The 143,392-nt window shown below is 52.2% G+C and overlaps 1 protein-coding gene and 1 long non-coding RNA gene across 2 annotated transcripts; one reads left to right on the top strand and one right to left on the bottom strand.

Moving 5' to 3' along the window:
- Positions 1-66,047: 66,047 nt before the first annotated feature.
- On the bottom strand, positions 66,048-76,287 carry LOC139242212 (histone H2B 1/2-like). Its single transcript, XM_070870272.1, has 2 exons — positions 76,220-76,287; positions 66,048-66,417 (listed from the first exon to the last, which is right to left on the bottom strand). Exons 1-2 carry the CDS (start codon positions 76,285-76,287, stop codon positions 66,048-66,050), a joined length of 438 nt encoding a protein of 145 aa, XP_070726373.1.
- Positions 76,288-81,795: 5,508 nt separating this feature from the next.
- Positions 81,796-97,291, top strand: LOC139242215 (uncharacterized). The gene is made up of 3 exons (XR_011589142.1): positions 81,796-82,189; positions 84,991-85,079; positions 96,682-97,291. It is a non-coding gene; the product is annotated as an uncharacterized lncRNA (long non-coding RNA).
- Positions 97,292-143,392: the final 46,101 nt, after the last annotated feature.

The raw sequence follows: 143,392 nt of genomic DNA, 5'->3' as shown, positions 1-143,392 counted from the left end.
CTCTGGAAACAGCCGCTCCTCTCTGCTCCCACTCTGGAGCAAGCCTCTCCTCTCTGCTGCAACTCTTTTACCAGCCGCTCCTCATTTTCTGCCTCAGTAACCAGCCGCTCCTCTCTGCTCCCGCTCTGTAAACAGCCGCTTCTCTCTACTCCCACTCTGGAACCAGCCACTCCTCTCTGCTCCCACTCTGGAACCAGCCGCTCCTCTCTGCTCCCACTCTGGAACTTGCCGCTCATATCTGCTCCCACTCTGTAAACAGCGGCTCCTCTCTGCTCCCACTCCGTCAACAGCCCCTCCGCTCTGCTCCAACTCTGTAAACAGCCGTTCCTCTCTGCTCCCACTCCGTAGCAAGCCGCTCCTCTCTGCTCCCACTCTGTAAACAGCCGTTCCTCTCTGCTCCCACTCTGTAAATAGCCGCTCCTCTCTGCTCCCACTCTGGAACCAACCGCTTCTCTCTGCTCCCACTCTGGAACCAGCCACTCCTCTCTGCTCCCACTCCGTCAACAGCCCCTCCTCTCTGCTCCCACTCTGTAACCAGACGCTCCTCTCTGCTCCCACTCTGTAACCAGCAGCTCATCTCTGCTGCAACTCTGTAACCAGCCGCTCATCATTCTGAGCTTCTGTAACCAGCCAATCCTCTCTGCTCCCACTCCGTAACCAGTCGCTCCTCTCTGCTCCCACTCTGTAAACAGCCGTTCCTCTCTGCTCCCACTCTGTAAATCGCCGCACCTCTCGGCTCCCGCTCTGGAATCAGCCGCTCCTCTCTGCTCCCATTCAGGAACCAGCCGCGCCACTCTGCTCCCACTCTGTAACCAGCCGCTCCTGTCTGCACCCAATCTGGAAGCAGCCGCTCCTCTCTGCTCCCAATCTGGAACTAGCCGCTCCTATCTGCTCCCACTCTGTAACCAGCGGCTCCTCTCTGCTCCCACTCCGTCAACAGCCCCTCCGCTCTGCTCCCACTCTGTAAACAGCCGTTCCTCTCTGCTCCCACTCTGTAAATAGCCGCTCCTCTCTGCTCCCACTCTGGAACCAGCCGCTTCTCTCTGCTCCCCCTCTGGAAACAGCCGCTCCTCTCTGTTCCCACTCTGCAACCAGCCGCTCCTCTCTGCTCCCACTCTGGAACGAGCCGCTCCTCTCGGCTCCCACTCTGTAACCAGCCGCTCCTCTCTGCTCCCACTCTGTAAACAGCGGCTCCTCTCTGCTCCCACTCCGTCAACAGCCCCTCCTCTCTGCTCCCACTCTGTAACCTGCCGTTCCTCTCTGCTCCCACCCTGTAACCAGCAGCTCATCTCTGCTGCAACTCTGTAACCAGCCGCTCCTCATTCTGAGCTTCTGTAACCAGCCGCTCCTCTCTGCTCCCACTCCGTAACCAGCCGCTCCTCTCTGCTCCCACTCTGTAAACAGCCGTTCCTCTCTGCTCCCACTCTGTAAATCGCCGCACCTCTCGGCTCCCGCTCTGGAACCAGCCGCTCCTCTCTGCACCCACTCTGGAACCAGCCGCTCCTCTCTGCTCCCAGTCTGTAACCAGCCGCTCCACTCTGCTCCCACTCTGTAACCAGCCGCTCCTCTCTGCTCCCAATCTGGAAGCAGCCGCTCCTCTCTGCTCCCACTCTGTAACAAGCCTCTCCTCTCTGCTGCAACTCTATAATCAGCCGCTCCTCATTCTCTGCCTCAGTAACCAGCCGCTACTCTCTGCTCCCGCTCTGTAAACAGCCGCTTCTCTCTGCTCCCACTCTGTAAACAGCGGCTCCTCTCTGCTCCCACTCCGTCAACAGCCCCTCCTCTCTGCTCCCACTCTGTAACCAGCCGCTCCTCTCTGCTCCCACTATGTAACCAGCCGCTCCTCTCTGCTCCCACTCTGTAAACAGCCGCTCCTCTCTGCTCCCACTCGGTAACCAGCCGCTACTCTCTGCACCCACTCTGTAAACAGCCGCTCCTCTCTGCTCCCACTCTGTAACCAGCCGCTACTCTCTGCTCCCACTCTGGAACCAGCCGCTCCTCTCTGCTCCCACTCTGGAACCAGCCGCTCCTCTCTGCTCCCACTCTGGAACCAACCGCTCCTCTCTGCTCCCACTCTGGAACCAGCCGCTCCACTTTGCTCCCACTCTGTAACCAGCCGCTCTTCTCTGCTCCCAATCTGGAAGCAGCCGCTCCTCTCTGCTCCCACTCTGTAACAAGCCTCTCCTCTCTGCTGCAACTCTATAACCAGCCGCTCCTCAATCTCTGCCTCAGTAATCAGCCGTTCCTCTCTGCTCCCGCTCTGTAAACTGCCGCTTCTCTCTGCTCCCACTCTGGATCCAGCCGCTCCTCTCTGCTCCCACTCTGGAACCAGCCGCTCCTCTCTGCTCCCACTCTGGAACCAGCCGCTCCTCTCTGCTCCCACTCTGGAACCAGCCGCTCCACTCTGCTCCCACTCTGTAACCAGCCGCTCCTCTCTGCTCCCAATCTGTAACCAGCCGCTCCTCTCTGCTCCCACTCTGTAACAAGCCTCTCCTGTCTGCTGCAACTCTATAACCAGCCGCTCCTCATTCTCTGCCTCAGTAACCAGCCGCTCCTCTCTGCTCCCGCTCTGTAAACAGCAGCTTCTCTCTGTTCCCACTCTGGAACCAGCCGCTCCTCTCTGCTCCCACTCTGGAACCAGCCGCTCCTCTCTGCTCCCACTCTGTAAACAGCCGTTCCTCTCTGCTCCCACTCTGTAAATAGACGCTCCTCTCTGCTCCCACTCTGGAACCAGCCGCTTCTCTCTGCTCCCACTCTGGAACCAGCCACTCCTCTCTGCTCCCACTCTGGAAACAGCCTCTCCTCTCTGCTCCCACTCTGCAACCAGCCGCTCCTCTCTGCTCCCACTCTGGAACGAGCCGCTCCTCTCTGCTCCCACTCTGTAACCAGCCGCTCCTCTCTGCTCCCACTCCGTCAACAGCCCCTCCTCTCTGCTCCCACTCTGTAACCAGACGCTCCTCTCTGCTCCAACTCTGTAACCAGCAGCTCATCTCTGCTGCAACTCTGTAACCAGCCGCTCATCATTCTGAGCTTCTGTAACCAGCCAATCCTCTCTGCTCCCACTCCGTAACCAGCCGCTCCTCTCTGCTCCCACTCTGTAAACAGCCGTTCCTCTCTGCTCCCACTCTGTAAATCGCCGCACCTCTCGGCTCCCGCTCTGGAATCAGCCGCTCCTCTCTGCTCCCACTCTGGAACCAGCCGCTTCTCTCTGCTCCCACTCTGGAACCAGCCGCTCCTCTCTGCTCCCACTCTGTAAAGAGCCGCTCCTCTCTGCTCCCACTCTGGAACCAGCCGCTTCTCTCTGCTCCCACTCTGGAACCAGCCGCTCCTCTCTGCTGCAACTCTGTAACCAGCCGCTCATCATTCTGAGCTTCTGTAACCAGCCAATCCTCTCTGCTCCCACTCCGTAACAAGCCGCTCCTCTCTGCTCCCACTCTGTAAACAGCCGTTCCTCTCTGCTCCCACTCTGTAAATCGCCGCACCTCTCGGCTCCCGCTCTGGAATCAGCCGCTCCTCTCTGCTCCCATTCTGGAACCAGCCGCTCCACTCTGCTCCCACTCTGTAACCAGCCGCTCCTTTCTGCACCCAATCTGGAAGCAGCCGCTCCTCTCTGCTCCCACTCTGTAACACGCCTCTCCTCTCTGCTGCAACTCTATAACCAGCCGCTTCTCATTCTCTGCCTCAGTAACCAGCCGCTCCTCTCTGCTCCCGCTCTGTAAACAGCCGCTTCTCTCTGCTCCCACTGTGGAACCAGCCGCTCCTCTCAGCTCCCACTCTGGAACCAGCCGCTTCTCTCTACTCCCAATCTGGAACTAGCCGCTCCTATCTGCTCCCACTCTCTAAACAGCGGCTCCTCTCTGCTCCCACTCCTTAGCCAGCCGCTCCTCTCTGCTCCCAATCTGTAAACAGCCGTTCCTCTCTGCTCCCACTCTGTAAATAGCCGCTCCTCTCTGCTCCAACTCTGGAACCAGCCGCTTCTCTCTGCTCCCACTGTGGAACCAGCCGCTCCTCTCTGCTCCCACTCTGGAAACAGCCGCTCCTGTCTGCTCCCACTCTGCAACCAGCCGCTCCTCTCTGCTCCCACTCTGTAAACAGCAGCTCCTCTCTGCTCCCACTCCGTCAACAGCCCCTCCTCTCTGCTGCAACTCTATAACCAGCCGCTCCTCATTCTCTGCCTCAGTAACCAGCAGCTCCTCTCTGCTCCCGCTCTGTAAACAGCCGCTTCTCTCTGCTCCCACTCTCGAACCAGCTGCTCCTCTCTGCTCCCACTCTGGAACCAGCCACTCCTCTCTGCTCCCAATCTGGAACCAGCCGCTCCTCTCTGCTCCCAATCTGGAACTAGCCGCTCCTATCTGCTCCCACTCTGTAACCAGCGGCTCCTCTCTGCTCCCACTCCGTCAACAGCCCCTCCGCTCTGCTCCAACTCTGTAAACAGCCGTTCCTCTCTGCTCCCACTCCGTAGCCATCCGCTCCTCTTTGCTCCCACTCTGTAAACAGCCGTTCCTCTCTGCTCCCACTCTGTAAATAGCCGCTCCTCTCTGCTCCCACTCTGGAACCAGCCGCTTCTCTCTGCTCCCACTCTGGAACCAGCCACTCCTCTCTGCTCCCACTCTGGAAACAGCCGCTCCTCTCTGCTCCCACTCTGCAACCAGCCGCTCCTCTCTGCTCCCACTCTGATACGAGCCGCTCCTCTCGGCTCCCACTCTGTAACCAGCCGCTCCTCTCTGCTCCCACTCTGTAACCAGCGGCTCCTCTCTGCTCCCGCTCCGTCAACAGCCCCTCCTCTCTGCTCCCACTCTGTAACCAGCAGCTCATCTCTGCTGCAACTCTGTAACCAGCCGCTCCTCATTCTGAGCTTCTGTAACCAGCCGCTCCTCTCTGCTCCCACTCCGTAACCAGCCGCTCCTCTCTGCTCCCACTCTGTAAACAGCCGTTCCTCTCTGCTCCCACTCTGTAAATCGCCGCACCTCTCGGCTCCCGCTCTGGAACCAGCCGCTCCTCTCTGCTCCCACTCTGGAACCAGCCGCTCCACTCTGCTCCCAATCTGTAACCAGCCGCTCCTCTCTGCTCCCAATCTGGAAGTAGCCGCTCCTCTCTGCTCCCACTCTGTAACAAGCCTCTCCTCTCTGCTGCAACTCTATAACCAGCCGCTCCTCATTCTCTGCCTCAGTAACCAGCCGCTCCTCTCTGCTCCCGCTCTGTAAACAGCCGCTTCTCTCTGCTCCCACTCTGTAAACAGCGGCTCCTCTCTGCTCCCACTCCGTCAACAGCCCCTCCTCTCTGCTCCCACTCTGTAACCAGCCGCTCCTCTCTGCTCCCACTATGTAACCAGCCGCTCCTCTCTGCTCCCACTCTGTAAACAGCCGCTCCTCTCTGCTCCCACTCTGTAACCAGCCGCTACTCTCTGCTCCCACTCTGTAAACAGCCGCTCCACTCTGCTCCCACTCTGTCACCAGCCGCTCCTGTCTGCACCCAATCTGGAAGCAGCCGCTCCTCTCTGCTCCCACTCTGTAACAAGCCTCTCCTCTCTGCTGCAACTCTATAACCAGCCGCTCCTCATTCTCTGCCTCAGTAACCAGCCGCTCCTCTCTGCTCCCGCTCTGTAAACAGCGGCTCCTCTCTGCTCCCACTGTGGAACCAGCCGCTCCTCTCTGCTCCCACTCTGGAACCAGCCGCTTCTCTCTACTCCCAATCTGGAACCAGCCGCTCCTCTCTGCTCCCACTCTGGAACCAGCCGCTCCTATCTGCTCCCACTCTGTAAACAGCGGCTCCTCTCTGCTCCCACTCCTTAGCCAGCCGCTCCTCTCTGCTCCCAATCTGTAAACAGCCGTTCCTCTCTGCTCCCACTCTGTAAATAGCCGCTCCTCTCTGCTCCAACTCTGGAACCAGCCGCTTCTCTCTACTCCCACTGTGGAACCAGCCGCTCCTCTCTGCTCCCACTCTGGAAACAGCCGCTCCTGTCTGCTCCCACTCTGCAACCAGCCGCTCCTCTCTGCTCCCACTCTGGAACGAGCCGCTCCTCCCTGCTCCCACTCTGTAAACAGCAGCTCCTCTCTGCTCCCACTCCGTCAACAGCCCCTCCTCTCTGCTGCAACTCTATAACCAGCCGCTCCTCATTCTCTGCCTCAGTAACCAGCAGCTCCTCTCTGCTCCCGCTCTGTAAACAGCCGCTTCTCTCTGCTTCCAATCTGGAACCAGCCGCTCCTCTCTGCTCCCAATCTGGAACTAGCCGCTCCTCTCTGCTTCCAATCTGGAACCAGCCGCTCCTCTCTGCTCCCAATCTGGAACTAGCCGCTCCTATCTGCTCCCACTCTGTAACCAGCGGCTCCTCTCTGCTCCCACTCCGTCAACAGCCCCTCCGCTCTGCTCCAACTCTGTTAACAGCCGTTCCTCTCTGCTCCCACTCCGTAGCCAGCCGCTCCTCTTTGCTCCCACTCTGTAAACAGCCGTTCCTCTCTGCTCCCACTTTGCAAATAGCCGCTCCTCTCTGCTCCCACTCTGGAACCAGCCGCTTCTCTCTGCTCCCACTCTGGAACCAGCCACTCCTCTCTGCTCCCACTCTGGAAACAGCCGCTCCTCTCTGCTCCCACTCTGCAACCAGCCGCTCCTCTCTGCTCCCACTCTGGAACGAGCCGCTCCTCTCGGCTCCCACTCTGTAACCAGCCGCTCCTCTCTGCTCCCACTCTGTAAACAGCGGCTCCTCTCTGCTCCCACTCCGTCAACAGCCCCTCCTCTCTGCTCCCACTCTGTAACCTGCCGTTCCTCTCTGCTCCCACTCTGTAGCCAGCAGCTCATCTCTGCTGCAACTCTGTAACCAGCCGCTCCTCATTCTGAGCTTCTGTAACCAGCCGATCATCTATGCTCCCACTCCGTAACCAGCCGCTCCTCTCTGCTCCCACTCTGTAAACAGCCGTTCCTCTCTGCTCCCACTCTGTAAATCGCCGCACCTCTCGGCTCCCGCTCTGGAACCAGCCGCTCCTCTCTGCTCCCACTCTGGAACCAGCCGCTCCACTCTGCTCCCACTCTGTAACCAGCCGCTCCTCATTCTCTGACTCAGTAACCAGCCGCTACTCTCTGCTCCCGCTCTGTAAACAGCCGCTTCTCTCTGCTCCCACTCTGTAAACAGCGGCTCCTCTCTGCTCCCACTCCGTCAACAGCCCCTCCTCTCTGCTCCCACTCTGTAACCAGCCGCTCCTCTCTGCTCCCACTATGTAACCAGCCGCTCCTCTCTGCTCCCACTCTGTAAACAGCAGCTCCTCTCTGCTCCCACTCTGTAACCGGCCGCTACTCTCTGCTCCCACTCTGTAAACAGCCGCTCCTCTCTGCTACCACTCTGTAACCACCCGCTACTCTCTGCTCCCACTCTGGAACCAGCCGCTCCTCTCTGCTCCCACTCTGGAACCAGCCGCTCCTCTCTGCTCCCACTCTGGAACCAGCCGCTCCTCTCTGCTCCCACTCTGGAACCAGCCGCTCCACTTTGCTCCCACTCTGTAACCAGCCGCTCTTCTCTGCTCCCAATCTGGAAGCAGCCGCTCCTCTCTGCTCTGACTCTGTAACAAGCCTCTCCTCTCTGCTGCAACTCTATAACCAGCCGCTCCTCATTCTCTGCCTCAGTAATCAGCCGTTCCTCTCTGCCCCCACTCTGTAAACAGCCGCTCCTCTCTGCTCCCACTCTGTAACAAGCCTCTCCTCTCTGCTGCAACTCTATAACCAGCCGCTCCTCATTCTCTGCCTCAGTAACCAGCCGCTCCTCTCTGCTCCCGCTCTGTAAACAGCCGCTCCTCTCTGCTCCCACTCTGGAACCAGCCGCTCCTCTCTGCTCCCACTCTGTAAACAGCCGTTCCTCTCTGCTCCCACTCTGTAAAGAGCCGCTCCTCTCTGCTCCCACTCTGGAACCAGCCGCTTCTCTCTGCTCCCACTCTGGAACCAGCCGCTCCTCTCTGCTCCCACTCTGGAAACAGCCGCTCCTCTCTGCTCCCACTCTGCCACCAGCCGCTCCTCTCTGCTCCCACTCTGGAACGAGCCGCTCCTCTCTGCTACCACTCTGAAACTCGCCGCTCCTATCTGCTCCCACTCTGAAAACAGCGGCTCCTCTCTGCTCCCACTCCGTCAACAGACCCTCCTCTCTGCTCCAACTTGTAAACAGCCGTTCCTCTCTGCTCCCACTCTGTAAATAGCCGCTCCTCTCTGCTCCCACTCTGGAACCAGCCGCTCCTCTCTGCTCCCACTCTGGAAACAGCCGCTCCTCTCTGCTCCCACTCTGGAGCAAGCCTCTCCTCTCTGCTGCAACTCTATAACCAGCCGCTCCTCATTCTCTGCCTCAGTAATCAGCCGTTCCTCTCTGCTCCCGCTCTGTAAACAGCCGCTTCTCTCTGCTCCCACTCTGGAACCAGCCGCTCCTCTCTGCTCCCACTCTGGAACCAGCCGCTCCTCTCTGCTCCAACTCTGGAACCAGCCGCTCCTCTCTGCTCCCACTCTGGAACCAGCCGCTTCTCTCTGCTCCCACTCTAACCAGCCGCTCCTCTCTGCTCCCAATCTGTAACCAGCCGCTCCTCTCTGCTCCCACTCTGTAACAAGCCTCTCCTCTCTGCTGCAACTCTATAACCAGCCGCTCCTCATTTTCTGCCTCAGTAACCAGCCGCTCCTCTTTGCTCCCGCTCTGTAAACAGCCGCTTCTCTCTGCTCCCACTCTGGAACCAGCCGCTCCTCTCTGCTCCCACTCTGGGACCAGCCGCTCCTCTCTGCTCCCACTCTGTAAACAGCCGTTCCTCTCTGCTCCCACTCTGTAAAGAGCCGCTCCTCTCTGCTCCCACTCTGGAACCATCCGCTCCTCTCTGCTCCCACTCTGGAACCAGCCGCTCCTCTCTGCTCCCACTCTGGAAACAGCCGCTCCTCTCTGCTCCCACTCTGACACCAGCCGCTCCTCTCTGCTCCCACTCTGGAACGAGCCGCTCCTCTCTGCTACCAATCTGAAACTCGCCGCTCCTATCTGCTCCCACTCTGAAAACAGCGGCTCCTCTCTGCTCCCACTCCGTCAACAGACCCTCCTCTCTGCTCCAACTCTGTAAACAGCCGTTCCTCTCTGCTCCCACTCTGTAAATAGCCGCTCCTCTCTGCTCCCACTCTGGAACCAGCCGCTCCTCTCTGCTCCCACTCTGGAAACAGCCGCTCCTCTCTGCTCCCACTCTGGAGCAAGCCGCTCCTCTCTGCTGCAACTCTTTTACCAGCCGCTCCTCATTTTCTGCCTCAGTAACCAGCCGCTCCTCTCTGCTCCCGCTCTGTAAACAGCCGCTTCTCTCTACTCCCACTCTGGAACCAGCCGCTCCTCTCTGCTCCCACTCTGGAACCAGCCGCTCCTCTCTGCTCCCACTCTGGAACTTGCCGCTCATATCTGCTCCCACTCTGTAAACAGCGGCTCCTCTCTGCTCCCTCTCCGTCAACAGCCCCTCCTCTCTGCTCGAACTCTGTAAACAGCCGTTCCTCTCTGCTCCCACTCCGTAGCCAGCCGCTCCTCTCTGCTCCCACTCTGTAAACAGCCGTTCCTCTCTGCTCCCACTCTGGAACTAGCCGCTCCTCTCTGCTCCCACTCTGCAACCAGCCGCTCCTCTCTGCTCCCACTCTGGATCGAGCCGCTCCTCTCTGCTCCCACTCTGTAACCAGCCGCTCCTCCCTGCTCTCACTCTGTAAACAGCGGCTCCTCTCTGCTCCCACTCCGTCAACAGCCCCTCCTCTCTGCTCCCACTCTGTAACCAGCCGCTCCTCTCTGTTCCCACGCTGTAAGCAGCCGCTCCTCTCTGCTCCCACTCTGTAAACAGCCGCTCCTCTCTGCTCCCACTCTGTAACCAGCCGCTCCTCTCTGCTCCCACTCTGGAACCAGCCGCTCCTCTCTGCTCCCACTCTGGAACCAGCCGCTCCTCTCTGCTCACACTCTGGAACCCGCCGCTCCTCTCTGCTCCCACTCTGGAACCAGCCGCTCCACTCTGCTCCCACTCTGTAACCAGCCGCTCCTCTCTGCTCCCAATCTGGAAGCAGCCGCTCCTCTCTGCTCCCACTCTGTAACAAGCCTCTACTCTCTGCTGCTACTCTATAACCAGCCGCTCCTCATTCTCTGCCTCAGTAACCAGCCGCACCTCTCTGCTCCCGCTCTGCAAACAGCCGCTTCTCTCTGCTCCCACTCTCGAACCAGCCGCTCCTCTCTGCTCCCACACTGGAAACAGCCGTTCCTCTCTGCTCCCACTCTGTAAATAGCCGCTCCTCTCTGCTCCCACACTGGAACCAGCCGCTTCTCTCTGCTCCCACTCTGTAACCAGCCGCTCCTATCTGCTCCCACGCTGTAACCAGCCGCTCCTCTCTTCTCATACTCTGTAAACAGCCGCTCCTCTCTGCTCCCACTCTGTAACCAGCCTCTCCTCTCTGCTCCCACTCTGGAACCAGCCGCTCCTCTCTGCTCCCACTCTGGAACCAGCCGCTCCTCTCTGCTCCCACTCTGTAACCAGCCGCTCCTCTCTGCTCCCAATCTGGAAGCAGCCGCTCCTCTCTGCTCCCACTCTGTAACAAGCCTCTCCTCTCTGCTGCAAATCTATAACCAGCCGCTCCTCATTCTCTGCCTCAGTAACCAACCGCTCCTCTCTGCTCCCGCTCTGTAAACAGCCGCGTCTCTCTGCTCCCACTCTCGAACCAGCCGCTCCTCTCTGCTCCCACTCTCGAACCAGCCGCTCCTCTCTGCTCCCAATCTGGAACCAGCCGCTCCTCTCTGCTCCCAATCTGGAACTAGCCGCTCCTATCAACTCCCACTCTGTAAACAGCGGCTCCTCTCTGCTCCCACTCCGTCAACAGCCCCTCCGCTCTGCTCCAACTCTGTAAACAGCCGTTCCTCTCTGCTCCCACTCCGTAGCAAGCCGCTCCTCTCTGCTCCCACTCTGTAAACAGCCGTTCCTCTCTGCTCCCACTCTGTAAATAGCCGCTCCTCTCTGCTCCCACTCTGGAACCAACCGCTTCTCTCTGCTCCCACTCTGGAACCAGCCACTCCTCTCTGGAAACAGCCTCTCCTCTCTGCTCCCACTCTGCAACCAGCCGCTCCTCTCTGCTCCCACACTGGAACTAGCCGCTCCTCTCTGCTCCCACTCTGTAACCAGCCGCTCCTCTCTGCTCCCACTCCGTCAACAGCCCCTCCTCTCTGCTCCCACTCTGTAACCAGACGCTCCTCTCTGCTCCCACTCTGTAACCAGCAGCTCATCTCTGCTGCAACTCTGTAACCAGCCGCTCATCATTCTGAGCTTCTGTAACCAGCCAATCCTCTCTGCTCCCACTCCGTAACCAGTCGCTCCTCTCTGCTCCCACTCTGTAAACAGCCGTTCCTCTCTGCTCCCACTCTGTAAATCGCCGCACCTCTCGGCTCCCGCTCTGGAATCAGCCGCTCCTCTCTGCTCCCATTCAGGAACCAGCCGCTCCACTCTGCTCCCACTCTGTAACCAGCCGCTCCTGTCTGCACCCAATCTGGAAGCAGCCGCTCCTCTCTGCTCCCACTCTGTAACAAGCCTCTCCTCTCTGCTGCAACTCTATAACCAGCCGCTCCTCATTCTCTGCCTCAGTATACAGCCGCTCCTCTCTGCTCCCGCTCTGTAAACAGCCGCTCCTCTCTGCTCCCACTGTGGAACCAGCCGCTCCTCTCTGCTGCCACTCTGGAACCAGCCGCTTCTCTCTACTCCCAATCTGGAACCAGCCGCTCCTCTCTGCTCCCACTCTGGAACTAGCCGCTCCTATCTGCTCCCACTCTGTAAACAGCGGCTCCTCTCTGCTCCCACTCCTTAGCCAGCCGCTCCTCTCTGCTCCCAATCTGTAAACAGCCGTTCCTCTCTGCTCCCACTCTGTAAATAGCCGCTCCTCTCTGCTCCAACTCTGGAACCAGCCGCTTCTCTCTGATCCCACTGTGGAACCAGCCGCTCCACTCTGCTCCCACACTGGAAACAGCCGCTCCTGTCTGCTCCCACTCTGCAACCAGCCGCTCCTCTCTGCTCCCACTCTGGAACCAGCCGCTCCTCTCTGCTCCCAATCTGGAACCAGCCGCTCCTCTCTGCTCCCAATCTGGAACTAGCCGCTCCTATCTGCTCCCACTCTGTAACCAGCCGCTCCTCTCTGCTCCCACTCTGTAAACAGCAGCTCCTCTCTGCTCCCACTCCGTCAACAGCCCCTCCTCTCTGCTGCAACTCTATAACCAGCCGCTCCTCATTCTCTGCCTCAGTAACCAGCAGCTCCTCTCTGCTCCCGCTCTGTAAACAGCCGCTTCTCTCTGCTCCCACTCTCGAACCAGCCGCTCCTCCCTGCTCCCACTCTGGAACCAGCCGCTCCTCTCTGCTCCCAATCTGGAACCAGCCGCTCCTCTCTGCTCCCAATCTGGAACTAGCCGCTCCTATCTGCTCCCACTCTGTAACCAGCGGCTCCTCTCTGCTCCCACTCCGTCAACAGCCCCTCCGCTCTGCTCCAACTCTGTAAACAGCCGTTCCTCTCTGCTCCCACTCCGTAGCCAGCCGCTCCTCTTTGCTCCCACTCTGTAAACAGCCGTTCCTCTCTGCTCCCACTCTGTAAATAGCCGCTCCTCTCTGCTCCCACTCTGGAACCAGCCGCTTCTCTCTGCTCCCCCTCTGGAACCAGCCGCTCCTCTCTGCTCCCACTCTGCAACCAGCCGCTCCTCTCTGCTCCCACTCTGGAACGAGCCGCTCCTCTCGGCTCCCACTCTGTAACCAGCCGCTCCTCTCTGCTCCCACTCTGTAAACAGCGGCTCCTCTCTGCTCCCACTCCGTCAACAGCCCATCCACTCTGCTCCCACTCTGTAACCTGCCGTTCCTCTCTGCTCCCACCCTGTAACCAGCAGCTCATCTCTGCTGCAACTCTGTAACCAGCCGCTCCTCATTCTGATCTTCTGTAACCAGCCGCTCCTCTCTGCTCCCACTCCGTAACCAGCCGCTCCTCTCTGCTCCCACTCTGTAAACAGCCGTTCCTCTCTGCTCCCACTCTGTAAATCGCCGCACCTCTCGGCTCCCGCTCTGGAACCAGCCGCTCCTCTCTGCTCCCACTCTGGAACCAGCCGCTCCTCTCTGCTCCCAATCTGGAAGCAGCCGCTCCTCTCTGCTCCCACTCTGGAACTAGCCGCTCCTATCTGCTCCCACTCTGTAAACAGCGGCTCCTCTCTGCTCCCACTCCTTAGCCAGCCGCTCCTCTCTGCTCCCAATCTGTAAACAGCCGTTCCTCTCTGCTCCCACGCTGTAAATAGCCGCTCCTCTCTGCTCCAACTCTGGAACCAGCCGCTTCTCTCTGATCCCACTGTGGAACCAGCCGCTCCACTCTGCTCCCACTCTGGAAACAGCCGCTCCTGTCTGCTCCCACTCTGCAACCAGCCGCTCCTCTCTGCTCCCAATCTGGAACCAGCCGCTCCTCTCTGCTCCCAATCTGGAACTAGCCGCTCCTATCTGCTCCCACTCTGTAACCAGCGGCTTCTCTCTGCTCCCACTCCGTCAACAGCCCCTCCGCTCTGCTCCAACTCTGTAAACAGCCGTTCCTCTCTGCTCCCACTCCGTAGCCAGCCGCTCCTCTTTGCTCCCACTCTGTAACCAGCCGCTCCTCTCTGCTCCCACTCTGTAAACAGCGGCTCCTCTCTGCTCCCACTCCGTCAACAGCCCATCCACTCTGCTCCCACTCTGTAACCTGCCGTTCCTCTCTGCTCCCACCCTGTAACCAGCAGCTAATCTCTGCTGCAACTCTGTAACCAGCCGCTCCTCATTCTGAGCTTCTGTAACCAGCCGCTCCTCTCTGCTCCCACTCCGTAACCAGCCGCTCCTCTCTGCTCCCACTCTGTAAACAGCCGTTCCTCTCTGCTCCCACTCTGTAAATCGCCGCACCTCTCGGCTCCCGCTCTGGAACCAGCCGCTCCTCTCTGCTCCCACTCTGGAACCAGCCGCTCCACTCTGCTCCCACTCTGTAACCAGCCGCTCCTCTCTGCTCCCAATCTGGAAGCAGCCGCTCCTCTCTGCTCCCACTCTGGAACTAGCCGCTCCTATCTGCTCCCACTCTGTAAACAGCGGCTCCTCTCTGCTCCCACTCCTTAGCCAGCCGCTCCTCTCTGCTCCCAATCTGTAAACAGCCGTTCCTCTCTGCTCCCACTCTGTAAATAGCCGCTCCTCTCTGCTCCAACTCTGGAACCAGCCGCTTCTCTCTGATCCCACTGTGGAACCAGCCGCTCCACCCTGCTCCCACTCTGGAAACAGCCGCTCCTGTCTGCTCCCACTCTGCAACCAGCCGCTCCTCTCTGCTCCCACTCTGGAACCAGCCGCTCCTCTCTGCTCCCAATCTGGAACCAGCCGCTCCTCTCTGCTCCCAATCTGGAACTAGCCGCTCCTATCTGCTCCCACTCTGTAACCAGCCGCTCCTCTCTGCTCCCACTCTGTAAACAGCAGCTCCTCTCTGCTCCCACTCCGTCAACAGCCCCTCCTCTCTGCTGCAACTCTATAACCAGCCGCTCCTCATTCTCTGCCTCAGTAACCAGCAGCTCCTCTCTGCTCCCGCTCTGTAAACAGCCGCTTCTCTCTGCTCCCACTCTCGAACCAGCCGTTCCTCCCTGCTCCCACTCTGGAACCAGCCGCTCCTCTCTGCTCCCAATCTGGAACCAGCCGCTCCTCTCTGCTCCCAATCTGGAACTAGCCGCTCCTATCTGCTCCCACTCTGTAACCAGCGGCTCCTCTCTGCTCCCACTCCGTCAACAGCCCCTCCGCTCTGCTCCAACTCTGTAAACAGCCGTTCCTCTCTGCTCCCACTCCGTAGCCAGCCGCTCCTCTTTGCTCCCACTCTGTAAACAGCCGTTTCTCTCTGCTCCCACTCTGTAAATAGCCGCTCCTCTCTGCTCCCACTCTGGAACCAGCCGCTTCTCTCTGCTCCCCCTCTGGAAACAGCCGCTCCTCTCTGCTCCCACTCTGCAACCAGCCGCTCCTCTCTGCTCCCACTCTGGAACGAGCCGCTCCTCTCGGCTCCCACTCTGTAACCAGCCGCTCCTCTCTGCTCCCACTCTGTAAACAGCGGCTCCTCTCTGCTCCCACTCCGTCAACAGCCCATCCTCTCTGCTCCCACTCTGTAACCTGCCGTTCCTCTCTGCTCCCACCCTGTAACCAGCAGCTCATCTCTGCTGCAACTCTGTAACAAGCCGCTCCTCATTCTGTGCTTCTGTAACCAGCCGCTCCTCTCTGCTCCCACTCCGTAACCAGCCGCTCCTCTCTGCTCCCACTCTGTAAACAGCCGTTCCTCTCTGCTCCCACTCTGTAAATCGCCGCACCTCTCGGCTCCCGCTCTGGAACCAGCCGCTCCTCTCTGCTCCCACTCTGGAACCAGCCGCTCCACTCTGCTCCCACTCTGTAACCAGCCGCTCCTCTCTGCTCCCAATCTGGAAGCAGCCGCTCCTCTCTGCTCCCACTCTGTAACAAGCCTCTCCTCTCTGCTGCAACTCTATAATCAGCCGCTCCTCATTCTCTGCCTCAGTAACCAGCCGCTACTCTCTGCTCCCGCTCTGTAAACAGCCGCTTCTCTCTGCTCCCACTCTGTAAACAGCGGCTCCTCTCTGCTCCCACTCCGTCAACAGCCCCTCCTCTCTGCTCCCACTCTGTAACCAGCCGCTCCTCTCTGCTCCCACTATGTAACCAGCCGCTCCTCTCTGCTCCCACTCTGTAAACAGCCGCTCCTCTCTGCTCCCACTCGGTAACCAGCCGCTACTCTCTGCACCCACTCTGTAAACAGCCGCTCCTCTCTGCTCCCACTCTGTAACCAGCCGCTACTCTCTGCTCCCACTCTGGAACTAGCCGCTCCTCTCTGCTCCCACTCTGGAACCAGCCGCTCCTCTCTGCTCCCACTCTGGAACCAACCGCTCCTCTCTGCTCCCACTCTGGAACCAGCCGCTCCACTTTGCTCCCACTCTGTAACCAGCCGCTCTTCTCTGCTCCCAATTTGGAAGCAGCCGCTCCTCTCTGCTCCCACTCTGTAACAAGCCTCTCCTCTCTGCTGCAACTCTATAACCAGCCGCTCCTCATTCTCTGCCTCAGTTATCAGCCGTTCCTCTCTGCTCCCGCTCTGTAAACTGCCGCTTCTCTCTGCTCCCACTCTGGATCCAGCCGCTCCTCTCTGCTCCCACTCTGGAACCAGCCGCTCCTCTCTGCTCCCACTCTGGAACCAGCCGCTCCTCTCTGCTCCCACTCTGGAACCAGCCGCTCCACTCTGCTTCCACTCTGTAACCAGCCGCTCCTCTCTGCTCCCAATCTGTAACCAGCCTCTCCTCTCTGCTCCCACTCTGTAACAAGCCTCTCCTGTCTGCTGCAACTCTATAACCAGCCGCTCCTCATTCTCTGCCTCAGTAACCAGCCGCTCCTCTCTGCTCCCGCTCTGTAAACAGCAGCTTCTCTCTGTTCCCACTCTGGAACCAGCCGCTCCTCTCTGCTCCCACTCTGGAACCAGCCGCTCCTCTCTGCTCCCACTCTGTAAACAGCCGTTCCTCTCTGCTCCCACTCTGTAAATAGACGCTCCTCTCTGCTCCCACTCTGGAACCAGCCGCTTCTCTCTGCTCCCACTCTGGAACCAGCCACTCCTCTCTGCTCCCACTCTGGAAACAGCCTCTCCTCTCTGCTCCCACTCTGCAACCAGCCGCTCCTCTCTGCTCCCACTCTGGAACGAACAGCTCCTCTCTGCTCCCACTCTGTAACCAGCCGCTCCTCTCTGCTCCCACTCCGTCAACAGCCCCTCCTCTCTGCTCCCACTCTGTAACCAGACGCTCCTCTCTGCTCCCACTCTGTAACCAGCAGCTCATCTCTGCTGCAACTCTGTAACCAGCCGCTCATCATTCTGAGCTTCTGTAACCAGCCAATCCTCTCTGCTCCCACTCCGTAACCAGCCGCTCCTCTCTGCTCCCACTCTGTAAACAGCCGTTCCTCTCTGCTCCCACTCTGTAAATCGCCGCACCTCTCGGCTCCCGCTCTGGAATCAGCCGCTTCTCTCTGCTCCCATTCTGGAACCAGCCGCTCCACTCTGCTCCCACTCTGTAAACAGCCGTTCCTCTCTGCTCCCACTCTGGAAACAGCCTCTCCTCTCTGCTCCCACTCTGTAACCAGCCGCTTCTCTCTGCTCCCACTCTGTAACCAGCCGCTCCTCTCTGCTCCCACTCTGTAACCAGCCGCTCCTCTCTGCTCCCACTCTGGAAACAGCCTCTCCTCTCTGCTCCCACTCTGTAAACAGCCGCTCCTCTCTGCTCCCACTCTGGAAACAGCCTCTCCTCTCTGCTCCCACTCTGTAACCAGCCGCTTCTCTCTGCTCCCACTCTGTAACCAGCCGCTCCTCTCTGCTCCCACTCTGGAAACAGCCTCTCCTCTCTGCTCCCACTCTGTAAACAGCCGCTCCTCTCTGCTCCCACTCTGGAAACAGCCTCTCCTCTCTGCTCCCACTCTGTAAACAGCCGCTCCTCTCTGCTCCCACTCTGTAACCAGCCGCTCCTCTCTGCTCCCACTCTGGAACGAACAGCTCCTCTCTGCTCCCACTCTGTAACCAGCCGCTCCTCTCTGCTCCCACTCCGTCAACAGCCCCTCCTCTCTGCTCCCACTCTGTAACCAGACGCTCCTCTCTGCTCCCACTCTGTAACCAGCAGCTCATCTCTGCTGCAACTCTGTAACCAGCCGCTCATCATTCTGAGCTTCTGTAACCAGCCAATCCTCTCTGCTCCCACTCCGTAACCAGCCGCTCCTCTCTGCTCCCACTCTGTAAACAGCCGTTCCTCTCTGCTCCCACTCTGTAAATCGCCGCACCTCTCGGCTCCCGCTCTGGAATCAGCCGCTTCTCTCTGCTCCCATTCTGGAACCAGCCGCTCCACTCTGCTCCCACTCTGTAAACAGCCGTTCCTCTCTGCTCCCACTCTGGAAACAGCCTCTCCTCTCTGCTCCCACTCTGTAACCAGCCGCTTCTCTCTGCTCCCACTCTGTAACCAGCCGCTCCTCTCTGCTCCCACTCTGTAACCAGCCGCTCCTCTCTGCTCCCACTCTGGAAACAGCCTCTCCTCTCTGCTCCCACTCTGTAAACAGCCGCTCCTCTCTGCTCCCACTCTGGAAACAGCCTCTCCTCTCTGCTCCCACTCTGTAACCAGCCGCTTCTCTCTGCTCCCACTCTGTAACCAGCCGCTCCTATCTGCTCCCACTCTGTAACCAGCGGCTCCTCTCTGCTCCCACTCCGTCAACAGCCCCTCCGCTCTGCTCCAACTCTGTAAACAGCCGTTCCTCTCTGCTCCCACTCCGTAGCCAGCCGCTCCTCTTTGCTCCCACTCTGTAAACAGCCGTTCCTCTCTGCTCCCACTCTGTAAATAGCCGCTCCTCTCTGCTCCCACTCTGGAACCAGCCGCTTCTCTCTGCTCCCCCTCTGGAAACAGCCGCTCCTCTCTGCTCCCACTCTGCAACCAGCCGCTCCTCTCTGCTCCCACTCTGGAACGAGCCGCTCCTCTCGGCTCCCACTCTGTAACCAGCCGCTCCTCTCTGCTCCCACTCTGTAAACAGCGGCTCCTCTCTGCTCCCACTCCGTCAACAGCCCATCCACTCTGCTCCCACTCTGTAACCTGCCGTTCCTCTCTGCTCCCACCCTGTAACCAGCAGCTCATCTCTGCTGCAACTCTGTAACCAGCCGCTCCTCATTCTGATCTTCTGTAACCAGCCGCTCCTCTCTGCTCCCACTCCGTAACCAGCCGCTCCTCTCTGCTCCCACTCTGTAAACAGCCGTTCCTCTCTGCTCCCACTCTGTAAATCGCCGCACCTCTCGGCTCCCGCTCTGGAACCAGCCGCTCCTCTCTGCTCCCACTCTGGAACCAGCCGCTCCTCTCTGCTCCCAATCTGGAAGCAGCCGCTCCTCTCTGCTCCCACTCTGGAACTAGCCGCTCCAATCTGCTCCCACTCTGTAAACAGCGGCTCCTCTCTGCTCCCACTCCTTAGCCAGCCGCTCCTCTCTGCTCCCAATCTGTAAACAGCCGTTCCTCTCTGCTCCCACGCTGTAAATAGCCGCTCCTCTCTGCTCCAACTCTGGAACCAGCCGCTTCTCTCTGATCCCACTGTGGAACCAGCCGCTCCACTCTGCTCCCACTCTGGAAACAGCCGCTCCTGTCTGCTCCCACTCTGCAACCAGCCGCTCCTCTCTGCTCCCAATCTGGAACCAGCCGCTCCTCTCTGCTCCCAATCTGGAACTAGCCGCTCCTATCTGCTCCCACTCTGTAACCAGCGGCTTCTCTCTGCTCCCACTCCGTCAACAGCCCCTCCGCTCTGCTCCAACTCTGTAAACAGCCGTTCCTCTCTGCTCCCACTCCGTAGCCAGCCGCTCCTCTTTGCTCCCACTCTGTAACCAGCCGCTCCTCTCTGCTCCCACTCTGTAAACAGCGGCTCCTCTCTGCTCCCACTCCGTCAACAGCCCATCCACTCTGCTCCCACTCTGTAACCTGCCGTTCCTCTCTGCTCCCACCCTGTAACCAGCAGCTAATCTCTGCTGCAACTCTGTAACCAGCCGCTCCTCATTCTGAGCTTCTGTAACCAGCCGCTCCTCTCTGCTCCCACTCCGTAACCAGCCGCTCCTCTCTGCTCCCACTCTGTAAACAGCCGTTCCACTCTGCTCCCACTCTGTAAATCGCCGCACCTCTCGGCTCCCGCTCTGGAACCAGCCGCTCCTCTCTGCTCCCACTCTGGAACCAGCCGCTCCACTCTGCTCCCACTCTGTAACCAGCCGCTCCTCTCTGCTCCCAATCTGGAAGCAGCCGCTCCTCTCTGCTCCCACTCTGGAACTAGCCGCTCCTATCTGCTCCCACTCTGTAAACAGCGGCTCCTCTCTGCTCCCACTCCTTAGCCAGCCGCTCCTCTCTGCTCCCAATCTGTAAACAGCCGTTCCTCTCTGCTCCCACTCTGTAAATAGCCGCTCCTCTCTGCTCCAACTCTGGAACCAGCCGCTTCTCTCTGATCCCACTGTGGAACCAGCCGCTCCACCCTGCTCCCACTCTGGAAACAGCCGCTCCTGTCTGCTCCCACTCTGCAACCAGCCGCTCCTCTCTGCTCCCACTCTGGAACCAGCCGCTCCTCTCTGCTCCCAATCTGGAACCAGCCGCTCCTCTCTGCTCCCAATCTGGAACTAGCCGCTCCTATCTGCTCCCACTCTGTAACCAGCCGCTCCTCTCTGCTCCCACTCTGTAAACAGCAGCTCCTCTCTGCTCCCACTCCGTCAACAGCCCCTCCTCTCTGCTGCAACTCTATAACCAGCCGCTCCTCATTCTCTGCCTCAGTAACCAGCAGCTCCTCTCTGCTCCCGCTCTGTAAACAGCCGCTTCTCTCTGCTCCCACTCTCGAACCAGCCGTTCCTCCCTGCTCCCACTCTGGAACCAGCCGCTCCTCTCTGCTCCCAATCTGGAACCAGCCGCTCCTCTCTGCTCCCAATCTGGAACTAGCCGCTCCTATCTGCTCCCACTCTGTAACCAGCGGCTCCTCTCTGCTCCCACTCCGTCAACAGCCCCTCCGCTCTGCTCCAACTCTGTAAACAGCCGTTCCTCTCTGCTCCCACTCCGTAGCCAGCCGCTCCTCTTTGCTCCCACTCTGTAAACAGCCGTTTCTCTCTGCTCCCACTCTGTAAATAGCCGCTCCTCACTGCTCCCACTCTGGAACCAGCCGCTTCTCTCTGCTCCCCCTCTGGAAACAGCCGCTCCTCTCTGCTCCCACTCTGCAACCAGCCGCTCCTCTCTGCTCCCACTCTGGAACGAGCCGCTCCTCTCGGCTCCCACTCTGTAACCAGCCGCTCCTCTCTGCTCCCACTCTGTAAACAGCGGCTCCTCTCTGCTCCCACTCCGTCAACAGCCCATCCTCTCTGCTCCCACTCTGTAACCTGCCGTTCCTCTCTGCTCCCACCCTGTAACCAGCAGCTCATCTCTGCTGCAACTCTGTAACAAGCCGCTCCTCATTCTGTGCTTCTGTAACCAGCCGCTCCTCTCTGCTCCCACTCCGTAACCAGCCGCTCCTCTCTGCTCCCACTCTGTAAACAGCCGTTCCTCTCTGCTCCCACTCTGTAAATCGCCGCACCTCTCGGCTCCCGCTCTGGAACCAGCCGCTCCTCTCTGCTCCCACTCTGGAACCAGCCGCTCCACTCTGCTCCCACTCTGTAACCAGCCGCTCCTCTCTGCTCCCAATCTGGAAGCAGCCGCTCCTCTCTGCTCCCACTCTGTAACAAGCCTCTCCTCTCTGCTGCAACTCTATAATCAGCCGCTCCTCATTCTCTGCCTCAGTAACCAGCCGCTACTCTCTGCTCCCGCTCTGTAAACAGCCGCTTCTCTCTGCTCCCACTCTGTAAACAGCGGCTCCTCTCTGCTCCCACTCCGTCAACAGCCCCTCCTCTCTGCTCCCACTCTGTAACCAGCCGCTCCTCTCTGCTCCCACTATGTAACCAGCCGCTCCTCTCTGCTCCCACTCTGTAAACAGCCGCTCCTCTCTGCTCCCACTCGGTAACCAGCCGCTACTCTCTGCACCCACTCTGTAAACAGCCGCTCCTCTCTGCTCCCACTCTGTAACCAGCCGCTACTCTCTGCTCCCACTCTGGAACTAGCCGCTCCTCTCTGCTCCCACTCTGGAACCAGCCGCTCCTCTCTGCTCCCACTCTGGAACCAACCGCTCCTCTCTGCTCCCACTCTGGAACCAGCCGCTCCACTTTGCTCCCACTCTGTAACCAGCCGCTCTTCTCTGCTCCCAATTTGGAAGCAGCCGCTCCTCTCTGCTCCCACTCTGTAACAAGCCTCTCCTCTCTGCTGCAACTCTATAACCAGCCGCTCCTCATTCTCTGCCTCAGTTATCAGCCGTTCCTCTCTGCTCCCGCTCTGTAAACTGCCGCTTCTCTCTGCTCCCACTCTGGATCCAGCCGCTCCTCTCTGCTCCCACTCTGGAACCAGCCGCTCCTCTCTGCTCCCACTCTGGAACCAGCCGCTCCTCTCTGCTCCCACTCTGGAACCAGCCGCTCCACTCTGCTTCCACTCTGTAACCAGCCGCTCCTCTCTGCTCCCAATCTGTAACCAGCCTCTCCTCTCTGCTCCCACTCTGTAACAAGCCTCTCCTGTCTGCTGCAACTCTATAACCAGCCGCTCCTCATTCTCTGCCTCAGTAACCAGCCGCTCCTCTCTGCTCCCGCTCTGTAAACAGCAGCTTCTCTCTGTTCCCACTCTGGAACCAGCCGCTCCTCTCTGCTCCCACTCTGGAACCAGCCGCTCCTCTCTGCTCCCACTCTGTAAACAGCCGTTCCTCTCTGCTCCCACTCTGTAAATAGACGCTCCTCTCTGCTCCCACTCTGGAACCAGCCGCTTCTCTCTGCTCCCACTCTGGAACCAGCCACTCCTCTCTGCTCCCACTCTGGAAACAGCCTCTCCTCTCTGCTCCCACTCTGCAACCAGCCGCTCCTCTCTGCTCCCACTCTGGAACGAACAGCTCCTCTCTGCTCCCACTCTGTAACCAGCCGCTCCTCTCTGCTCCCACTCCGTCAACAGCCCCTCCTCTCTGCTCCCACTCTGTAACCAGACGCTCCTCTCTGCTCCCACTCTGTAACCAGCAGCTCATCTCTGCTGCAACTCTGTAACCAGCCGCTCATCATTCTGAGCTTCTGTAACCAGCCAATCCTCTCTGCTCCCACTCCGTAACCAGCCGCTCCTCTCTGCTCCCACTCTGTAAACAGCCGTTCCTCTCTGCTCCCACTCTGTAAATCGCCGCACCTCTCGGCTCCCGCTCTGGAATCAGCCGCTTCTCTCTGCTCCCATTCTGGAACCAGCCGCTCCACTCTGCTCCCACTCTGTAAACAGCCGTTCCTCTCTGCTCCCACTCTGGAAACAGCCTCTCCTCTCTGCTCCCACTCTGTAACCAGCCGCTTCTCTCTGCTCCCACTCTGTAACCAGCCGCTCCTCTCTGCTCCCACTCTGTAACCAGCCGCTCCTCTCTGCTCCCACTCTGGAAACAGCCTCTCCTCTCTGCTCCCACTCTGTAAACAGCCGCTCCTCTCTGCTCCCACTCTGGAAACAGCCTCTCCTCTCTGCTCCCACTCTGTAACCAGCCGCTTCTCTCTGCTCCCACTCTGTAACCAGCCGCTCCTCTCTGCTCCCACTCTGGAAACAGCCTCTCCTCTCTGCTCCCACTCTGTAAACAGCCGCTCCTCTCTGCTCCCACTCTGGAAACAGCCTCTCCTCTCTGCTCCCACTCTGTAAACAGCCGCTCCTCTCTGCTCCCACTCTGTAACCAGCCGCTCCTCTCTGCTCCCACTCTGGAACGAACAGCTCCTCTCTGCTCCCACTCTGTAACCAGCCGCTCCTCTCTGCTCCCACTCCGTCAACAGCCCCTCCTCTCTGCTCCCACTCTGTAACCAGACGCTCCTCTCTGCTCCCACTCTGTAACCAGCAGCTCATCTCTGCTGCAACTCTGTAACCAGCCGCTCATCATTCTGAGCTTCTGTAACCAGCCAATCCTCTCTGCTCCCACTCTCCGTAACCAGCCGCTCCTCTCTGCTCCCACTCTGTAAACAGCCGTTCCTCTCTGCTCCCACTCTGTAAATCGCCGCACCTCTCGGCTCCCGCTCTGGAATCAGCCGCTTCTCTCTGCTCCCATTCTGGAACCAGCCGCTCCACTCTGCTCCCACTCTGTAAACAGCCGTTCCTCTCTGCTCCCACTCTGGAAACAGCCTCTCCTCTCTGCTCCCACTCTGTAACCAGCCGCTTCTCTCTGCTCCCACTCTGTAACCAGCCGCTCCTCTCTGCTCCCACTCTGTAACCAGCCGCTCCTCTCTGCTCCCACTCTGGAAACAGCCTCTCCTCTCTGCTCCCACTCTGTAAACAGCCGCTCCTCTCTGCTCCCACTCTGGAAACAGCCTCTCCTCTCTGCTCCCACTCTGTAACCAGCCGCTTCTCTCTGCTCCCACTCTGTAACCAGCCGCTCCTCTCTGCTCCCACTCTGGAAAAAGCCTCTCCTCTCTGCTCCCACTCTGTAAACAGCCGCTCCTCTCTGCTCCCACTCTGGAAACAGCCTCTCCTCTCTGCTCCCACTCTGTAAACAGCCGCTCCTCTCTGCTCCCACTCTGTAACCAGCCGCTCCTCTCTGCTCCCACTCTGGAAACAGCCTCTCCTCTCTGCTCCCACTCTGTAAACAGCCGCTCCTCTCTGCTCCCACTCTGGAAACAGCCTCTCCTCTCTGCTCCCACTCTGTAAACAGCCTCTCCTCTCTGCTCCCACTCTGGAACCAGCCGCTCCTCTCTGCACCCACTCTGGAACCAGCCGCTCCTCTCTTCTCCCACTCTGGAACCAGCCGCTCCTCGCTGCTCCCAATCTGGAACTAGCCGCTCCTCTCTGCTCCCACTCTGCAACCAGCCGCTCCTCTCTGCTCCCACTCTGTAACCAGCCGCTCCTCTCTGCTCCCACTCTGGAACCAGCCGCACCTCTCTGCTCCCACTCTTGAACCAGCCGCTCCTCTCTGCTCCCAGTCTGGAACCAGCCGCTCCTCTCTGCTCCCACTCTGGAACCAGCAGTTCCTCTCTGCTCTCACTCTGTAACCAGCCGCTCCTCTCTGCTGCAACTCTATAACCAGCCGCTCCTCATTCTCTGCCTCTGTAACCAGCCGCTCCTCTCTGCTCCCACTCTGTAACCTGCCGCTCCTCTCTGCTCCCATTCTATAAACAGCCGCTCCTCTCTGCTCCAACTCCGTAAACAGCCGCTCCTCTCAGCTCCCACTCTGTAAACAGCCGCTCCTCTCTGCTCCGGCTCCGTCAACAGCCCCTCCTCTCTGCTGCCACTCTATAAACAGCCGCTCCTCTCTGCTCCAACTCTGTAACCAGCAGCCCATCTCTGCTGCAACTCTAACCAGCCGCTCCTCATTTGAGCTTCTGTAACCAGCTGTTCCTCTCTGCTCCCACTCATTAACCAGCCGCTCCTCTCTGCACCCACTCTAGAACCAGCCGCTCCTCTCTGCTCCCACTCTGGAACCAGCCGCTCCTCTCTGCACCCACTCTGGAACCAGCCGCTCCTCTCTGCTCCCACTCTGGAACCAGCCGCTCCTCTCTGCTCCCACTCTGCAACCAGCCGCTCCTCTCTGCTCCCAATCCGTCAACAGCCCCTCCTCTCTGCTCCCACTCTGTAACCAGCCGCTCCTCATTCCCTGCCTCTGTAACCATCCGCTCATCTCTGATCCCACTCTGCAACCTGCCGCTCCTCTCTGCTCCCACTCAATAAACAGCTGCTCCTCTCTGCTCCAACTCCGTAAACAGCCGCTCCTCTCAGCTCCCACTCTGCAAACAGCCGCTCCTCTCTGCACCCGCTCCGTCAACAGCCCCTCCTCTCTGCTCCCACTCTGTAAATAGCCGCTCCTCTCTGCTCCCACTCTGGAACCAGCCGCTCCTCTCTGCTCCCACTCTGCAACCAGCCGCTCCTCTCTGCTCCCAATCCGTCAACAGCCCCTCCTCTCTGCTCCCACTCTGTAACCAGCCGCTCCTCTCTGCTCCCACTCGGTAACCAGCCGCTACTCTCTGCTCCCAGTCTGGAAACAGCCGCTCCTCTCTGCTCCCACTCTGGAACCAGCCGCTCCTCTCTGCTCCCACTCTGGAACCAGCCGCTCCTCTCTGCTCCCACTCTGGAACCAGCCGCTCCACTCTGCTCCCACTCTGTAACCAGCCGCTCCTCTCTGCTCCCAATCTGGAAGCAGCCGCTCCTCTCTGCTCCCACTCTGTAACAAGCCTCTCCTCTCAGCTGCAACTCTATAACCAGCCGCTCCTCATTCTCTGCCTCAGTAACCAGCCGCTCCTCTCTGCTCCCGCTCTGTAAACAGCCGCTTCTCTCTGCTCCCACTCTGGAACCAGCCGCTCCTCTCTGCTCCCACTCTGGAACCAGCCGCTCCTCTCTGCTCCCACTCTGGAACCAGGCGCTCCTCTCTGCTCCCACTCTGAAATGATCCGCTCCTATCTGCTCCCACTCTGTAAACAGCGGCTCCTCTCTGCTCCCACTCCGTCAACAGCCCCTCCTCTCTGCTCGAACTCTGTAAACAGCCGTTCCTCTCTGCTCCCACTCCGTAGCCAGCCGCTCCTCTCTGCTCCCACTCTGTAAACAGCCGTTCCTCTCTGCTCCCACTCTGTAAATAGCCGCTCCTCTCTGCTCCCACTCTGGAACCAGCCGCTTCTCTCTGCTCCCACTCTGGAACCAGCCGCTCCTCTCTGCTCCCACTCTGGAAACAGCCGCTCCTCTCTGCTCCCACTCTGCAACCAGCCGCTACTCTCTGCTCCCACTCTGGAACTAGCCGCTCCTATCTGCTCCCACGCTGTAAACAGCGGCTCCTCTCTGCTCCCACTCCGTCATCAGCCCCTCCTCTCTGCTCCAACTCTGTAAACAGCCGTTCCTCTCTGCTCCCAGTCCTTAGCCAGCTGCTCCTCTCTGCTCCCACTCTGTAAACAGCCGTTCCTCTCTGCTCCCACTCTGTAAATAGCCTCTCCTCTCTGCTCCCACTCAGGAACCAGCCGCTTCTCTCTGCTCCCACTCTGGAACTAGCCGCTCCTCTCTGCTCCCACTCTGGAAACAGCCGCTCCTCTCTGCTCCCACTCTGCAACCACCGCTCGTCTCTGCTCCCACTCTGGATCAAGCCGCTCCTCTCTGCTCCCACTCTGTAACCAGCCGCTCCTCTCTGCTCCCACTCTGTAAACAGCGGCTCCTCTTTGCTCCCACTCCGTCAACAGCCCCTCCTCTCTGCTCCCACTCTGTAACCAGCCGCTCCTCTCTGCTCCCACGCTGTAACCAGCCGCTCCTCTCTGCTCCCACTCTGTAAACAGCCGCTCCTCTCTGCTCCCACTCTGTAACCAGCCGCTCCTCTCTGCTCCAACTCTGCAACCAGCCGCTCCTCTCTGCTCCCACTCTGGAACGAGCCGCTCCTCTCTGCTCCCACTCTGTAACCAGCCGCTCCTCTCTGCTCCCACTCTGTAAACAGCGGCTCCTCTCTGCTCCAACTCCGTCAACAGCCCCTCCTCTCTGCTCCCACTCTGTAACCAGCCGCTCCTCTCTGCTCCCACTCTGTAACCAGCCGCACCACTCTGCTCCCACTCTGTAACCAGCCGCTCATCTCTGCTCCCAATCTGGAAGCAGCCGCTCCTCTCTGCTCCCAACCTGTAACAAGCCTCTCCTCTCTGCTGCAACTCTATAACCAGCCGCTCCTCATTCTCTGCCTCAGTAACCAGCCACTCCTCTCTGCTCCCGCTCTGTAAACAGCCGCTTCTCTCTGCTCCCACTCTCGAACCAGCCGCTCCTCTCTGCTCCCACTCTGGAACCAGCCGCTCCTCTATGCTCCCACTCTGGAACCAGCCGCTCCTCTCTGCTCCCAATCTGGAACTAGCCGCTCCTCTCTGCTCCCACTCTGCAACCAGCCGCTCCTCTCTGCTCCCACTCTGTAACCAGCCGCTCCTCTCTGCTCCCACTCTGGAACCAGCCGCACCTCTCTGCTCCCACTCTTGAACCAGCCGCTCCTCTCTGCTCCCAGTCTGGAACCAGCCGCTCCTCTCTGCTCCCACTCTGGAACCAGCAGTTCCTCTCTGCTCCCACTCTGTAACCAGCCGCTCCTCTCTGCTGCAACTCTATAACCAGCCGCTCCTCATTCTCTGCCTCTGTAACCAGCCGCTCCTCTCTGCTCCCACTCTGTAACCTGCCGCTCCTCTCTGCTCCCATTCTGTAACCAGCCGCTCCTCTCTGCTCCCAATCTGGAAGCAGCCGCTCCTCTCTGCTCCCAATCTGTAACAAGCCTCTCCTCTCTGCTGCAACTCTATAACCAGCCGCTCCTCATTCTCTGCCTCAGTAACCAGCCACTCCTCTCTGCTCCCGCTCTGTAAACAGCCGCTTCTCTCTGCTCCCACTCTCGAACCAGCCGCTCCTCTCTGCTCCCACTCTGGAACCAGCCGCTCCTCTCTGCTCCCACTCTGGAACCAGCCGCTCCTCTCTGCTCCCAATCTGGAATTGGCCGCTCCTCTCTCCTCCCACTCTGCAACCAGCCGCTCCTCTCTGCTCCCACTCTGTAACCAGCCGCTCCTCTCTGCTCCCACTCTGGAACCAGCCGCACCTCTCTGCTCCCACTCTTGAACCAGCCGCTCCTCTCTGCTCCCAGTCTGGAACCAGCCGCTCCTCTCTGCTCCCACTCTGGAACCAGAAGTTCCTCTCTGCTCCCACTCTGTAACCAGCCGCTCCTCTCTGCTGCAACTCTATAACCAGCCGCTCCTCATTCTCTGCCTCTGTAACCAGCCGATCCTCTCTGCTCCCACTCTGTAACCTGCCGCTCCTCTCTGCTCCCATTCTATAAACAGCCGCTCCTCTCTGCTCCAACTCCGTAAACAGCCGCTCCTCACAGCTCCCACTCTGTAAACAGCCGCTCCTCTCTGCTCCCGCTCCGTCAACAGCCCCTCCTCTCTGCTCCCATTCTATAAACAGCCGCTCCTCTCTGCTCCAACTCCGTAAACAGCCGCTCCTCACAGCTCCCACTCTATAAAGAGCCGCTCCTCTCTGCTCCAACTCTGTAACCAGCAGCCCATCTCTGCTGCAACTCTGTAACCAGCCGCTCCTCATTCTGAGCTTCTGTAACCAGCTGTTCCTCTCTGCTCCCACTCATTAACCAGCCGCTCCTCTCTGCACCCACTCTAGAACCAGCCGCTCCACTCTGCTCCCACTCTGGAACCAGCCGCTCCTCTCTGCACCCACTCTGGAACCAGCCGCTCCTCTCTGCTCCCACTCTGGAACCAGCCGCTCCTCTCTGCTCCCACTCTGCAACCAGCCGCTCCTCTCTGCTCCCAATCCGTCAACAGCCCCTCCTCTCTGCTCCCACTCTGTAACCAGCCGCTCCTCATTCCCTGCCTCTGTAACCATCCGCTCATCTCTGATCCCACTCTGCAACCTGCCGCTCCTCTCTGCTCCCACTCAATAAACAGCTGCTCCTCTCTGCTCCAACTCCGTAAACAGCCGCTCCTCTCAGCTCCCACTCTGCAAACAGCCGCTCCTCTCTGCACCCGCTCCGTCAACAGCCCCTCCTCTCTGCTCCCACTCTGTAAATAGCCGCTCCTCTCTGCTCCCACTCTGGAACCAGCCGCTCCTCTCTGCTCCCACTCTGCAACCAGCCGCTCCTCTCTGCTCCCAATCCGTCAACAGCCCCTCCTCTCTGCTCCCACTCTGTAACCAGCCGCTCCTCTCTGCTCCCACTCGGTAACCAGCCGCTACTCTCTGCTCCCAGTCTGGAAACAGCCGCTCCTCTCTGCTCCCACTCTGGAACCAGCCGCTCCTCTCTGCTCCCACTCTGGAACCAGCCGCTCCTCTCTGCTCCCACTCTGGAACCAGCCGCTCCACTCTGCTCCCACTCTGTAACCAGCCGCTCCTCTCTGCTCCCAATCTGGAAGCAGCCGCTCCTCTCTGCTCCCACTCTGTAACAAGCCTCTCCTCTCAGCTGCAACTCTATAACCAGCCGCTCCTCATTCTCTGCCTCAGTAACCAGCCGCTCCTCTCTGCTCCCGCTCTGTAAACAGCCGCTTCTCTCTGCTCCCACTCTGGAACCAGCCGCTCCTCTCTGCTCCCACTCTGGAACCAGCCGCTCCTCTCTGCTCCCACTCTGGAACCAGGCGCTCCTCTCTGCTCCCACTCTGAAATGATCCGCTCCTATCTGCTCCCACTCTGTAAACAGCGGCTCCTCTCTGCTCCCACTCCGTCAACAGCCCCTCCTCTCTGCTCGAACTCTGTAAACAGCCGTTCCTCTCTGCTCCCACTCCGTAGCCAGCCGCTCCTCTCTGCTCCCACTCTGTAAACAGCCGTTCCTCTCTGCTCCCACTCTGTAAATAGCCGCTCCTCTCTGCTCCCACTCTGGAACCAGCCGCTTCTCTCTGCTCCCACTCTGGAACCAGCCGCTCCTCTCTGCTCCCACTCTGGAAACAGCCGCTCCTCTCTGCTCCCACTCTGCAACCAGCCGCTACTCTCTGCTCCCACTCTGGAACTAGCCGCTCCTATCTGCTCCCACGCTGTAAACAGCGGCTCCTCTCTGCTCCCACTCCGTCATCAGCCCCTCCTCTCTGCTCCAACTCTGTAAACAGCCGTTCCTCTCTGCTCCCAGTCCTTAGCCAGCTGCTCCTCTCTGCTCCCACTCTGTAAACAGCCGTTCCTCTCTGCTCCCACTCTGTAAATAGCCTCTCCTCTCTGCTCCCACTCAGGAACCAGCCGCTTCTCTCTGCTCCCACTCTGGAACTAGCCGCTCCTCTCTGCTCCCACTCTGGAAACAGCCACTCCTCTCTGCTCCCACTCTGCAACCACCGCTCGTCTCTGCTCCCACTCTGGATCAAGCCGCTCCTCTCTGCTCCCACTCTGTAACCAGCCGCTCCTCTCTGCTCCCACTCTGTAAACAGCGGCTCCTCTTTGCTCCCACTCCGTCAACAGCCCCTCCTCTCTGCTCCCACTCTGTAACCAGCCGCTCCTCTCTGCTCCCACGCTGTAACCAGCCGCTCCTCTCTGCTCCCACTCTGTAAACAGCCGCTCCTCTCTGCTCCCACTCTGTAACCAGCCGCTCCTCTCTGCTCCAACTCTGCAACCAGCCGCTCCTCTCTGCTCCCACTCTGGAACGAGCCGCTCCTCTCTGCTCCCACTCTGTAACCAGCCGCTCCTCTCTGCTCCCACTCTGTAAACAGCGGCTCCTCTCTGCTCCAACTCCGTCAACAGCCCCTCCTCTCTGCTCCCACTCTGTAACCAGCCGCTCCTCTCTGCTCCCACTCTGTAACCAGCCGCACCACTCTGCTCCCACTCTGTAACCAGCCGCTCATCTCTGCTCCCAATCTGGAAGCAGCCGCTCCTCTCTGCTCCCAACCTGTAACAAGCCTCTCCTCTCTGCTGCAACTCTATAACCAGCCGCTCCTCATTCTCTGCCTCAGTAACCAGCCACTCCTCTCTGCTCCCGCTCTGTAAACAGCCGCTTCTCTCTGCTCCCACTCTCGAACCAGCCGCTCCTCTCTGCTCCCACTCTGGAACCAGCCGCTCCTCTATGCTCCCACTCTGGAACCAGCCGCTCCTCTCTGCTCCCAATCTGGAACTAGCCGCTCCTCTCTGCTCCCACTCTGCAACCAGCCGCTCCTCTCTGCTCCCACTCTGTAACCAGCCGCTCCTCTCTGCTCCCACTCTGGAACCAGCCGCACCTCTCTGCTCCCACTCTTGAACCAGCCGCTCCTCTCTGCTCCCAGTCTGGAACCAGCCGCTCCTCTCTGCTCCCACTCTGGAACCAGCAGTTCCTCTCTGCTCCCACTCTGTAACCAGCCGCTCCTCTCTGCTGCAACTCTATAACCAGCCGCTCCTCATTCTCTGCCTCTGTAACCAGCCGCTCCTCTCTGCTCCCACTCTGTAACCTGCCGCTCCTCTCTGCTCCCATTCTGTAACCAGCCGCTCCTCTCTGCTCCCAATCTGGAAGCAGCCGCTCCTCTCTGCTCCCAATCTGTAACAAGCCTCTCCTCTCTGCTGCAACTCTATAACCAGCCGCTCCTCATTCTCTGCCTCAGTAACCAGCCACTCCTCTCTGCTCCCGCTCTGTAAACAGCCGCTTCTCTCTGCTCCCACTCTCGAACCAGCCGCTCCTCTCTGCTCCCACTCTGGAACCAGCCGCTCCTCTCTGCTCCCACTCTGGAACCAGCCGCTCCTCTCTGCTCCCAATCTGGAATTGGCCGCTCCTCTCTGCTCCCACTCTGCAACCAGCCGCTCCTCTCTGCTCCCACTCTGTAACCAGCCGCTCCTCTCTGCTCCCACTCTGGAACCAGCCGCACCTCTCTGCTCCCACTCTTGAACCAGCCGCTCCTCTCTGCTCCCAGTCTGGAACCAGCCGCTCCTCTCTGCTCCCACTCTGGAACCAGAAGTTCCTCTCTGCTCCCACTCTGTAACCAGCCGCTCCTCTCTGCTGCAACTCTATAACCAGCCGCTCCTCATTCTCTGCCTCTGTAACCAGCCGATCCTCTCTGCTCCCACTCTGTAACCTGCCGCTCCTCTCTGCTCCCATTCTATAAACAGCCGCTCCTCTCTGCTCCAACTCCGTAAACAGCCGCTCCTCACAGCTCCCACTCTGTAAACAGCCGCTCCTCTCTGCTCCCGCTCCGTCAACAGCCCCTCCTCTCTGCTCCCATTCTATAAACAGCCGCTCCTCTCTGCTCCAACTCCGTAAACAGCCGCTCCTCACAGCTCCCACTCTATAAAGAGCCGCTCCTCTCTGCTCCAACTCTGTAACCAGCAGCCCATCTCTGCTGCAACTCTGTAACCAGCCGCTCCTCATTCTGAGCTTCTGTAACCAGCTGTTCCTCTCTGCTCCCACTCATTAACCAGCCGCTCCTCTCTGCACCCACTCTAGAACCAGCCGCTCCACTCTGCTCCCACTCTGGAACCAGCCGCTCCTCTCTGCACCCACTCTGGACCAGCCGCTCCTCTCTGCTCCCACTCTGGAACCAGCCGCTCCTCTCTGCTCCCACTCTGCAACCAGCCGCTCCTCTCTGCTCCCAATCCGTCAACAGCCCCTCCTCTCTGCTCCCACTCTGTAACCAGCCGCTCCTCATTCCCTGCCTCTGTAACCATCCGCTCATCTCTGATCCCACTCTGCAACCTGCCGCTCCTCTCTGCTCCCACTCAATAAACAGCTGCTCCTCTCTGCTCCAACTCCGTAAACAGCCGCTCCTCTCAGCTCCCACTCTGCAAACAGCCGCTCCTCACTGCACCCGCTCCGTCAACAGCCCCTCCTCTCTGCTCCCACTCTGTAAATAGCCGCTCCTCTCTGCTCCCACTCTGGAACCAGCCGCTCCTCTCTGCTCCCACTCTGCAACCAGCCGCTCCTCTCTGCTCCCAATCCGTCAACAGCCCCTCCTCTCTGCTCCCACTCTGTAACCAGCCGCTCCTCTCTGCTCCCACTCTGTAACCAGCCGCTACTCTCTGCTCCCAGTCTGGAAACAGCCGCTCCTCTCTGCTCCCACTCTGGAACCAGCCGCTCCTCTCTGCTCCCACTCTGGAACCAGCCGCTCCTCTCTGCTCCCACTCTGGAACCAGCCGCTCCACTCTGCTCCCACTCTGTAACCAGCCGCTCCTCTCTGCTCCCAATCTGGAAGCAGCCGCTCCTCTCTGCTCCCACTCTGTAACAAGCCTCTCCTCTCAGCTGCAACTCTATAACCAGCCGCTCCTCATTCTCTGCCTCAGTAACCAGCCGCTCCTCTCTGCTCCCGCTCTGTAAACAGCCGCTTCTCTCTGCTCCCACTCTGGAACCAGCCGCTCCTCTCTGCTCCCACTCTGGAACCAGCCGCTCCTCTCTGCTCCCACTCTGGAACCAGGCGCTCCTCTCTGCTCCCACTCTGAAATTATCCGCTCCTATCTGCTCCCACTCTGTAAACAGCGGCTCCTCTCTGCTCCCACTCCGTCAACAGCCCCTCCTCTCTGCTCGAACTCTGTAAACAGCCGTTCCTCTCTGCTCCCACTCCGTAGCCAGCCGCTCCTCTCTGCTCCCACTCTGTAAACAGCCGTTCCTCTCTGCTCCCACTCTGTAAATAGCCGCTCCTCTCTGCTCCCACTCTGGAACCAGCCGCTTCTCTCTGCTCCCACTCTGGAACCAGCCGCTCCTCTCTGCTCCCACTCTGGAAACAGCCGCTCCTCTCTGCTCCCACTCTGCAACCAGCCGCTACTCTCTGCTCCCACTCTGGAACTAGCCGCTCCTATCTGCTCCCACGCTGTAAACAGCGGCTCCTCTCTGCTCCCACTCCGTCATCAGCCCCTCCTCTCTGCTCCAACTCTGTAAACAGCCGTTCCTCTCTGCTCCCAGACCTTAGCCAGCTGCTCCTCTCTGCTCCCACTCTGTAAACAGCCGTTCCTCTCTGCTCCCACTCTGTAAATAGCCTCTCCTCTCTGCTCCCACTCAGGAACCAGCCGCTTCTCTCTGCTCCCACTCTGGAACTAGCCGCTCCTCTCTGCTCCCACTCTGGAAACAGCCGCTCCTCTCTGCTCCCACTCTGCAACCACCGCTCGTCTCTGCTCCCACTCTGGATCAAGCCGCTCCTCTCTGCTCCCACTCTGTAACCAGCCGCTCCTCTCTGCTCCCACTCTGTAAACAGCGGCTCCTCTTTGCTCCCACTCCGTCAACAGCCCCTCCTCTCTGCTCCCACTCTGTAACCAGCCGCTCCTCTCTGCTCCCACGCTGTAACCAGCCGCTCCTCTCTGCTCCCACTCTGTAAACAGCCGCTCCTCTCTGCTCCCACTCTGTAACCAGCCGCTCCTCTCTGCTCCAACTCTGCAACCAGCCGCTCCTCTCTGCTCCCACTCTGCAACCAGCCGCTCCTCTCTGCTCCCACTCTGTAACCAGCCGCTCCTCTCTGCTCCCAACCTATAACAAGCCTCTCCTCTCTGCTGCAACTCTATAACCAGCCGCTCCTCATTCTCTGCCTCAGTAACCAGCCACTCCTCTCTGCTCCCACTCTGTAACCAGCCGCTCCTCTCTGCTCCCACTCTGTAACCAGCCGCTCCTGTCTGCTCCCACTCTGTAAACAGCGGCTCCTCTCTGCTCCCACTCCGTCAACAGCCCCTCCTCTCTGCTCCCACTCTGTAACCAGCCGCTCCTCTCTGCTCCCACTCTGTAACCAGCCGCTCCTCTCTGCTCCCACTCTGGAACCAGCCGCACCTCTCTGCTCCCACTCTTGAACCAGCCGCTCCTATCTGCTCCCAGTCTGGAACCAGCCGCTCCTCTCTGCTCCCACTCTGGAACCAGCAGTTCCTCTCTGCTCCCACTCTGTAACCAGCCGCTCCTCTCTGCTGCAACTCTATAACCAGCCGCTCCTCATTCTCTGCCTCTGTAACCAGCCGCTCCTCTCTGCTCCCACTCTGTAACCTGCCGCTCCTCTCTGCTCCCATTCTGTAACCAGCCGCTCCTCTCTGCTCCCAATCTGGAAGCAGCCGCTCCTCTCTGCTCCCAATCTGTAACAAGCCTCTCCTCTCTGCTGCAACTCTATAACCAGCCGCTCCTCATTCTCTGCCTCAGTAACCAGCCACTCCTCTCTGCTCCCGCTCTGTAAACAGCCGCTTCTCTCTGCTCCCACTCTCGAACCAGCCGCTCCTCTCTGCTCCCACTCTGGAACCAGCCGCTCCTCTCTGCTCCCACTCTGGAACCAGCCGCTCCTCTCTGCTCCCAATCTGGAATTGGCCGCTCCTCTCTGCTCCCACTCTGCAACCAGCCGCTCCTCTCTGCTCCCACTCTCTAACCAGCCGCTCCTCTCTGCTCCTACTCTGGAACCAGCCGCACCTCTCTGCTCCCACTCTTGAACCAGCCGCTCCTCTCTGCTCCCAGTCTGGAACCAGCCGCTCCTCTCTGCTCCCACTCTGGAACCAGAAGTTCCTCTCTGCTCCCACTCTGTAACCAGCCGCTCCTCTCTGCTGCAACTCTATAACCAGCCGCTCCTCATTCTCTGCCTCTGTAACCAGCCGCTCCTCTCTGCTCCCACTCTGTAACCTGCCGCTCCTCTCTGCTCCCATTCTATAAACAGCCGCTCCTCTCTGCTCCAACTCCGTAAACAGCCGCTCCTCACAGCTCCCACTCTGTAAACAGCCGCTCCTCTCTGCTCCCGCTCCGTCAACAGCCCCTCCTCTCTGCTCCCATTCTATAAACAGCCGCTCCTCTCTGCTCCAACTCCGTAAACAGCGGCTCCTCACAGCTCCCACTCTATAAAGAGCCGCTCCTCTCTGCTCCAACTCTGTAACCAGCAGCCCATCTCTGCTGCAACTCTGTAACCAGCCGCTCCTCATTCTGAGCTTCTGTAACCAGCTGTTCCTCTCTGCTCCCACTCATTAACCATCCGCTCCTCTCTGCTCCCACTCTGTAAACAGCCGTTCCTCTCTGCTCCCACTCTGTAAATAGCCGCTCCTCTCTGCTCCCACTCTGGAACCAGCTGCTCCTCTCTGCACCCACTTTGGAACCAGCCGCTCCTCTCTGCTCCCACTCTGGAACCAGCCGCTCCTCTCTGCTCCCACTCTGGAACCAGCCGCTGCTCTCTGCTCCCACTCTGGAACCAGCCGCTCCTCTCTGCTCCAACTCTGTAACCAGCCGCTCCTCATTCCCTGCCTCTGTAACCATCCGCTCATCTCTGATCCCACTCTGCAACCTGCCGCTCCTCTCTGCTCCCACTCAATAAACAGCTGCTCCTCTCTGCTCCAACTCCGTAAACAGCCGCTCCTCTCAGCTCCCACTCTGTAAACAGCCGCTCCTCTCTGCTCCCGCTCCGTCAACAGCCCCTCCTCTCTGCTCCCACTCTGTAAATAGCCGCTCCTCTCTGCTCCCACTCTGGAACCAGCCGCTTCTCTCTGCACCCACTCTGGAACCAGCCGCTCCTCTCTGCTCCCACTCTGGAAACAGCCGCTCCTCTCTGCTCCCACTCTGCAACCAGCCGCTCCTCTCTGCTCCCACTCTGGAACGAGCCGCTCCTCTCTGCTCCCACTCTGTAACCAGCCGCTCCTCTCTGCTCCCACTCTGTAATCAGCGGCTCCTCTCTGCTCCCACTCCGTCAACAGCCCCTCCTCTCTGCTCCCACTCTGTAACCAGCCGTTCCTCTCTGCTCCCACTCTGTAAACAGCCGCTCCTCTCTGCTCCCACTCTGGAACCAGCCGCTCCTCTCTGCTCCCACTCTGGAACCAGCCGCTCCACTCTGCTCCCACTCTGGAACCAGCCGCTCCTCTCTGCTCCCAATCTGGAAGCAGCCGCTCCTCTCTGCTCCCACTCTGTAACAAGCCTCTCCTCTCTGCTGCAACTCTATAACCAGCCGCTCCTTATTCTCTGCCTCAGTAACCAGCCGCTCCTCTCTGCTCCCGCTCTGTAAACAGCCGCTTCTCTCTGCTCCCACTCTGGAACCAGCCGCTCCTCTCTGCTCCCACTCTGGAAACAGCCGCTCCTCTCTGCTCCCACTCTGGAACCAGGCGCTCCTCTCTGCTCCCATTCTGAAATTATCCGCTCCTATCTGCTCCCACTCTGTAAACAGCGGCTCCTCTCTGCTCCCACTCCGTCAACAGCCCCTCCTCTCTGCTCGAACTCTGTAAACAGCCGTTCCTCTCTGCTCCCACTCCGTAGCCAGCCGCTCCTCTCTGCTCCCACTCTGTAAACAGCCGTTCCTCTCTGCTCCCACTCTGTAAATAGCCGCTCCTCTCTGCTCCCACTCTGGAACCAGCCGCTTCTCTCTGCTCCCACTCTGGAACCAGCCGCTCCTCTCTGCTCCCACTCTGGAAACAGCCGCTCCGCTCTGCTCCCACTCTGCAACCAGCCGCTCCTCTCTGCTCCCACTCTGGAACGAGCCGCACCTCTCTGCTCCCACTCTGGAACTAGCCGCTCCTCTCTGCTCCCACTCTGTCAACAGCCCCTCCTCTCTGCTCCCACTCTGTAACCAGCAGCCCATCTCTGCTGCAACTCTGTAACCAGCCGCTCCTCATTCTGAGCTCCTGTATCCAGCTCTTCCTCTCTGCTCCCACTCATTAACCAGCCGCTCCTCTCTGCTCCCACTCTGTAAACAGCCGTTCCTCTCTGCTCCCACTCTGTAAATAGCCGCTCCTCTCTGCTCCCACTCTGGAACCAGCCGCTCCTCTCTGCACCCAATCTGGAACCAGCCGCTCCACTCTGCTCCCACTCTGGAACCAGCCGCTCCTCTCTGCTCCCACTCTGGAACCAGCCGCTACTCTCTGCTCCCACTCTGGAACCAGCTGCTCCTCTCTGCTCCCACTCTGTAACCAGCCGCTCCTCATTCCCTGCCTCTGTAACCATCCGCTCATCTCTGATCCCACTCTGCAACCTGCCGCTCCTTTCTGCTCCCACTCAATAAACAGCTGCTCCTCTCTGCTCCAACTCCGTAAACAGCCGCTCCTCTCAGCTCCCACTCTGTAAACAGTCGCTCCTCTCTGCTCCCGCTCCATCAACAGCCCCTCCTCTCTGCTCCCACTCTGTAAATAGCCGCTCCTCTCTGCTCCCACTCTGGAACCAGCCGCTTCTCTCTGCTCCCACTCTGGAACCAGCCGCTCCTCTCTGCTCCCACTCTGGAAACAGCCGCTCCTCTCTGCTCCCACTCTGCAGCCAGCCGCTCCTCTCTGCTCCCACTCTGGAACGAGCCGCTCCTCTCTGCTCCCACTCTGTAACCAGCCGCTCCTCTCTGCTCCCACTCTGTAAACAGCGGCTCCTCTCTGCTCCCACTCCGTCAACTGCCCCTCCTCTCTGCTCCCACTCTGTAACCAGCCGCTCCTCTCTGCTCCCACTCTGTAACCAGTCGCTCCTCTCTGCTCCCACTCTGTAAACAGCCTCTCCTCTCTGCACCCACTCTGTAACCAGCCGCTACTCTCTGCTCCCACTCTGGAACCAGCCGCTCCTCTCTGCTCCCACTCTGTAACCAGCCGCTCCTCTCTGCTCCCAATCTGGAAGCAGCCGCTCCTCTCTGCTCCCACTCTGCAACCAGCCGCTCCTCTCTGCTCCCACTCTGGAACGAGCCGCTCCTCTCTGCTCCCACTCTGTAAACAGCGGCTCCTCTCTGCTCCCACTCCGTCAACAGCCCCTCCTCTCTGCTCCCACTCTGGAACCAGCCGCTCCTCTCTGCTCCCACTCTGGAACCAGCCGCTCCACTCTGCTCCCACTCTGGAACCAGCCGCTCCTCTCTGCTCCCAATCTGGAAGCAGCCGCTCCTCTCTGCTCCCACTCTGTAACAAGCCTCTCCTCTCTGCTGCAACTCTATAACCAGCCGCTCCTCATTCTCTGCCTCAGTAACCAGCCGCTCCTCTCTGCTCCCGCTCTGTAAACAGCCGCTTCTCTCTGCTCCCACTGGAACCAGCCGCTCCACTCTGCTCCCACTCTGGAACCAGCCGCTCCTCTCTGCTCCCACTCTGGAACCAGGCGCTCCTCTCTGCTCCAGTTCTGAAATTATCCGCTCCTATCTGCTCCCACTCTGTAAACAGCGGCTCCTCTCTGCTCCCACTCCGTCAACAGCCCCTCCTCTCTGCTCGAACTCTGTAAACAGCCGTTCCTCTCTGCTCCCACTCCGTAGCCAGCCGCTCCTCTCTGTTCCCACTCTGTAAACAGCCGTTCCTCTCTGCTCCCACTCTGTAAATAGCCGCTCCTCTCTGCTCCCACTCTGGAACCAGCCGCTTCTCTCTGCTCCCACTCTGGAACCAGCCGCTCCTCTCTGCTCCCACTCTGGAAACAGCCGCTCCTCTCTGCTCCCACTCTGCAACCAGCCGCTCCTCTCTGCTCCCACTCTGTCAACAGCCCCTCCTCTCTGCTCCCACTCTGTCAACAGCCCCTCCTCTCTGCTCCCACTCTGTAACCAGCAGCCAATCTCTGCTGCAACTCTGGAACTAGCCGCTCCTCTCTGCTCCCACTCTGGAACCAGCCGCTCCTCTCTGCTCCCACTCTGGAACGAGCCGCACCTCTCTGCTCCCACTCTGGAACTAGCCGCTCCTCTCTGCTCCCACTCTGTCAACAGCCCCTCCTCTCTGCTCCCACTCTGTCAACAGCCCCTCCTCTCTGCTCCCACTCTGTAACCAGCCGCTCCTCTCTGCTCCCACTCTGGAAACAGCCGCTCCTCTCTGCTCCCACTCTGCAGCCAGCCGCTCCTCTCTGCTCCCACTCTGGAACGAGCCGCTCCTCTCTGCTCCCACTCTGTAACCAGCCGCTCCTCTCTGCTCCCACTCTGTAAACAGCGGCTCCTCTCTGCTCCCACTCCGTCAACTGCCCCTCCTCTCTGCTCCCACTCTGTAACCAGCCGCTCCTCTCTGCTCCCACTCTGTAACCAGTCGCTCCTCTCTGCTCCCACTCTGTAACCAGCCGCTCCTCTCTGCTCCCACTCTGTAACCAGCCGCTCCTCTCTGCTCCCACTCTGGAACCAGCCGCACCACTCTGCTCCCACTCTGTAACCAGCCGCTCCTCTCTGCTCCCAATCTGGAAGCAGCCGCTCCTCTCTGCTCCCAATCTTTAACAAGCCTCTCCTCTCTGCTGCAACTCTATAACCAGCCGCTCCTCATTCTCTGCCTCAGTAACCAGCCACTCCTCTCTGCTCCCGCTCTGTAAACAGCCGCTTCTCTCTGCTCCCACTCTCGAACCAGCCGCTCCTCTCTGCTCCCACTCTGGAACCAGCCGCTCCTCTCTGCTCCCATTCTGGAACCAGCCGCTCCTCTCTGCTCCCAATCTGGAACTAGCCGCTCCTCTCTGCTCCCACTCTGCAACCAGCCGCTCCTCTCTGCTCCCACTCTGTAACCAGCCGCTCCTCTCTGCTCCCACTCTGGAACCAGCCGCACCTCTCTGCTCCCACTCTTGAATCAGCCGCTCCTCTCTGCTCCCAGTCTGGAACCAGCCTCTCCTCTCTGCTCCCACTCTGGAACCAGCAGTTCCTCTCTGCTCCCACTCTGTAACCAGCCGCTCCTCTCTGCTGCAACTCTATAACCAGCCGCTCCTCATTCTCTGCCTCTGTAACCAGCCGCTCCTCTCTGCTCCCACTCTGTAACCTGCCGCTCCTCTCTGCTCCCATTCTATAAACAGCCGCTCCTCTCTGCTCCAACTCCGTTAACAGCCGCTCCTCTCAGCTCCCACTCTGTAAACAGCCGCTCCTCTCTGCTCCCGCTCCGTCAACAGCCCCTCCTCTCTGCTGCCACTCTATAAACAGCCGCTCCTCTCTGCTCCAACTCTGTAACCAGCAGCCCATCTCTGCTGCAACTCTGTAACCAGCCGCTCCTCATTTGAGCTTCTGTAACCAGCTGTTCCTCTCTGCTCCCACTCATTAACCAGCCGCTCCTCTCTGCTCCCACTCTGTAAACAGCCGTTCCTCTCTGCACCCACTCTGTAAATAGCCGCTCCTCTCTGCTCCCACTCTGGAACCAGCCGCTCCTCTCTGCACCCACTCTGGAACCAGCCGCTTCTCTCTGCTCCCACTCTGGAACCAGCCGCTCCTCTCTGCTCCCACTCTGTAACCAGCAGCTCCTCATTCCCTGCCTCTGTAACCATCCGCTCATCTCTGATCCCACTCTGCAACCTGCCGCTCCTCTCTGCTCCCACTCAATAAACAGCTGCTCCTCTCTGTTCCAACTCCGTAAACAGCCGCTCCTCTCAGCTCCCACTCTGTAAACAGCCGCTCCTCTCTGCTCCCGCTCCGTCAACAGCCCCTCCTCTCTGCTCCCACTCTGTAAATAGCCGCTCCTCTCTGCTCCCACTCTGGAACCAGCCGCTTCTCTCTTGACCCACTCTGGAACCAGCCGCTCCTCTCTGCTCCCACTCTGGAAACAGCCGCTCCTCTCTGCTCCCACTCTGCAACCAGCCGCTCCTCTCTGCTCCCACTCTGGAACGAGCCGCTCCTCTCTGCTCCCACTCTGTAACCAGCCGCTCCTCTCTGCTCCCACTCTGTAAACAGCGGCTCCTCTCTGCTCCCACTCCGTCAACTGCCCCTCCTCTCTGCTCCCACTCTGTAACCAGCCGCTCCTCTCTGCTCCCACTCTGTAACCAGTCGCTCCTCTCTGCACCCACTCTGTAAACAGCCTCTCCTCTCTGCACCCACTCTGTAACCAGCCGCTACTCTCTGCTCCCACTCTGGAACCAGCCGCTCCTCTCTTCTCCCACTCTGGAACCAGCCGCTCCTCTCTGCTCCCACTCTGTAAACAGCGGCTCCTCTCTGCTCCCACTCCGTCAACTGCCCCTCCTCTCTGCTTCCACTCTGTAACGAGCCGCTCCTCTCTGCTCCCACTCTGTAACCAGTCGCTCCTCTCTGCTCCCACTCTGTAAACAGCCTCTCCTCTCTTCTCCCACTCTGGAACCAGCCGCACCACTCTGCTCCCAATCTGGAAGCAGCCGCTCCTCTCTGCTCCCAATCTGTAACAAGCCTCTCCTCTCTGCTGCAACTCTATAACCAGCCGCTCCTCATTCTCTGCCTCTGTAACCAGCCACTCCTCTCTGCTCCCGCTCTGTAAACAGCCGCTTATCTCTGCTCCCACTCTCGAACCAGCCGCTCCTCTCTGCTCCCACTCTGGAACCTGCCGCTCCTCTCTTCTCCCACTCTGGAACCAGCCGCTCCTCGCTGCTCCCAATCTGGAACTAGCCGCTCCTCTCTGCTCCCACTCTGCAACCAGCCGCTCCTCTCTGCTCCCACTCTGTAACCAGCCGCTCCTCTCTGCTCCCACTCTGGAACCAGCCGCACCTCTCTGCTCCCACTCTTGAACCAGCCGCTCCTCTCTGCTCCCAGTCTGGAACCAGCCGCTCCTCTCTGCTCCCACTCTGGAACCAGCAGTTCCTCTCTGCTCTCACTCTGTAACCAGCCGCTCCTCTCTGCTGCAACTCTATAACCAGCCGCTCCTCATTCTCTGCCTCTGTAACCAGCCGCTCCTCTCTGCTCCCACTCTGTAACCTGCCGCTCCTCTCTGCTCCCATTCTATAAACAGCCGCTCCTCTCTGCTCCAACTCCGTAAACAGCCGCTCCTCTCAGCTCCCACTCTGTAAACAGCCATCCTCTCTGCTCCCGCTCCGTCAACAGCCCCTCCTCTCTGCTGCCACTCTATAAACAGCCGCTCCTCTCTGCTCCAACTCTGTAACCAGCAGCCCATCTCTGCTGCAACTCTAACCAGCCGCTCCTCATTTGAGCTTCTGTAACCAGCTGTTCCTCTCTGCTCCCACTCATTAACCAGCCGCTCCTCTCTGCACCCACTCTGGAACCAGCCGCTCCTCTCTGCACCCACTCTGGAACCAGCCGCTCCTCTCTGCACCCACTCTGGAACCAGCCGCTCCTCTCTGCTCCCACTCTGGAACCAGCCGCTCCTCTCTGCTCCCACTCTGCAACCAGCCGCTCCTCTCTGCTCCCAATCCGTCAACAGCCCCTCCTCTCTGCTCCCACTCTGTAACCAGCCGCTCCTCATTCCCTGCCTCTGTAACCATCCGCTCATCTCTGATCCCACTCTGCAACCTGCCGCTCCTCTCTGCTCCCACTCAATAAACAGCTGCTCCTCTCTGCTCCAACTCCGTAAACAGCCGCTCCTCTCAGCTCCCACTCTGCAAACAGCCGCTGCTCCCTGCTCCCGCTCCGTCAACAGCCCCTCCTCTCTGCTCCCACTCTGTAAATAGCCGCTCCTCTCTGCTCCCACTCTGGAACCAGCCGCTCCTCTCTGCTCCCACTCTGCAACCAGCCGCTCCTCTCTGCTCCCAATCCGTCAACAGCCCCTCCTCTCTGCTCCCACTCTGTAACCAGCCGCTCCTCTCTGCTCCCACTCTGTAACCAGCCGCTACTCTCTGCTACCACTCTGGAACCAGCCGCTCCTCTCTGCTCCCACTCTGGAACCAGCCGCTCCTCTCTGCTCCCACTCTGGAACCAGCCGCTCCACTCTGCTCCCACTCTGTAACCAGCCGCTCCTCTCTGCTCCCAATCTGGAAGCAGCCGCTCCTCTCTGCTCCCACTCTGTAACAAGCCTCTCCTCTCTGCTGCAACTCTATAACCAGCCGCTCCTCATTCTCTACCTCAGTAACCAGCCGCTCCTCTCTGCTCCCGCTCTGTAAACAGCCGCTTCTCTCTGCTCCCACTCTGGAACCAGCCGCTCCTCTCTGCTCCCACTCTGGAACCAGCCGCTCCTCTCTGCTCCCACTCTGGAACCAGGCGCTCCTCTCTGCTCCCACTCTGAAATGATCCGCTCCTATCTGCTCCCACTCTGTAAACAGCGGCTCCTCTCTGCTCCCACTCCGTCAACAGCCCCTCCTCTCTGCTCGAACTCTGTAAACAGCCGTTCCTCTCTGCTCCCACTCCGTAGCCAGCCGCTCCTCTCTGCTCCCACTCTGTAAACAGCCGTTCCTCTCTGCTCCCACTCTGTAAATAGCCGCTCCTCTCTGCTCCCACTCTGGAACCAGCCGCTTCTCTCTGCTCCCACTCTGGAACCAGCCGCTCCTCTCTGCTCCCACTCTGGAACGAGCCGCACCTCTCTGCTCCAACTCTGGAACTAGCCGCTCCTCTCTGCTCCCACTCTGTCAACAGCCCCTCCTCTCTGCTCCCACTCTGTAACCAGCAGCCCATCTCTGCTGCAACTCTGTAACCAGCCGCTCCTCATTCTGAGCTTCTGTATCCAGCTCTTCCTCTCTGCTCCCACTCATTAACCAGCCGCTCCTCTCTGCTCCCACTCTGTAAACAGCCGCTCCTCTCTGCTCCCACTCTGTAAACAGCCGTTCCTCTCTGCTCCCACTCTGTAAATAGCCGCTCCTCTCTGCAACCACTCTGGAACCAGCCGCTCCTCTCTTCTCCCACTCTGGAACCAGCCACTCCTCGCTGCTCCCAATCTGGAACTAGCCGCTCCTCTCTGCTCCCACTCTGCAACCAGCCGCTCCTCTCTGCTCCCACTCTGTAACCAGCCGCTCCTCTCTGCTCCCACTCTGGAACCAGCCGCACCTCTCTGCTCCCACTCTTGAACCAGCCGCTCCTCTCTGCTCCCAGTCTGGAACCAGCCGCTCCTCTCTGCTCCCACTCTGGAACCAGCAGTTCCTCTCTGCTCTCACTCTGTAACCAGCCGCTCCTCTCTGCTGCAACTCTATAACCAGCCGCTCCTCATTCTCTGCCTCTGCAACCAGCCGCTCCTCTCTGCTCCCACTCTGTAACCTGCCGCTCCTCTCTGCTCCCATTCTATAAACAGCCGCTCCTCTCTGCTCCAACTCCGTAAACAGCCGCTCCTCTCAGCTCCCACTCTGTAAACAGCCGCTCCTCTCTGCTCCCGCTCCGTCAACAGCCCCTCCTCTCTGCTGCCACTCTATAAACAGCCGCTCCTCTCTGCTCCAACTCTGTAACCAGCAGCCCATCTCTGCTGCAACTCTAACCAGCCGCTCCTCATTTGAGCTTCTGTAACCAGCTGTTCCTCTCTGCTCCCACTCATTAACCAGCCGCTCCTCTCAGCTCCCACTCTGGAACCAGCCGCTCCTCTCTGCTCCCACTCTGGAACCAGCCGCTCCTCTCTGCACCCACTCTGGAACCAGCCGCTCCTCTCTGCTCCCACTCTGGAACCAGCCGCTCCTCTCTGCTCCCACTCTGCAACCAGCCGCTCCTCTCTGCTCCCAATCCGTCAACAACCCCTCCTCTCTGCTCCCACTCTGTAACCAGCCGCTCCTCATTCCCTGCCTCTGTAACCATCCGCTCATCTCTGATCCCACTCTGCAACCTGCCGCTCCTCTCTGCTCCCACTCAATAAACAGCTGCTCCCCTCTGCTCCAACTCCGTATACAGCCGCTCCTCTCAGCTCCCACTCTGCAAACAGCCGCTCCTCTCTGCTCCCGCTCCGTCAACAGCCCCTCCTCTCTGCTCCCACTCTGTAAATAGCCGCTCCTCTCTGCTCCCACTCTGGAACCAGCCGCTCCTCTCTGCTCCCACTCTGCAACCAGCCGCTCGTCTCTGCTCCCAATCCGTCAACAGCCCCTCCTCTCTGCTCCCACTCTGTAACCAGCCGCTCCTCTCTGCTCCCACTCTGTAACCAGCCGCTACTCTCTGCTCCCACTCTGGAACCAGCCGCTCCTCTCTGCTCCCACTCTGGAACCAGCCGCTCCTCTCTGCTCCCACTCTGGAACCAGCCGCTCCTCTCTGCTCCCACTCTGGAACCAGCCGCTCCACTCTGCTCCCACTCTGTAACCAGCCGCTCCTCTCTGCTCCCAATCTGGAAGCAGCCGCTCCTCTCTGCTCCCACTCTGGAACCAGCCGCTCCTCTCTGCTCCCACTCTGGAACCAGCCGCTCCTCTCTGCTCCCACTCTGGAACCAGCCGCTCCTCTCTGCTCCCAATCTGGAAGCAGCCGCTCCTCTCTGCTCCCACTCTGTAACCAGCCGCTCCTCTCTGCTCCCACTCTGGAACCAGGCGCTCCTCTCTGCTCCCACTCTGAAATTATCCGCTCCTATCTGCTCCCACTCTGTAAACAGCGGCTCCTCTCTGCTCCCACTCCGTCAACAGCCCCTCCTCTCTGCTCGAACTCTGTAAACAGCCGTTCCTCTCTGCAACCACTCCGTAGCCAGCCGCTCCTCTCTGCTCCCACTCTGTAAACAGCCGTTCCTCTCTGCTCCCACTCTGTAAATAGCCGCTCCTCTCTGCTCCCACTCTGGAACCAGCCGCTTCTCTCTGCTCCCACTCTGGAACCAGCCGCTCCTCTCTGCTCCCACTCTGGAAACAGCCGCTCCTCTCTGCTCCCACTCTGCAACCAGCCGCTCCTCTCTGCTCCCACTCTGGAACGAGCCGCACCTCTCTGCTCCAACTCTGGAACTAGCCGCTCCTGTCTGCTCCCACTCTGTCAACAGCCCCTCCTCTCTGCACCCACTCTGGAACCAGCCGCTCCTCTCTGCTCCCACTCTGGAACCAGCCGCTCCTCTCTGCTCCCACTCTGGAACCAGGCGCTACTCTCTGCTCCCACTCTGGAACCAGCCGCTCCTCTCTGCTCCCACTCTGTAACCAGCCGCTCCTCATTCCCTGCCTCTGTAACCATCCGCTCATCTCTGATCCCACTCTGCAACCTGCCGCTCCTCTCTGCTCCCACTCAATAAACAGCTGCTCCTCTCTGCTCCAACTCCGTAAACAGCCGCTCCTCTCAGCTCCCACTCTGTAAACAGCCGCTCCTCTCTGCTCCCGCTCCGTCAACAGCCCCTCCTCTCTGCTCCCACTCTGTAAATAGCCGCTCCTCTCTGCTCCCACTCTGGAACCAGCCGCTTCTCTCTGCTCCCACTCTGGAACCAGCCGCTCCTCTCTGCTCCCACTCTGGAAACAGCCGCTCCTCTCTGCTCCCACTCTGTAACCAGCCGCTCCTCTCTGCTCCCACTCTGGAACGAGCCGCTCCTCTCTGCTCCCACTCTGTAACCAGCCGCTCCTCTCTGCTCCCACTCTGTAAACAGCGGCTCCTCTCTGCTCCCACTCCGTCAACTGCCCCTCCTCTCTGCTCCCACTCTGTAACCAGCCGCTCCTCTCTGCTCCCACTCTGTAACCAGCCGCTCCTCTCTGCTCCCACTCTGTAACCAGTCGCTCCTCTCTGCTCTCACTCTGTAAACTGCCTCTCCTCTCTGCACCCACTCTGTAACCAGCCGCTACTCTCTGCTCCCACTCTGGAACCAGCCGCTCCTCTCTGCTCCCACTCTGGAACCAGCCGCACCTCTCTGCTCCCACTCTTGAACCAGCCGCTCCTCTCTGCTCCCAGTCTGGAACCAGCCGCTCCTCTCTGCTCCCACTCTGGAACCAGCAGTTCCTCTCTGCTCTCACTCTGTAACCAGCCGCTCCTCTCTGCTGCAACTCTATAAACAGCCGCTCCTCATTCTCTGCCTCTGCAACCAGCCGCTCCTCTCTGCTCCCACTCTGTAACCTGCCGCTCCTCTCTGCTCCCATTCTATAAACAGCCGCTCCTCTCTGCTCCAACTCCGTAAACAGCCGCTCCTCTCAGCTCCCACTCTGTAAACAGCCGCTCCTCTCTGCTCCCGCTCCGTCAACAGCCCCTCCTCTCTGCTGCCACTCTATAAACAGCCGCTCCTCTCTGCTCCAACTCTGTAACCAGCAGCCCATCTCTGCTGCAACTCTAACCAGCCGCTCCTCATTTGAGCTTCTGTAACCAGCTGTTCCTCTCTGCTCCCACTCATTAACCAGCCGCTCCTCTCTGCACCCACTCTGGAAACAGCCGCTCCTCTCTGCTCCCACTCTGGAACCAGCCGCTCCTCTCTGCACCCACTCTGGAACCAGCCGCTCCTCTCTGCTCCCACTCTGGAACCAGCCGCTCCTCTCTGCTCCCACTCTGCAACCAGCCGCTCCTCTCTGCTCCCAATCCGTCAACAACCCCTCCTCTCTGCTCCCACTCTGTAACCAGCCGCTCCTCATTCCCTGCCTCTGTAACCATCCGCTCATCTCTGATCCCACTCTGCAACCTGCCGCTCCTCTCTGCTCCCACTCAATAAACAGCTGCTCCCCTCTGCTCCAACTCCGTATACAGCCGCTCCTCTCAGCTCCCACTCTGCAAACAGCCGCTCCTCTCTGCTCCCGCTCCGTCAACAGCCCCTCCTCTCTGCTCCCACTCTGTAAATAGCCGCTCCTCTCTGCTCCCACTCTGGAACCAGCCGCTCCTCTCTGCTCCCACTCTGCAACCAGCCGCTCCTCTCTGCTCCCAATCCGTCAACAGCCCCTCCTCTCTGCTCCCACTCTGTAACCAGCCGCTCCTCTCTGCTCCCACTCTGTAACCAGCCGCTACACTCTGCTCCCACTCTGGAACCAGCCGCTCCTCTCTGCTCCCACTCTGGAACCAGCCGGTCGACATGTGAGAAAACAGACATATTTCCCTTTGAGACGTGTGATTTTGCGCCGACGTTCCCACAGCATCCACACCCCAGAGCAAAGATTCAATCCCCTTCCCACTGAATACTGCGGTGACACATGGTCACCTTGGTAACGGAATGGTCATTCTGACATCACTTTCGAAACAATAGCACACAAGACAATGGGTCATCAATAAATGGTAAATGAATTAAACACTCCGCAATTACATTGTAAATAATAGGAAATAAATGCTGGATAATAACTGGTGCAGATAATAGCTTATCTCTAGCAAAGATTAAGAATCATGTGTTTTGTTTACACACACACGCACATAGCAAGGACTCTGTGTGCATTATTTTCAGTTGTTCTACTTAAGCTGATGCAATTTTATTTCTTCGGACTTCAGGAACCTGCAGGAAAACATTCAAGTTATAGTTGCAACTCGCAGTGCCCGGGCGAATGGGGCAGCTAATTAAAGGGACAGGGTCTCTTTTCTCGCTGCCTGTTTATATTTAAATGTACAGTCCAGTTTATCTCAGAGTGTCGCGTCTTCACGAACCGAGCTGCCATTAAAATGCGCTCCCTTCTGTATTGTGCTGTGATTGTAAAGCTGTCTATTCGAGTGACTTGAGCCTTTCTAAAATGGCACATTGTTTTTATAATCCATTTGACTTGCTTGTTTAATTTGGAAAAATTTCAGAATTGTGCAGTGTGACGAAGGTTTTGTTTAAAGGTGGAGTAAAATGTGTTTCAAAATATTCTTTCCAACCCTCCCTCAACACACCAAATTTTAGAACACTCTGCAATACAGACTGCGATATTCCAAGTTCGATCCTTGATCTGGGCTGTTATTTCTTCTCAGCCAAGGCAGCGGTTCAGGGGATATAATTGTCCTCCGTACCAATGCGCTAAATATGAGTAAAAATTAGCCACTGTCCTTGCTCATGATGCTGTTCCAGTGACATCACTTGGGAGGTTTGTGGATGTCATTTGGGGGTAGGATTGGATTCGGCTTTGATGCCAACCACAGTGGAAATCCTGCTGACACTCACTGAGTCGAATGATGGTGAAGCACCAGAGGTTAACATATTTCTGTGGAATTGCACCCAGCCAGATTCATCATTTCCTGCAGAAAGTTCCTCGCGGTTGATTTTAGACAGTGAGGATGAAGGGATAGCGTCTAGAATAAGGCTTTTATAGCTTGGCAGGGACAGGAGTGGCAGAATTTCTGTAGAATCTAGACTTGTCTGTTCTGAATTTCTATCCTGTACTTAAAGTAACACCTTTTGTAAACTACATTTGCAGGGTATTAGATGGGGAAGATCTGCAACTTGGTAACTCAAACCAAACATCACGTCAAGATTTGAGAGATTCACCAGATTCATCAGGATCACGTTATCATCAGCCTTTGGAAAAACACAAATCACAGCGGTGAGAAACAGTAGACATGTTGTGTGTGGATAGAACTTCAACCATTCGTCAACCTGTGAGGCACTTGTGCCCAGCTGACAAAACACTGTAAATGTGGGGACTGTGGGAATGGATGCAGATGTGCGTCGGGAGGAAACACATCAGGTAGAGGCCATTTACCAGCTGAGTGTGGAAAGAGATTCGCTCTCTCATCTCAACAACTGACATTCGAGGAATTAGATAATAGACTTTCTCCTGTGAATATAGAGCTGTGATGTTTTTACTTGTTCATCTCGTTGACTTTAAATCTTTGCCAATTAGTTGATGTGATCGGTTTACTTGTAGATATTTTTAAAAATACATTTACTGAGTGGATTCAAATTTAAATTGAAAGCGGCTTTGCTGGTGTGATACTCTATTCACACATGGAAGGTGAGAGAGATGTTGTGGACACACGAAAATTCCAGTATCTGTAAGTGATTAACAGACTGGATTTTGTGTTTAGTGATCCTGGGCGTGTTAGCTATCCCTACCCTGGACATCAAGGCACTCTGGACGATATGGGGAACTGGGACTTGTCCTGAGAGTAACCAAAGGTCTGAGAACTGAAACAATCTAGAGTTAGAAAGGAGTAAAGGCGCAAAATGAAGCAGTCGATAACAAGACATCAATATGTTTCCTCTTATCATGGAGACATCAAGTATCGACACACTGTGTTATTTGAAATATCAACATATTCAACTCCAGCCCAGTTTTATAGGTGATTAGCATCAGCAGAAACAAATCCCAACTGACAGAATGAACACGATTCTGTCAGGATGTGATTAACAGCAGTAATGACAGTAGAACCCAACCCCTGCAGCCACTTGCGAACTCGCAATTCAAATGACTGAGTAAATCCCTTCCCACACTTCCCCATTGTGAACTCGCAGGAGTTTCAGCTGATCAGATGACTGAGTGAAACCTTGGCCACACACAGAGCAAGTGAATGGTCTCTCCCCAGTGTGACTGCGATGATGGAATTCTAGATCAGACGGGAAACTGAATCCCTTCCCACAGTCTCCACATTTCCATGCTTTCTCCATGGATCAGGTGTCCTTGTGTCTCCCCAGGTTAGACGATCAGTTGAAGTTTCGTCCACACACAGAACACGTGCCGTTTTTCCCCGCTGTGGATGGTGCGATGTTTTTCAGGCTGTGTAACTGGTTGAAGCTCTTTCCACATTCAGTGCACTGGAACATTCTCACGCGGATAGGGTATGTGTGTCTCGGTGCTTTTCCAGTCACACTGATGTTTGAAATATTTTCCCACAGACAGAACAGAAAAATGTTTCTCCTGCCACATTCAAAGACCCATGGTAATCATCATTTCCAGCTAGCATGGTTGGGTAAGTACGCAAAGTGAGAATAAAATAAATGAACTGCTAATTTTCTCTGCTGGTCACGGGGCCTTTTATGCTGGCCCAAGACGATGAAACCGGACTGGCCCAATAGGGTGAGCCTGCGTAGCCCAATAGGGTGAGCCCGGTCTGGTCCAATAGTGTGAGCCCGGGCTGAAGCAATGGGGTGAGACTGTGTTGTTTGAATTGGGTGAGCCTGGGCTGGCCCAATAGTTTTATATGGGCTGCGCTGGTCCAATAGGGTGAGGCATGCTGGCCCAGAGTCACCAGACAACGATCAGAACAACAAGCCTCCCTTCCACGGGCCACTGAGCTGGACATAAATATGTGACCAATCAAACTGACAGACATCCTGAAGCCCCGCCCACCCTTTGTCCCTGCACAAAGGAACGTGCATGCGCCGTGAGACCGCGCTGACCAATATGGCGTTCGCTGAGCACGGTCCCACCACCGGCGAAAACAGTTACAGCTAAGAAAGGCGCAAAGAAAACGGTCACTAAAACACCACCGAAGAGCGGCAAGAAGCGCAAAAAGTGGAGGAAGGAGAGTTACTCCATTGATAGCAACTAAGTGATGAAGCAGGTTCATCCTGACACTGGCAAATCCTCCATGGTCATGGGCATCATGAACTCGGTTGTGAACGATATTTTGGAGCGCATCACTGGTGAGGTTTCCCGCCTGGCCCATTAAAACAAGCGCCGCACCAGCAGCTCCCGGGAGATCCAGACCGCCGTGCGCCTGCTGCTGCCTGGGGAGCTGGCCAAGCACGCCGTGTCGGAAGGGACAAATGCGGTGCCCAAGTACAGCAGTTCCAAGTCAAACTGCACGCTGTCCTGAGAGATCAAACCCAAACACAATGGCTCTTTTAAGAGCCACCCACAACTTCTCTGAAAGAGCTGCACAAACGCATCTCCCTTTAAACTTAAATCACTAATTATTTCCTGAACAAGTGTCTGAGAACCTTTGGAGTTCCAGCTGTAGATTTAGTTTTGAATTCTCAGATAAGCAGCTTCAATCTCAGACCTGTTCATTTACACCGTCTGCCGAATTAAAAGCATGTTTAGGGTCTGAGACTCAGATCTCTGTCACACATTCTCTCTCGCAAGTAATTATGAAGTTTATTTTTCAATTCCTGTTGCGTCAGTCCGTTTATTAACCCGACACTCCCCGCAGTATAACAATCCAGAATGGGAGTTCTTAAAGAGACCAGAACCGGGGCAGTTTGAACACTCTGTCTAATATGTCCTTACTATACAGTATAAATGCACACGAGGCCCATACTTGAGAGAAGGTCAGTCCGTGACCAGTAACATTTACTAGCCAGCACAGAAGTGATGAAGGTGGGTGGAGCTTCCCCTTTTATACCTGAAAGTCCAGGTTATGAGTGTCTCCCACAAGTTCACGCCCTTGTGGTCAATGTTCTCTCGGTGTACAACTTCGGTCAGTTTATACATGGGTTACAATAACAGTTGAATACATGACATCACCTCTCCCCAAAGTCTTATTGGGATCACTGGTTAAGTCTCTCTGGTGGTTTACGCTTCCTTGTAGAGCGCCTGAGATGGGGCACCAGTTGTTGACACTAGTGTGCTGTTTGCGGTGGCTCAGGACTTTCCGGACTGCCCACAGTGACTCGGCTCTCCTCCGCTTGGTTCCGGTGTTCGTTCACCTGTGGAGGAATGAACTCTATATCGTGTTCCACCTCTGCTTCTTCTATGGGGTTGCTTAACCTCCTTTTTGTTTGCTCCACGTGTTGGCGGCAGATTTGTCCATTGGTATGTTTAACGATCAGAATCCTATTCCCCTCTTTGGGCAATCGCAGTTGCTGCGAGTTATTTAAGCCCTGCAGCGTAGTTGAGGACAAAGACAGAGTCATTGAGATCAATACGTCGTGCCCTCGCATTCCTGTCATGGTAGCCACATTGTGACTGGCGCCTGCTCGCAACAATTTATTTCCTGGTGGGGTGTATAATGGACAACCTGGTTACATAGAAACATAGAGACATAGAAAATAGGTGCAGGAGTAGGCCATTCGGCCCTTCTATCCTGCACCGCCATTCAATGAGTTCATGGCTGAACAGGCAACTTCAGTACCCCATTCCTGCTTTCTCACCATACCTCTTGATTCCCCTACTAGTAAGGACTTCATCTAACTCCTTTTTGAATATCCTTTTTGAGTGTCAGTTTCATTAGCAGCTCTGCGGGTGGAATCCCTGTGAGCGAGTGTGGTCAGGATCTATTGGCGAACAGGAGGCAAGATAAGCGGCTTTGTAGGGAACGCCCTTGGATTCTTAGCATTCCCTGTTTGATTATTTGCAATGATCGTTCCACCTGACCATTTGAGGCCGGTTTGAACGGTGCCTTTCTGACATGGTTGATACCATTTCCTGCCATGAAGTCCTGGAATTCAATGCTTGTAAAGCGTGGTCCATTGTCGCTGACCAAGGCGTCCGGTAGATCATGGGCAGCAAACATTGCACATCGACTTTCTATATTGGCAGAGGCTGTGCTTGAATTGAGAATGTCACACTCGATCCATTTGGAGTAGGCATGTACTACAACCAAAAACATTTTTCTCATGAAAGGACCTGCGTAGTCCACATGGATGCATGACCATGGTTTGGCGGGCCAGGCACCAGGGGCGAAGTGGGGGCTTCCTTGGGCGCATTGCCCAGCTGGGCACACGTGTTGCATCTGTTAACACAAAGTTCCAGGTCTGCATCTATCCCTGGCCACCAAACGTGTCAGCTGGCAATTGCCTTCATCGTGACAATGCCCGGATGCTCATTGTGGAGTTCTCTGATGACCATCTCTCTGCCCACCTGGGCATGACGACACGGTTTACCCATAGTCGGCAATCGGCCTGAATCGAGGGGTCATCCTTGCACCTGAGAAATGGTTTGAATTCCTCAGGGAATGCCCCGTGCGTGGCTGCCCGGTCCCCATTCAGGACACATTTCTTGACTAAAGACAGTAGTGTCTCTCTATTTGTCCAGACTTTGATCTGACGGGCTGTCACAGGTGAGACTTCAATTTGAAAACTTCAACAGCCATAATCATTTCAGCAGCATGCTCGGTTGGCCCCTCGGTGGTGGCTAGTGGGAGCCTGCTGAGTGCATCGGTGCAGTTTTCAGTGCCCGGTCTGTGATGAATTGTGTAGTCATAGGCGGCTAACCTGAGTGGCCCGTCTGTATGGGGGTCAATGCATTTGCATTTAAACCCTTGTTGTCGGCCAAAAGGGACGTTCGGGGTTTGTGATCTGTCTCCAGCTCTCACTTCCTGCGAAACAGGTACTGGTGCATTTTTTTTACAGCATATATCCATGCAAGCGCTTACTTCTCTACCATCCCGTAGCCCGTTCTGCCTGGGACAGATATCTGGAGGCATAAGCTACTGGCTGAAACTGACCATTGGCATTCACATGCTGCAACACACACCTGGCCACATAGCATGATGCATCGCATGTTAAAACAAGTTTCTTACATGGGTCATATAGCGTTAACAGATTGTTGGAGCACAACAAATATTGTGCTCTATCAGAAGCCCTTTCCTGGCTGTCCCCCCAGAACCATTCACGACCTTTGTGCAGGAGCACGTGTAGCGGCTCTAACAGCGTGCTCAATTTGGGAAGAAAGTGAGCAAAATAATTCAGGAGCCCCAGTAATGAATGCAACTCCGTCGTGTTACGCGGTCTGGGTGCTGTCTGGATCGCTTCCGTTTTGGACACAGTCGGTTGATCCCGTCTGCTGCTACCCTCATCCGCAGGAATTCTACCTCTGGAACTATGAAGATGTACTTCACCTTTTTCAGTCGCAGACCAACCCGGCCATCGCAATCGGGGTAAGTTTACCGCCTCGCAGGCCAGAAATGATTTATGGTACCTTACAGCAGGATTTTATAACAGCTAACCTGTTGCACTGTCTGTCAGCAGTGACCACTTTAGAACCGACAATGTCTGAGGGTCATTTCTGATCAGGAAACTAACCGCTTAATTGCAGAGATTCAAAGTTAATTTAGATCTGGGACAATTGTGATCCAGAGAGCATTAACCTGCCCTTACATTGATACTGTGGGTGGCTCGGAAAAGAGCCTTTGGTTTATTAGATTAAATCCTGTCCGCTTTACTTGCTCTTGGACACACTGTTGGTTTTCTTGGGCAGCAGCACAGCCTGGATATCAGGCAGCACCCCACCCTGAGCGATGGCCACCTTTTCCTGCAGCTTGTTGAGCTCCTGGTCGTTGCGGATGGCCAGCTGCAGGTGTCTGGGGATGGTGCGGGTCTTCTTGTTGTCGCGGGCCGGTTTGCCGGCCAGCTCCAGGATTTCAGCCGGTCAGATACTCGAGCACAGCAGCCATGTACACCGGGGCTCCGGCACCCACACGCTCAGCGTAGTTCCCCTTCCGCAGGAGCCTGTGAACACGGCCCACAGGGAACTGCAGTCCGGCCCGGGAGGAGCGAGACTTGGCCTTGGCCCGAGCTTTACCGCCGGTTTTTCATCTTCGAGACAGTTCCACAATCTACACTATCATGGAAAGTTTGAGAAACTCCTCCCACATCTGCCTTATACCTTCTGTAGGAATGCAGGGAGCTAACTTGTGATTGGTCGCTCTGTGGTGAATTTCATTGGTCTTTTCGGATGACCAATCGCAGCCTGCTTAGCCCACCAAAGAAACCTGGGCGAAAATGACTGTTCTGAACAGTCAGTCTTCGAAGGATTTAGAAATTCAAAAATCCCGCCAATAATTGTTAAAATTGCGGATTATATTAGTAACTTCCCCATTAGCCACATATTTCCAAACACTTTTTTGTTTCCCTTTGTCTTAATCCACATTTCACTTGTAAATTCCAGGCTGTTACAATCAGGATTAAATTTGGGTTCAGTTTCAAACTATATGTAATGGGAGGGAATCACTTCCCACTTATTCTGTAACGGTACACAATCCACTCAATCTTTGTAAGAGTTGGATTACATAGATTATCGATCGATCCGCCGCTCAGGCAGCAGTGAGACCAGAACTGGGAGTCCTTGTGTGAAAAGGGAAGAGGGTCAGAGTGTTCAAACTGCCCCGGTTCTGGTCTCTGTAAGAACTCCCATTCTGGGTTGTTACATTCGGACTCGAAGGTTAATAAACTGATTGACTCCTAAGTAGAATGTTCTTTTGAATTGAAGAAGGCGTGAGAGAGAACGAGGTGGCTAACGTCTGAGTATCGCCCTAAAACAAGTTTCTAATTCTTTGGCAGGCGCTGCAAATGAACGGGTCTGAGAGCAAAGGAAAAGGGCGACCAGGGACCGTGTTTGTAGTTTAAGGCGGGAAAAGGAAGAACCGGACAGTAAAATCAGTTATCTGAGAAATTAAAACTAAATCTACAGCTGGAACTGCAAAGGTCCCCACACACTTGTTCAGGAAATAATTACAGTAAATTGAGTCTAAAGGGAGATGGGTTTGTGCAGCTCTTTGAGAGAGGTTGTGGGTGGCTCTTAAAAGCGCCGTTGTGTTTGGGTTTGATCTCTCAGGACAGCGTGCAGTTTTACTTGGAGCTGGTGTACTTGGTCACCACCTTTGTCCCTTCCGACACGGCGTGCTTGGTCAGCTCCCCGGGCAGCAGCAGGCGCACGGTGCTCTGGATCTCCCGGGAGCTGATGGTGCGGCGCTTGTTGTAATGGGCCAGGAGAGAAGCCTCACTCGTGCTGTGCTCCAAAATATCATTCACAACTGAGTTCATGATGTCCATGGCCTTGGAGGAGATGCCGGTGTCGGGGTGAACTTTGTAGATGTAGATGGAGTAACTCTCCTTCCTCCACCTTCTGCGCTCCTTGCCGCCCTTCGGTGATGTTTTCTTGATTACTTTCTTGGTGGTAACTTTTTCCCGGGCGGGGAGCGGGCTCAGCGGCCACCATCTTGGTCAGGGCGGGCGTCACGGCGCATGTGTGGTCCGTTGTGCAGGGACAACGTGTTGGCGGTGCTTCAGGGTGTATGTCAGTTTAATTGATCACATGTTTGTGCCCAGATCAATGGCCCCAGAAAGAGAGCCTTGCTGTCTGATTGTTGTCTGGTGACCCTGGGCCTGGGCTCATCCTATTGGTTCAACCCTGGCTCACCCTATTGGGCCAACCCATGCTCACCCTATTGGGCCAGCACAGGCTCACCCTATTGGGCCAACCCATGCTCACCCTATTGGGCCAGCACAGGCTCACCCTATTGGGCCAGCATAGGCTCATCCTATTGGGCCAGCACAGGCTCATCCTATTGGTCCAACCCTGGCTCACCCTATTGGGCCAACCCATGCTCACCCTATTGGGCCAGCACAGGCTCATCCTATTGGGCCAGCACAGGCTCACGCTTTTGGGCCATCCAAAGCTCACCCTATTCATCATCATCATAGGCAGTCGCTCAAAATCGAGGATGTCTTGATCCAACCCTAAAAGTGAGTTCTCAGGTGACTGAACAGTCCAATACGGGAATTACAGTCTCTGTCCCAGTTGAGATGGACGGTGGTTGAAGGAAAAGGTCTGTAGACTGGTTTGCTGCACGCTCCTTCCATTGCCTGTGCTAGATTTCGGTATGCTCTCGGCGATGAGACTCGAGATGCTCAATGCCCTCCCGGATGCACTTCCTCCACTTAGGGTGGTCTTTGGCCAGGAACTCCCAGGTGCCGGTGGGGATGTTGCACTTTATCAGACAGGCTTTGAGGTTCCTTGAAACGACTCCTCTGCCCACCTTTAGGATCGCATGCCATGTCGGAGTTCCGACTAGAGCATTTGCTTTGCGAGTTTTGTGTCAGGCTTGTGAACAATGCGGCCCGCCCTGCGGACCTGGTCGAGTGTGGTCAGTGCTTCAATACTGGGGATGTTGGCCTGGTCAGGGACGCTAACGTTGGTGCATCTGTCCTCCCAGGGGATTTGCAGGATCTTGAGAAGACATCGTTGATGGTATTTCTCCAGCAATTTAAGTTCAAAGCTTTCAGCAAGCACATGGTCTGCAGGGCTGTGTAATACATCCCCTCTGTATGGCTCAGAGATGTGCACGCTACACAGCAGATATCGCACCCTATTGGGCCAACACTGATGCACCCTATTGGGGCAACCCGGCCTCACCCTCTCGGGCAAGCCCAGGCTCACCCCATTGAGCCAGCACAGGCTCACCCTATTGGGCTAGCCCGGCATCACCCTATCGAGCCAATCCAGGCTCGCACTATCGGGCCAGCACAGATTCACACTATCGGGCCAGCACAGTCTCGCAATATTGGACCAGCACAGGTTCATCCTGTCGGGCCATCACAGGCTCATCCTGTCGGGCCAGCACAGGTTCACACTATCGGGCCAGCACAGTCTCGCAATATTGGACCAGCACAGGATCATCCTGTCGGGCCATCACAGTCTCACCCTATTGGGCGAGCACAGGTTCACACTATCGGCCAGCAGAGGCTCACACTGTTGGGCCAGCTCAGACTAACCCTATTGGGCCAGCACAGGCTCACACTATCGGGCCAGCACAGTCTCACTCTATCGGGCAATCACAGTCTCACCCTATTGGCCCAGCCCCCAGGCTCACCCTATCGGGCCAGCACAATCTCACCCTATTGGCCCAGCACAGGCTCACCCGATCGGCCCAGCAGAGCTTTACACTATTGGGCCAGCACAGTCTCACCCTCGCGGGCAATACAGGCTCACCCTATCGAGCCAATCCAGGCTCGCACTATTGGGCCAGCACAGTCTCACCCTATCGGGCAGCACAGGCTCATCCTATTGTGCCAGCCCAGGCTCAGCCTATCGGGCAACACAGTCTCAAACTATTGGGCCAGCACAAAAGACCCAGTGGCCAGCAGAGAAAATCAGCATCTCATTGATTTTATTCTCACTTTGCACACAGCTGGTGCAGGTCTGAACCCAACCATGTCAGGTGGAAATGATCAAAATCCTCGGCCTTTGAATGTGGAAGCAGGAATGTTTGTCTCTTCTCTCTGTGGGAAAATATTTCAAACATCTGGGAAAGCACCACGACACACAAACATCTGAGTGAGATTGTTCCAGTGCACTTGAAAGAAATTCAACCAGTTACACAGCCTGAAAGAACTTCGCACCATTCACAGCAGAGAGAAGCTACTCGTGTTGTGTGTGTGGACAAATCTTCAACTGATCGTCCAAACTGGAGAGACACAAGGACACCCACACCATGGAGAAACCGTGGGAATGTGGAGACTGTGGGGAGAGATTCAGCTCCCCGTCTGATGTAGAAATTCATTGTCACAGTCACACCGGGAAGAGGCCGTTCACTTGCTCCGTGTGTGGGTAGAGTTTCACTCCATCATCTGCTGAATCTCCAGCGAGTTCACACTGGGGAAGTGTGGGAAGAGATTCATTCAGTTATCTGAATTGCGAGTTCTCAAGTGACTGCAGGGGTTGGGTTCTACTGTTATTACTGCTGTTAATCACATTCTGACTGAATCGTGTTCGTTCTGTCAGTTGGGATTTGGTTCTGCTGATGTTAATCATTCTGAAAACTGGGCTGGAGTTTAATATTTTGATATTTCAAATTACACAATGTGTCAATATTTGATATCTCTATGATAAGAGGCGACTATTGATGTCCTGTTTCTGACTGCTTCATTTGGGGCCTTTTCTCCTTTATAACTCTCGATTGTTTCAGTTCTCAAGCCTTTGATTACTCTCAGAGACAAGTTCCAGATCCCCACACCTTCCAGAATGCCTCTCTTTGCCTTGGTGTCCAGGTTAGGGATAGCGAACACGCCCGAGATCACTGAACACAAAATCCAGTCTGTTAATCACTTTCAGTGACAGGACTTAGCATGTGCCTACAGCAGATGTTGAGATAAGCGACTGCATCTCTTTGCACACTCAGCTGGTAAACGGCCTCTCCCTTATGTGTTTTCACCCGACGCGCATCTGCATCCATTCCCACTGTCCCCACTTTCACAGTGTTGAGTCAGCTGGGCACACGATTCTCACAGGCTAGACGACTGGTTGAAGGTACATCCATACACAGAACATATGTCCTGTTTCTCCTCGCTGTGATTGGTGTTTTTCCAAAGACTGATGATAAGGTGATCCTGATGAAACTGATGATTCCCTCAAATACTGTCGTGATGATTGGTTTGAGTTTCCAAGCTGCAGATCCTCCCCTTCTAATACCCTGCAAATGGAGGTTACAAAAGTTGTTACTTTAAGAACAAGATATAAATTTCCACTGTGATAGGCATCAGAGCCGAATTCAATCCTGCCCTCAAGTGACATCCACACACTTCGCAGTTGATGTCACTGGATCGGTATCAAGAGCAAGGGCACTGGATAATTTTTACTTATATTTAACCCAGTGGTAGTGAGGACAATTAGAACCCCTGAATTGCTGCCTTGACTGAGAACAACTAACAGCCCAGATCAAGGACCGAACTTGGGAGCTTCCCAGTCAGTATTGCAGAGTGTTCTAAAATTTGTGGGGTTGGGGGAGGGTTAGAAAGAATATTTTCAAGCAAATTTAAATCCACTTTTAAACAAATCCTTCGTCACAATGCACAATTCTGAAATCCTTTCAAGTTAGAAAAGCAATTCAAATGGATCATCAAAAACAATTGAGACATTATAGAAACGCTCAAGTCACTGAAAATAAACAGCTTTACAATCACGGCACAATACAGAAGGGAGCGACTGTTAATGGGAGCTCGGCTTGTGAAGTCCTCCTACACTGCGAGATAAACTGGACTGTTCTTTTAAGTATAACTAGGCAGAGAAAAGGGAGTCCATGTCCCTTTAAATATCTGCTCCATTCCCCCAGGCAGCAGGAGGAGCAATAGCGTGCGGTACCTTTATATCCTGACGCAGCAAGACCTAATAAAACATATTGCATCAGCTTAAGCACAACAAGTGAAAAGTGTGCACACAAAGTCTTTGCTATATATATATGTGTATGTGTGTGTGTAAACTAAACACATCATTCTTATTGTTAGCTCGTGAATTTCACAGAGATAAGCTATTATCTTCGCCAGTTATTTTTCAGCATTTATTTCCTATTATTTACAATGTAATTGCAGAGTGTTTAATCCCTTTACCATTTATTGATGACCCATTGTCCTGTGTGCCCTTGTTTAGAAAGTGATGTCACAATGACCATTCCGTTACCGAGGTGACCATCTGTGTGCAGTATTCAGTGGTAAGGGGATTAAATCTCACCGAGGGTAATGATAAGCCTCCCATCAGTCTCTGCACTTTATTGTCCAGTGATCACCTCACCATCACACAGACGCTCCTCAGATTTACCTCCAGTGTGGATGACTTGTGTAAGTGATGTTGAAAATGAAATTGTCGGGGTGAAAGAGGAGTTGGGGGAGGGATTTGGAGAGAAGGGTGAAAGAGGAGTTGGGGTGATGGTTTGAAAGAAATGTGGTGATAGAGGAGTTGGGTGAGGGGTTTGGAGAGTAGGGGCGAAAGAGTAGTTGGCGAGGGGGAGTTGGAGAGTAGAGGTGAATGAGTTGTATGAGTGAGGGGTATTTACTGCCCAATAATCGCCTTTCTTGAACTATGATGGGTTTCCTTTTTTTTTAAATGTTTGGTATTGTGTATTCCACCGAAGCTAAATGCGGGGCTGCAGTTCTTTGCAGGCACGGGGCTGTTTCTGGTGAATTAATATGGGTAGTGTTAATTGGGAATAGATTTTAGAGGGATCATTCTGTGCTGAATGCGTTGCTGGTCTGCGGGGTTGTCCACAGTTGCTGTTGACAACAAATCCAGGCTTCCCTTACATAGTGACACCAAATCCAGGGACCAGTTACATTGTGACACCAAATCTGATATGTCCTTACGATACTGTATAAATACACACGAGGCCCATACTTGAGAGAAGGTCACTCTGTGAACAGTTACCTTTTTTACCAATACCTCAAGTGATGAAGGTGGGTGGAGCTCCTCCTTTTATACTTGAAAGTCAAGGTTAGGAGTGTCTCCCACAAGTTCACCCCATTGTGGTCAATGTTCTCAAGGTGTACAACTTCGGTCAGCTTATACATGGGTGACAATGATAGTTGAATACATGACATCACCTCCCCCCAAAGTCTTATTGAGATCACAGGTTAAGTCTCTCTGGTGGTTTACACTCCCTTGTAGAGCGCCTGAGTTGGGGTTCCGGTTGTTGGGCGTTGGCCTGAGTGTCTGCTGTTTGCGATGCCTCAGGCCTGTCCGGACTGCCCACAGTGACTGGGCTCTCCTCCACTTGGTTCCGATGTTTGGTCACCTGTGGTGGAGTAAACTCTACATCGTGTTCTTCCTCTGCTTCTTCTATGGGGTTGCTGAACCCCCTTTTAGTTTCATCCACGTGTTTGCGGCAGATTTGTCCATTGGTAAGTTTAACTATCAGAATCCTATTTCCCTCTTTGGGCAATCACAGTGCCTGCAAGTTATTTAAGCCCTGCAGCGTAGTTGAGGACAAAGGCAGAGTCATTGACATCAATACATCGCGCCCTCGTATTCCCATCACGGTAGTTACATTGTGACTGGCGCCTGCTCTCAACAATTTCTTTCATGGTGTGGCGTATAATGGATCACCTGGTTTTGAGTGTCCTTTTCATTAGCAGCTCTGCGGGTGGAACCCCTGTGGCGAATGTGCTCGGGATCTATTGGACAACAGGAGGCATGATAAGCGGCTTTGTAGGGAACCCCTTTGGATTCTGAGCATCCACTGTTTGATTATCTGCACTGCTCCTTCCACCTGACCATTTGAGGCCGGCTTGAACGGTGCCGTTCTGACATGGTTGATACCATTTCCTGCCATGAAGTCCTGGAAGTCAATGTTTGTAAAGCACGGGCCATTGTCGCTGACCAATGCGTCCGGTCGACCATGGGCAGCGAACATTGCACGTTGACTTTCTACCTTGGCGGAGGATGTGCTTGAATTGAGAATGTCACATCGATCCATTTGAAGTAGGCGTCTACTGCAACCAAAAACATTTTTTCTCATGAAAGGACTTGCGTAGTCCACATGGATACATGACCATGGTTGGCGGACCAGGATAAGGGGCTAAGGGGGGACTTCCCTGGGCGCAATGCCCAGCTGGGAATACGTGTTGCGTCTGTGAACACAAAATTCCAGGTCGGCATCTATCCCTGGCCAGCAAACGTGTGACCTGGCAATTGCCTTCATCATTACAATGCCCGGGTGCTCATTGTGGAGTTCTCTGTTGAACATCTCTCTGCCCATCTGGGGCATGACTACACGGTTTCCCCATAGTAGGCAATCGGCCTGAATCGAGGGTTCATCTTTGCGTCTGTGAAATGGTTTGAATTCCTCAGGGAATGTCCCGTACGTGGCTGCCCAGTCCCCATTTAGGACACATTTCTTGACTAAAGACAGTAGTGGGTCTCGATTTTCCCAGATTTTGATCTGACGGGCTGTCACAGGTGAGCCTTCGCTTTCGAAAACTTCAACAGCCATGACCATCTCAGCAGCATGCTCGGTTGGCCCCACGGTGGTGGCTAGTGGGAGCCTGCTGAGTGCATCGGTGCAGTTTTCAGTGCCCGGTCTGTGATGAATTGCGTCATAGGCGGCTAACGTGAGTGGCCCGTCTGTATGGGGGTCAATGCATTTGCATTTATGGCCTTGTTGTCGGCCAAAAAGGACGTTCGGGGTTTGTGATCTGTCTCCAGCTCACACTTCCTGCGGAACAGGTACTGGTGCATTTTTTTTACAGCATATATCCATGCAAGCGCTTATTTCTCTACCATCCCGTAGCCCCGTTCTGCCTGGGACAGACATCTGGAGGCAGAAGCTACTGGCTGAAACTGACCATTGGCATTCACATGCTGCAACACACACCTGGCCACATAGGACGATGCATCGCATGTTAAAACAAGTTTCTTACATGGGTCATATAGCGTTAACAGATTGTTGGAGCATAACAAATTTTGTGCTCTATCAGAAGCCCTTTCCCGGCTGTCTCCCCAGAACCATTCACGACCTTTGTGCAGGAGCACGTGTCGCGGCTCTAACAGCGTGCTCAACTTGGGAAGAAAGTGAGCAAAATAATTCAGGAGCCCCAGTAATGAATGCAACTCCGTCGTGTTACGCGGTCTGGCTGCTCTCTGGATCGCTTCCGTTTTGGACACAGTCGGTTGATCCCGTCTGCTGCTACCCTCATCCGCAGGAATTCTACCTCTGGAGCTATGAAGATGCACTTCACCTTTTTCAGTCGCAGACCAACCCGGCCATCGCAATCGGGGTAAGTTTACCGCCTCGCAGGCCAGAAATGATTTATGGTACCTTACAGCAGGATTTTACAACAGCAAACCTGTTGCACTGTCTGTCAGCAGTGACAAGATTATAACCGACAATGTCTGAGGGTCATTTCTGATCAGGAAACTAACCGCTTAATTGCAGAGATTCAAAGTTAATTTAGATCTGGGACAATTGTGATCCAGAGAGCATTAACCTGCCCTTACATTGATACTGTGGGTGGCTCGGAAAAGAGCCTTTGGTTTATTAGATTAAATCCTGTCCGCTTTACTTGCTCTTGGACACACTGGTGGTTTTCTTGGGCAGCAGCACAGCCTGGATATTAGGCAGCATCCCGCCCTGAGCGATGGTCACCTTTCCCTGCAGCTTGTTGAGCTCCTGGTCGTTGCGGATGGCCAGCTGCAGGTGTCTGGGGATGGTGCGGGTCTGCTTGTTGTCGCGGGCCGGTTTGCCGGCCAGCTCCAGGATTTCAGCCGGTCAGATACTCGAGCACAGCAGCCATGTAGACCGGGGCTCCGGCACCCACACACTCAGCGTAGTTCCCCTTCCGCAGGAGCCTGTGAACACGGCCCACAGGGAAATGCAGTCCGGCCTGGGTGGAGCGACACTTGGCCTTGGCCCGAGCTTTACCGCCGGTTTTTCATCTTCGAGACAGTTCCACAATCTACACTATCATGGAAAGAATGAGAAACTCCTCCCACATCTGCCTTTTACCTTCTGGAGGAATGCAGGGAGAGAACTTGTGATTGGTCGCTCTGTGGTGAATTTCATTAGTCCTTTCCGATGACCAATCGCAGCCTGCTTAGCCCACCAAAGAAAACTGGGCGGAAATGACTGTTCTGAACAGTCAGTCTTCGAAGGATTTAGAAATTCAAAAATCCCGCCAATAATTGTTAAAATTGCGGATTATATTAGTAACTTCCCCATTAGCCACATATTTCCAAACACTTTTTTGTTTCCCTTTGCCTTAATCCACATTTCACTTGTAAATTCCAGGCTGTTACAATCTGGATTAAATTTGGGTTCAGTTTCAAACTATATGTAATGGGAGGGAATCACTCCCCACTTATTCTGTAACGCGACACAATCCACTCAATCTTTGTAAAAGTTGGATTTCATAGATTATCGATCGATCCCCCGCACAGGCAGCAGTGAGACCAGAACTGGGAGTCCTTCCGTGAAAAGGGAAGAGGGACAGAGTGTTCAAACTGCCCCGGTTCTGGTCTCTGTCAGAACTCCCATTCTGGGTTGTTACATTCGGACTCGAAGGTTAATAAACTGATTGACTCCTAAGTAGAATGTTCTTTTGAATTGAAGAAGGCGTGAGAGAGAACGAGGTGGCTAAAGTCTGAGTATCACCCGAAAACAAGTTTCTAATTCTTTGGCAGGCGCTGCAAATGAACGGGTCTGAGAGCAAAGGAAAAGGGCGACCAGGGACCGTGTTTGTAGTTTAGGGCGGGAAAAGGAAGAACCGGACAGTAAAATCAGTTATCTGAGAAATTAAAACTAAATCTACAGCTGGAACTGCAAAGGTCCCCACCCACTTGTTCAGGAAATAATTACAGTAAATTGAGTCTAAAGGGAGATGGGTTTGTGCAGCTCTTTCAGAGAGGTTGTGGGTGGCGCTTAAAAGAGCCGTTGTGTTTGGGTTTGATCTCTCAGGACAGCGTGCAGTTTTACTTGGAGCTGGTGTACTTGGTCACCACCTTTGTCCCTTCCGACACGGCGTGCTTGGCCAGCTCCCCGGACAGCAGCAGGCGCACGACGGTCTGGATCTCCCGGGAGCTGATGGTGCGGCGCTTGTTGTAATGGACCAGGCGGGAAGCCGCACTCGCGTTGTGCTCCAAAATATCATTCACAACCGAGTTCATGATGTCCATGGCCTTGGAGGAGATGCCGGTGTCGGGGTGAAGTTTGTAGATGTAGATGGAGTAACTCTCCTTCTTCCACCTTCTGCGCTTCTTGCCGCCCTTCGGTGATGACTTCTTGATTACTTTCTTGGTGGTAACTTTTTCCCGGGCAGGGAGCGGGCTCAGCGGCCGCCATCTTGGTCAGGGCGGGTCTCACGGCGCATGTGCGGTCCTTTGTGCAGGGACAACGTGTGGGCGGGGCTTCAGGGTGTATGTCAGTTTGATTGATCACATGTTTGTGCCCAGGTCAATGGCCCCAGAAGGAGAGCCTTGCTGTCTGATTGTTGTCTGGTGACCCTGGGCCTGGGCTCATCCTATTGGTCCAACCCTGCCTCACCCTATTGGGCATCCCATGCTCACCCTTTTGGGCCATCCCATGCTCACCCTATTCATCATCATCATAGGGAGTAGCTCGAAAGCGAGGATGTCTTGATCCAACCATAAAAGTGAGTTCTCAGGTGACTGACCAGTCAAATACGGGAATTACAGTCCCTGTCCCAGTTGGGATGGACGGTGGTTGAAGGAAAAGTTCTGTAGACTGGTTTGCTGCAGGCTCCTTCCATTGCCTGTGCTAGATTTCGGTATGCTCTATGCGATGAGACTCGAGATGCTCAATGCCCTCCCGGATGCACTTCCTCCACTTAGGGTGGTCTTTGGCCAGGAACTCCCAGGTGCCGGTGGGGATGTTGCACTTTATCAGACAGGCTTTGAGGGTCCTTGAAACGCATCCTCTGCCCACCTTTAGGATCGCATGCCATGTCGGAGTTCCGACTAGAGCATTTGCTTTGGGAGTTTTGTGTCAGGCTTGTGAACATTGCGGCCCGCCCTGCGGACCTGGTCGAGTGTGGTCAGTGCTTCAATACTGGGGATGTTGGCCTGGTCAAGGACGCTAACGTTGGTGCATCTGTCCTCCCAGGGGATTTGCAGGATCTTGTGAAGACATCGTTGATGGTATTTCTCCAGCAATTTAAGTTCAAAGCTTTCAGCAAGCACTTGGTCTGCAGGGCTGTGTAATACACCACCTCTGTATGGCTCAGAGATGTGCACGCTATACAGCAGACATCGCACCCTATTGGGCCAGCACTGATGCACCCTATTGGGGCAACCCGGCCTCACCCTCTCGGGCAAGCCCAGGCTCACCCCATTGAGGCAGCACAGGCTCACCCTATTGGGCTAGCCCGGCCTCACCCTATCGAGCCAATCCAGGCTCGCACTATCGGGCCAGCACAGATTCACACTATCGGGCCAGCACAGTCTCGCAATATTGGGCCAGCACAGGCTCATCCTGTCGGGCCATCACAGTCTCACCCTATCGGGCGAGCACAGGTTCACACTATCGGCCAGCAGAGGCTCACACTGTTGGGCCAGCTCAGACTAACCCTATTGGGCCAGCACAGTCTCACACTATCGGGCCAGCACAGTCTCACTCTATCGGGCAATCACAGTCTCACCCTATTGGCCCAGCCCAGGCTCACCCTATTGGCCCAGCCCCCAGGCTCACCCTACCGGGCCAGCACAATCTCACCCTATTGGCCCAGCACAGGCTCAACCGATCGGCCCAGCAGAGCTTTACACTATTGGGCCAGCACAGTCTCACCATATTGGGCCAGCACAGTCTCACCCTATCTGGCAGCACAGGCTCATCCTATTGGGCCAGCCCAGGATCAGCCTATCGGGCAACACAGTCTCACCCTATTGGGCCAGCACAAAAGACCCAGTGGCCAGCAGAGAAAATCAGCCTCTCATTGATTTTATTCTCACTTTGCACACAGCTGCTGCAGGTCTGAACCCAACCATGTAAGGTGGAAATGGTCAACATCCTCGGCCTTTGAATGTGGAAGCAGGAATGTTTGTCTCTTCTCTCTGTGGGAAAATATTTCAAACATCTGGGAAAGCACCACGACACACAAACATCTGAGTGAGATTGTTCCAGTGCACTTGAAAGAGCTTCAACCAGTTACACAGCCTGAAAGAACTTCGCACCATTCACAGCAGAGAGAAGCTACTCGTGTTGTGTGTGTGGACAAATCTTCAACTGATCGTCCAAACTGGAGAGACACAAGGGCACCCACACCATGGAGAAACCGTGGGAATGTGGAGACTGTGGGGAGAGATTCAGCTCCCCGTCTGATGTAGAAATTCATTGGCACAGTCACACCGGGAAGAGGCCGTTCACCTGCTCCGTGTGTGGGTAGGGTTTCACTCCATCATCTGCTGAATCTCCAGCGAGTTCACACTGGGGAAGTGTGGGAAGAGATTCATTCAGTTATCTGAATTGCGAGTTCACAAGTGACTGCAAGGGTTGGGTTCTACTGTTATTACTGCTGTTAATCACATTCTGACTGAATCGTGTTCGTTCTGTCAGTTGGGATTTGTTTCTGCTGATGTTAATCATTCTGAAAACTGGGCTGGAGTTTAATATTTTGATATTTCAAATTACACACTGTGTCAATATTTGATATCTCTATGATAAGAGGCGACTATTGATGTCCTGTTTCTGACTGCTCCATTTGGGGCCTTTTCTCCTTCTAACTCTCGATTGTTTCAGTTCCCATGCCTTTGATTACTCTCAGAGACAAGTTCCAGTTCCCCACACGTTCCAGAATGCCTCTCTTTGCCTTGGTTTCCAGGTTAGGGATAGCGAACACGCCCGAGATCACTGAACACAAAATCCAGTCTGTTAATCACTTTCAGTGACAGGACTTAGCATGTGCCTACAGTAGGTGTTGAGATAAGCGACTGCATCTCTTTGCACACTCAGCTGGTAAACGGCCTCTCCCTGATGTGTTTTCACCCGACGCGCATCTGCATCCATTCCCACTGTCCCCACATTCACAGTGTTGAGTCAGCTGGGCATACGAGTCTCACAGGCTAGACGACTGGTTGAAGATACATCCATACACAGAACATATGTCCTGTTTCTCCTCGCTGTGATTGGTGTTTTTCCAAAGACTGATGATAAGGTGATCCTGATGAAACTGATGATTCCCTCAAATACTGACGTGATGATTGGTTTGAGTTTCCAAGCTGCAGATCCTCCCCTTCTAATACCCTGCAAATGGAGGTTACAAAAGTTGTTACTTTAAGAACAAGATATAAATTTCCACTGTGATAGGCATCAGACCCGAGTTCAATCCTGCCCTCAAGTGACATTCACACACTTCGCAGTTGATATCACTGGATCGGTATCAAGAGCAAGGGCACTGGAAAATTTTTACTTATATTTAACCCAGTGGTAGTGAGGACAATTAGAACCCCTGAATTGCTGCCTTGACTGAGAACAACTAATAGCCCAGATCAAGGACCTAACTTGGGAGCTTCCCAGTCAGTATTGCAGAGTGTTCTAAAATTTGTGGGGTTGGGGGAGGGTTAGAAAGAATATTTTCAAACAAATTTAAATCCACCTTTAAACAAATCCTTCGTCACAATGCATAATTCTTAAATCCTTTCAAGTTAAAAAAGCAATTCAAATGGATCATCAAAAACAATTGAGACATTATAGAAAGGCTCAAGTCACTGAAAATATACAGCTTTACAATCACTGCACAATACAGAAGGGAGCAACTGTTAATGGGAGCTCGGCTTGTGAAGTCCTCCGACACTGCGAGATAAACTAGACTGTTCTTTGAAGTATAACTAGGCAGAGAAAAGGGAGTCCATGTCCCTTTAAATATCTGCTCCATTCCCCCAGGCAGCAGGAGGAGCAATAGCGTGCGGTATCTTTATATCCTGACGCAGCAAGACCTAATAAAACATATTGCATCAGCTTAAGTACAACAACTGAAAAGTGTGTACACAAAGTCTTTGCTATATATATATGTGTAAGTGTGTGTGTGTGTGTGTAAACTAAACACATCATTCGTATTGTTAGCTCGTGAATTTCACAGAGATAAGCTATTATCTTCGCCAGTTATTTTTCAGCATTTATTTACTATTATTTACAATGTAATTGCAGAGTGTTTAATCCCTTTACCATTTATTGATGACCCATTGTCCTGTGTGCCCTTGTTTAGAAAGTGATGTCACAATGACCATTCCGTTACCAAGGTGACCGTCTGTGTGCAGTATTCAGTGGTAAGGGGATTAAATCTCACCGAGGGTAATGAGCAGCCTCCCATCAGTCTCTGCACTTTATTGTCCAGTGATCACCTCACCATCACACAGAAGCTCCTCAGATTTACCTCCAGTGTGGATGACTTGTGTAAGTGATGTTGAAAATGAAATTGTCGGGGTGAAAGAGGAGTTGGGGGAGGGATTTGGAGAGAAGGGTGAAAGAGGAGTTGGGGTGAGGGTTTGAAAGAAATGTGGTGATAGAGGAGTTGGGTGAGGGGTTTGGAGAGTAGGGGCGAAAGAGTAGTTGGCGAGGGGGAGTTGGAGAGTAGAGGTGAATGAGTTGTATGAGTGAGGGGTATTTACTGCCCAATAATCGCCTTTCTTGAACTATGATGGGTTTCCTTTTTCTTTAAAATGTTTGGTATTGTGTATTCCACCGAAGCTAAATGCGGGGCTGCAGTTCTTTGCAGGCACGGGGCTGTTTCTGGTGAATTACTTTGGGTAGTGTTAATTGGGAATAGATTTTAGTGGGATCATTCTGTGCTGAATGCGTTGCTGATCTGCGGGGTTGTCCACAGGTGCTGTTGACAACAAATCCAGGCTTCCCTTACATAGTGACACCAAATCCAGGGACCACTTACATTGTGACACCAAATCTGATATGTCGTTACGATACTGTATAAATGCACACGAGGCCCATACTTGAGAGAAGGTCACTCTGTGACCAGTTACCTTTTTTACCAATACCTCAAGTGATGAAGGTGGGTGGAGGTCCTCCTTTTATACTTGAAAGTCAAGGTTAGGAGTGTCTCCCACAAGTTCACCCCATTGTGGTCAATGTTCTCAAGGTGTACAACTTCGGTCAGCTTATATATGGGTGACAATGATAGTTGAATACATGACATCACCTCCCCCCAAAGTCTTATTGAGATCACAGGTTAAGTCTCTCTGGTGGTTTACACTCCCTTGTAGAGCGTCTGAGTTGGGGTTCCGGTTGTTGGGCGCTGGCCTGAGTGTCTGCTGTTTGCGGTGCCTCAGGCCTGTCCGGACTGCCCACAGTGACTGGGCTCTCCTCCACGTGGTTCCGATGTTTGGTCACCTGTGGTGGAGTAAACTCTACATCGTGTTCTTCCTCTGCTTCTTCTATGGGGTTGCTGAACCCCCTTTTTGTTTCATCCACGTGTTTGCGGCAGATTTGTCCATTGGTAAGTTTAACTATCAGAATCCTATTTCCCTCTTTGGGCAATCACAGTGCCTGCAAGTTATTTAAGCCCTGCAGCGTAGTTGAGGACAAAGGCAGAGTCATTGACATCAATACATCGCGCCCTCGTATTCCCGTCACGGTAGTCACATTGTGACTGGCGCCTGCTCTCATCAATTTCTTTCATGGTGTGGCGTATAATGGATCACATGGTTTTGAGTGTCCTTTTCATTAGCAGCTCTGCGGGTGGAACCCCTGTGGCGAGTGTGGTCGGGATCTATTGGACAACAGGAGGCATGATAAGCGGCTTTGTAGGGAACCCCTTTGGATTCTGAGCATCCACTGTTTGATTATCTGCACTGCTCCTTCCACCTGACCATTTGAGGCCGGCTTGAACGGTGCCGTTCTGACATGGAGTCCTGGAAGTCAATGTTTGTAAAGCACGGGCCATTGTCGCTGACCAATGCGTCCGGTCGACCATGGGCAGCGAACATTGCACGTTGACTTTCTACCTTGGCGGAGGATGTGCTTGAATTGAGAATGTCACATCGATCCATTTGAAGTAGGCGTCTACTGCAACCAAATACATTTTTTCTCATGAAAGGACTTGCGTAGTCCACATGGATACATGACCATGGTTGGCGGGCCAGGACCAGGGGCTAAGGGGAAACTTCCCTGGGCGCATTGCCCAGCTGGGAATACGTGTTGCGTCTGTGAACACAAAATTCCAGGTCGGCATCTATCCCTGGCCAGCAAACGTGTGACCTGGCAATTGCCTTCATCATGACAATGCCCGGGTGCTCATTGTGGAGTTCTCTGTTGAACATCTCTCTGCCCATCTGGGGCATGACTACACGGTTTCCCCATAGTAGGCAATCGGCCTGAATCGAGGGTTCATCGTTGCGTCTGTGAAATGGTTTGAATTCCTCAGGGAATGTCCCGTACGTGGCTGCCCAGTCCCGATTTAGGACACATTTCTTGACTAAAGACAGTAGTGGGTCTCTATTTTTCCAGATTTTGATCTGACGGGCTGTCACAGGTGAGCCTTCGCTTTCGAAAACTTCAACAGCAATGACCATCTCAGCAGCATGCTCGGTTGGCCCCTCGATGGTGGCTAGTGGGAGCCTGCTGAGTGCATCGGTGCAGTTTTCAGTGCCCGGTCTGTGATGAATTGTGTAGTCATCGGCGGCTAACGTGAGTGGCCCGTCTGTATGGGGGTCAATGCATTTGCATGTATGGCCTTGTTGTCGGCCAAAAAGGACGTTCGGGGTTTGTGATCTGTCTCCAGCTCACACTTCCTGCGGAACAGGTACTGGTGCATTTTTTTGTACAGCATATATCCATGCAAGCGCTTATTTCTCTACCATCCCGTAGCCCCGTTCTGCCTGGGACAGATATCTGGAGGCATAAGCCACTGGCTGAAACTGACCATTAGCATTCACATGCTGCAACACACACCTGGCCACATAGGACGATGCATCGCATGTTAAAACAAGTTTCTTACATGGGTCATATAGCGTTAACAGATTGTTGGTGCATAGCAAATTTTGTGCTCTATCAGAAGCCCTTTCCTGGCTGTCCCCCCAGAACCATTCACGACCTTTGTGCAGGAGCACGTGTCGCGGCTCTATACAGCGTGTCAACTTGGGAAGAAAGTGAGCAAAATAATTCAGGAGCCCCAGTAATGAATGCAACTCCGTCGTGTTACGCGGTCTGGGTGCTCTCTGGATCGCTTCCGTTTTGGACACAGTCGGTTGATCCCATCTGCTGCTACCCTCATCCGCAGGAATTCTACCTCTGGAGCTATGAAGATGCACTTCACCTTTTTCAGTCGCAGACCAACCCGGCCATCGCAATCGGGGTAAATTTACCACCTCGCAGGCCAGAAATGATTTATGGTACCTTACAGCAGGATTTTACAACAGCAAACCTGTTGCACTGTCTGTCAGCAGTGACCAGTTTAGAACCGACAATGTCTGAGGGTCATTTCTGATCAGGAAACTAACCGCTTAATTGCAGAGATTCAAAGTTAATTTAGATTTGGGACAATTGTGATCCAGAGAGCATTAACCAGCCCTTACATTGATACTGTGGGTGGCTCGGAAAAGAGCCTTTGGTTTATTAGATTAAATCCTGTCCGCTTTACTTGCTCTTGGACACACTGTTGGTTTTCTTGGGCAGCAGCACAGCCTGGATATTAGGCAGCACCCCGCCCTGAGCGATGGCCACCTTTCCCAGCAGCTTGTTGAGCACCTGGTCGTTGCGGATGGCCAGCTGCAGGTGTCTTGGGCTGGTGCGGTTCTTCTTGTTGTCGCGGGCCGGTTTGCCTGCCAGCTCCAGGATTTCAGCCGGTCAGATACTCGAGCACAGCAGTCATGTAGACCGGGGCTCCGGCACCCACACGCTCAGCGTAGTTCCCCTTCCGCAGGAGCCTGTGAACACGGCCCACAGGGAACTGCAGTCCGGCGAAACTTGGCCTTGGCCCGAGCTTTACCGCCGGTTTTTCATCTTCATGGCGGTGCAGGCTAGAAGGGCCGAATGGCCTACTCCTGCACATATTTTCTATGTTTCTATGTTTCTAACTTCGAGGCAGTTCCACAATCGACACGTTCATGGAAAGAATGAGAAACTCCTCCCACATCTGCCTTATACCTTCTGAAGGAATGCAGGGAGCTAACTTGTGATTGGTCGCTCTGTGGTGAATTTCATTGGTCCTTTAGGATGACCAATCGTAGCCTGCTTAGCCCACCAAAGAAACCTGGGCGGAAATGACTGTTCTGAACAGTCAGTCTTCGAAGGATTTAGAAATTCAAAAATCCCGCCAATAATTGTTAAAATTGCGGATTATATTAGTAACTTCCCCATTAGCCACATATTTCCAAACACTTTTTTGTTTCCCTTTGTCTTAATCCACATTTCACTTGTAAATTCCAGGCTGTTACAATCAGGATTAAATTAGGGTTCAGTTTCAAACTATATGTAATGGGAGGGAATCACTCCCCACTTATTCTGTAACGGGACACAATCCACTCAATCTTTGTAAAAGTTGGATTACATAGATTATCGATCGATCCGCCGCACAGGCAGCAGTGAGACCAGAACTGGGAGTCCTTCTGTGAAAAGGGAAGAGGGTCAGAGTGTGCAAACTGCCCCGGTTCTGGTCTCTGTAAGAACTCCCATTCTGGGTTGTTACATTCGGACTCGAAGGTTAATAAACTGATTGACTCCTAAGTAGAATGTTCTTTTGAATTGAAGAAGGCGTGAGAGAGAACGAGGTGGCTAAAGTCTGAGTATCACCCTAAAACAAGTTTCTAATTCTTTGGCAGGCGCTGCAAATGAACGGGTCTGAGAGCAAAGAAAAAGGGCGACCAGGGACCGTGTTTGTAGTTTAAGGCGGGAAAAGGAAGAACCGGACAGTAAAATCAGTTATCTGAGAAATTAAAACTAAATCTACAGCTGGAACTGCAAAGGTCCCCACACGCTTGTTCAGGAAACGGGCCATTGTAGCTTACCAAGACATCCGGTACATCATGGGCAGCGAACATTGCCCGTATACTTTCTACCGTTGCAGAGGATGTGCTTGAATTTAAAATGGCACAATCAATCCATTTAGAGTAGGCGTCAACTACATCCAAAAAATGTTTTCCCATGAAAGGACCTGCGTAGTTCACATGGATGCGTGACCATGGCTTGGCGGGCCAGGACCAGGGGCTAATGGCGGCTTCCCTGGGTGCGTTGAGCAGCTGAGCACACGTGTTGCACCTGCGAACACAAAGTTCCAGGTCTGCATCTATCCCTGTCCACCAAATGTGTGACCTGGCAATTGCCTTCATCATGACAGTGCCCGGATGCCCATTGTGAAGTTCATTGATAAACACCTCTCTGCCCCTCTGGGACATGACTGCTCGCTTTTCCCATAGTCGGCAATCGGCCTGAATCGAGAGTTCATCCTTGTGCCGATGAAACGGTTTAAATTCCTCAGGGCATGCCCTGTACGTGGCTGCCCAGTCCCCATTCACGACACATTTCTTAACTAAAGACAGTAGGGGGTCTTTATTTGTCCAGACTTTAATCTGACGGGCTGTCACAGGTGAACCTTCGCTTTCGAAAGCTTCAATAGCCATGACCATCTCAGCATGATGCCCAGTTGCCCCCTCGGTGGTGGCTAGTGGGAGCCTGCTGAGTGCATCGGCGCAGTTTTCAGTGCCCAGTCTGTGCTGAATTGTATTGACATAGGCGGCTAACGTGAGTGCCCACCTCTGTATGCGGGCCAACGCATTCGTATTTATGGCCTTGTTGTCGGCCAAAAGGGACGTTAGGCATTTGTGATCTGTCTCCAGCTCAAATTTCCAGCCAATCAGGTACTGGTGCATTTTTGTTTACTGCATATACACATGCTAGCACTTCCTTTTCTACCATCCCGCAGCCCCTTTCTGCCTGGGACAGACTTCTGGAGGCATAAGCTACCGGCTGTAACTGACCATTGGCATTCACATGCTGCAAAACACACCCGACCCCTTCGGACGACGCATCGCACGTTAGAACAAGTTTCTTACATGGGTCATGTAATATTAACAGTTTGTTGGAGCATAACAAGTTGCGTGCTCTATCAAAAGCCCTTTCCTGGCTGTTCCCCCAAACCCAATCGCGACCTTTGAATGGGAGCATGTGCAGGCGCTCTCACAGTATGCCATACTTGGGAAGAAAGTTACCAAAATATTTCAGGAGCCCCAGGAATGAATGCAGCTCCATCGTGTTACGGGGTCTGGGTGCTCTCCGGATCGCTTCCGTTTTGGACAGAGCAGGTCTGATCCCGTCAGCTGCTACCCTCATCCCCAGGAATTCTACCTCTTGAGCTCAGAAGACGCACTTTGCCTTTTGCAGTCGCAGACCTACCCGGTCCAGTCTGCGTAGCACCTCATCCAGTTCATGGAGGTGTTCTTCAGCATCGCGATCCATGATGAGGATGTCGTCCTGAAAAACCACCGTCCTTGGAATCGACTTGAGGAGGCTTTCCATATTTTGCTGAAAGATCACGGCGGCTGAACGAATCCCGAACGGACATCTGTTAAACTCAAACAACCCCTTGTGTGTCGTGATGGTGGTCAGGCTTTTCGATTCACTCGCCAGTTCCCGGGTCATGTGAGCTGAGGTCAGGTCCAATTTTGAAAAAAGTTTGCCAGCGGATAGTGTCACAAAGAGGTCCTCCACTCTCGGTAGTGGGTACTGGTGTTGGAGTGACACCCGATTGATGGTGGCCTTGTAAGCGCCACATATCCTGACTGACCAATCCGCCTTGTGCACCGGCACGATCGGGCTCGCCCAGTCACTGAATTCAACTGGCAAGATGATGCCTTCCCTCAGCAGGCGGTCCAATTCGCATTCTATTTTTTCCTGCATCACGTACGGCACCGCTCTGGTCTTGTGGTGTACTGGCCTGGCGTCTGGGTTTATGTGAATCACTACCTTGGCCCCCATGAAAGTGCTGATGCCGGATTGAAATAATGAGTCAAATTTGTCCAGGACCTGTGAGCATGATACTCGCTCTAAAGAAGAAATGCATTGACATCGCCCCATTTCCAGTTCATGACAGCAAGCCAACTCCTCCCCAGTAGTGTGGGACCGTCCCCCAGGACAATCCAGTGCGGCAACCTGTTCTCCGAATCTAGCACCGGAATTATCTCCTTTGTATATGTCCGTAGCTGTGCATCAATCGGCAATAATTTTGGCCTCCTGGCCTTGGACACCCACAATCTTTCAAATTGGTTGATATTCATCAAGGACTGGCTGGCCCTCGTGTCTAGCTCCATTAATAATGGGATGCCATTGAGGAGCACTTTCATCATTATTGGTAGCGTCCTGGTATATGAACTGTATATGTGCTCCACATGAACTCGCTGAACTTCAGCTTCCAGTGATTTTCCCCAGTATTCATTTGGCCTTGTAGTGCTAACAGCAGGCCCGCCGTCCTCGTACATTAACCTGGCTGCAGGCTTCCTGCACATACGCGCCAAATGACCACTGACGTTGCAGTTTCTGCAGGTATATTGCTGATACCTGCAGGCTCTGGCTGGGTGTTTGGCTCCACACCTCTAGCATGAGCTGCAGGACACGTTATTGGAAACAAAATGTCCATTACCAGTCGATCGTCTCTGACTGTCTCTGTCACTGTCCTTAAGTGCACCATTAACAGGTGTTGATTGCCCCATTACTGGCCGCATTGTCCATTGCAATGGCATGATTAACCATTCAGCTAGCCATTGTCTCCGTTAAATTCCCCTTTTGGTTTCTACTGCATGCTGGGACATGTCCGATTGCCCTTGTCTGTCGAGAGAACTGTGTGCCGCGTTAACAATGTAGACTCCCTGGTCATTTGCCGCATTCCGGACATGAGGGGGTTGGTTACCTTATGATGATAGATTGAGTAGACTGGGTCTTTACTCGTTGGAGTTCAGAAGGATGAGGGGTGATCTTATAGAAACATTTAAAATAATGAAAGGGATAGACAAGATAGATGCAGAGAGGTTGTTTCCACTGGTCGGGGAGACTAGAACTAGGGGGCACAGCCTCAAAATACGGGGGAGCCAATTTAAAACCGAGTTGAGAAGGAATTTCTTCTCCCAGAGGGTTGTGAATCTGTGGTATTATCTGCCCAAGGAAGCAGTTGAGGCTAGCTCATTGAATGTATTCAAATCACAGATAGATAGATTTTTAACCAATAAGGGAATTAAGGGTTATGGGGAGCGGGCGGGTAAGTGGAGCTGAGTCCACGGCCAGATCAGCCATGATCTTGTTGAATGGCGGAGCAGGCTCGAGGGGCTAGATGGCCTACTCCTGTTCCTAGTTCTTATGTTCTTATATACTGCAGGTCTACAGGTCCTTGGTGAGGCTTCACCTGGAATATTGTGTTCAGTTTTGGTCTCCTAATCTCAGGAAGGACGTTCTTGCTATTGAGGGAGTGCAGCGAAGGTTCACCAGACTAGTTCCCGGGATGGCTGGACTGTCATATGGGGAGAGATTGGATCAACTGGGCCTTTGTTCACTGGCGTTTAGAAGGATGAGAGGGGATCTCATAGAAACTTATAACATTCTGACGGGACTGGACAGGTTAGATGCGGGAAGAATGTTCCCCATGTTGAGGAAGTCCAGAAGTCCCGATGTTGGGGAAATCCAGAACCAGGGGACATAGTCTTAGGATAAGGGGTAGGCCATTTAGGACTGAGACGAGGAGGAACTTCTTCACTCAGAGTTGTTAACCTGTAGAATTCCCTGTCACAGAGAGTTGTTGATGCCAGTTCATTGGATATATTCAAGAGGGAGTTAGATATGGCCCTTACAGCTAAAGGGATCAAGTGGGTATGGAGAGAAAGCAAGAAAGGGGTACTGAGGTGAATGATCAGCCATGATCTTATTGGATGGCGGTGGAGGCTCGAAGGGCCGAATGGCCTACTCCTGCACCTATTTTCTATGTTTCTATGTTTCTATGTTTCTATTTGAGCCAAGATTTTTGTCATACATCATTCTGGTCTCTTCCTCCCCTGAGTTAAAGTCTGGGCTATCAGAGCCGCTTCCAAGGTCAAGTCTTTGGTCTCAATCAGTTTCCTGAAAACCCCAGCACGCCCGATGCCCTCAATAAAAAAGTTTCGCATCATCTCCGCTCTGCCTGCATCTGTGCACTTACATAGGCTCGCCAGTCGTCGGAGATCAGGCATGAAGTCAGGAACGCTTTGTCCTTCTCACCGCCAGTTCATGCAAAACTGGTGTCTCGCATTGTGCATGCTGCTCACAGGTTTAAGGTGTTCCCCGATCAACTTACTGAGCTCTTCGAATGTCTTGTCCCCGGCTTCTCTGGTGCTAGAAGGGCCTTCATCAGGGAGTACGTTCTGGATCCACAAACCGTCAGGAGATGAGCTCTGCGTTTGTCGGCCGAATCCTGTCCCAACCATTTCTTAGTGACAAAACTTTGCTGTAGTCTCTCAATAAAGTCGTCCCAATCATCACCAACACAGTACCTCTCTTCTGTGGTACTAGTGGCTATGCTCACGTGGTTTAAATCCCAGTTTCTCGTCGCCAATGACATGTACTTACTATACAGTATAAATGGACACGAGGCCCATATTTGAGAGAAGGTCACTCTGTGACCAGTTGCCTTTATTACCAAGACCTCAAGCGATGAAGGTGGGTGGAGCTTTCCCTTTTATACCTGTAAGTCCAGGTTAGGAGTGTCTGCCACAAGTTCACCGCCTTGTGTTCAATGTTCTCAAGGTGTACAACTTAGGTCAGCTTATACATGGGTTACAATGATAGTTGAATACGTGACAAAATCCAGGGACCACTTACATTAAGACACCAAATCCAGGAACCTCATGCATTGTGACTCCAAATCCAGGGACCACTTGCAATGAGGCATCAAATCGAGGGACCACTTGCACTGAGGCATGAAATCCATGGACCCCTTACAGTGAGGCTCCAAATCCAGGGACCAGTTACAATGAATCATCAAATCCAGGGACCACTTACAATGAGCCTACAAAATTATAGAATTACACAGAAATGAGCCATTCGGACTAAACAGTCTGTGCCAGTGATTATGCTCTGCTTGGTAATGAGACAGCCTCAGTATGGAGAATGGTCATGCCGGTGAAAGCAGCTCTATTTAAGGGGAATTGTGGGTAATGAATGAAGAGACGATGGAATAATCAGACGGTGACTGGTGAGGCCTGGTGACAGATTATTGTTAGAAGTCCTTTTCACGCAGGTTGATGATTCGATGTAACCAGTGCAACAACTGTATCCATCTGTTATTGTTCCAAAATACCAAAATCTAATGTCACTAATTTATTTTTCCATGAGAAATGTAGAGATTACGATGTGTTGTTGACAGAAAGAAACGAGGCTTGTGCAGGAACGATGGTTCCTTGAATGAACACATTGTGAGGCTGTTTTGTGACTCGGCTCTGAGAGGTTAAAAACATGAAATGGAAAAGAGCATGTCCAATAACACCTATATTGCCAATAGTGCTTTCTAAGTTAATCATTAAATCCTAAGCCGAATATCCTATTGACGATCCCAATCACTAATCCCAATCTTAACAAATAACCACAAAACACAACCACTAAACTTACATCTAAACCCAGCCCCTAACCAACGCTAAGAATATAAGAAATAGGGGCAGCAGAAGCCATCTGGCCCCTTCAGCCCACCCCGCCATTCAATAAGATCTTGGCTGATCTGATCTTAGCCTCAATTTCGCTTCCCTGCCATCTCCTCATAAACCTTGACATCACTCTCTTTCAAAAAGCACGCTATCTGCAACTTAAATATTTTCAATGACCCAGACTCCACTGTTCTTTGGGGTAGAGAATTTCAAAGATTCACGACCCTCTAAGAGAAGAAATTCCTCTTCATTTCCATTTTAAATGGGCGCCCCCTTTTGCTCAGGCTTTGCCACCGAGTTCTAGATTCCCCCACAAGAAGAAACAGAGATCAGTGGGGAACCTAAAGACCTGATAAATGAAGTATTTAAACAATTATTTTGATGCAAGAAATATTGCAAGGTATGTTAGTAACAAGTAATTGTACTCAACTAACCCATCAAAATTAGCAAAGGCAATTTCAAAGGTCAGAACATTTCAAAGTTGATCACATGCAGTATGTGTGAAGATCTATTAACCACATTCAAAAATCGTTAAATACAGAAAATAACAGATTTACATTCTTACACAAGATAGTTCTTTCAAGGGTTGGTTGAAAGGAACGTTAAATGAGTGTAAAGTGAGACACGCCGGTTCAGTCTGAGACATCCACAAGCCGGATACTCAAATGAAACAAGTTTGGGATTTGATGTGGGAAAAGATGAATTACGTGAGAAGTGAAACAATCTAGAGTAAGAAAAGTCCCAGAATGGAAGTGAAGAGAACATTAACGAGGCTATTTTTGTGGAGAAATCCAATATTGGACACAGGGTGTTTGAAACAATCCTGAGACAGAACATTACTGTCCAGCTCAGGGACAGGGTTATACAGAGCAGCAGGAACAATGACTGAGGGCCAGAATGAACATGTTCAGTGCCCAATGGGGGCCCAGTAAATCCTGTCCCAGTCACTGAGGTGGTCTTGGGTATTTACCCAGCATTCCCCGCGATGGAGAATGTGCCGAGCCCAGACTACAGGGGCCCAGTGCGCAGGTGCGAGACCTGGCTGTATTTGGAGCATGCGCGGTGCGTGTAATGGCGGAGCGGCTGTGATGAATAGTGTTCCGCCAAACAGCTCCTACTCCGCGGGGCGGAGGGGAGTAAAGGACCAGCGGGGAGCCGGGGAGGCTTCAGAAACACCTGGTGCCCGCCGGAAGCCCGGAATAATAACCGGAATATCGGCGGCTGCAGCCTCGAGGCTTTCTCCCGGTCACAGGTCCCGGGTAACGGCGGCCATCTTTGTACAGGAAGGCAGGGTCAGTCCTCCGCCATCTTGGTTCAGTGAGCAGCAAAGCGCATGCGCGGCCATCTTGGTAAAGTAAGAGCTGAGTTATTTTATTCTCACACCTCGGATTTCTCTCATTGTTCTGATCTCCAAAGTGTATCGTCCCAACCTTCTCAACCTGTCCTCATCAGAGAACCCCCTCCTCGCCGGAATCAACCTCTGAACAGCCTCCAGTGTAAGTATATCCTTCCTTAAACACACAGTGTTCCAGGTGTGGTCCCACCAATACCCTGTACACTTGGAGCAGGACTTCTCTGCTTAAACACACAGTATTCCAGGTGTGGTCCCACCAATACCCTGTACACTTGGAGCAGGACTTCTCTGCTTAAACACACAGTATTCCAGGTGTGGTCTCACCAATACCCTGTACACTTGGAGCAGGACTTCTCTGCTTGAACACACAGTGTTCCAGGTGTGGTCCCACCAATACCCTGCACACTTGGAGCAGGACTTCTCTGCTTAAACACACAGTGTTCCAGGTGTGGTCCCACCAATACCCTGTACACTTGGAGCAGCACTTCTCTGCTTAAACACACAGTGTTCCAGGTGTGGTCTCACCAATACCCTGTAAACTTGGAGCAGGACTTCTCTGCTTAAACACACAGTGTTCCAGGTGTGGTCCCACCAACACCCTGTACACTTGGAGCAGGACTTCTCTGCTTTTTATTCTATCCCCCTGACAATAAAGGCCAACATTACATTTACCTTCCTGACTACTTCCTGAACCTGCATACTAACTTTTTGTGTTTTATGCACAAACAACCTCAGGTCTCTCTGTCCTGTAGCACTTTGCAATTTTTCTCCATTTAAATTATAATTTGCTTTTCTATTATTTCTGCCAAAGTGGATAACCTCACATTTTCCCATATTATACTCCATGTGACAAATTTTTGCCCACTCATTTACCCTGTCTATATCCCTTTGCAAATTTTTTTTGTCCTCAATTTGCTTTCCCACCCATCTTTGTATCATCAGCAAACTTGGCTACATTACTCTCGGTCCCTTCTTCCAAGTCATTAATATAGATTGTAAATAGTTGAGGACATAGCACCGATTCCTGCGGCACCCCACTGGTTACCATTTGCCAACCAGAAAAAGACCCATTTATCCCGACTCTCTGTTTTCTGTTAGTTAACCAATCCTCTATCTGTGCTAATATACTGCCCCCAACCCAGTGAGCTTTTATCTTGTGCAGTAACCTTTTATGTCCCACCTTATCAAATGCCTTCTGGGAATCTAAATACACCACATCCACTGGTTCCGCCTTATCCATCCTACTCATTACATCCTCAAAGAACTCCAGCAAATTTGTCAAACATGATTTCCCTTTCATGAAGCCATACTGACTCTGTTTGATTGAATCAAGCTTTTCCAAATGTCCCGCTACTGCTTCCTTAATAATGGTCTCCAGCACTTTCCCAATGACAGATGTTAGGCTAACTGGTCTTTAGTTTCCTGCTTTTTGTCTGCCTCCTTTTTTAAATATAGGCGTTACATTTTCGGTTTTCCAATCTGTTGGGACTGCCCCAGAATCCAGGGAATTTTGGTAGATTACAACTAATGTGTCCACTATCTCTGCAGCCACTTCTCTTAAGATCCTACGATGTAAACCATCAGGGCAAGGTGAATTGTCTGCCTTTAGTCCCATTATTTTACCGAGTACTACTTCATTATGAATTGTTATTGTATTAAGTTCTTCCCTCACAAAAGCCCCTTGATTATACACTTCGGTATTACTCTCAGTGACCGAGTGTTTTACTCTAATTCAACTGATCTTGGATTGTTTCTGTCAGATATTAACTCCTGCACGGTCCCAGCAAACACTCCCACTCCCTCGTCCCTCCGATGTTGCTGCAGGATTGCTTTGTGAAGACGGGCTAATGGAGAGAAACACCCTGCACGGAATGATCCCAAATTGATCATCTCCAAGGGACAAGGCTTGCAGCTTTAATCATTCTCTATCCTTTCCCCACAGGCCCAGTTCCTTTGCTCAGATTCTGATAAAAGTAAATTGGGAAAAGTGCACTTTGATTTTTACAGATTGAATTATTGCAGAGAGCTGCACATGCACAGTTCAGCCCCACCCCCTGTGTCATTCCCAGTGAGCAGAAGAGCGAATGCGCCCTCCCCTCCCCCAGCACTGCTTGTGATCGCCATTCACTCAGTGAGCAGAAGAAGATGGTTTAAAACAGCCGGGAATGGTGACACTGTTTCCCCGGGGTAAGGCAGCGAGCAGCAGCCTCCTTACAGCAGCGCAGCACTTTGGGAGTGTGTCCGCAGATGGGCTCAGAGATCGGCATTGAGTCCGGGGGGAGTTCAGGGGGAGTCGGGGGCTGTGTGTAAGAGGCAGAGTGGACCAAGAGTCAGTGTCAGTGTGTGGTGTGAGTGGGGGAAGGGAGAGGCCATTCTCGGGCTGTGTGTGGAGCGTGTATCCAGGGTAAGGGAGACAGAATGAGCAGAATCTGCTGTTTACAATCTGCTGCTTTCTCTCTCCAAACCAGGAGTGAACGTTCCTGGTTTAGTTCCCTCGGGGGCTGTGTGTAAGAGGCAGAGTGGAGCAGGAACTAGTTCCGGGACATGGTGTGAGTGGGGGAAGGGGGAGGCCATTCTCGGGCTGTGTGTGGACAGTGTAAGGTAACAGAGAAAGTAAACCATCTCGCTCTTTCCAATCATTGCTGCTTTCTTTCCCTAAATCAGCAGTGAATGTTCCTGATTCAGTTCCAATCTCACCGTGAAAGTAGTTCTTGGACAGTGAGCAGTGGAAACACACCTGTCAGTGAGGATGTGGGGAGTTTTGCAAAGTGCATCTATTGCAGGCACCAGGAGAGGAGTGTGGGAGAAGATATTTTAAAGACCAGTTATATTGTTTCTCCAGAACCATGTTGCTGGTGGTCGAGAGATACATTGTCGCTCCCTCATATTCTCCCCCGCATCCATCTCTTAGAACTAATAATGTTCTCGTATTATTATTCTCAGAGCAAAATTCTTCAACCAGCCTGAACAAATGTGAGCTTTCCTCCACCCGGAACACAAGGAACAGTGCAGGCAGCTCCTTCTCACACACAGTAAGTAGATTATCACTCACAGAGCGCAGAGACTCAGAACTGGCCTCAATCCTATTGTCACAGACAGCAGAAGCTGTCAGTCCCACAGTGATCCGAAGTGGCAGAGTTACATTGTGAATCTTACAGCCACATGGAGCAGTAGAATCACATGCTGTTTCACCATTGAAACAGATCACACTGACAGGTACATTAAACACACACACTCACTTGCCAGAAACTGGCAGGTAGAGAATAAAAGACAATCATCTATCAGAAAAAATGTCCAATGGAATGTATAAACCACACTCGCATATCAGAAGCTGATGGTTACAGAGCAAAAGCCATATTCATGTTTCAGAATCTGACGGATTCAGTATTTAAACCCCCCGAACATACCAGAAGATGACAGGTGCAGAATAAAACCCACATTCCCGTAGCATAGACTGACAGATACACACACCCACATATATGAAAGTGACAGTAACAGAATAAAATCCCCACTTGCATACCAGAGATTGACAGGTAAAGTGTAAATCCCATGTGCACATGTCGGAAAACTGAAAGGCAGTAAGTAAAATTGTTACTTGCATCTCAGAAACTGATCGGGGCAGAGTAAAACCCACACACACACATCAGAAAAAAATGACACAGAGAAGGCAAAATCTTTATTCACATATCAGAGAAATACAGGTTAAAAGTAAAATTAATTCTCACGTTCACATACTAGAGACTAGCTGATACAGAGTAAATTCCACACTCACATAGCAGGAACTGACAGGTACTGTCTAAAACACAATCAAGTAGCAGGAACAAATAGGTACAGTCGAACATAGCAGAAACTGAGAAGCACAGATTATACCTGAACACACAACAAAACCTGACAGTTACAGAAAAATACACACACTTGCATATCAGAGACTGAGTGATACGGTATAAAACCCATACTCACATATGAGCGACTGAGTGATACAGTATAAAACCCACACTCACATATCAGAGGCTGACATATTACAATCCATATTCCCATATACAAATTGACATACAGTGACATGCCCAGACTCACGAACCAGTAATTGACAGGTACAGGGTGAAGATCTCTCTTTCATTCCAGAAACTGACAGGTACAAAGGAAAGTCCACTCACAATTAAGCAGAAACTGGCAGTTATAGAGTGAGGCCCACAATCACATGTCAGAACGTGACAGGTACAGAATAAAACCCAGATTCCCATAACAGAAATGGAGAGATACAGAGAAAGGACCACACTCATAGCAGAGACAGATAGATATAGAGTAAAACTCAGACTCATTTACCAGAGACCGACCGAGTCAACATAAACACTCACCTCCATAACACAAATTGACAGTTAAAAAGAAAAGCAAATACTCTATCAGGAATTGGTGGTACACAGTAAAACAATACTAATATACTGGAGAATGACGGGTATGGAGTAGAGCTCACATTCACATAACAGATGGACAGATACAGCGCAAAATAACATCACACACCAAGAATGGAAAGAAACATAGAAAATAGGTGCAGGAGCAGGTCATTTGGCCCTTCGAGCCTGCACCGCCATTCAATATAATCATGGTTGATCATGCAACTTCAGTACCCCACTCCCGCTTTCTCTCCCTATCCATTGATCCCCTTAGCCGTAAGGGCCACATCTAACTCCCTCTTGAATATATCCAACGAACTGGACTCCACAACTTTCTGTGATAGAGAATTGCACAGGTTTACCACTCTCTGGGTGAAAAAGTTTCTCCTCATTTCAGTCCGACATGACTTACCCCTTATCCTTAGACTGTGACCCCTGGTTCAGGACTTTCCCAAAATCAGGAACATTCTTCCTGCATCTAACCTGTCCAGTCCTGTCATAATTTTATATGTTTCTATGAGATCCCCTCTCATTCTTCTAAATTCCAGTGAGTGTTAGCCTAGCTGATCCAGTCTTTCTTCAAATGTCAGTCCTGCCATCCCGGGAATTATCCTGGTGAACCTTCACTGCACTCCCTCAATAGCAAGTACGTCCTTGCTCAGATTAAGAGACCAAAACTGCACATCATACTCAAGGTGTGGTCTCACCAAGGCCCTGCACAACTGCAGTAACACCTCCCTGCTCCTACACTCAAATCCTCTCGCTATGAAGGCCAGCATGCCAGTTGCTTTCTTTACTGCCTGCTGCACCTGCATGCCTACCTTCAGTGACTGATGTACCATGACACCCAGGTCTCTTTGAACCACCCATTTTACTAATCTGTCACCATTCAGGTAATAATCTGCCTTCCTGTTTTTGCCACCAAAGTGAATAACCTCACATTTATCCACATTTTCCTGCATCTGCCATGCAATTGCCCACTCACCTAACCTGTCCAATTCACCCTGCAGCCTCTTCGCATCCTCCTCATAGCTCACACTGCCACCCAGCTTCGTGTCATCTGCAAACTTGGAGATATTACTTTCAATTCCATCGTCTAAATCATTAATATATATTGTAAATAGCTGCGGTCCCAGCACTGAACCTTGTGGCACCCCACTAGTCACTGCCTGCCATTCTGAAAAGGATCTGTTTATTCTCACTCTTTGCGTCCTGTCTGCCAACCAGTTCTGCCTCCACGTCAGTACATTACCCCCAATACCATGTGCTTTAATTTTGCACACTAATCTCTGGTGTGGGACCTTGTCAAAAGCCTTTTGAAATTCCAAATACACCAAATCCACTGGTTCTCCCTTATCCACTCTACCAGTTACATCCTCAAAAACCTCTAGAAGATTTGTCAAGCATGATTTCCCTTTCATAAATCCATGCTGACTTGGACCGATCCTGTCACTGCTTTCCAAATGCTCTGCTATTACATCTTTAATAATTGATTCCAGCATTTTCCCCACCACCGATGTCAGGCTAACCGGTCTATAATTCCTTGTTTTCTCTCTCCCTCCTTCTTTAAAAAGTGGGGTTACATTAGCTACCCTCCAATCCATAGGTACTGATCCAGAGTTCATGGAATTTTGAAAAATGACCACCAATGCATCCATTATTTCTAGGGCCACTTCTTTAACTACTCTCGGATGCAGACTGTCAGACCCTGGGGATTTATTGGCCTTCAATCCCATCAGTTTCCCTACAAGCTTTTCCTGACTAATAAGGATTTCCCTCAGTTCCTCCTTCCCGCTAGACCCTCGGTCCCCTAGTATTTTTGGGAGGTTATTCGTGTCTTCCTTACTGAAGACAGAACCAAAGTATTTGTTCAGTTGGTCTGCCATTTCCTTGTTCCCCATTATGAAATCGCCTGATTCTGACTGCAAGGGGCCGACATTAGACTTCATCAATCTTTTTCTCTTCACATATCTATAGAAGCTTTTGCAGTCAGTTTTTATGTTCCCTGCAAGCTTACTCTCGTATTCTATTTTCCCCTCCTAATTACATCCTTAGTCCTCCTCTGCTGAATTCTAAATTTCTCCCAGTCCTTAGGTTTGCTGCTTTTTCAGGCCAATTTCTATGCCTCTTCCTTGGATTTAACACTGTCCCTAATTTCCCTTGTTAGCCATGGTTGAGCCACCGTTCCAGTTTTATTTTTTACGCCAGACAGGGATATACAATAGTTGTAATTCATCCAAGTGATCTTTAAATGTCTGCCATTGCCTATCCACCGTCAACCCTTTAAGTTTCATTCGCCAGTTTATCCTATCCAAATCACGTCTCATACCATCGAAGTTTCCTTTAAGTTCAGGACCCTAGTCTCTGAGTTAACTGGGTTGCTCTCCATTTTAATGACGAATTCTGCCATATTATGGTCACTCTTCCCCAAGGAGCCATGCAAGACCAGATTGCTAATTAATCCTCTCTCGTTACACAAAACCCAGTCTAGGATGGCCTGCTCTCTCATAGGTTCCTCGACATATTGGTCTAGAAAACCATCCCTTATACACTCTAGGAAATTTTCCACCACAGTATTGCTACAAGTTTGATTAGCCCAATCAATATGTAGGTTAAAGTCACCCATGATAACTGCTGTACCCTTATTGCACGTGTCCTTAATTTCCATCCCCAACCTCCCTACTACTGTTTGGTGGTCTGTACACAACCCCAACTAACGTTTTCTGCCCTTCGATGTTTCGCAGCTCTACCCATATAGATTCCACATCATCCCAGCTAATGTCCTTCCTTACTATTGCATTAACCTCCTCTTTAACCATGAACGCTACCCCACCTCCTTTTCCTTTCTGGCTATTCTTCCTGATTATTGAATACTCCTGGATGTTATATTCCCAGCTTTGGTTACTCTGAAGCCATGTCTCTGTAATCCCAATTACATTATATCCGTTAACAGCTATCTGCGCAGTTAATTCATCCACCTTATTACAAATGCTTCTCGCTTTGAGACTCAGATCCTTCAGGCTTGTTTTTTTAACACTCTTTGTCCTTTTAGAATTATGTTGTAATGTGGCCCTTTTTGATACAGAATGAAACCCACAGGCAATGACCAGAAATTGACTTGTACAGGATAAAATCCACCTCTCGTATCAGAAACTAACATAGAGTAAAACCCTCATTCACATACCAGAGGTAGACAGATAGAGTCAAATCCACACTCCCATAACAGACACCCACTATATAAGAAAATAAGAACATAAGAAATAGGAGCAGGAGTAGGCCATAGGGCTTCTCGAATGTGCTCTGCCATTTAATACAATCATGTCTGATCCGATCATGGACTCAGCTTCACTTCCCTGCCCGTTCCCCTAACCCCTTATTCCCTTATCAGTTAAGACACTGTCTATCTCTGTCTTAAATATATTCAATGTCCCAGCTTGCACAGCTCTCTGAGGCAGCAAATTTCACAGGTTTACAACGCTCAGAGAAAAAATTCCTCCTCCTCTCAGTTTTAAAATGGGGGGGCCCTTATTCTAAGATTGATGTGCAAAGTTAGAGCACAAGGGATTGGGGGTAGTGTACTGACATGGATTGAGAACTGGTTGTCAGACAGGAAGCAAAGAGTAGGAGTAAATGGGTACTTTTCAGAATGGCAGGCAGTGACTAGTGGGGTACCGCAAGGTTCTGTGCTGGGGCCCCAGCTGTTTACACTGTACATTAATGATTTAGATGAGGGGATTAAATGTAGTATCTCCAAATTTGCGGATGACACTAAGTTGGGTGGCAGTGTGAGCTGCGAGGAGGATGCTGTGAGGCTGCAGAGCGACTTGGATAGGTTAGGTGAGTGGGCAAATGCATGGCAGCTGAAGTATAATGTGGATAAATGTGAGGTTATCCACTTTGGTGGTAAAAACAGAGAGACAGACTATTATCTGAATGGTGACAGATTAGGAAAAGGGGAGGTGCAAAGAGACCTGGGTGTCATGGTACATCAGTCATTGAAGGTTGGCATGCAGGTGCAGCAGGCGGTTAAGAAAGCAAATGGCATGTTGGCCTTCATAGCAAGGGGATTTGAGTACAGGGGCAGGGAGGTGTTGCTACAGTTGTACAGGGCATTGGTGAGGCCACACCTGGAGTATTGTGTACAATTTTGGTCTCCTAACCTGAGGAAGGACATTCTTGCTATTGAGGGAGTGCAGCGAAGGTTCACCAGACTGATTCCCGGGATGGCGGGACTGACCTATCAAGAAAGACTGGATCAACAGGGCTTGTATTCACTGGAGTTCAGAAGAATGAGAGGGGACCTCATAGAAACATATAAAATTCTGACGGGGTTAGACAGGTTAGATGCAGGAAGAATGTTCCCAATGTTGGGGAAATCCAGAACCAGGGGTCACAGCCTAAGGATAAGGGGTAAGCCATTTAGGACCGAGATGCGGAGGAACTTCTTCACCCAGAGAGTGGTGAACCTGTGGAATTCTCTACCACAGAAAGTTGTTGAGGCCAATTCACTAAATATATTCAAAAAGGAGTTAGATGAGGTCCTTACTGCTAGGGGGATCAAGGGGTATGGCGAGAAAGCAGGAATGGGGTACTGAAGTTGAATGTTCAGCCATGAACTCATTGAATGGCGGTGCAGGCTAGAAGGGCCGAATGGCCTACTCCTGCACCTATTTTCTATGTTTCTATGTTTCTATTATGCCCCCTAGTTCTAGTCTCCCATATCAGTGAAAACATCCTCTCTGCGACTACGTTTTCAAGCCCCCTCATAATCTTATACGTTTCGATAATTCATCTCTCATCCATTCTTCTGAATTCAATGAGTAGAGGCCCAACCTCCTCAACATTTTCTCATAAGTCAACCCCTCATCTCTGGAATCAACCAACTGAATCTTCTCTCAACTTCCTCAAAGCAAGTATATCCTTTCATGAATATGGAAACCAAAACTGCACGCAGTATTCCAGGTGTGGCCTGACCAATACCCTGTGTAACTGTAGCAAGACCTCCCTGCTTTTATACTCCAGCCCCTTTGCAATAAAGGCCAAGATTGCATTGGTCTTCCTGATCACGTGCTGTACCTGCATTCTAACCTTTTGTGTTTCATGCACAAGTACCCCCAAGTCCCGTTGGACTGCATCACTTTGCAATCTTTCTCCATTCAAATAATAACTTGCTCTTTGATTTTTTTTCAGCCATCGTGCATCACTTCACACTTTCCAACATTATACTCCATCTGCCAAATTATTGCCCACTTACTGAGCCTATCTGTGTCCTTTTGCAGATTTATTGTGTCCTCCTCACACATTGCTTTTGCTCCCATCTTTGTATCGTCAGAAAACTTGGCTACTTACATAGAAACAAAGAAAATAGGTGCAGGAGTAGGCCATTCGGCCCTTCTAGCCTGCACCACCATTCAATGAGTTCATGGCTGAACATGCTACTTCAGTACCCCATTCCTGCTTTCTCGACATACCCCCTGATTCCCTTCGTAGTAAAGACTTCATCTAACTCCTTTTTGAATATATTTTGTGAACTGGCCTCAATAACTTTCTGTGGGAGAGAATTCCACAGGTTCACCACTCTCTGGGTGAAGAAGTTTCTCCTCATCTCGTTCCTAAATGGCTCACCCCTTATCCTTAGACTGTGACCCCTGGTTCTGGACTTCCCCAACATTGGGAACATTCTTCCTGAATCTAACCTGTCTGAACCCATCAGAATTTTAAACATTTCTATGAGGTCCCCTCTCATTCTTCTGAACTCCAGTGAATACAAGCCCAGTTGATCCAATCTTTCTTGATAGGTCAGTCCCGCCATCCCGGGAATCAGTCTGGTGAACCTTTGCTGCACTCCCTCAATAGCAAGAATGTCCTTCCTCAAGTTAGGAGACCAAAACTGTACAAAATACTCCAGGTGTGGCCTCACCAAGGCCCTGTACAATTGTAGCAACACCTCCCTGCCCTTGTACTCAAATCTCCTCGCTATGAACGCCAACATGCCATTTGCTTTCTTAACCGCCTGCTGCACCTGCATGCAAACCTTCATTGACTGATGTACCATGACACCCAGGTCTCCTTGCACCTCCACTTTTCCTAAACTGTCACCATTCAGATAATAGTCTGTCTCTCTGTTTTTACCACCAAAGTGGATAATCTCACATTTATCCACATTATACTTCATCTGTTATGCATTTGCCCACACACCTAACCTATCCAAGTCACTCTGCAGCCTCATAGCATCCTCCTCGCAGCTCACACTGCCACCCAACTTAGTGTCATCCGCAAATTTGGAGATACTACATTTAATCCCCTCGTCTAAATCATTAATGTACAGTGTAAACAGCTGGGGCCCCAGCACAGAACCTTGCGGTACCCCACTAGTCACTGCCTGCCATTCCGAAAAGTACCCATTTACTCCTAATATTTACTTCCTGTCTGACAACCAGTTCTCAATCCATGTCAGCACACTACCCCCAATCCCATGTGCTTTAACTTTGCACATTAATCTCTTGTGTGCGACCTTGTCGAAAGCCTTCTGAAAGTCCAAATATACCACCTCAACTGGTTCTCCCTTGTCCACTCTACTGGAAACATCCTCAAAAAATTCCACAAGATTTGTCAAGCATTATTTCCCTTTCACAAATCGATGCTGACTTGGACCTATCATGTCACCTCTTTCCAAATGCGCTGCTATGACATCCTTAATAATTGATTCCATCATTTTACCCACTACCGATGTCAGGCTGACCTGTCTATAATTCCCTGTTTTCTCCCTCCCTCCTTTTTTAAAAAGTGGGGTTACATTGGCTACCCTCCATTCGATAGGAACTGATCCAGAGTCAATGGAATGTTGGAAAATAACTGTCAATGCATCCGCTATTTCCAGGGCCACCTCCTTAAGTACTCTGGGATGCAGTCAATCAGGCCCTGGGGATTTATCCGCCTTCAATCCCATCAATTTTTCTAACACAATTTCCCGACTAATAAGGCTTTCCCTCAGTTCCTCCTTCTTACTAGACCCTCTGACCCCTTTTATATCCGGAAGGATGTTTGTGTCCTCCTTCATGAATACCGAACCAAGTACTTGTTCAATTGGTCTGCCATTTCTTTGTACTCTGTTATGACTTCCCCTGATTCTGACTGCAGGGGACCTACGTTTGGCTTTATTAACCTTTTTCTCTTTCCATATCTATCGAAACTTTTGCAGTAGTCTTAATGTTCCCTGCAAGCTTCTTCTCGTACTCCATTTTCCCTGCCCTAATCAAACCCTTTGACCCTCCTCTGCTGAGTTCTAAATTTCTCCCAGTCCCCAGGTTCACTGCTATTTGTGGCCAATTTGTTTGCCACTTCCTTGGCTTTAATACTATCGTGATTTCCCTTGATAGCCACGGTTGAGCCACCTTCCCTTTTGTTATTTTTACGCCAGATAGGAATGTACAATTGTTGTAGTTCATCCATGCGGTCTCTAAATGTCTGCCATTGCCCATCCACAGTCAACCCTTAAGTATCATTCGCCAATCTATCCTAGTCAATTCACGCCTCATACCTTCAAAGTTACCCTTCTTTAAGTTCTGGACCATGGTCTCTGAATTAACGGTTTCATTCTCCATCCTAATGCAGAATTCCACCAAGGGGCCTCGCACAACGAGATTGCTAATTAATCCTCTCTCATTACTCAACACCCAGTCTAACATGGCCTCCCCCCTAGTTGGCTCCTCGACATATTGGTCTAGAAAACCATCCCTTATGCACTCCAGGAAATCCTCCTCCACCGTATTGCTTCCAGTTTGGTTAGCCCAATCTATATGCATATTATAGTCACCCATTATAACTGCTGCACCTTTATTGCACGCACCCCTAATTTCCTGTTTGATGCCCTCCCCAACATCACTACTACAGTTTGGACGTCCGTACACAACTCCCACTTACGTTTTTTGCCCTTTAGTGTTCTGCAGCCCTACCCATATAGATTCCACATCATCCAAGCAAATGTCCTTCCTAACTATTGCATTAATCTCCTCTTTAACCAGCAATGCTACCCCACCTCCTTTTCCTTTTATTCTATCCTTCCTGAATTGTTGCATACCCATGGATGTTGAGTTCCCAGCCCTGATCATCCTGGAGCCACGTCTCCGGAATCCCAATCACATCATATCTGTTAACATCTATTTGCACAGTTAATTCATCCACCTTATTACGCATACTCCCTGCATTAAGATACAAAGCCTTCAGGCTTGTTTTTTTAATACACTTTGTCCTTTTAGAATTTTGCTGTACAGTGGCCCCTCGGTCCCTTCTTCCAAGTCGTTAATATAGATTGTAAATAGTTGGGGTCCCAGCACTGATACCTGCGGCACCCCACTCATTACTGATTGCCAACCCGAGAATGAACCATTTACCCAGACTCTCTGTTGTCTGTTAGTTAGCCAATCCTCTATCCATGCTAATATATTACCCCCAGCCCCGTGAACTTTTATCTTGTGCAGAAACCTTTTATGTGGCACCTTGCAAATGCCTTCTGGAAGTCCAAATACACCACACCCACTTTATCCACCCTGGCCCATGATGTGAAGTGGAACATAATTCATCGAAAGCACCTCTGACAGTGTTGAGGAGAAACTGACCGACCAAATGTGAAAAATGAATTCCTGAAGGTTTGGTATTGTACAAGACAAAAATAGAAAGAATGCATTTCTTCCAAATGTCCAGGCCTGGTCTGAATGATGGATTAGTGATTTTGAGATGAGATAAAATTAGAACTTTCGCATACTGTTTAAAAATAGACTGATAATTGAGGACAAAAATATTTCTTTCAGAATTTTTTTCAACATGGTACAAGCAGAGAAGGAGTTTGATGACGTATGCCATTGCCTAATAGAGAACTGATTTAGTTGGCTACTATTGCATATTTTCTTCAAATTTTTTAAAGTTTTGATTTGCTGTGAATTTCAAGTTCCAAGTTCCAAGTCCACCTGTTTTGAATAACACCAAAAATGAAAATAATCATTGCATTTAGGATAAGGGGTAGGCCATTTAGGACTGAGATGAGGAGAATCTTCTTCACTCAAGAGAGTTGTTAACCTGTGGAATTCCCTGCCGCAGAGAGTTGTTGAGGCCAGTTCACTGGATATATTCAAGAGGGAGTTAGATATGGCTCTTACGGTTAAGGGGATCAAGAGGTATGGAGAGGTAGCAGGAAAGGGGTACCGAAGGAATGATCAGCCATGATATTGAATGGTGGTGCAGGCTCGAAGGGCCGAATGGCCTACTCCTGCACCTATTTTTCTATGTTTCTATGTTCGCTACATGCTCAAAGAATTCAAGCAAATTTGTCAAACTTAACTTTCCCGTCATAATTCCATGCTGACTCTGCCTGACCGAATTATGTTTTTCCAAATGTCGTGCTAATGCTTCTTTAAGAATGAACTCTTCAACATTTTCCCAACCACAGCTGTTAGGCTGACTGGTCGAAAGTTTCCTGCTTTTTGTCTGCCTCCTTTTTAACCGAGTGTGGCTCTCAGTCCCCGGGCAACACCGAGTGTGGCTCTCAGTCCCGGGCAACACCGAGTGTGGCTCTCAGTCCCCGGGCAACACCGAGTGTGGCTCTCGGTCCCCGGGCAACACCGAGTGTGGCTCTCAGTCCCCGGGCAACACCAAGTGTGGCTCTCAATCCCCGGGCAACACCGAGTGCGGCTCTCAGTCCCCGGGCAACACTGAGTGCGGCTCTCAGTCCCCGAGTAACACCGAGTGCGGCTCTTGGTCCCCGGGCAACACCGAGTGTGGCTCTCGGGGCCTGACTCAGAGCCACCGGACCCAGCACCTCCCCCACACCAGGAATACAACAACTTACATTTTTGCAGCAGGTCCAGCAATTCCCAGCCGCTCTGTATCAGGTGGGCGCTGGATGTGGAAGTCACTCACTGGCCTCCTGTGTGGGTCTGTTTGTTACATCAGTTTGAGTTGGATGGAGAGGGGGAGAAGCTGCTGGGTTTCACCCCCAGTACTTCTGGGCCCAGTGGGACCAACAGTTTCCCATGTGGGCCTGTCGAGGGAGGTGGGTTCCCTTCCCCGAAGGACAGTACTGACCCAGATGTGTTTTTACAACAATCCAGCAGCTTTCATGGTCATTTTTTTCTCGTGCCGGCCCCATAAATGAACAGACTCATTAAGCTCAATTTCACAACCTGCCTTTGTGTTTTTGTGGGTTCTCTCTCACACTCACTTCTCCTGTTTGAAATTCACTTTACAGGATGTTAAAAGGGGAGGATTTGTAGACTGGAAGTTCAAACCAAACATCACCTCAAGATCTGACAGTCACTCGATACATCGGGACTGGAATATCATCAGCTTTTGACCATGGAAGCAGAAGGCACCGTTTACAGTGGGGAGAAATGGTACACATGCTCTGTGTGTGGCTTCAGCCAATCGTCCAAACTGGAGAGACACAAGTGCAGTCACACTGGGTAGAAACCCTGTAAATATGGGGATTGTGAGAAACGATTCAACTCCCCGTCCTTTTAATTCCTGGATTCTTTTACCTCAATCTGGTTCAGTAAAATTACTGAGTCGAATACCTCTTGTGCTTTGAACAAAGCAGTCTTTATTTTACCGGCCGGCAAGACTTATCAGAAAGAGGATATACATTCTCGATCGAGTGTACACACTCCCTATGGATAAGTGAAGTTACATCGTAAAGCGACAACAGTTATACATTCTCGGCAAAAGATAACAAGATAGGGCTAGAGTGACATCCTAGTTCAACCTATCTCTTTTGGTCCCTCTTTCCCTTTGTCCACTCATAAGCCGACCTAAGTATGGTCTGATTTTAAACAAAGACCTTCTGTTAATGTTTCAAGTTAATAACATGATTTAATAAGACCTTGAGGTTTTTCTGCAAGCTGTGGGTTTTGTTTCAATATGCGTTAGTGTTGTAACATTTCGCAGTCTCGAGTCCGAGATGTCATGGCTATTCCTCCATGAATTCTTTGTTAGCTTATACTGTCCCTATACAATTCCCATGTTCTCAACTTCAATGTCTCTATACATTTTAAACATTCACATTCCCCCCTTTTATCATTCCATGATAACACTTAGGATCATTCCAGGACTAAAATGTATAGGGAATGTGAACACACCTAATATCCAGAAAAGTTCCCATTTTGTGCATAAACATAAGACATGTAGCTTTCGTCTCTGTCTCCACTCCCATGCGCCGAAACTGTCATATATCAACACTTTATACAGACTTTGGCATACAGACAGCTTCATCTTATGGCTCAGGATTCAGATAAATAGTCCAATTATTTTGCTGATTAAAACAGTTCAGTTTTCCCGTCTCTCTTCTCAGGTCACCGTTGGAGTAGCTGGCTGTCTATCACTACGGGTAAAAGTTCAAACTGGTCCACGTTCCAATTTGGATGCCAACGGTCTTGTTCAGCTATGGAGAAGAGGAAGTCTGGAACTGAAACAGGAATTAGAATAACCAGTAAAATAGGTTCGTTAGAGGGTGGTGAGCTTGCAGTGGTGCAGGTGAACCCAGGCACTTTTCCCCTCAACCTTGGCTGCAGTGGGGGTAGTGAGTAACACCTGAAAAGGCCCCTCCCATTGTGGCTCTAATCCCTTCCGAATCCATACTTCCCTGGTGCCACGAGGGACAATTCGTGTAAAACTGGGAGGTCGAGGTGAGTATCTTGAACCTGGTTGTGAACTAGTCGCAGAGCCTGAGTCAGAGAAAGAACATAGGTGGTCATCAGTCGAGCTGAGATCTCATATCTAGGAACAATTTCCCTCATTAACACCTTAACAACAGTTTGAGCCTTATTGTCCAATTTAGGGTAGGCTTCAATCCATCTGCTAAACACATCTACTATTACCAACACATATTTGTAACAGTGAACGTTTTGCAACTCAATATAGTCCAACTGAAATGTCGCAAAGGGACCTTCGGGTAGGGGTGTTTTACCCCAATCACAGGGGACTCCCTTCCCTGGATTATGTTGCTGGCAAACCAGGCAACGACTACTGATGTTCTGGGTGAGCGCCTGAAGTCTAGGGTGCCCCCAAGTAGCCAAAAGTGTGTCACTCGTGGTCCTTGCTCCACAATGAGTAGCAAAATGCATACATTCAATAATCCATAGAGCCAATTTGTCAGACATGCAAGTCTGTTCCGCGGGAGTGGTCCAGAGTTTAGAAATATTGTCATAAGTACATGCATAATATTTCCACAACAGTTTATCTTTTTCAGGAGCATCCTCCTTTGCTTTTATAACATCTTGGATGGTTGGCATTGGTTTTTCCGAGGCTAACTTATCCTTCGCAGGATTTTTAGTCTGACTCATAATTTTGGGCACTACCATCTGTTAGTCTCGAGAGGCCTGTTTGGCCTCTTGGTCAGGACAACGATTCCCTATATCAACCAGAGAATTTCCGGTAGTGTGGGCGGTACATTTGACAATGGCAATGCGTTTGGGGAACATGAGGGCTTGCAACAAATCAGATACTAGATGTTTATGTGATATCTCATTCCCCTGTGAGGTTAGGAATCCCCTATTTTTCCATACTTGTCCGAAATCATGGGCCACCCCAAAGGCATACCTAGAGTCGGTATAGATATTGACTTTGAGATCTTTGCCAAGATACAGGCTCGGGTGAGTGCGAATAGTTCAGCTTGTTGAGCAGAATAGGCGGTCTCAAAAGTGGCAGATTACAAGACCTGATTCTCCTGGTTTACTATGGCGTATCCTGAGATTCGTGAATCTTCTGGATTAATAGAGTTACTTCCATCAACATACATAAACAATCATGACTGGGTTCTTCCTCATCTTGGGGTGGCTCAGTAAGAAAACAGGCCGGATTAATTGCAGTACAGTGCAGAAAGGTCAGTTTAGGATTGCCTGTGATTTCAGTGGGTTCTGTCGTATAGAGGGCCAGTCCACATTGCCCTGTAGTGGGATCTCAATCGGATCAATGGGAGTATAACCCACTTGGGAGGGGTTCTCTGCCCACACATGAGGATCCACATAGTCAGGTATGTCCGAGCCAGTATGATGCTGCAGAGTCGTTAAAACCTTCTCGGGGTCTCCATGAAATTGGTATGTTCGGCCATGTTTTACGATTTGCACATCCCGGCTGGTAGGGTCAGCCTCATCTATGGCCTTGCGTACCATAACTCCCAAATCTTTAGCATGGTGAGGGTCTAATTCTTCACGAGCAATATGGGGTGCCATTGTTAGGGGCTGTTTCCACAGATTCTTATCCACATCCACAAAATCTGCCTCTCTTTCCAGTCCAGTCACTCTAGCCCTTAATAGAATTCCCTTCACTTCCCCATCGTGATCCTGATAAAAGTTCTTCAGGTCCTGATTCTTTCCACTGCGATCGTATGCTAGGGCCACGTGATAGGGTGCCTGCGGCAGGTCCAGAGACCACCACTGAGGGGTTCTAGTGGTATAATACTGCCGCTTAAGGGTTTCCTGTTTTACAATAATCCCATCATCTCCACACTCCAAATGCAACTGGAATTTGCAGAAGAGGTCTCTAGCCATCAAGTTACAGTCCAGATTGGTTGTGATAACAACTCGATGTTCCACCAATTCTTCCTGGTAACCCATTTTAACCGGTTCTGACACTGGGAATGTCGAGATTTATCCCAGGAATCCTGAAAATTCCTCTGTTTCAGGAGAGGCAGGGAGTTTAAGATTTGATTGTACAGGAGACATGAAGACTTCCGTATCTATCAAAAAGGGTTGCCACTCATTCAGAATTTTTAACAATATCATTGGTTCGTCGTCCGGGGAGGATCCCTGCACAATCAAGCTGCGTAGTCAATTGGGGGACAATTGACCAAAGGGGTTGTTCTTGGAGAAGTTGGTGTAAGATCGTCCTCTCCCCCCTTGCCCCCCTCCTCTTCCTTTTCCATGCTGACGGTAGGGTCAATTTTTATTCAAATGTCCTTCCTGCCCACAATTAAAACAGGCAATTCCTCTTACCCAGTCCCGGCCTCTTCCCATACCATGCTGGGGACAATAGGGAGGTTTATTAGCAGGGCTCGGGCCGTTTGGTTGTTTTGTACAACCGTATCCTTGCTTATCCATCCAATCCTGTATGCAACACTGCGGTTCTATTGATCCTTCCTCCCGAGATGGCTCTTCCTTTCTAGTCACGTATTCAGTCTTGACCCGGGTTGGGGGCGCACCTCCCCCCTCCCCTTTCTTTTCCTGCCAATAATATCTAACTGCCCTTTCCATTTGTCCGGATAGCGTGAGCAATCAAATAGTTGTTCGAATATCACATTGACATCTTTAGTGGTGTGGTCTGCAGCTTGTTGTGCATCAGGGTTTGGCATTGGTCTGACAGGGAATTGGTGTCGGTACATTGGGATCTTGGAAATCATTTCTAGGTCGGAGGATGTTTCGGAGCTGTCTGACTGCTTGACAGTTCTGCGTCTCGATCGGCGGGGGTGTTTGCTATATCTTTCACAACTTGGACTGGTAGATTGACTAGAAGATTTACGGGACTGTCTGTGATGTCGAGATATAATTCTGCCATTTCGAGTATGAGATCTGGTTCTTTCGGCTATATTGCTTGTGAACTGGGGATCCGAATCGCTATCAGAGGATGAGGAGTCAGTTTGGGTTTGTTGCTTTGGTGGTATGGGGTTATTTTTAACGCCTCTCGCTGGAGTGTAAGGTGGATGGTGTTGGCAAGAGGACTGGAGCAAGGGGCCAGGGGGTGCGGGGGGCGCCGTTGGGTGCTGAGTCAGTGACCACTCATCAATTTCATCATCAGCCTCGGTTAACACAAAGCCAGCCATTTTACTACGTAGTCGGTCAATTCCTTTCTCAGAGGTCCCAGAGGATCTCTTAGTAAGTTTCTCGTGCGCACATTCTCTTTTTTTTAAGACGTCTACACTTTTAACATGTGTTCCCTCTATCAATGAAAGTCCTAATTTAACAGCATTTCTTTGCGAACTTGACAGAAGTGATGCATCTTTTAATTTTTTTTTTGACAATCCCTGTGCTTTTTTGCTACCTCTACGCTTCTAGTGCCACCTAGAGGCCACTGGTCATCTCCTAATAATTTGTTCAGGGCTCCTGATAATTTTCTAATGTCTTCAGCTCTTTCAGGGAATTCCTCACATAACTTTTGCAGAATACTTAAGATAAACAAAGACTCTAACACTGATCCGCGTCGCCCCACGGTTCGCGTCGCCGCGCGATTAGAATACTTAAGATAAACAAAGACTCTAACACTGATCCGCGTCGCCCCGCGGTTCGTGTCACTGCGCGATTTAAAACACTTAAGACTCCCGCGTCGCCCCACGGTTCGCGTCGCTGCGCGATTTAAAACACTTAAGACTCCCGCGTCGCCCCGCAGTTCATGGCGCCGCGCGATTTAAAACACTTAAAACTAACAAAGACTTACTGACACTAGCACTGACTTTCGCGGTTCGCATTGCTGCGCATTCGCCTCATCCCACGTTTACTCGGGCGTGTGCTGCCGCACGTCTCGCGTCACCACGCGTTAGCGCCACTGCGCGTCTCGCATCGGCCCTACCTTCCGAGTTACTGTGGGATTTAAATTCAATCAGAGTCTAGACGGGCCAAGTGATATACAAGGTCGACGTCGTACCTGAGTTGAACACCTATCCTCTATTTAAATCCCCATTTTATTCCCTGTGAGCCTAAGTTTCTAAATTTGATTTCTTATGAGCCTCAATTAATTTCTTTCAGTCTCCAAATTTCCCTATCCTTTCGCGTTATTGCGCAGTTTAAATTCAATCAGTCAATGAAAGCCCTAATTTAATGGAGTTTTTCAGCCAACTGGACAGTAGTGATTTCTTTTTTTTACTGCAGTTGAATTTTTCTCATAATTTGAAATCTCAGAACATTTATTTTCAGCACCCATTTAGTACGTTACTTTTTTTTGTCTTTTCCATAACTAGAGAGAAGTCTGGCACGTAGGCTGTGGACTGCTTTTCGTTATCTCAATTGTTCCAGCCTCAAGGTCTTGTTATTTAATATCATATTTTTTTTTGAATCTTTTTGAATCCATCTCAGTTGTTTTGCTGTGCCTTCTCTGAATGTTTTCTTTCAACAAGTTTTTCTTTTTTTTTAACCACCAGGACCATGTAATTTTTTTTTTCACAAACCTATACTTTGTGCATTTCCTGGCTCCGTAATTTATCATCCGAATATACATAATTCAATAAGGTTCACACTCTTTAACTTCCCACATACAGGACAACACTACGAAGGGTTAAAACAAACATTCATTCTGTTTGAGATAAAACAAACCACAACTCCTCGGCTTTTTTTTTACAGTAAAAATCACAGAAGCATTTCTCATTTAAACAGACATTCACAAGAGTCTCTTTTCTTTCCTATTAATTTTTGGATCCATGATTGATCATCTATCCCTATCTAGCTCGAACTATAAACTATCTTTCCAAGTCGCCGCTTGGTTTGCATCATCGCGCAATTTCCCTTTCTCTATCCCTATTCTAAGTTTGAAAGGTATTCACCAGATTGTCCTGGATCTCGTTCAGACACTACCTGAGAACCAGCGAGTGGCTAAACTTTCCTCAGACTTTTGAAACCGGGGGAAACTGGAGCAGTATTGACTCTGGAGCAGTTCCTATGGAGTGGAGGGTAGCCATTGTAACCCCACTTTTTAAAAAAGGAGGGAGAGAGAAAACAGGGAAGTATAGACCGGTCAGCCTGACCTCAGTAGTGGGTAAAATGATGGAATCAATTATTAAGGATGTCATAGCAGTGCATCTGGAAAATGGTGCCATGATAGGTCCAAGTCAGCATGGATTTGTGAAAGGGAAATTATGCTTGACAAATCTTCTGGAATTTTTTGAGGATGTTTCCAGTAAAGTGGACAAAGGAGAACCAGTTGATGTGGTATATTTGGACTTTCAGAAGGCTTTCGACAAGGTCCCACACAAGAGATTAATGTGCAAAGTTAAAGCACATGGGATTGGGGGTAGTGTGCTGACGTGGATTGAGAACTGGTTGACAGACAGGAAGCAAAGAGTAGGAGTAAACGGGTACTTTTCAGAATGGCAGGCAGTGACTAGTGGAGTGCCGCAAGGTTCTGTGCTGGGGCCCCAGCTGTTTACATTGTACATTAATGATTTAGACGAGGGGATTAAATGCAGTATCTCCAAATTTGCGGATGATACTAAGTTGGGTGGCAGTGTGAGCTGCGAGGAGGATGCTATTAGGCTGCAGAGTGACTTGGATAGGTTAGGTGAGTGGGCAAATGCATGGCAGATGAAGTATAATGTGGATAAATGTGAGGTTATCCACTTTGGTGGTCAAAACAGAGAGACAGACTATTATCTGAATGGTGACAGATTAGGAAAAGGAAAGGTGCAACGAGACCTGGGTGTCATGGTACATCAGTCATTGAAGGTTGGCATGCAGGTACAGCAGGCGGTTAAGAAAGCAAATGGCACGTTGGCCTTCATAGCGAGGGGATTTGAATACAGGGGCAGGGAGGTGTTGCTACAGTTGTACAGGGCCTTGGTGAGGCCACACCTGGAGTATTGTGTACAGTTTTGGTCTCCTAACTTGAGGAAGGACATTCTTGCTATTGAGGGAGTCCAGCGAAGGTTCACCAGACTGATTCCCGGGATGGCGGGACTGACCTATCAAGAAAGATTGGATCAACTGGGCTTGTATTCACTGGAGTTCAGAAGAATGAGAGGGGACCTCATAGAAACGGTTAAAATTCTGACGGGTTGAGACAGGTTAGATGCAGAAAGAATGTTCCCAATGTTGGGGAAGTCCAGAACCAGGGGTCACAGTCTGAGGATAAGGGGTAAGCCATTTAGGACCGAGATGAGGAGAAACTTCTTCACCCAGAGAGTGGTGAACCTGTGGAATTCTCTACCACAGAAAGTAGTTGAGGCCAATTCACTAAATATATTCAAAAGGGAGTTCGATGAAGTCCTTACTACTCGGGGAATCAAGGGGTATGGCGAGAAAGCAGGAAGGGGGTACTGAAGTTTCATGTTCAGCCATGAACTCATTGAATGGCGGTGCAGGCTAGAAGGGCTGAATGGCCTGCTCCTGCACCTATTTTCTATGTTTCTATCATACTCACTCCAATGGCCACTTTCCCCTCGTCTCGTCCAAGGCTAATCTGGCTCTTAATTCGCAAGTTTTCGGCAGTCGTCCATTGAGATCCCATTTCTGACACCAAATGTTGATTCCTGGATTCTTTTACCTCAATCTGGTTCAGCAAAATGACTGAAACGAATACCGTTTGTGCTTTAAACAAAGCAAGCTTTTATTTAAAAAGCAAATCACGATCGGGGACTTTATCAGACAGAAGGAAATGCAAGTCTGTTCGAACGCACTCACTTCCTACGGACAAAGTGACGTTACATTGTAAAGGCACGATGGTTATACATTTTCGGCAAAAGATAACAAGATAGGGCCAGAGTGACATCCCAGCTCAGCCCATCTCTTTTGATCCCTCCTTCCCTTTGTCCACTCATAAGCCGACCCAAGCATGGTCCGATTTTAAACAAAGACCTTCTGTCAATGTTTCAGGTTAATAACATGATTTAATAAGACCTTGAGGTTCTGCTGCAAGCTGTGGGTTTTGTTTCAATATGTGTTAGTGTTGTAACATTTCGCAGTCTCGAGACTTTGATGTCATGGCTATTCCTCCATGAATTGTTTGTTAGCTTATACTGGCTCTATACAATTCCCACGTTATCAACTTTAATGTCTCTATACGTTTTTAAACATTCACAACAAAAGAGAGACAGAGAAAGATACAGAGCGAGAGAGAGAGAGAAAGAGAGAGAGAGACACACAGAGACAGAGAGCGAAAGAGAGACAGAATTGTAGAGAGATACATAGAGTGAGACAGAGAGATACATAGAGAGAGGGAGACGGAGAGAGAGAGAGACAGAGATAGGCAGACAAAGAGATAGAGAGATAGACTCAGAGAGTGGGACAAACAGTCAGAGCGAGAGAGAGACAGAGATAGAGAGAGAGAGACAGAGCGTTGGAGAGAGAGAGAGAGTCAGAGAGATAGATAAACAGAGAGATACAGATAAACAACGCGAGAGAGAGAGACAGAACGTGAGAGACAGACAGAGTGAGAGAGCGAGAGATAGAGAGACAGACAGAGTGAAAGACACTGAGAGCGAGGGAGAGAGACAGAGAGACAGCGAGTGAGACAGATGGAGAGGCAGAGATGGAGAGAGACAGAGAGAGAGAGACAGACAGAGAGACAGTCAGCGGGAGAGATGAGACAGATAGAGAGAGAGAAACAGTGAGAGAGACAGACAGAGAGAGGCAAAAGAGAGAGAGCGAGATAGAAAGAGAGCGAGAGAGAGAGACAGAGAGAGGGAGACAGACAGAGAGAGAGACACACACAGAGGGAGAGAGATATAGACAGAGAGGAAGAGAGAACGACAGAGAGTGAGAGACAGACAGAGACAGAGAGGAGGAGATTGCGTGTGTGTGTCTCTCTATCTTTGTCTCTTCCTGCATAGATTCTGGGATTGATACAAGGCTATGGGGAGAGAGCGGGGCAGTGGGATTAGTTTGCGGATTGATACAGGGCTATGGGTAGAGAGCGGGGCAGCGGAACTAGTTTGGGATTGATACAGGACTATGGGGAGAGAGTGGGGCAGTGGGATTAGTTTCGGGATTGATACAGGGCTATGGGGAGAGAGCGGGGCAGTGGGATTAGTTTGGTGATTGATACAGGGCTATGGAGAGAGAGCGGGGCAATGGGATTAGTTTGGGGATTGATAAAGGGCTATGGGGAGAGAGCGGGGCAGTGGGGTTAGTTTGTAGATTGATACAGGTCTATAAGGAATGAGCGGGGCAGTGGGATTAGGTTGGGATTGATAGAGGGCTTTGAGGAGAGAGCGGGACAGTGGGATTAGTTTGGGGATTGAAACAGGACTATGGGGAGAGAGCGGGGCAGTGGGATTAGTTCGGGCATTGAAACAGGTCTTTGAGGAGAGAGCGGGGCAGTGGGATTAGTTTGGGGATTAATTCAGTACGATGGGGAGAGAGCGCGGCAGTGGGCTTAGCTTGGGGATTGATACAGGACTATGAGGAGAGAACAGGGCAGTGGGATTAGTTTGGGGATTGATACAGGACTATGGGGAGAGAGCGGGACAGTGGGATTAGTTTGGGATTGATACAGGACTATGGGGAGAGAGCGGGAAAGTGGGAGGAGTTTGGGGATTGGTACAGGGCTATGGGGAGAGAGCGGGGCAGTGGGATTAGTTTGGGGATTGATACAGGACTATGGGGAGAGAGCGGGGCAGTGGGATTAGTTTGAGGATTGATACAGGACTATGGGGAGAGAGCGGGGCAGTGGGATTAGTTGCGGGATTGATACATGACTATGGGGAGAGAGCGGGGCAGTGGGATTAGTTTGGGGGTTGATACAAGACTATGGGGAGAGAGTGGGGCAGTGGGATTATTTTGGGACAGATACAGGATTATGGGGAGATAGCGGGGCAGTGGGATTAGTTTGGAATTGATACAGGACTATGGAGAGAGAGCGAGGCAGTGGGATTAGTTTGGGATTGATACAGGACTATGGGGAGGGAGCGGGGCAGTGGTCTTAGTTTGGGGATTGATACAGGACTATGGGGATAGAGCGGGACAGTGGGATTAGTTAGTGGATTGATATAGGTCTATGGAAAGAGAGCGGGGCAGTGGGATTAGTTTGGGATTGATACAGGGCTCTTGGGAGAGAGCGGAGCAGTGGGATTCGTTTGGGGATTGATACAGGGCTATGGGGAGAGAGCGGGGCAGTGGGATTAGTTTGGGGATTGATACAGGACTATGGGGAGAGAGCGGGGCAGTGGGATTAGTTTGGGGATTGATACAGGACTTTGGGGAGAGAGCGGCGCAGTGGGATTAGTTTGGGGTTTGATAAAGGACTGTGGGGAGAGAGCGGGGCAGTGGGATTAGTTTGGGGATTGATACAGGACTATGGGCAGAGAGCGGGGCAGTGTGATTAGTTTAGGGATTGATACAGGACTAATGGAGAGAGCGTGGTAGTGGGATTAGTTTGGGGATTGATACAGGACTCTGGGGAGAGAGCGGAGCAGTGGGATTATTTTGGGGATTGATACAGGGCTATGGGGAGAGAGCGGGGCAGTGGGATTAGTTTGGTGATTGAAACAGGGCTATGGGGAGAGAGCGTGGCTGTTGGATTAGTTTGGGGAATTGATACAGGGCTATGGGGAGAGAGTGGGGCAGTGGGATTAGTTTGGGATTGATACAGGACGATGGGGAGAGAGCGGGGCAGTGGGATTAGTTTGGGGATTGATACAGGACTATGGGGAGATAGCGGGGCAGTGGGATTAGTTTGGGGATTGATACAGGGCTATGGGAAGAGAGCGGGGCAGTGGGATTTGTTTGGGTGAGATTGAGCAGCCATTTTACATGAGATGTGTGGTGACCATTTTACACCAGGACACGTGTTACAGAGAAAACGAGAGAGAGAGACAGAAAGAGAGAGAGAAGACAGTGATAGAGAGAGAGAGAGACAAGAGAGTGAGAGTGACGGAAATAGTGAGCGAGAGAGGCACAGAGAGGGAGGAAGGGAGAGACATAGAGAAAGAGACAGAGGGAGAGAGACAGATAGAGCCAGAGAGAGCGAGAGAGAGAGAGAGAGAGAAAGACAGGGAGAGACTGAGAGTGAGAGTCAGAGAGAGAGAAAAAACAGAGACACAGATAGACAGAGAAACAAAGAGAGAAAGGGAGAGACAGAGATAGAGAGAGAGAGAAACAGAGAGAGATACAGAGCGAGATGGAGAGAGAGAGATTCAGAGAGAGAGACACAAAACATACAGAGCGAGGGAGAGAGAGAGAGAGAGATAGAGAGAGACAGAGAGAAAGAGAGAGAGACTCAGAGAGAGAGGAACAGAGGGACAGGGAGAGCGAGAGAGAGAGAGAGAGAGAGGTAAACTTATAGAGAGATAGAGAGAGAGAGACAGAGAGATAGAGAGAGAATGATGGAGAGAGAGAGAGAGACAGAGAGAGAGACTCAGAGAGAGGGGACCAGAGGGACAGGGAGAGCGAGAGAGAGAGAGAGGTAAACTTATAGAGAGATAGAGAGAGAGAGAGACAGAGAGATAGAGAGAGAATGATGGAGAGAGAGAGAGAGAGACAGAGAGAGAGACTCAGAGAGAGGGGAACAGAGGGACAGGGAGAGCGAGAGAGAGAGAGAGGTAAACTTATAGAGAAAGAGAGAGAGAGATAGAGAGAGAATGATGGCGAGAGAGAGAGAGACAGAGAGAGAGACTCAGAGAGAGGGGAACAGAGGGACAGGGAGAGAGGGAGAGAGGTAAACTTACAGAGAGATAGAGAGAGAGAGATAGTGTGAGAATGATGGAGAGAGAGAGAGAGAGACAGAGATCGGCAGACAGAGAGATCTAGAGAGAGAGACTCAGAGAGAGAGACTCAGAGAGAGGGGAACAGAGGGACAGGGAGAGCGGGAGAGAGAGAGAGGTAAACTTATAGAGAGATAGAGAGAGAGAGACAGAGAGATCGAGAGAGAATGATGGAGAGAGAGAGAATGACAGAGAGAGAGACTCAGAGAGAGGGGAACAGAGGGAGAGGGAGCGCGAGAGAGAGAGAGAGGTAAACATATAGAGAGATAGAGATAGAGAGAGAATGATGGAGAGAGAGAGAGAGACAGAGAGAGAGACTCAGAGAGAGGGGAACAGAGGGACAGGGAGAGCGAGAGAGAGAGAGAGGTAAACTTATAGAGAGATAGAGAGAGAGAGACAGAGAGAGAGAGAGAGACAGAGAGAGAGACTCAGAGAGAGGGCAACAGAGGGACAGGGAGAGCGAGAGAGAGAGAGAGGTAAACTTATAGAGAGATAGAGAGAGAGAGAGAGAGAGATAGAGAGAGAATGATGGAGAGAGAGAGAGAGACAGAGAGAGAGACTCAGAGAGACGGGAACAGAGGGACACGGAGAGCGAGAGAGAGATAGAGGTAAACTTATAGAGAGATAGAGAGAGAGAGAGACAGAGAGATAGAGTGAGAATGATGGAGAGAGAGAGAGACAGAGATCGGCAGGCAGAGAGATCTAGAGAGAGAGACTCAGAGAGAGAGACTCAGAGAGAGGGGAACAGAGGGACATGGAGAGCGAGAGAGAGAGAGAGGTAAACTTATAGAGAGATAGAGTGAGAGAGAGACAGAGAGATAGAGAGAGAATGATGGAGATAGAGAGGGACAGAAATCGGCAAACATAGAGATCGAGGTGAGAGACTCAGAGAGAAAGGGACAGAGAGTGAGAGACTGAGAGAGAGAGAGTGTGTGTGAGTGTGTGTATCTCTATCTGTCTCCCTGTATAGATTCTGGAATTGATACAGGACTATGGGGAGAGAGCGGGGCAGTGGGATTAGTTTGGGGATTGATACAGGGCTATGGGGAGAGAGCGTGGCAGTGGGATTAGTTTGGGGATTGATACAGGACTATGGGAAGAGAGCGGGACAGTGGGATTAGTTTGGGGATTGATGCAGGACTGTGGGGAGAGAGCGGGGCAGTGGGATTAGTTTGGGGATTGATACAGGACTGTGGGGAGAGAGCAAGGCAGTGGGATTAGTTTGGGGGTTGATACAGGACTATGGGGAGACACCGGGGCAGTGGGATGAGTTTGGGATTGATACAGTACTATGGGGAGAGAGCGGGGCAGTGGGATTAGTTTGGGGATTGCTACAGGACTATGGGAAGAGAACGGCGCAGTGGGATTAGTTTGGGGATTGATACAGGAATGTGGGGAGAGAGCGAGGCAGTCTGATTAGTTTGGGGGTTGATACACGACTATGGGGAGAGAGTGGGGCAGTGGGATTATTTTGGGACAGATACAGGATTATGGGGAGAGAGCGGGGCAGTGGGATTAGTTTGGAGATTGATACAGGACTATGGGGAGAGAGCGGGGCAGTGGGATTAGTTCGGGATTGATACAGGACTATGGGGAGAGAGGCGGTCAGTGAGATTAGTTTGGCATTGACACAGGACTACGGGGAGAGAGCGGGGCAGTGCGATTAGTTTGGGGATTGATACAGGACTAAACGGAGAGACCGGGGCAGTGGGATCAGTTTGGGATTGATACAGGACTATGGGGAGAGAGCGGGGCAGTGGGATTAGTTTGGGGATTGATACAGGACTATGGGAAGAGAGCGGGGCACTGGGGTTAGTTTGGGGATTGATACAGGGCTATGGGGAGAGAGCGGGTCAGTGGGATTAGTTTGGGGAATTGATACAGGACTATGGGGAGAGAGCGGGGCAGTGGGATTAGTTTGGGATTGATACAGGGCTATGTGGAGAGAGTGGGGCAGTAGGAATAGTTTGGGGATTGATACAGGGCTATGGGGAGAGAGCGGGGCAGTGGGATTAGTTTGGGGATTGATACAGGACAATGGGGAGAGAGCGGGGCAGTGGGATTAGTTTGGGGATTGATACAAGTCTATGGGAAGAGAGCGGGGCAGTGGGATTAGTTTGGAGATTGATACAGGGCTATGGGGTGAGAGCGGGGCAGTGGGATTAGTTTGGGGATTGATACAGGTCTATGGTAAGAGAGCGGGGAAGTGGGATTAGTTTGGGGATTGATACAGAGCTATGGGGAGAGAGCGGGTCAGTGGGATTAGTTTGGGGAATTGATACAGGACTATGGGGAGAGAGCCGGGCAGTTGAATTAGTTTGGGATTGATACAGGGCTATGTGGAGAGAGTGGGGCAGTAGGAATAGTTTGGGGATTGATACAGGACTATGTGGAGAGATCCGGGCAGTGGGATTAGTTTGGGGATTGATACAGGACTATGGGGAGAGAGCAGGGCAGTGGCATTAGTTTGGGGATTGATGCAGGACTATGGGGAGAGAGGGGGTCAGTGAGATTAGTTTGGCATTGATACGGGACTATGGGGAGAAAGCGGGGCAGTGGGATTCGTAAGGAGATTGATACAGGACTATGGGGAGAGACCGGGGCATTGCGATCAGTTTGGGATTGATACAGGACTATGCGTATAGAGCGGTGCAGTGGGATTAGTTTGGGGATTGAGACAGGACTATGGGGAGAGAGCGGGTAGTGGGATTAGTTTGGGGATTGATACAGGACTATGGGGAGAGAGCGTGGTAGTGGGATTAGTTTGGGGATTGATACAGGACTATGGGGAGAGAGCGGGGCAGTGCGATTAGTTTGGGGATTGATACAGGGCTATGGGGAGAGAGCGGGCAGTGGGATTAGTAAGGGGATTGATACAGGATTATGGGGAGAGAGGGGGGTCAGTGAGATTAGTTTGGAATTGATACAGGACTATGGGGAGAGAGCGTGGTTGTGGGATTAGTTTGGGGATTGATACAGGACTATGGGGAGAGAGCGGCGCAGTGCGATTAGTTTGGGGATTGATACAGGGCTATGGGGAGAGAGCGGGGAGTGGGATTAGTTTGGGGATTGATACAGGACTATGGGGAGAGAGCGGGGCAGTGGGATTAGTTTGGGGATTGATACAGGACTGTGGGGAGAGAGAGGGGCCGTGGGATTAATTTGGGGATTGATACAGGACTATGGGGAGAGAGTGGGGCAGTGGTATTATTTTGGGACAGATACAGGATTATGGGGAGATAGCGGGGCAGTGGGATTAGTTTGGGATTGATAAAGGACTATGGAGAGAGAGCGAGGCAGTGGGATTAGTTTGGGATTGATACAGGACTATGGGGAGAGAGCGGGTCAGTGAGATTAGTTTGGCATTGATACATGACTATGGGGAGAGAGCGGGACAATGCGATTAGATTGGGGATTGATACAGGACTATGGGGTGAGAGCGGGGCAGTGGGATTAGTTTGGGATTGATACAGGACTATGTGGAGAGAGTGGGGCAGTAAGAATAGTTTGGGGATTGATACAGGGCTATGGGGAGAGAGCGGGGCAGTGGGATTAGTTTGGGGATTGAAACAGGACTATGGGAAGAGAGCGGGGCAGTGGGATTAGTTCGGGATTGATACAGGACTATGGTGAGAGAGGCGGTCAGTGGGATTAGTTTGGGGATTGATACAGAAATGTGGGGAGAGAGCGGGGCAGTGGGATTAGTTTGGGGATTGATTCAGGACTATGGGGAGAGAGTGGTGCAGTGGGAATATTTTGGGACAGACACAGGATTATGGGGAGATAGCGGGACAGTGGGATGAGTTTGGGATTGATACAGGACTATGGAGAGAGAGCGAGGCAGTGCGATTAGTTTGGGATTGATACAGGGCTCTGGGGAGAGAGCGGGTCAGTGGGATGAGTTTGGGGATTGATACAGGAATGTGGGGAGAGAGCGGGGCAGTGGGATTAGTTTGTGGATTGATACAGGACTATGGGGAGAGAGCGGGGCAGTGGGATTAGTTTGGGGATTGATACCGGACTATGGGGAGAGAGCGAGGCAGTCAGATTAGTTTGGGGGTTGATACAGGACAATGGGGAGAGAGTGGGGCAGTGGGATTATTTTCGGACAGATACAGGATTATGGGGAGATAGCGGGGCAGTGGGATTAGTTTGGGATTGATACAGGACTGTGGAGTGAGAGCGAGGCAGTGGGATTAGTTTGGGATTGATACAGGACTATGGGGAGAGAGCGGGGCAGTGGGATTAGTTTGGAGATTGATACAAGACTATGGGGAGAGCGCGGGGCAGTGGGATTAGTTCGGGATTGATACAGGAGTATGGGGAGACAGCGGGGCAGTGCGTTTCGTTTGGGGATTGATACAGGACTATGGGGAGAGACCGGGGCAGTGGGATCAGTTTGGGATTGATACAGGACTATGGGGAGAGAGCGGGGCAGTGGGATTAGTTCGGGGATTGATACAGTATATGGGAAGAGAGCGGGGCAGTGGGATTAGTTTGGGGATTGACACAGGGCTGTGGGGAGAGAGCGGGTCAGTGGGATTAGTTTGGGGATTGATACAGGACTATGGGGAGAGACCGGGGCATTGGGATCAGTTTGGGATTGATACAGCACAATGGGGAGAGAGCGGGGCAGTGGGATTAGTTTGGGGATTGAGACAGGACTATGGGAAGAGAGCGGGACAGTGGGATTAGTTGGGGATTGATACAGGGCTATGGGGAGAGAGCGGGGCGGTGCGATTAGTTTGGGGATTGATACAGGACTATGGGGAGAGGCCGGGGAAGTGGGATCAGTTTGGGATTGATACAGTACTATGGGGAGAGAGCGGGGCATTCGGATTAGTTTGGGGATTGATACAGGAATGTGGGAAGAGAGCGAGGCAGTCAGATTAGTTTGGGGGTTGATACAGGACTGTGGGGAGAGAGCAAGGCAGTGGGATTAGTTTGGGGATTGATAGAGGACTAGGCGTAGTGCGCGTGGTAGTGGTATTAGTTTGGGGATTGATACAGGATTATGGGAAGAGAGCGGGGCAGTGCGATTAGTTTGGGGATTGATACAGGGCTATGGGGAGGGAGCGGGCAGTGGGATTAGTTTGGGGATTGATACAGGACTATGGGGAGAGCGCGGTGCAGTGGGATTAGTTTGGGGATTGATACAGGACTGTGGGGAGAGAGCTGGGCAGTGGGATTAGTTTGGGGATTGATACAGGACTATGGGGAGAGAGCTGGGCAGTGGGATTAGTTTGGGGATTGATACAGGACTATGGGGAGAGAGTGGTGCAGTGGGAATATTTTGGGACAGACACAGGATTATGGGGAGATAGCGGGGCAGTGGGATGAGTTTGGGATTGATACAGGACTATGGAGAGAGAGCGAGGCAGTGCGATTAGTTTGGGATTGATACAGGACTATGGGGAGAGAGCGGGGCAGTGGGATTAGTTTGGAGATTGATACAGGACTATGGGAAGAGAACGGGGCAGTGGGATTAGTTGGGGATTGATACAGGGCTCTGGGGAGAGAGCGGGTCAGTGGGATGAGTTTGGGGATTGATACAGGAATTTGGGGAGAGAGCGGGGCAGTGGGATTAGTTTGTGGATTGATACAGGACTATTGGGAGAGAGCGGGGCAGTGGGATTAGTTTGGGGATTGATACCGGACTATGGGTAGAGAGCGAGGCAGTCAGATTAGTTTGGGGGTTGATACAGGACAATGGGGAGAGAGTGGGGCAGTGGGATTATTTTCGGACAGATACAGGATTATGGGGAGATAGCGGGGCAGTGGGATTAGTTTGGGATTGATACAGGACTATGGAGTGAGAGCGAGGCAGTGGGATTAGTTTAGGATTGATACAGGACTATGGGGAGAGAGCGGGGCAGTGGGATTAGTTTGCAGATTGATACAAGACTATGGGGAGAGCGCGGGGCAGTGGGATTAGTTCGGGATTGATACAGGACTATGGGGAGACAGCGGGGCAGTGCGTTTAGTTTGGGGATTGATACAGGACTATGGGGAGAGGCCGGGGCAGTGGGATCAGTTTGGGATTGATACAGGACTATGGGGAGAGAGCGGGGCAGTGGGATTAGTTTGGGGATTGATACAGTATATGGGAAGAGAGCGGGGCAGTGGGATTAGTTTGGGGATTGATACAGGACTATGGGGAGAGAGCAAGGCAGTGGTATTAGTTTGGGGATTGATACAGGACTATGGGGAGAGAGCGTGGTAGTGGGATTAGTTTGGGGATTGATACAGCACTAAGGGGAGAGAGCGGGGCAGTGCGATTAGTTTGGGGATTGATACAGGGCTATGGGGAGAGAGCGGGCAGTGGGATTAGTTTGGGGATTGATACAGGACTATGGGGAGAGAGCGGGGCAGTGCGATGAGTTTGGGGATTGATACAGGGCTATGGGGAGAGAGCGGGCAGTGGGATTAGTTTGGGGATTGATACAGGACTATGGGGAGAGAGCGGGGCAGTGGGATTAGTTTGTGGATTGATACAGGACTGTGGGGAGAGAGCGGGGCAATGGAATTAATTTGGGGATTGATACAGGACAATGGGGAGAGAGTGGGGCAGTGGTATTATTTTGGGACAGATACAGGATTATGGGGAGTTAACCGGGCAGTGGGATTAGTTTGGGATTGATAAAGGACTATGGAGAGAGAGCGAGGCAGTGGGATTAGTTTGGGATTGATACAGGACTATGGGGAGAGAGGGGGTCAGTGAGATTAGTTTGGCATTGATACATGACTATGGGGAGAGAGCGGGACAGTGCGATTAGATTGGGGATTGATACAGGACTATGGGGAGAGAGCGGGGCAGTGGGATTAGTTTGGGATTGATACAGGACTATGTGGAGAGTGTGGGGCAGTAAGAATAGTTTGGGGATTGATACAGGGCTATGGGGAGAGAGCGGGGCAGTGGGATTAGTTTGGGGATTGCTACAGGACTATGGGAAGAGAACGGCGCAGTGGGATTAGTTTGGGGATTGATACAGGAATGTGGGGAGAGAGCGAGGCAGTCAGATTAGTTTGGGGGTTGATACACGACTATGGGGAGAGAGTGGGGCAGTGGGATTATTTTGGGACAGATACAGGATTATGGGGAGAGAGCGGGGCAGTGGGATTAGTTTGGAGATTGATACAGGACTATGGGGTGAGAGCGGGGCAGTGGGATTAGTTCGGGATTGATATAGGACTATGGGGAGAGAGGCGGTCAGTGAGATTAGTTTGGCATTGACACAGGACTATGGGGAGATAGCGGGGCAGTGCGATTAGTTTGGGGATTGATACAGGACTAAAGGGAGAGACCGGAACAGTGGGATCAGTTTGGGATTGATACAGGACTATGGGTAGAGAGCGGGGCAGTGGGATTAGTTTGGGGATTGATACAGGACTATGGGAAGAGAGCGGGGCAGTGGGATTAGTTCGGGATTGATACAGGACTATGGGGAGAGAGGCGGTCAGTGGGATTAGTTTGGGGATTGATACAGGAATGTGGGGAGAGAACGGGGCAGTGGGATTAGTTTGGGGATTGATACAGGACTATGGGGAGAGAGTGGTGCAGTGGGAATATTTTGGGACAGACACAGGATTATGGGGAGATAGCGGGACAGTGGGATGAGTTTGGGATTGATACAGGACTATGGAGAGAGAGCGAGGCAGTGCGATTAGTTTGGGATTGATACAGGACTATGGGGAGAGAGCGGGGCAGTGGGATTAGTTTGGAGATTGATACAGGACTATGGGAAGAGAACGGGGCAGTGGGATTAGTTTGGGGATTGATACAGGAATGTGGGGAGAGAGCGGGGCAGTGGGATTAGTTTGTGGATTGATACACGACTATGGGGAGAGAGCGGGGCAGTGGGATTAGTTTGGGGATTGATACCGGACTATGGGTAGAGAGCGAGGCAGTCAGCTTAGTTTGGGGGTTGATACAGGACAATGGGGAGAGAGTGGGGCAGAGGGATTATTTTCGGACAGATACAGGATTATGGGGAGATAGCGGGGCAGTGGGATTAGTTTGGGATTGATACAGGACTATGGAGTGAGAGCGAGGCAGTGGGATTAGTTTGGGATTGATACAGGACTATGGGGAGAGAGCGGGGCAGTGGGATTAGTTTGGAGATTGATACAAGACTATGGGGAGAGCGCGGGGCAGTGGGATTAGTTCGGGATTGATACAGGACTATGGGGAGACAGCGGGGCAGTGCGTTTAGTTTGGGGATTGATACAGGACTATGGGGAGAGACCGGGGCAGTGGGATCAGTTTGGGATTGATACAGGACTATGGGGAGAGAGCGGGGCAGTGGGATTAGTTTCGGGATTGATACAGTATATGGGAAGAGAGCGGGGCAGTGGGATTAGTTTGGGGATTGATACAGGGCTGTGGGGAGAGAGCGGGTCAGTGGGATTAGTTTGGGGAATTGATACAGGACTATGGGGAGAGAGCGGGGCAGTTGAATTAGTTTGGGATTGATACAGGGCTATGTGGAGAGAGTGGGGCAGTAGGAATAGTTTGGGGATTTATACAGGGCTATGTGGAGAGAGCCGGGCAGTGGGATTAGTTTGGGGATTGATACAGGACTATGGGGAGAGAGCAGGGCAGTGGCATTAGTTTGGGGATTGATACAGGACTATGGGGAGAGATGGGGTCAGTGAGATTAGTTTGGCATTTATACAGGACTATGGGGAGAGAGCGGGGCAGTGGGATTAGTTTGGGGATTGATACAGGACTATGGGGAGAGACCGGGGCATTGGGATCAGTTTGGGATTGATACAGCACAATGGGGAGAGAGCGGGGCAGTGGGATTAGTTTGGGGATTGAGACAGGACTATGGGAAGAGAGCGGGACAGTCAGATTAGTTTGGGGGTTGATACAGGACTGTGGGGAGAGAGCAAGGCAGTGGGATTAGTTTGGGGATTGATACAGGACTAGGCGTAGAGCGCGTGGTAGTGGTATTAGTTTGGGGATTGATACAGGACTATGGAAGAGAGCGGGGCAGTGCGATTAGTTTGGGGATTGATACAGGGCTATGGGGAGGGAGCGGGCAGTGGGATTAGTTTGGGGATTGATACAGGACTATGGGGAGAGAGCGGTGCAGTGGGATTAGTTTGGGGATTGATACAGGACTGTGGGGAGAGAGCGGGGCAGTGGGATTAGTTTGGGGATTGATACAGGACTATGGGGAGAGAGTGGTGCAGTGGGAATATTTTGGGACAGACACAGGATTATGGGGAGATAGCGGGGCAGTGGGATGAGTTTGGGATTGATACAGGGCTATGGAGAGAGAGCGAGGCAGTGCGATTAGTTTGGGATTGATACAGGACTATGGGGAGAGAGCGGGGCAGTGGGATTAGTTTGGAGATTGATACAGGACTATGGGAAGAGAACGGGGCAGTGGGATTAGTTTGGGATTGATACAGGGCTCTGGGGAGAGAGCGGGTCAGTGGGATGAGTTTGGGGATTGATACAGGAATGTGGGGAGAGAGCGGGGCAGTGGGATTTGTTTGTGGATTGATACAGGACTATGGGGAGAGAGCGGGGCAGTGGGATTAGTTTGGGGATTGATACCGGACTATGGGTAGAGAGCGAGGCAGTCAGATTAGTTTGGAGATTGATACAAGACTGTGGGGAGAGCGCGGGGCAGTGGGATTAGTTCGGGATTGATACAGGACTATGGGGAGACAGCGGGGCAGTGCGTTTAGTTTGGGGATTGATACAGGACTATGGGGAGAGACCGGGGCAGTGGGATCAGTTTGGGATTGATACAGGACTATGGGGAGAGAGCGGGGCAGTGGGATTAGTTTGGGGATTGATACAGGACTATGGGGAGATAGCGGGGCAGTTGAATTAGTTTGGCGATTGATACAGGGCTATGTGGAGAGAGTGGGGCAGTAGGAATAGTTTGGGGATTTATACAGTGCTATGTGGTGAGAGCCGGGCAGTGGGATTAGCTTGGGGATTGATACAGGACTATGGGGAGAGAGCAGGGCAGTGGCATTAGTTTGGGGATTGATACAGGACTATGGGGAGAGAGGGGGTCAGTGAGATTAGGTTGGCATTGATACAGGACTATGGGGAGAGAGCGGGGCAGTGGGATTAGTTTGGGGATTGATACAGGACTATGGGGAGAGACCGGGGCATTGGGATCAGTTTGGGATTGATACAGCACAATGGGGAGAGAGCGGGGCAGTGGGATTAGTTTGGGGATTGAGACAGGACTATGGGAAGAGAGCGGGACAGTGGGATTAGTTGGGGATTGATACAGGGCTATGTGGAGAGAGCGGGGCAGTGCGATTAGTTTGGGGATTGATACAGGAATGTGGGAAGAGAGCGAGGCAGTCAGATTAGTTTGGGGGTTGATACAGGACTATGGGGAGAAAGTGGGGCAGTGGGATTAGTTTGGCATTGCTACAGGACTATGGGGAGAGAGCGGGGCAGTGGGATTAGTTTGGAGATTGATACAGGACTATGGGGAGAGAGCGGGGCAGTGGGATTAGTTCGGGATTGATACAGGACTATGGGGAGAGAGGGGGGCAGTAAGAATTGTTTGGGGATTGATACAGGGCTATGGGGAGAGGGCGGGGCAGTGGGATTAGTTTGGGGATTGATACAGAACTATGGGGAGAGAGCAGGGCAGTGGCATTCGTTTTGAGATTGATACAGGAATATGGGGAGAGAGGGGGTCAGTGGGATTAGTTTGGGGATTGATACAGGGCTATGGGGAGAGGCCGGGGCGGTGGGATCAGCTTGAGATTGATACAGGACTATAGGGAGAGAGCGGGGCAGTGGGATTAGTTTGGGGATTGAAATAGGGCTATGGGGAGAGAGCGGGTCAGTGGGATTAGTTTGGGGACTTGATACAGTACTATGGGGAGAGAGCGGGGCAGTTGAATTAGTTTGGGATTGATACAGGGCTATGTGGAGAGAGTGGGGCAGTAGGAATTGTTTGGGGATTGATACAGGGCTATGTGGAGAGAGCGGGGCAGTGGGATTAGTTTGGGGATTGATACAGGACTATGGGTAGAGAGCAGGGCAGTGGCATTAGTTTGGGGATTGATACAGGACTATGGGGTGAGAGGGGGTCAGTGAGATTAGTTTTGCATTGATACAGGACTATGGGGAGAGAGCGGGGCAGTGGGATTAGTTTGGGGATTGATACAGGACTATGGGGAGAGACCGGGGCATTGGGATCCGTTTGGGATTGATACAGTACTATGGGGAGAGAGCGGCGCATTGGGATTAGTTTGGGGATTGATACAAGACTATGGGGAGAGAGCGGGGCAGTGGGATTAGGTTGGAGATTGATACAGGACTATGGGGAGAGAGCGGGGCAGTGGGATTAGGTTGGAGATTGAGACAGGACTATGGGGAGAGAGCGGGGAAGTGGGATTAGTTCGGGTTTGATACAGGATTATGGGGAGAGAGGGGGTCAGTGAGATTAGTTTGGCATTGATACAGGATAATGGGGAGAGATCGGGGCAGTGGGATTAGTTTAGGAATGATACAGGACTATGGGAAGAGAGCGGGGCAGTGGGATCAGTTTGGGATTGATACAGGACTATGGGGAGATAGCTGGGCAGTGGTATTTGTTTGGGGAATTGATACAGGACTATAGGGAGAGAGCGGGGCAGTGGGATTAGTTTGGGATTGATACAGGACTATGTGGAGAGAGTGGGGCAGTAAGAATAGATTGGGGATTGATATAGGGCTATGGGGAGAGAGCGGGGCAGTGGGATTAGTTTGGGGATTGATACAGGAGTATGGGGAGAGAGCAGGGCAGTGGCATTCGTTTTGAGATTGATACAGGAATATGGGGAGAGAGGGGGTAAGTGGGATTAGTTTGGGGATTGATACAGGACTATGGGGAGAGGCCGGGGCAGTGGGATCAGTTTGAGATTGATACAGGACTATAGGGAGAGAGCGGGGCAGTGGGATTAGTTTGGGGATTGATACAGGACTATGGGAAGAGAGCGGGGCAGTGGGATTAGTTTGGGGATTGATATAGGGCTATGGTGAGAGAGCGGGTCAGTGGGATTAGTTTGGGGAATTGATACAGGACTATGGGGAGAGAGCGGGGCAGTTGAATTAGTTTGGGATTGAATCAGGGCTATGTGGAGAGAGTGGGGCAGTAGGAATTGTTTGGGGATTGATACAGGGCTATGTGGAGAGAGCGGGGCAGTGGGATTAGTTTGGGGATTGATACAGGACTATGGGTAGAGAGCAGGGCAGTGGCATTAGTTTGGGGATTGATACAGGAGTATGGGGTGAGAGGGGGTCAGTGAGATTAGTTTTGCATTGATACAGGACTATGGGGAGAGAGCGGGGCAGTGGGATTAGTTTGGGGATTGATACAGGACTATGGGGAGAGACCGGGGCATTGGGATCCGTTTGGGATTGATACAGTACTATGGGGAGAGAGCGGCGCATTGGGATTAGTTTGGGGATTGATACAGGACTATGGGGAGAGAGCGGGGCAGTGGGATTAGGTTGGAGATTGATACAGGACTATGGGGAGAGAGCGGGGCAGTGGGATTAGGTTGGGGATTGATACATGACTATGGGGAGAGAGCGGGGAAGTGGGATTAGTTCGGGTTTGATACAGGATTATGGGGAGAGAGGGGGTCAGTGAGATTAGTTTGGCATTGATACAGGACAATGGGGAGAGATCGGGGCAGTGGGATTAGTTTGGGGATTGATACAGGACTATGGGGAGAGAGCAAGGCAGTGGGATTAGTTTGGTGATTGATACAGGACTATGGGGAGAGAGCGTGGGAGTGGGATTAGTTTGGGGAATGATACAGGACTATGGGGAGAGAGCGGGGCAGTGCGATTAGTTTGGGGATTGATACAGGGCTATGGGGAGAGAGCGGGCAGTGGGATTAGTTTGGCATTGATACAGGACTATGCGGAGAGAGCGGGGCAGTGGGAATAGTTTGGGGATTGATACAGGTCTATGGGAAGAGAGCGGGGCAGTGGGATTAGTTTGTGGATTGATACAGGGCTATGGGGAGAGAGCGGGTCAGTGGGATTATTTTGGGGAATTGATACAGGACTATGGGGAGTGAGCTGGGCAGTTGAATTAGTTTGGGATTGATACAGGACTATGTGGAGAGAGTGGGGCAGTAAGAATAGTTTGGGGATTGATACAGGGCTATGGGGAGAGAGCGGGGCAGTGGGATTAGTTTGGGGACTGATACAGGACTATGGGGAGAGAGCAGGGCAGTGGCATTAGTTTGGGGATTGATACAGGACTATGGGGAGAGAGGGGGTCAGTGAGATTAGTTTGGCATTGATACAGGACTATGTGGACAGAGCGGGGCAGTGGGATTAGTTTGGGGATTGATACAGGACTATGGGGAGAGGCCGGGGCAGTGGGATTAGTTTGGGGAATTGATACAGGACTATGGGGAGAGAGCGGGGCAGTTGAATTAGTTTGGGATTGATACAGGGCTATGTGGAGAGAGTGGGGCAGTAGGAATAGTTTGGGGATTGAAACAGGGCTATGTGGAGAGAGCGGGGCAGTGGGATTAGTTTGGGGATTGATACAGGACTATGGGGAGAGACCGGGGCATTGGGATCAGTTTGGAATTGATACAGCACAATGGGTAGAGAGCGGGGCAGTGGGATTAGTTTGGGGATTGAGACAGGACTATGGGAAGAGAGCGGGACAGTGGGATTAGTTGGGGATTGATACAGGGCTATGTGGAGAGAGCGGGGCAGTGCGATTAGTTTGGGGATTGATACAGGAATGTGGGAAGAGAGCGAGGCAGTCAGATTAGTTTGGGGGTTGATACAGGACTATGGGGAGAAAGTGGGGCAGTGGGATTATTTTGGGACAGATACAGGATTATGGGGAGATAGCGGGGCAGTGCGATTAGTTTGGGATTGATAAAGGACTATGGAGTGAGAGCGAGGCAGTGGGATTCGTTTGGCATTGATACAGGACTATGGGGAGAGAGCGGGGCAGTGGGATTAGTTTGGAGATTGATACAGGACTATGGGGAGAGAGCGGGGCAGTGGGATTAGTTCGGGATTGATACAGGACTATGGGGAGAGAGGGGGTCAGTGAGATTAGTTTGGCATTGATACAGGACTATGGGGAGAGAGCGGGGCAGTGCGATTAGTTTGGGAATGATACAGGACTATGGGAAGAGGCCGGGGCAGTGGGATCAGTTTGGGATTGATACAGGACTATGGGGAGATAGCTGGGAAGTGGTATTAGTTTGGGGATTGATAGAGGACTATGGGAAGAGAGCGGGGCAGTGGGATTAGTTTGGGGATTGATACAGGACTATGTGGACAGAGCGGGGCAGTGGGATTAGTTTGGGGATTGATACAGGACTATGGGGAGAGGCCGGGGCAGTGGGATTAGTTTGGGGAATTGATACAGGACTATGGGGAGAGAGCGGGGCAGTTGAATTAGTTTGGGATTGATACAGGGCTATGTGGAGAGAGTGGGGCAGTAGGAATAGTTTGGGGATTGAAACAGGGCTATGTGGAGAGAGCGGGGCAGTGGGATTAGTTTGGGGATTGATACAGGACTATGGGGAGAGACCGGGGCATTGGGATCAGTTTGGAATTGATACAGCACAATGGGTAGAGAGCGGGGCAGTGGGATTAGTTTGGGGATTGAGACAGGACTATGGGAAGAGAGCGGGACAGTGGGATTAGTTGGGGATTGATACAGGGCTATGTGGAGAGAGCGGGGCAGTGCGATTAGTTTGGGGATTGATACAGGAATGTGGGAAGAGAGCGAGGCAGTCAGATTAGTTTGGGGGTTGATACAGGACTATGGGGAGAAAGTGGGGCAGTGGGATTATTTTGGGACAGATACAGGATTATGGGGAGATAGCGGGGCAGTGCGATTAGTTTGGGATTGATAAAGGACTATGGAGTGAGAGCGAGGCAGTGGGATTTTTTTGGCATTGATACAGGACTATGGGGAGAGAGCGGGGCAGTGGGATTAGTTTGGAGATTGATACAGGACTATGGGGAGAGAGCGGGGCAGTGGGATTAGTTCGGGATTGATACAGGACTATGGGGAGAGAGGGGGTCAGTGAGATTAGTTTGGCATTGATACAGGACTATGGGGAGAGAGCGGGGCAGTGCGATTAGTTTGGGAATGATACAGGACTATGGGAAGAGGCCGGGGCAGTGGGATCAGTTTGGGATTGATACAGGACTATGGGGAGATAGCTGGGAAGTGGTATTAGTTTGGGGATTGATAGAGGACTATGGGAAGAGAGCGGGGCAGTGGGATTAGTTTGGGGATTGATACAGGGCTATGGGGAGAGAGCGGGTCAGTGGGATTAGTTTGGGGAATTGATCCAGGACTATAGGGAGAGAGCGGGACAGTGGGATTAGTTTGGGATTGATACAGGACTATGTGGAGAGAGTGGGGCAGTAAGAATTGTTTGGGGATTGATACAGGGCTATGGGGAGAGGGCGGGGCAGTGGGATTAGTTTGGGGATTGATACAGGACTATGGGGAGAGAGCAGGGCAGTGGCATTCGTTTTGAGATTGATACAGGAATATGGGGAGAGACGGGGTCAGTGGGATTAGTTTGGGGATTGATACAGGGCTATGGGGAGAGGCCGGGGCGGTGGGATCAGTTTGAGATTGATACAGGACTATAGGGAGAGAGCGGGGCAGTGGGATTAGTTTGGGGATTGATAGAGGACTATGGGAAGAGAGCGGGGCAGTGGGATTAGTTTGGGGATTGAAATAGGGCTATGGGGAGAGAGCGGGTCAGTGGGATTAGTTTGGGGAATTGATACAGTACTATGGGGAGAGAGCGGGGCAGTTGAATTAGTTTGGGATTGATACAGGGCTATGTGGAGAGAGTGGGGCTGTAGGAATTGTTTGGGGATTGATACAGGGCTATGTGGAGAGAGCGGGGCAGTGGGATTAGTTTGGGGATTGATACAGGACTATGGGTAGAGAGCAGGGCAGTGGCATTAGTTTGGGGATTGATACAGGACTATGGGGTGAGAGGGGGTCAGTGAGATTAGTTTTGCATTGATACAGGACTATGGGGAGAGAGCGTGGCAGTGGGATTAGTTTGGGGATTGATACAGGACTATGGGGAGAGACCGGGGCATTGGGATCCGTTTGGGATTGATACAGTACTATGGGGAGAGAGCGGCGCATTGGGATTAGTTTGGGGATTGATACAGGACTATGGGGAGAGAGCGGGGCAGTGGGATTAGGTTGGAGATTGAAACAGGTCTATGGGGAGAGAGCGGGGCAGTGGGATTAGGTTGGAGATTGATACAGGACTATGGGGAGAGAGCGGGGAAGTGGGATTAGTTCGGGTTTGATACAGGATTATGGGGAGACAGGGGGTCAGTGAGATTAGTTTGGCATTGATACAGGACAATGGGGAGAGATCGGGGCAGTGGGATTAGTTTGGGAATGATACAGGACTATGGGAAGAGAGCGGGGCAGTGGGATCAGTTTGGGATTGATACAGGACTATGGGGAGATAGCTGGGCAGTGGTATTTGTTTGGGGAATTGATACAGGACTATAGGGAGAGAGCGGGGCAGTGGGATTAGTTTGGGATTGATACAGGACTATGTGGAGAGAGTGGGGCAGTAAGAATAGATTGGGGATTGATACAGGGCTATGGGGAGAGAGCGGGGCAGTGGGATTAGTTTGGGGATTGATACAGGACTATGGGGAGAGAACAGGGCAGTGGCATTCGTTTTGAGATTGATACAGGAATATGGGGAGAGAGGGGGTCAGTGGGATTAGTTTGGGGATTGATACAGGACTATGGGGAGAGGCCGGGGCAGTGGGATCAGTTTGAGATTGATACAGGACTGTAGGGAGAGAGCGGGGCAGTGGGATTAGTTTGGGGATTGATACAGGACTATGGGAAGAGAGCGGGGCAGTGGGATTAGTTTGGGGATTGATATCGGGCTGTGGTGAGAGAGCGGGTCAGTGGGATTAGTTTGGGGAATTGATACAGGACTATGGGGAGAGAGCGGGGCAGTTGAATTAGTTTGGGATTGATACAGGGCTATGTGGAGAGAGTGGGGCAGTAGGAATTGTTTGGGGATTGATACAGGGCTATGTGGAGAGAGCGGGGCAGTGGGATTAGTTTGGGGATTGAGACAGGACTATGGGTAGAGAGCAGGGCAGTGGCATTAGTTTGGGGATTGATACAGGACTATGGGGTGAGAGGGGGTCAGTGAGATTAGTTTTGCATTGATACAGGACTATGGGGAGAGAGCGGGGCAGTGGGATTAGTTTGGGGATTGATACAGGACTATGGGGAGAGACCGGGGCATTGGGATCCGTTTGGGATTGATACAGTACTATGGGGAGAGAGCAGGGCAGTGGCATTAGTTTGGGGGTTGATACAGGACGATGGGGAGAGAGTGGGGCAGTGGGATTATTTTGGGACAGATACAGGATTATGGGGAGATAGCGGGGCAGTGGGATTAGTTTGGGATTGATACAGGACTATGGGGAGAGAGCAGGGCAGTGGCATTAGTTTGGGGATTGATGCAGGACTATGGGGAGAGAGGGGGTCAGTGCGATTAGTTTGGCATTGATACAGGACTATGGGGAGAGAGCGGGGCAGTGGGATTAGTAAGGGGATTGATACAGGACTATGGGGAGAGACCGGGGCATTGCGATCAGTTTGGGATTGCTACAGGACTATGCGTATAGAGCGGTGCAGTGGGATTAGTTTGGGGATTGAGACAGGACTATGGGAAGAGAGCGGGGCAGAGCGATTAGTTTGGGGATTCATACAGGACTATGGGGAGAGGCCGGGGCAGTGGGATCAGTTTGGGATTGATACAGTACTATGGGGAGAGAGCGGGGCATTGGGATTAGTTTGGGGATTGAAAGAGGAATGTGGGGAGAGAGCGAGGCAGTCAGATTAGTTTGGGGTTTGATACAGGACTATGGGGAGAGAGTGGGGCAGTGGGATTAGTTTGGGACAGATACAGGATTATGGGGAGATAGCGGGGCAGTGCGATTAGTTTGGGATTGATAAAGGACTATGGAGAGAGAGCGAGGCAGTGGGATTAGATTGGGATTGACACAGGAGTATGGGGAGAGAGCGGGGCAGTGTGATTAGATTGGAGATTGATACAGGACTCTGGGGAGAAAGCGGGGCAGTGGGATTAGTTCGGGATTGATACAGGACTATGGGGAGAGAGGGGGTCAGTGAGATTAGTTTGGCATTGATAGAGGACTATGGGGAGAGAGCGGGGCAGTGGGATTAGTTTGGGAATTGATACAGGGCTATGGAGAGAGAGCGCGGCAGTGGGATTAGTTTGGGATTGATACAGGACTATGTGGAGAGAGTGGGGCAGTAAGAATAGTTTGGGGATTGATACAGGGCTATGGGGAAGAGAGCGGGGCAGTGGGATTAGTTTGGGGATTGATACAGGACTATGGGGAGAGAGCAGGGCAGTTGCATTAGTTTGGGGATTGATACAGGGCTATGGGGAGAGCGCGGGTCAGTGGGATTAGTTTGGGGAATTGATACAGCACTATGGGGAGAGAGCGGGACAGTTGAATTAGTTTGGGATTGATACAGGGCTATGTGGAGAGAGTGGGGCATTAGGAATAGTTTGGGAATTGATACAGGGTTTTGTGGAGAGAGCGGGGCAGTGGGATTAGTTTGGGGATTGATACAGGACTATGGGGAGAGAGCAGGGCAGTGGCATAAGTTTGGGGATTGAAACAGGACTATGGGGAGGGATGGGGACAGTGAGATTAGATTTGCATTGATACAGGACTATGGGGAGAGAGCGGGGTAGTGGGATTAGTTAGGGGATTGATACAGGACTATGGGGAGGGACCGGGGCATTGCGATCAGTTTGGGATTGATACAGGACTATGCGTATAGAGCGGTGCAGTGGGATTAGTTTGGGGATTGAGACAGGACTATGGGAAGAGAGCGGGACAGTGGGATTAGTTTGGGGATTGATACAGGGCTATGGGGAGAGAGCGGGGCAGAGCGATTAGTTTGGAGATTCATACAGGACTATGGGGAGAGGCCGGGGCAGTGGGAACAGTTTGGGATTGATACAGTACTATGGGGAGAGAGCGGGGCATTGGGATTAGTTTGGGGATTGAAAGAGGAATGTGGGGAGAGAGCGAGGCAGTCAGATTAGTTTGGGGTTTGATACAGGACTATGGGGAGAGAGTGGGGCAGTGGGGTTATTTTGGGACAGATACAGGATTATGGGGAGATAGCGGGGCAGTGGGATTAGTTTGGGATTGATAAAGGACTATGGAGAGAGAGCGAGGCAGTGGGATTAGTTTGGGATTGATACAGGACTATGGGGAGAGAGCGGGGCAGTGGGATTAGATTGGAGATTGATACAGGACTCTGGGGAGAAAGCGGGGCAGTGGGATTAGTTCGGGATTGATACAGGACTATGGGGAGAGAGGGGGTCAGTGAGATTAGTTAGGCATTGATAGAGGACTATGGGGAGAGAGCGGGGCAGTGGGATTAGTTTGGGAATTGATACAGGGCTATGGGGAGAGAGCGCGGCAGTGGGATTAGTTTGGGATTGATACAGGACTATGTGGAGAGAGTGGGGCAGTAAGAATAGTTTGGGGATTGATACAGGGCTATGGGGAAGAGAGCGGGGCAGTGGGATTAGTTTGGGGATTGATACAGGACTATGGGGAGAGAGCAGGGCAGTGGCATTAGTTTGGGGATTGATACAGGGCTATGGGGAGAGAGCGGGTCAGTGGGATTAGTTTGGGGAATTGATACAGCACTATGGGGAGAGAGCGGGGCAGTTGAATTAGTTTGGGATTGATACAGGGCTATGTGGAGAGAGTGGGGCAGTAGGAATAGTTTGGGAATTGATACAGGGTTTTGTGGAGAGAGCGGGGCAGTGGGATTAGTTTGGGGATTGATACAGGACTATGGGGAGAGAGCAGGGCAGTGGCATAAGTTTGGGGATTGATACAGGACTATGGGGAGAGATGGGGTCAGTGAGATTAGTTTTGCATTGATACAGGTCTATGGGGAGAGAGCGGGGCAGTGGGATTAGTTTGGGGATTGATACAGGACTATGGGGAGAGACCGGGGCATTGGGATCAGTTTGGGATTGATACTGGACTATGGGTAGAGAGCGGAGCAGTGGGATTAGTTTGGGGATTGATACAGGACTATGGGTAGAGAGCGGTGCAGTGGGATTAGTTTGGGGATTGATACAGGACTATGGGAAGAGAGCGGGACAGTGGGATTAGTTTGGGGATTGATACAGGACTATGGGAAGAGAGCGGGACAGTGGGATTAGTTTGGGGATTGATACAGGGATATGGGGAGAGAGCGTGGCAGTGTGATTAGTTTGGTGATTGATACAGGACTATGTGGAGAGGCCGGGGCAGTGGGATCAGTTTGGGATTGATGCAGTACTATGGGGAGAGAGCGGGGCATTGGGATTAGTTTGAGGATTGATAGAGGACTATGGGGAGAGAGCGGGGCAGTGGGATTAGGTTGGAGATTGATACAGGACTATGGGGAGAGAGCGGGGCAGTGGGATTAGGTTGGAGATTGATACAGGACTATGGGGAGAGAGCGGGGCAGTGTGATTAGTTCGGGATTGATACAGGATTATGAGGAGAGAGGGGGGTCAGTGAGATTAGTTTGGAATTGATACAGGACAATGGGGAGAGAGCAAGGCAGTGGGATTAGTTTGGGGATTGATACAGGACTATGGGGAGAGAGCGTGGTAGTGGGATTAGTTTGGGGATTGATACAGGACAATGGGGAGAGAGCGTGGTAGTGGGATTAGTTTGGGGATTGATACAGGACTATGGGGAGAGAGCGGGGCAGTGCGATTAGTTTGGGGATTGATACAGGGCTATGGGGAGAGAGCGGGCAGTGGGATTAGTTTGGGGATTGATACAGGACTATGGGGAGAGAGCGGGGCAGTGGGATTAGTTTGGGGATTGATACAGGACTGTGTGGAGAGAGCGGGGCAGTGGGATTAATTTGGGGATTGATACAGCACTATGGGGAGAGAGTGGGGCAGTGGTATTATTTTGGGACAGATACAGGATTATGGGGAGATAGCGGGGCAGTGGGATTAGTTTGGGATTGATAAAGGACTATGGAGAGAGAGCGAGGCAGTGGGATTAGTTTGGGATTGATACAGGACTATGGGGAGAGAGGGGGTCAGTGAGATTAGTTTGGCATTGATACATGACTATGGGGAGAGAGCGGGACAGTACGATTAGATTGGGGATTGATACAGGACTATGGGGAGAGAGCGGGGCAGTGGGATTAGTTTGGGATTGACACAGGACTATGTGGAGAGAGTGGGGCAGTAAGCATAGTTTGGGGATTGATACAGGGCTATGGGGAGAGAGCGGGGCAGTGGGATTAGTTTGGGGAATTGATACAGGACTATGGGGAGAGAGCCGGGCAGTTGAATTAGTTTGGGATTGAAACAGGGCTATGTGGAGAGAGTGGGGCGGTAGGAATAGTTTGGGGATTGATACAGGACTATGTGGAGAGAGCCGGGCAGTGGGATTAGTTTGGGGATTGATACAGGACTATGGGGAGAGAGCAGGGCAGTGGCATTAGTTTGGGGATTGATGCAGGACTATGGGGAGAGAGGGGGTCAGTGAGATTAGTTTGGCATTGATACAGGACTATGGGGAGAGAGCGGGGCAGTGGGATTAGTAAGGGGGTTGATACAGGACTATGGGGAGAGACCGGGGCATTGCGATCAGTTTGGGATTGATACAGGACTATGCGTATAGAGCGGTGCAGTGGGATTAGTTTGGGGATTGAGACAGGACTATGGGAAGAGAGCGGGACAGTGAGATTCGTTTGGGGATTGATACAGGGCTATGGGGAGAGAGCGGGGCAGTGGGATTAGTTTGGGGATTGATACAGGACTATGGGGAGAGAGCGGGACAGTGAGATTAGTTTGGGGATTGATACAGGACTATGGGGAGAGACCGGGGCAGTGGGATCAGTTTGGGATTGATACAGTACTATGGGGAGAGAGCGGGGCATTGGGATTAGTTTGGGGATTGATACAGGACTATGGGGAGAGAGCGGGGCACTGGGATTAGGTTGGAGATTGATACAGGACTATGTGGAGAGACCGGCCAGTGGGATTAGGTTGGAGATTGATACAGGACTATGGGGTGAGAGCGGGGCAGTGGGATTAGTTCGGGATTGATACAGGATTATGGGGAGAGAGGGGGTCAGTGAGATTAGTTTGGCATTGATACAGGACAATGGGGAGAGATCAGGGCAGTGGGATGAGTTTGGGGATTGATACAGGACCATGGGGAGAGAGCAAGGCAGTGGGATTAGTTTGGGGATTGATACAGGACTATGGGGAGAGAGCGTGGTAGTGGGATTAGTTTGGGTATTGATACAGGACTATGGGGAGAGAGCGGGGCAGTGCGATTAGTTTGGGGAATGATACAGGGCTATGGGGGGAGAGTAGGTAGTTGGATTAGTTTGGGGATTGATACAGGACTATGGGGAGAGAGCGGGGCAGTGGGATTAGTTTGGGGATTGATACAGGACTATGGGGAGAGAGCGGGGCAGTGGGATTAGTTTGGGGATTGATACAGGACTATGGGGAGAGAGCGGGGCAGTGGGATTAGTTTGGGGATTGATACAGGACTATGGGGAGAGAGCGAGGCAGTGGGATTAGTTTGGGGATTGATACAGGACTATGGGGAGTGAGTGGGGCAGTGAGATTATTTTGGGACAGATACAGGATTATGTTGAGATAGCGGGGCAGTGGGATTAGTTTGGGATTGATACAGGCCTATGGAGAGAGAGCGAGGCAGTGGGATTAGTTTGGGATTGATACAGGATTATGGGGAGAGAGCGGGGCAGTGGGATTAGTTTGGAGATTGATAAAGGACTATGGGGAGAGAGCGGGGCAGTGGGATTAGTTCGGGATTGATACAGGACTATGGGGAGAGATGGGGTCAGTGAGATTAGTTTGGCATTGATACAGGACTATGCAGAGAGAGCGGGGCAGTAGGATTAGTTTGGGGGTTGATACAGGAATGTGGGGAGAGAGCGGGGCAGTGGGATTAGTTTGGGGATTGATACAGGACTATGGGGAGAGAGCGGGGCAGTGGGATTAGTTTGGGGATTGATACCGGACTATGGGGAGAGAGCGAGGCAGTCAGTTTAGTTTGGGGGTTGATACAGGACGATGGGGAGAGAGTGGTGCAGTGGGATTATTTTGGGACAGATACAGGATTATGGGGAGATAGCGGGGCAGTGGGATTAGTTTGGGATTGATACAGGACTATGGAGAGAGAGCGAGGCAGTGGGATTAGTTTGGGATTGATACAGGACTATGGGGAGAGAGCAGGGCAGTGGGATTAGTTTGGAGATTGATACAGGACTATGGGAAGAGAACGGGGCAGTGGGATTAGTTTGGGATTGATACAGGGCTGTGGGGAGAGAGCGGGTCAGTGGGATTAGTTTGGGGATTGATACAGGAATGTGGGGAGAGAGCGGGGCAGTGGGATTAGTTTGGGGATTGATACAGGACTATGGGGAGAGAGCGGGGCAGTGGGATTAGTTTGGGGATTGATACCGGACTATGGGGAGAGAGCGAGGCAGTCAGATTAGTTTGGGGATTGATACAGGACAATGGGGAGAGAGTGGGGCAGTGGGATTATTTTCGGACAGATACAGGATTATGGGGAGATAGCAGGGCAGTGGGATTAGTTTGGGATTGATACAGGACTATGGAGAGAGAGCGAGGCAGTGGGATTAGTTTGGGATTGATACAGGACTATGGGGAGAGAGCGGGGCAGTGAGATTAGTTTGGCATTGATACAGGACTATGTGGAGAGAGCGGGGCAGTGGGATTAGTTTGGGGAATTGATACAGGACTATGGGGAGAGAGCTGGGCAGTTGAATTAGTTTGGGATTGATACAGGACTATGTGGAGAGAGTGGGGCAGTAAGAATAGTTTGGGGATTGATACAGGGCTATGGGGAGAGAGCGGGGCAGTGGGATTAGTTTGGGGATTGATACAGGACTATGGGGAGAGAGCAGGGCAGTGGCATTAGTTTGGGGATTGATACAGGACTATGGGGAGAGAGGGGGTCAGTGAGATTAGTTTGGCATTGATACAGGACTATGTGGAGAGAGCGGGGCAGTGGGATTAGTTTGGGGATTGATACAAGACTATGGGGAGAGGCCGGGGCAGTGGGATCAGTTTGGGATTGATACAGGACTATAGGGAGAGAGCGGGGCAGTGGGATTAGTTTGGGGATTGATACAGGACTATGGGAAGAGAGCGGGGCAGTGGGATTAGTTTGGGGATTGATACAGGAATATGGGGAGAGAGCGAGGCAGTGGGATTAGTTTGGGGATTGATACAGGACTATGGGGAGTGAGTGGGGCAGTGAGATTATTTTGGGACAGATACAGGATTATGTTGAGATAGCGAGGCAGTGGGATTAGTTTGGGATTGATACAGGACTATGGAGAGAGAGCGAGGCAGTGGGATTAGTTTGGGATTGATACAGGATTATGGGGAGAGAGCGGGGCAGTGGGATTAGTTTGGAGATTGATAAAGGACTATGGGGAGAGAGCGGGGCAGTGGGATTAGTTCGGGATTGATACAGGACTATGGGGAGAGATGGGGTCAGTGAGATTAGTTTGGCATTGATACAGGACTATGGAGAGAGAGCGGGGCAGTAGGATTAGTTTGGGGATTGATACAGGAATGTGGGGAGAGAGCGGGGCAGTGGGATTAGTTTGGGGATTGATACAGGACTATGGGGAGAGAGCGGGGCAGTGGGATTAGTTTGGGGATTGATACCGGACTATGGGGAGAGAGCGAGGCAGTCAGTTTAGTTTGGGGGTTGATACAGGACTATGGGGAGAGAATGGTGCAGTGGGATTATTTTGGGACAGATACAGGATTATGGGGAGATAGCGGGGCAGTGGGATTAGTTTGGGATTGATACAGGACTATGGAGAGAGAGCGAGGCAGTGGGATTAGTTTGGGATTGATACAGGACTATGGGGAGAGAGCAGGGCAGTGGGATTAGTTTGGAGATTGATACAGGACTATGGGAAGAGAACGGGGCAGTGGGATTAGTTTGGGATTGATACAGGGCTGTGGGGAGAGAGCGGGTCAGTGGGATTAGTTTGGGGATTGATACAGGAATGTGGGGAGAGAGCGGGGCAGTGGGATTAGTTTGGGGATTGATACAGGACTATGGGGAGAGAGCGGGGCAGTGGGATTAGTTTGGGGATTGATACCGGACTATGGGGAGAGAGCGAGGCAGTCAGATTAGTTTGGGGATTGATGCAGGACAATGGGGAGAGAGTGGGGCAGTGGGATTATTTTCGGACAGATACAGGATTATGGGGAGATAGCGGGGCAGTGGGATTAGTTTGGGATTGATACAGGACTATGGAGAGAGAGCGAGGCAGTGGGATTAGTTTGGGATTGATACAGGACTATGGGGAGAGAGCGGGGCAGTGAGATTAGTTTGGAATTGATACAGGACTATGTGGAGAGAGCGGGGCAGTGGGATTAGTTTGGGCAATTGATACAGGACTATGGGGAGAGAGCTGGGCAGTTGAATTAGTTTGGGATTGATACAGGACTATGTGGAGAGAGTGGGGCAGTAAGAATAGTTTGGGGATTGATACAGGGCTATGGGGAGAGAGCGGGGCAGTGGGATTAGTTTGGGGATTGATACAGGACTATGGGGAGAGAGCAGGGCAGTGGCATTAGTTTGGGGATTGATACAGGACTATGGGGAGAGAGGGGGTCAGTGAGATTAGTTTGGCATTGATACAGGACTATGTGGAGAGAGCGGGGCAGTGGGATTAGTTTGGAGATTGATACAGGACTATGGGAAGAGAACGGGGCAGTGGGATTAGTTTGGGATTGATACAGGGCTGTGGGGAGAGAGCGGGTCAGTGGGATTAGTTTGGGGATTGATACAGGAATGTGGGGAGAGAGCGGGGCAGTGGGATTAGTTTGGGGATTGATACAGGACTATGGGGAGAGAGCGGGGCAGTGGGATTAGTTTGGGGATTGATACCGGACTATGGGGAGAGAGCGAGGCAGTCAGATTAGTTTGGGGATTGATGCAGGACAATGGGGAGAGAGTGGGGCAGTGGGATTATTTTCGGACAGATACAGGATTATGGGGAGATAGCGGGGCAGTGGGATTAGTTTGGGATTGATACAGGACTATGGAGAGAGAGCGAGGCAGTGGGATTAGTTTGGGATTGATACTGGACTATAGGGAGAGAGCGGGGCAGTGAGATTAGTTTGGAATTGATACAGGACTATGTGGAGAGAGCGGGGCAGTGGGATTAGTTTGGGCAATTGATACAGGACTATGGTGAGAGAGCTGGGCAGTTGAATTAGTTTGGGATTGATACAGGACTATGTGGAGAGAGTGGGGCAGTAAGAATAGTTTGGGGATTGATACAGGGCTATGGGGATAGAGCGGGGCAGTGGGATTAGTTTGGGGATTGATACAGGACTATGGGGAGAGAGCAGGGCAGTGGCATTAGTTTGGGGATTGATACAGGACTATGGGGAGAGAGGGGGTCAGTGAGATTAGTTTGGCATTGATACAGGACTATGTGGAGAGAGCGGGGCAGTGGGATTAGTTTGGGGATTGATACAAGACTATGGGGAGAGGCCGGGGCAGTGGGATCAGTTTGGGATTGATACAGGACGATAGGGAGAGAGCGGGGCAGTGGGATTAGTTTGGGGATTGATACAGGACTATGGGAAGAGAGCGGGGCAGTTGAATTAGTTTGGGATTGATACAGGGCTATGTGGAGAGAGTGGGGCAGTAGGAATAGTTTGGGGATTGATACAGGGCTATGTGGAGAGAGCGGGGCAGTGGGATTAGTTTGGGGATTGATACAGGACTGTGGGGAGAGAGCGGTGCAGTGGCATTAGTTTGGGGATTGATACAGGACTATGGGGAGAGATGGGGTCAGTGAGATTAGTTTTGCATTGATACAGGACTATGGGGAGAGAGCGGGGCAGTGGGATTAGATTGGGGATTGATACAGGACTATGGGGACAGACCGGGGCATTGGGATCAGTTTGGGATTGATACAGGACTATGGGTAGAGAGCGGGGCAGTGTGATTAGTTCTGGATTGATAAAGGATTAGGGGGAGAGAGGGGGGTCAGTGAGATTAGTTTGGCATTGATACAGGACAATGGGGAGAGATCGGGTCAGTGGGATTAGTTTTGGGATTGATACAGGACTATGGGGAGAGAGGGGGTCAGTGAGATTAGTTTGGCATTGATACATGACTATGGGGAGAGAGCGGGACAGTGCGATTAGATTGGGGATTGATACAGGACTATGGGGAGAGACCGGGGCAGTGGGATCAGTTTGGGATTGATACAGGACTATGGGGAGATAGCTGGGCAGTGGGATTAGTTTGGGGATTGATAGAGGACTATGGGAAGAGAGCGGGGCAGTGGGATTAGTTTGGGATTGATACAGGACTATGTGGAGAGAGTGGGGCAGTAAGAATAGTTTGGGGATTGATACAGGGCTATGGGGAGAGAGCGGGGCAGTGGGATTAGTTTGGGGATTGATACAGGACTATGGGGAGAGAGCAGGGCAGTGGCATTAGTTTGGGGATTGATACAGGACTATGGGGAGAGAGGGGGTCAGTGAGATTAGTTTGGCATTGATACAGGACTATGGGGAGAGAGCGGAGCAGTGGGATTAGTTTGGGGATTGATACAGGACTATGGGGAGAGAGCGGGACAGTGGGATTAGTTTGGGGATTGATACAGGGCTATGGGGAGAGAGCGGGGCAGTGCGATTAATTTGGGGATTGATACAGGACTATGGGGAGAGAGCGGGGCAGTGGGATTAGGTTGGAGATTGATACTGGACTATGGGGAGAGACCGGGCAGTGGGATTAGGTTGGAGATTGATACAGGACTATGGGGTGAGAGCGGGGCAGTGGGATTAGTTCGGGATTGATACAGGATTATGGGGAGAGAGGGGGTCAGTGAGATTAGTTTGGCATTGATACAGGACAATGGGGAGAGATCGGGGCAGTGGGATGAGTTTGGGGATTGATACAGGACTATGGGGAGAGAGCAAGGCAGTGGGATTAGTTTGGGGATTGATACAGGACTATGTGGAGAGAGCGTGGTAGTGGGATTAGTTTGGGGATTGATACAAGACTATGGGGAGAGAGCGGGGCAGTGGGATTAGTTTGGGATTGATACAGGGCTGTGGGGAGAGAGCGGGTCAGTGGGATTAGTTTGGGGATTGATACAGGAATGTGGGGAGAGAGCGGGGCAGTGCGATTAGTTTGGGGATTGATACCGGACTATGGGGAGAGAGCGAGGCAGTCAGATTAGTTTGGGGGTTGATACAGGACAATGGGGAGAGAGTGGGGCAGTAGGATTATTTTCGGACAGATACAGGATTATGGGGAGATAGCGGGGCAGTGGGATTAGTTTGGGATTGATACAGGACTATGGAGAGAGAGCGAGGCAGTGGGATTAGTTTGGGATTGATACAGGTCTATGGGGAGAGAGCGAGGCAGTGGGATTAGTTTGGAGATTGATACAAGACTATGGGGAGAGCGCGGGGCAGTGGGATTAGTTCTGGATTGATACAGGACTATGGGGAGAGAGGGGGTCAGTGAGATTAGTTTGGCATTGATACAGGACTATGGGGAGAGAGCGGGGCAGTGGGATTAGTTTGGGGTTGATACAGGACTATGGAGAGAGACCGGAGCATTTGGATCAGGTTGGGATTGATACAGGACTATGGGTAGAGAGCGGTACAGTGGGATTAGTTTGGGGATTGATACAGGACTGTGGGAAGTGAGCGGGACAGTGGGATTAGTTTGGGGAATTGATACAGGACTATGAGGAGAGAGCTGGGCAGTTGAATTAGTTTGGGATTGATACAGGACTATGTGGAGAGAGTGGGACAGTAAGAATAGTTTGGGGATTGATACAGGGCTATGGGGAGAGAGCGGGGCAGTGGGATTAGTTTGGGGATTGATACAGGACTATGGGGAGAGAGCACGGCAGTGGGATTAGTTTGGGGATTGATACAAGACTATGGGGAGAGAGCGGGGCAGTGGGATTAGTTTGGGGATTGATACAGGACTATGGTGAGAGAGCAGGGCAGTGGCATTAGTTTGGGGATTGATACAGGACTATGGGGAGAGAGGGGGTCAGTGAGATTCGTTTGGCATTGATACAGGACTATGTGGAGAGAGCGGGGCAGTGGGTTTAGTTTGGGAATTGATACAGGACTATGGGGAGAGGCCGGCTCAGTGGGATCAGTTTGGGATTGATACAGGACTATAGGGAGAGAGCGGTGCAGTGGGATTAGTTTGGGGATTGATACAGGACTATGGGAAGGGAGCGGGGCAGTGGGATTAGTTTGGGGATTGATGCAGGGCTATGGGGAGAGAGCGGGTCAGTGGGATTAGTTTGGGGAATTGATACAGGACTATGGGGAGAGAGCGGGGCAGTGGGATCAGTTTGGGATTGATACAGTACTATGGGGAGAGAGCGGGGCATTGGGATTAGTTTGGGGATTGATACAGGAATGTGGGGAGAGAGCGAGGCAGTCAGATTAGTTTGGGGGTTGATACAGGACTATGGGGAGAGAGTGGGGCAGTGGGATTATTTTGGGACAGATACAGGGCTATGGGGAGAGAGCGGGGCAGTGCGATTCGTTTGGGGATTGATACAGGACTATGGGGAGAGGCCGGGGCAGTGGGATCAGTTTGGGATTGATACAGTACTATGGGGAGAGAGCGGGGCATTGGGATTAGTTTGGGGATTGATAGAGGACTATGGGGAGAGAGCGGGGCAGTGGGATTATGTTGGAGATTGATACAGGACTATGGGGAGAGATGGGGTCAGTGAGATTAGTTTGGCATTGATACAGGACTATGCAGAGAGAGCGGGGCAGTAGGATTAGTTTGGGGGTTGATACAGGAATGTGGGGAGAGAGCGGGGCAGTGGGATTAGTTTGGGGATTGATACAGGACTATGGGGAGAGAGCGGGGCAGTGGGATTAGTTTGGGGATTGATACCGGACTATGGGGAGAGAGCGAGGCAGTCAGTTTAGTTTGGGGGTTGATACAGGACTATGGGGAGAGAGTGGTGCAGTGGGATTATTTTGGGACAGATACAGGATTATGGGGAGATAGCGGGGCAGTGGGATTAGTTTGGGATTGATACAGGACTATGGAGAGAGAGCGAGGCAGTGGGATTAGTTTGGGATTGATACAGGACTATGGGGAGAGAGCAGGGCAGTGGGATTAGTTTGGAGATTGATACAGGACTATGGGAAGAGAACGGGGCAGTGGGATTAGTTTGGGATTGATACAGGGCTGTGGGGAGAGAGCGGGTCAGTGGGATTAGTTTGGGGATTGATACAGGAATGTGGGGAGAGAGCGGGGCAGTGGGATTAGTTTGGGGATTGATACAGGACTATGGGGAGAGAGCGGGGCAGTGGGATTAGTTTGGGGATTGATACCGGACTATGGGGAGAGAGCGAGGCAGTCAGATTAGTTTGGGGATTGATACAGGACAATGGGGAGAGAGTGGGGCAGTGGGATTATTTTCGGACAGATACAGGATTATGGGGAGATAGCGGGGCAGTGGGATTAGTTTGGGATTGATACAGGACTATGGAGAGAGAGCGAGGCAGTGGGATTAGTTTGGGATTGATACAGGACTATGGGGAGAGAGCGGGGCAGTGAGATTAGTTTGGAGATTGATACAAGACTATGTGGAGAGCGCGGGGCAGTGGGATTAGTTCTGGATTGATACAGGACTATGGGGAGAGAGGGGGTCAGTGAGATTAATTTGGCATTGATACAGGACTATGTGGAGAGAGCGGGGCAGTGGGATTAGTTTGGGGAATTGATACAGGACTATGGGGAGAGAGCTGGGCAGTTGAATTAGTTTGGGATTGATACAGGACTATGTGGAGAGAGTGGGGCAGTAAGAATAGTTTGGGGATTGATACAGGGCTATGGGGAGAGAGCGGGGCAGTGGGATTAGTTTGGGGATTGATACAGGACTATGGGGAGAGAGCAGGGCAGTGGCATTAGTTTGGGGATTGATACAGGACTATGGGGAGAGAGGGGGTCAGTGAGATTAGTTTGGCATTGATACAGGACTATGTGGAGAGAGCGGGGCAGTGGGATTAGTTTGGGGATTGATACAAGACTATGGGGAGAGGCCGGGGCAGTGGGATCAGTTTGGGATTGATACAGGACTATAGGGAGAGAGCGGGGCAGTGGGATTAGTTTGGGGATTGATACAGGACTATGGGAAGAGAGCGGGGCAGTGGGATTAGTTTGGGGATTGATACAGGAATATGGGGAGAGAGCGAGGCAGTGGGATTAGTTTGGGGATTGATACAGGACTATGGGGAGTGAGTGGGGCAGTGAGATTATTTTGGGACAGATACAGGATTATGTTGAGATAGCGGGGCAGTGGGATTAGTTTGGGATTGATACAGGACTATGGAGAGTGAGCGAGGCAGTGGGATTAGTTTGGGATTGATACAGGATTATGGGGAGAGAGCGGGGCAGTGGGATTAGTTTGGAGATTGATAAAGGACTATGGGGAGAGAGCGGGGCAGTGGGATTAGTTCGGGATTGATACAGGACTATGGGGAGAGATGGGGTCAGTGAGATTAGTTTGGCATTGATACAGGACTATGGAGAGAGAGCGGGGCAGTAGGATTAGTTTGGGGATTGATACAGGAATGTGGGGAGAGAGCGGGGCAGTGGGATTAGTTTGGGGATTGATACAGGACTATGGGGAGAGAGCGGGGCAGTGGGATTAGTTTGGGGATTGATACCAGACTATGGGGAGAGAGCGAGGCAGTCAGTTTAGTTTGGGGGTTGATACAGGACTATGGGGAGAGAGTGGTGCAGTGGGATTATTTTGGGACAGATACAGGATTATGGGGAGATAGCGGGGCAGTGGGATTAGTTTGGGATTGATACAGGACTATGGAGAGAGAGCGAGGCAGTGGGATTAGTTTGGGATTGATACAGGACTATGGGGAGAGAGCAGGGCAGTGGGATTAGTTTGGAGATTGATACAGGACTATGGGAAGAGAACGGGGCAGTGGGATTAGTTTGGGATTGATACAGGGCTGTGGGGAGAGAGCGGGTCAGTGGGATTAGTTTGGGGATTGATACAGGAATGTGGGGAGAGAGCGGGGCAGTGGGATTAGTTTGGGGATTGATACAGGACTATGGGGAGAGAGCGGGGCAGTGGGATTAGTTTGGGGATTGATACCGGACTATGGGGAGAGAGCGAGGCAGTCAGATTAGTTTGGGGATTGATGCAGGACAATGGGGAGAGAGTGGGGCAGTGGGATTATTTTCGGACAGATACAGGATTATGGGGAGATAGCGGGGCAGTGGGATTAGTTTGGGATTGATACAGGACTATGGAGAGAGAGCGAGGCAGTGGGATTAGTTTGGGATTGATACAGGACTATGGGGAGAGAGCGGGGCAGTGAGATTAGTTTGGAGATTGATACAAGACTATGTGGAGAGCGCGGGGCAGTGGGATTAGTTTGGGCAATTGATACAGGACTATGGGGAGAGAGCTGGGCAGTTGAATTAGTTTGGGATTGATACAGGACTATGTGGAGAGAGTGGGGCAGTAAGAATAGTTTGGGGATTGATACAGGGCTATGGGGAGAGAGCGGGGCTGTGGGATTAGTTTGGGGATTGATACAGGACTATGGGGAGAGAGCAGGGCAGTGGCATTAGTTTGGGGATTGATACAGGACTATGGGGAGAGAGGGGGTCAGTGAGATTAGTTTGGCATTGATACAGGACTATGTGGAGAGAGCGGGGCAGTGGGATTAGTTTGGGGATTGATACAAGACTATGGGGAGAGGCCGGGGCAGTGGGATCAGTTTGGGATTGATACAGGACGATAGGGAGAAAGCGGGGCAGTGGGATTAGTTTGGGGATTGATACAGGACTATGGGAAGAGAGCGGGGCAGTTGAATTAGTTTGGGATTGATACAGGGCTATGTGGAGAGAGTGGGGCAGTAGGAATAGTTTGGGGATTGATACAGGGCTATGTGGAGAGAGCGGGGCAGTGGGATTAGTTTGGGGATTGATACAGGACTGTGGGGAGAGAGCGGTGCAGTGGCATTAGTTTGGGGATTGATACAGGACTATGGGAAGAGATGGGGTCAGTGAGATTAGTTTTGCATTGAAACAGGACTATGGGGAGAGAGCGGGGCAGTGGGATTAGATTGGGGATTGATACAGGACTATGGGGAGAGACCGGGGCATTGGGATCAGTTTGGGATTGATACAGGACTATGGGTAGAGAGCGGGGCAGTGTGATTAGTTCTGGATTGATAAAGGATTAGGGGGAGAGAGGGGGGTCAGTGAGATTAGTTTGGCATTGATACAGGACAATGGGGAGAGATCGGGTCAGTGGGATTAGTTTTGGGATTGATACAGGACTATGGGGAGAGAGGGGGTCAGTGAGATTAGTTTGGCATTGATACATGACTATGGGGAGAGAGCGGGACAGTGCGATTAGATTGGGGATTGATACAGGACTATGGGGAGAGACCGGGGCAGTGGGATCAGTTTGGGATTGATACAGGACTATGGGGAGATAGCTGGGCAGTGGGATTAGTTTGGGGATTGATAGAGGACTATGGGAAGAGAGCGCGGCAGTGGGATTAGTTTGGGATTGATACAGGACTATGTGGAGAGAGTGGGGCAGTAAGAATAGTTTGGGGATTGATACAGGGCTATGGGGAGAGAGCGGGGCAGTGGGATTAGTTTGGGGATTGATACAGGACTATGGGGAGAGAGCAGGGCAGTGGCATTAGTTTGGGGATTGATACAGGACTATGGGGAGAGAGGGGGTCAGTGAGATTAGTTTGGCATTGATACAGGACTATGGGGAGAGAGCGGAACAGTGGGATTAGTTTGGGGATTGATACAGGGCTATGGGGAGAGAGCGGGGCAGTGCGATTAATTTGGGGATTGATACAGGACTATGGGGAGAGAGCGGGGCAGTGGGATTAGGTTGGAGATTGATACTGGACTATGGGGAGAGACCGGGCAGTGGGATTAGGTTGGAGATTGATACAGGACTATGGGGTGAGAGCGGGGCAGTAGGATTAGTTCGGGATTGATACAGGATTATGGGGAGAGAGGGGGTCAGTGAGATTAGTTTGGCATTGATACAGGACAATGGGGAGAGATCGGGGCAGTGGGATGAGTTTGGGGATTGATACAGGACTATGGGGAGAGAGCAAGGCAGTGGGATTAGTTTGGGGATTGATACAGGACTATGTGGAGAGAGCGTGGTAGTGGGATTAGTTTGGGGATTGATACAAGACTATGGGGAGAGAGCGGGGCAGTGGGATTAGTTTGGGATTGATACAGGGCTGTGGGGAGAGAGCGGGTCAGTGGGATTAGTTTGGGGATTGATACAGGAATGTGGGGAGAGAGCGGGGCAGTGCGATTAGTTTGGGGATTGATACCGGACTATGGGGAGAGAGCGAGGCAGTCAGA

This window comes from Pristiophorus japonicus, unplaced genomic scaffold (assembly GCF_044704955.1).
Source record: "Pristiophorus japonicus isolate sPriJap1 unplaced genomic scaffold, sPriJap1.hap1 HAP1_SCAFFOLD_125, whole genome shotgun sequence".
NCBI classification, from domain to species: Eukaryota; Metazoa; Chordata; class Chondrichthyes; family Pristiophoridae; genus Pristiophorus; species Pristiophorus japonicus.
The sequence above is the reverse complement of the archived record's forward strand: the minus strand, read 5'-3'. Positions and strand labels throughout refer to the sequence as shown.

Bases quoted from the DNA above. Each gene is read 5' to 3' on its own strand.
- LOC139242212 (XM_070870272.1), bottom strand. From the start codon at position 76,287: ATGGAGCTGCATTCATTCCTGGGGCTCCTGAAATATTTTGGTAACTTT. The intron at 66,418-76,219 runs GTGAGAGCGCCT...GCCCTGACCAAG, and splicing joins CTTCCCAAGTATGGCATACT to ATGGCGGCCGCTGAGCCCGC.